General features: G+C 42.5%; 2 protein-coding genes and 1 long non-coding RNA gene across 8 annotated transcripts; 2 read left to right on the top strand and 1 right to left on the bottom strand.

Annotated features, from left to right (window-relative positions):
• The first annotated feature begins 71,951 nt into the window (after positions 1-71,951).
• On the top strand, positions 71,952-143,723 carry LOC129052956 (doublesex- and mab-3-related transcription factor C1). Of its 5 annotated transcripts, none has more exons than XM_054544724.2 (7): positions 71,955-72,247; positions 139,802-139,959; positions 140,259-140,317; positions 140,632-140,765; positions 141,789-141,849; positions 142,034-142,181; positions 143,167-143,723. In XM_054544724.2, the coding sequence occupies exons 2-7, from the start codon at positions 139,896-139,898 to the stop codon at positions 143,277-143,279; spliced, it is 579 nt and encodes a 192-aa protein (XP_054400699.1). In that variant the 5' UTR covers positions 71,955-72,247; positions 139,802-139,895; the 3' UTR covers positions 143,280-143,723. The 5 variants fall into 5 exon arrangements, with proteins under 5 accessions (XP_054400698.1, XP_054400699.1, XP_063577266.1 ...); XM_054544722.1 differs by lacking the exon at positions 71,955-72,247 and adding an exon at positions 103,525-103,642; XM_054544721.1 differs by lacking the exon at positions 71,955-72,247 and adding an exon at positions 137,501-137,603.
• LOC134760900 (uncharacterized) lies at positions 72,491-74,086 on the top strand. The gene is made up of 2 exons (XR_010138969.1): positions 72,491-72,659; positions 72,774-74,086. It is a non-coding gene; the product is annotated as an uncharacterized LOC134760900 (long non-coding RNA).
• Positions 76,855-77,779, bottom strand: FAM236B (family with sequence similarity 236 member B). 2 transcript variants are annotated; one of them, XM_009234989.3, is made up of 3 exons: positions 77,522-77,779; positions 77,169-77,332; positions 76,855-77,014 (listed from the first exon to the last, which is right to left on the bottom strand). In XM_009234989.3, the coding sequence occupies exons 1-3, from the start codon at positions 77,741-77,743 to the stop codon at positions 76,987-76,989; spliced, it is 414 nt and encodes a 137-aa protein (XP_009233264.3). In that variant the 5' UTR covers positions 77,744-77,779; the 3' UTR covers positions 76,855-76,986. The 2 variants fall into 2 exon arrangements, with proteins under 2 accessions (XP_009233264.3, XP_024096755.1); XM_024240987.2 differs by having other exon boundaries at positions 77,169-77,344; positions 77,522-77,697.
• Positions 143,724-144,179: the final 456 nt, after the last annotated feature.

Below are 144,179 nucleotides of genomic sequence, written 5' to 3'. Positions count from 1 at the left end.
AAAGTGTTCCCTATTCACCACATCCACACCAACATCCATTATTTTTTTACATTTTAATTATGGCCATTCTTGCAGGAGTGAGGCCATATCTTATTGAGGCTTTAATTTGCATTTCCCTGATAATTAGTGATGTTGAGCATGTTTTCATATGTTTGTTGGTTGATTGTCTATCCTCTTTTGAGAATTGTCTATTCATGTCATTTGGCCACTTTTTGAAGGGATTTTTTTTTTCTTGCTGATTTGAGGTCCTTGTAGATTCTGGATATTAGTCCTTTGTTGGATGCATAGTTTGTAAACATTTTCTCCCTCTCTGTAGGTTGTCTGTTTGCTGATTATTTCTTTGGCTGTGCAGAAGCTTTTCTGTTTAATTAGGTCCCACCTATTTATTTATTTTTGTTTTTGTTGAATTTGGTTTTGGGTCTCAGCCATGAATTCTTTGCCTAAGCCAATGTCTAGAAGAGTTTTCCTGATGTTATCTTGGTAATTTTTATGGTTTCTAGTCTTAGATTTAAGTCTTTGCTCCATCTTCAGTTCATTTCTGTATAAGGTGAGAGATAGGAATCCAGTTTTATTCTTCTACATGTGGCTTGCCAGTTTTTACAGCACCTTTTGTTGAACAGGATGTCCTTTTCCCAATTTATGTTTCTGTAGGCTTTGTCGAAGATCAGTTGGATGTAAGTATTTTATGCTTCCGTTAATATGAGCTGCCTAGAAGATAAAAATGTATAAAGCAGTAGAGTAAAAGATATCATGGGCTGGAGTGAGGGACAAATAAGGAGGTGTTGTTTAATGAGTAAAGAGTGTCTCTTTGGGATGGTGAAAAAATTTTGGAAATGGATAGTTGTGATGGTTGCACAACATTCTGAATGTAATTAATGCTCTTGAATTGTACACTTGACAATAGCTAAAATTGTTACAGTTAAAAATATCAAAGTTTAATTCAGTCCTCCATTGTTGAGGGTTTTACCATTTCCAGACATTGCTTATTGTAAATACTTTATAAGAAAATTATTCAGAGAAAAATTCTGGATTGTGAAAGAAAATATTGGTTATAGCATACAAGAGAAGTTTCGATATATTTTTTCACGCATCTTATGAGAGGCTACCTCTATCTAATTTTTCAGTTAGTTTATAATTCTGTCATATGCCTAAATGGCTTTACTATACTACCTACAGATGCCATTTAATATTAAAATAATGCTATAACTACCATAAGGTTGCGTATTAACATTAAATATTTGTAAACAATGTGCCATCTTACGTTTTTCACTTTATTTTTTAACTTCTGAAAGTAAATCTTTACATAAATGCATTTCAAAGGGAACAATTTTTTTACTACACTAAAATATTTTTTTCTTCAGCATATTAAATATGTCATGCCACTCTCTCCTGGCCTGTAAGGTTTCCACTGAAATTTCTGCTGCCGGATATATTGGAGCTCCATTGCATGTTTTGTTTTTTTGTTTTTTTAAATTTTTCTATGTCAGTTTTTTTGAAAATTTAATTTTATTGTTATTATACTTTAAGTTTTAGGGTACATGTGCACAACGTGCAGGTTTGTTACATATGTATACATGTGCCAGGTTGGTGTGCTCCACCCATTAACTCGTCATTTAGCATTAGGTATATCTCCTAATGCTATCCCTCCCCCCTCCCCCCACTGCACAACAGGCCCCGGTGTGTGATGTTCCCCTTCCTGTGTCCATGTGTTCTCATTGTTCAATTCCCACCTATGAGTGAGAACATGCGGTGTTTGGTTTTTTGTCCTTGTGATAGTTTGCTGAGAATGATGGTTTCCAGCTTCATCCGTGTCCCTACAAAGGACATGAACTCATCCTTTTTTATAGCTGCATAGTATTCCATGCTGTATATGTGACACATTTTCTTAATCTAGTCTATCATTTTGGACATTTAGCTGGGTTCCAAGTCTTTGCCATTGTGAATAGTGCTGCAGTAAACATACGTGTGCATGTGTCTGTATAGCAACATGTTTTATAATCCTTTGGGTATATACCCAGTAATGGGATGGCTGGGTCAAATGGCATTTCTAGTTCTAGATCCCTGAGGAATCACCACACTGACTTCCACAATGGTTGAACTAGTTTACAGTCCCACCAACAGTGTAAAAGTGTTCCTATTTCTCCATATCCTCTCCAGCACCTGTTGTTTCCTGACTTTTTAATGATCACCATTCTAACTGGTGTGAGATGGTATCTCATTGTGGTTCTGATTTGCATTTCTCTGATGGCCAGTGATGATGAGCATTTTTTTTCATGGGTTTTTCGGCTGCATAAATATCTTCTTTTGAGAAGTGTCTCTTCATATCCTTTGCCCACTTTTTGATGGGGTTGTTTGTTTTTTTCTTGTAAATTTGTTTGACTTCATTTTAGATTCTGCATATTAGCCCTTTGTCAGATGAGTAGGTTGCAAAAGTTTTCTCCCATTCTATAGTTGCCTGTTCACTCTGATGGTAGTTTCTTTTGCTGTGCAGAAGCTGTTTAGTTTAATTAGATCCCATTTGTCAATTTTGGCTTTTGTTGCCATTGCTTTTGGTGTTTTAGACATGAAGTCCTTGCCCATGCCTATGTCCTGAATGGTATTGCCTAGGTTTTCTTCTAGGGTTTTTATGGTTTTAGGTCTAACATTTAAGTCTTTAATCCATCTTGAATTAATTTTTGTATAAGGTGTAAAGAAGGGATCCAGTTTCAGCTTTCTCCATATGGCTAGCCAGTTTTCCCAGCACCATTTATTAAATAGGGAATCCTTTCCCCATTGCTTGTTTTTCTCAGGTGTGTCAAAGATCAGATAGTTGTAGATATGTGGCATTCTTTCCGAGGGCTCTGTTCTGTTCCATTGGTCTATATCTCTGTTTTGGTATCAGTACCATGCTGTTTTGGTTACTTTGGCCTTATAGTATAGTTTGAAGTCAGGTAGTGTGATGCCTCCAGCTTTGTTCTTTTGGCTTAGGATTGACTCGGCGATGCGGGCTCTTTTTTGGTTCCATATGAACTTTAAAGTAGTTTTTTCCAATTCTGTGAAGGAAGTCATTGGTAGCTGGATGGGGACGGCATTGAATCTGTAAATTACCTTGGGCAGTATGGCCATTTTCACAATATTGATTCTTCCTACCCATGAGTAAGGAATGTTCTTCCATTTGTTTGTATCCTCTTTTATTTCCTTGAGCAGTGGTTTGTAGTTCTCCTTGAAGAGGTCTTTCACATCCCTTGTAAGTTGGATTCCTAGGTATTTTATTCTCTTTGAAGCAATTGTGAATGGGAGTTCACTCATGATTTGGCTCTCTGTGTGTCTGTTATTGGTGTATAAGAATGCTTGTGATTTTTGCACATTGATTTTGTATCCTGAGACTTTGCTGAAGTTGCTTATCAGCTTAAGGAGATTTTGGGCTGAGATGATAGCATTTTCTAGATATACAATCATGTCGTCTGCAAACAGGGACAATTTGACTTCCTCTTTTCCTGACTGAATGCCCTTTATTTCCTTCTGCTTCCTGATTGCCCTGGCCAGAACTTCCAACACTATGTTGAATAGGAGTGGTGAGAGGGCATCCCTGTCTTGTGCCAGTTTTCAAAGGGAATGCTTCCAGTTTTTGCCCATTCAGTATGATATTGGCTGTGGGTTTGTCAGAGATAGCTCTTATTATTTTGAGATACTTCCCATCAATACCTAATTTCTTGAGAGTTTTTAGCATGAAGGGTTGTCGAATTTTCTCAAAGGCCTTTTCTGCATCTATTGAGATAATCATGTGTTTTTTGTCTTTGGTTCTGTTTATATGCTGGATTACATTTATTGATTTGGGTATGTTGAACCAGCCTTGCATCCCGGGGATGAAGCCCACTTGATCATGGTGGATAAGCTTTTTGATGTGCTGCTGGATTCGGTTTGCCAGTAATTTATTGAGGATTTTTGCATGGATGTTCATCAAGGATATTGGTCTAAAATTCTCTTTTTTTGTTGTGTCTCTGTCAGGCTTTGGTATCAGGATGATGCTGGCCTCATAAAATGAGTTAGGGAGGATTCCCTCTTTTTCTATTGATTGGAATAGTTTCAGAAGGAACGGTACCAGCTCCTCGTAGTACCTCTGGTAGAATTCGGCTGTGAATCCATCTGGTCCTGGACTTTTTTTGGTTGGTAAGCTATTAATCATTGCCTCAATTTCAGAGCCTGTTATTGGTCTATTCAGAGATTCAACCTCTTCCTGGTTTAGTCTTGGGAGGGTGTATGTGTCGAGGAATTTATCCATTTCTTCTAGATTTTCTAGTTTATTTGTGTAGAGGTGTTTGTAGTATTCTCTGATGGTAGTTTGTATTTCTGTGGGATCGGTGGTGATATCCCCTTTATCATTTTTCATTGCGTCTATTTGATTCTTCTCTCTTTTCTTCTTTATTAGTCTTGCTAGCGGTCTATCAATTTTGTTGATCTTTTCAAAACACCAGCTCCTGGATTCATTAATTTTTTGAAGGGTTTTTTGTGTCTCTATTTCCTTCAGTTCTGCTCTGATCTTAGTTATTTCTTGCCTTCTACTAGCTTTTGAAAGTGTTTGCTCTTGCTTCTCTAGTTCTTTTAATTGTGATGCTAGGGTGGCAATTTTAGATCTTTCCTGCTTTCTCTTGTGGGCATTTAGTGCTATAAATTTCCCTCTACACACTGTTTTGAATGTGTCCCAGAGATTCTGGTATGTTGTGTCTTTGTTCTCATTGGTTTCAAAGAACATCTTTATTTCTGCCTTCGTTTCGTTATTTACCCAGTAGTCATTCAGGAGCAGGTTGCTCAGTTTCCACTTAGTTGAGCGGTTTCGAGTGAGTTTCTTAATCCTGAGTTCTAGTTTGATTGCACTGTGGTCTGAGAGACAGGTTGCTATAATTTCTGTTCTTTTACATTTGCTGAGGAGTGCTTTACTTCCATCTATGTGGTCAATTTTGGAATAGGTGTGGTGTGGTGCTGAAAAGAATGTATGTTCTATTGATTTGGGGTGGAGAGTTCTGTAGATGTCTATTAGGTCCGCTTGGTGCAGAGCTGAGTTCAATTCCTGGATATCCTTGTTAACTTTCTGTCTCGTTGATCTGTCTAATGTTGACAGTGGGGTGTTAAAGTCTCCCAGTATTATTGTGTGGGAGTCTAAGTCTCTTTGTAGGTCACTCAGGACTTGCTTTATGAATCTGGGTGCTCCTGTATTGGATGCATATATATTTAGGATAGTTAGTTCTTCTTGTTGAATTGATCCCTTTACCATTATGTAATGGCCTTCTTTGTCTCTTTTGATCTTTGTTGGTTTAAAGTCTGTTTTATCCGTGACTAGGATTGCAACCCCTGCCTTTTTTGTTTTCCATTTGCTTGGTAGAGCTTCCTCCATCCCTGTATTTTGAGCCTATTTGTGTCTCTGCACATTAGATGGGTTTCCTGAATACAGCACACCGATGGGTCTTGACTCTTTATCCAATTTGCCAGTCTATGTCTTTTAGTTGGAGCATTTAGTCCATTTACATTTAAGGTTAGTATTGTTATGTGTGAATTTGATCCTGTCATTATGATGTTAGCTGGTTATTTTGCTCGTTAGTTGATGCAGTTTCTTCCTAGCCTTGGTGATCTTTACAATTTGGCATGTTTTTGCAGTGGCTGGTACCAGTTGTTCCTTTCCATGTTTAGTGCTTCCTTCAGGAGCTCTTTTAGGGCAGGCCTGGTGGTGACAAAATCTCTCAGCATTTGCTTGTCTGTAAAGTATTTTAATTCTCCTTCACTTATGAAGCTTAATTTGGCTGGATATGAAATTCTGGGCTGAAAATTCTTTTCTTTAAGAATGTTGAATATTGGCCCCCACTCTCTTCTGGCTTGTAGGGTTTCTGCCAAGAGAGCTGCTATTAGTCTGATGGGCTTCCCTTTGTGGGTAACCCTACCTTTCTCTCTGGTTGCCCTTAACATTTTTTCCATCATTTCAACCTTGGTGAGTCTGACAATCATGTGTCTTGGGATTGCTCTTCTCGAGGAGTATCTTTGTGGTGTTCTCTGTATTTCCTGAATTTGAATGTTGGCCTGCCTTGCTAGGTTTGGGAAATTTACCCAGATAATATCCTGAAGAGTGTTTTCCAACTTGGTTCCGTTCTCCCCGTCTCTTTCAGGTACACAAATCAAACGGAGATTTGGTCTTTTCACAGAGTCCCATATTTCTTCAAGGCTTTATTTGTTTCTTTTTGTTCTTTTTTCTCTAAACTTCTCTTCACACTTCATTTCATTCATTTGATCTTCCATCACTGATACCCTTTCTTCCAGTTGATCGCATCAGCTACTGAGGCTTGTGCATTCGTCACGTAGTTCTTGTGCCTTGGGTTTCAGCTCCATCCGGTCCTTTAAGGACTTCTCTGCATTGGTTATTCTAGCTATCCATTCTTCTAATTTTTTTTCAAGGTTTTTAACTTTTTTTTTTTTTTCTTTTATTATTATTATTATTATATCATTATTATACTTTAGGTTTTATGGTACATGTGCGCAATGTGCAGGTAAGTTACATATGTATACATGTGCCATGCTGGTGTGCTGCACCCACCAACTCGTCATCTAGCATTAGGTATATCTCCCAATGCTATCCCTCCCCCCTCCCCCCACCCCACAACAGTCCCCAGAGTGTGATGTTCCCCTTCCTGTGTCCATGTGTTCTCATTGTTCAATTCCCACCTATGAGTGAGAATATGCGGTGTTTGGTTTTTTGTTCTTGCGATAGTTTACTGAGAATGATGATTTCCAGTTTCATCCATGTCCCTATAAAGGACGTGAACTCATCATTTTTTATGGCTGCATAGTATTCCATGGTGTATATGTGCCACATTTTCTTAATCCAGTCTATCATTGTTGGACATCTGGGTTGGTTCCAAGTCTTTGCTATTGTGAATAATGCGGCAATAAACATACGTGTGCATGTGTCTTTATAGCAGCATGATTTATAGTCCTTTGGGTATATACCCAGTAATGGGATGGCTGGGTCGAATGGAATTTCTAGTTCTAGATCCCTGAGGAATCGCCACACTGACTTCCACAAGGGTTGAACTAGTTTACAGTCCCACCAACAGTGTAAAAGTGTTCCTATTTCTCCACATCCTCTCCAGCACCTGTTGTTTCCTGACTTTTTAATGATTGCCATTCTAACTGGTGTGAGATGGTATCTCATTGTGGTTTTGATTTGCATTTCTCTAATGGCCAGTGATGGTGAGCATTTTTTCATGTGTTTTTTGGCTGCATAAATGTCTTCTTTTGAGAAGTGTCTGTTCATGTCCTTCACCCACTTGTTGATGGGGTTGTTTGTTTTTTTCTTGTAAATTTGTTGGAGTTCATTGTAGATTCTGGATATTAGCCCTTTGTCAGATGAGTAGGTTGCGAAAATTTTCTCCCATTTTGTAGGTTGCCTGTTCACTCTGATGGTAGTTTCCTTTGCTGTGCAGAAGCTCTTTAGTTTAATTAGATCCCATTTGTCAATTTTGGCTTTTGTTGCCATTGCTTTTGGTGTTTTAGACATGAAGTCCTTGCCCATGCCTATGTCCTGAATGGTAATGCCTAGGTTTTCTTCTAGGGTTTTTATGGTTTTAGGTCTAACATTTAAGTCTTTAATCCATCTTGAATTGATTTTTGTATAAGGTGTAAGGAAGGGATCCAGTTTCAGCTTTCTACATATGGCTAGCCAGTTTTCCCAGCACCATTTATTAAATAGGGAATCCTTTCCCCATTTCTTGTTTTTGTCAGGTTTGTCAAAGATCAGATACTTGTAGATATGTGGCATTATTTCTGACGGCTCTGTTCTGTTCCATTGATCTATGTCTCTGTTTTGGTACCAGTACCATGCTGTTTTGGTTACTGTAGCCTTGTAGTATAGTTTGAAGTCAGGTAGTGTGATGCCTCCAGCTTTGTTCTTTTGGCTTAGGATTGACTTGGCGATGCGGGCTCTTTTTTGGTTCCATATGAACTTTAAAGTAGTTTTTTCCAATTCTGTGAAGAAAGTCATTGGTAGCTTGATGGGGATGGCATTGAATCTGTAAATTACCTTGGGAAGGATGGCCATTTTCATGATATTGATTCTTCCTACCCATGAGCATGGAATGTTCTTCCATTTGTTTGTATCCTCTTTTATTTCCTTGAGCAGTGGTTTGTAGTTCTCCTTGAAGAGGTCTTTCACATCCCTTGTAAGTTGGATTCCTAGGTATTTTATTCTCTTTGAAGCAATTGTGAATGGGAGTTCACTCATGATTTCGCTCTCTGTTTGTCTGTTATTGATGTATAAGAATGCTTCTGATTTTTGCACATTGATTTTGTATCCTGAGACTTTGCTGAAGTTGCTTATCAGCTTAAGGAGATTTTGGGCTGAGACAATGGGGTTTTCTAGATGTACTATCATGTCATCTGCAAACAAGGACAATTTGACTTCCTCTTTTCCTAATTGAATACCCTTGATTTCCTTCTCCTGCCTAATTGCCCTGGCCAGAACTTCCAACACTATGTTGAATAGAAGTGGCGAGAGAGGGCATCCCTGTCTTGTGCCAGTTTTCAAAGGGAATGCTTCCAGTTTTTGCCCATTCAGTACGATATTGGCTGTGGGTTTGTCATAAATAGCTCTTATTATTTTGAGATACGTCCCATTAATTCCTAATTTATTGAGAGTTTTTAGCATGAAGGGTTGTTGAATTTTGTCAAAGGCCTTTTCTGCATCTATTGAGATAATCATGTGGTTTTTGTCTTTGGTTCTGTTTATATGCTGGATTACATTTATTGATTTGCGTATATTGAACCAGCCTTGCATCCCAGGGATGAAGCCCACTTGATCATGGTGGATAAGCTTTTTGATGTGCTGCTGGATTCTGTTTGCCAGTATCTTATTGAGGATTTTTGCATCAATGTTCATCAAGGATATTGGTCTAAAATTCTCTTTTTTTGTTGTGTCTCTGCCAGGCTTTGGTATCAGGATGATGCTGGCCTCATAAAATGAGTTATGGAGGATTCCCTCTTTTTCTATTGATTGGAATAGTTTCAGAAGGAATGGTACCAGCTCCTCCTTGTACCTCTGGTAGAATTCGGCTGTGAACCCATCTGGTCCTGGACTTTTTTTGGTTGGTAAGCTATTGATTATTGCCACAATTTCAGCTCCTGTTATTGGTCTATTCAGAGATTCAACTTCTTCCTGGATTAGTCTTGGGAAGGTGTATGTGTTGAGGAATTTATCCATTTCTTCTAGATTTTCTAGTTTATTTGCATAGAGGTGTTTGTAATATTCTCTGATGGTAGTTTGTATTTCTGTGGGATCGGTGGTGATATCCCCTTTATCATTTTTTATTGCATCTATTTGATTCTTCTCTCTTTTTTTCTTTATTAATCTTGCTAGCGGTCTATCAATTTTGTTGATCCTTTCAAAAAACCAGCTCCTGGATTCATTTATTTTTTGAAGGGTTTTTTGTGTCTCTATTTCCTTCAGTTCTGCTCTGATTTTAGTTATTTCTTGCCTTCTGCTAGCTTTTGAATGTGTTTGCTCTTGCTTTTCTAGTTCTTTTAATTGTGATGTTAGGGTGTCAATTTTGGATCTTTCCTGCTTTCTCTTGTGGGCATTTAGTGCTATAAATTTCCCTCTACACACTGCTTTGAATGCATCCCAGAGATTCTGGTATGTTGTGTCTTTGTTCTCGTTGGTTTCAAAGAACATCTTTATTTCTGCCTTCATTTCGTTATGTACCCAGTAGTCATTCAGGAGCAGGTTGTTCAGTTTCCACGTAGTTGAGCGGTTTTGAGTGAGATTCTTAATCCTGAGTTCTAGCTTGATTGCACTGTGATCTGAGAGACAGTTTGTTACAATTTCTGTTCTTTTACATTTATTGAGGAGATCTTTACTTCCAAGTATATGGTCAATTTTTGAATAGGTGTGGTGTGGTGCTGAAAAAAATGTATATTCTGTTGATTTGGGGTGGAGAGTTCTGTAGATGTCTGTTAGGTCTGCTTGGTGCAGAGCTGAGTTCAATTCCTGGGTATCCTTGTTGACTTTCTGTCTCGTTGATCTGTCTAATGTTGACAGTGGGGTGTTAAAGTCTCCCATTATTAATGTGTGGGAGTCTAAGTCTCTTTGTAGGTCACTCAGGACTTGCTTTATGAATCTGGGTGCTCCTGTATTGGGTGCATATATATTTAGGATAGTTAGCTCTTCTTGTTGAATTAATCCCTTTACCATTATGTAATGGCCATCTTTGTCTCTTTTGATCTTTGTTGGTTTAAAGTCTGTTTTATCAGAGACTAGGATTGCAACCCCTGCCTTTTTTTGTTTTCCATTTGCTTGGTAGATCTTCCTCCATCCTTTTATTTTGAGCCTATGTGTGTCTCTGCACGTGAGATGGGTTTCCTGAATACAGCACACTGATGGGTCTTGAGTCTTTATCCAATTTGCCAGTCTGTGTCTTTTAATTGGAGCATTTAGTCCATTTACATTTAAAGTTAATATTGTTATGTGTGAATCTGATCCTGACATTATGATGTTAGCTGGATATTTTTCTCGTTAGTTGATGCAGTCTCTTCCTAGTCTCGATGGTCTTTACATTTCGGTATGATTTTGCAGTGGCTGGTACTGGTTGTGCCTTTCCATGTTTAGTGCTTCCTTCAGGAACTCTTTTAGGGCAGGCCTGGTGGTGACAAAATCTCTCAGCATTTGCTTGTCTGTAAAGTATTTTATTTCTCCTTCACTTATGAAGCTTAGTTTGGCAGGATATGAAATTCTGGGTTGAAAATTCTTTTCTTTAAGAATGTTGAATATTGGCCCCCACTCTCTTCTGGCTTGTAGGGTTTCTGCCGAGAGATCCGCTGTTAGTCTGATGGGCTTCCCTTTGATGGTAACCCGACCTTTCTCTCTGGCTGCCCTTAACATTTTTTCCTTCATTTCAACTTTGGTGAATCTGACAATTATGTGTCTTGGAGTTGCTCTTCTCAAGGAGTATCTTTGTGGCATTCTCTGTATTTCCTGAATCTGAATGTTGGCCTGCCTTGCTAGATTGGGGAAGTTCTCCTGGATAATATCCTGCAGAGTGTTTTCCAACTTGTTTCCATTCTCCCCGTCACTTTCAGGTACACCAATCAGACGTAGATTTGGTCTTTTCACATAGTCCCACATTTCTTGGAGGCTTTGCTCGTTTCTTTTTATTCTTTTTTCTCTAAACTTCCCTTCTCGCTTCATTTCATTCATTTCATCTTCCAGGGCTGATACCCTTTCTTCCATTTGATTGCATTGGCTCCTGAGGCTTCTGCATTCTTCACGTAGTTCTCGAGCCTTGGTTTTCAGCTCCATCAACTCCTTTAAGCACTTCTCTGTATTGGTTATTCTAGTTATACATTCTTCTAAATTTTTTTCAAAGTTTTCAACTTCTTTGCCTTTGGTTTGAATATCCTCCCGTAGCTCGGAGTAATTTGATCGTCTGAAGCCTTCTTCTCTCAGCTCGTCAAAGTCATTCTCCGTCCAGCTTTGTTCCGTTGCTGGTGAGGAACTGCGTTCCTTTGGAGGAGGAGAGGTACTCTGGTTTTTAGAGTTTCCAGTTTTTCTGCTCTGTTTTTTCCCCATCTTTGTGGTTTTATCTACTTTTGGTCTTTGATGATGGTGATGTACGATGGGTTTTTGGTGTGGATGTCCTTTCTGTTAGTTTTCCTTCTAACAGACAGAACCCTCAGCTGCAGGTCTGTTGGAGTACCTGGCCGGCCGTGTGAGGTGTCAGTCTGCCCCTGCTGGGGGGTGCCTCCCAGTTAGGCTGCTCGGGGGTCAGGGGTCAGGAACCCACTTGAGGAGGCAGTCAGCAGGTTCTCAGATCTCCAGCTGCCTGCTGGGAGAACCACTGCTCTCCTCACAGCTGTCAGACAGGGACATTTAAGTCTGCAGAGGTTACTGCTGTCTTTTTCTTTGTCTGTGCCCTGCCCTCAGAGGTGGAGCCTACAGAGGCAGGCAGGCCTCCTTGAGCTGTGGTGGGCTCCACCCAGTTCAAGCTTCCAGGCTGCTTTGTTTACCTAAGCGAGCCTGGGCAATGGCGGGCGCCCCTCCCCCAGCCTCGCTGCCGACTTGCTGTTTGATCTCAGACTGCTGTGCTAGCGATCAGCGAGACTCCGTGGGCGTAGGACCCTCTGAGCCAGGTGCGGGCTATACTCTCCTGGGGCACCGTTTCCTAAGCCCATCGGAAAAGCACAGTATTCGGGTGGGAGTGGCCCGATTTTCCAGGTGCCGTCTGTCACCCCTGGAAGGGGAACTCCCTGACCCCTTGCGCTTCCCGAGTGAGGCAATGCCTCGCCCCTGCTTCGGCTGGCGCACGGTGCGCTCACCCACTGACCTGCGCCCACTGTCTGGCACTCCCTAGTGAGATGAACACGGTACCTCAGATGGAAATGCAGAAATCACCCGTCTTCTGCGTCGCTCGCGCTGGGAGCTGTAGACCGGAGCTGTTCCTATTCGGCCATCTTGGCTCCTCCCCCGGTTTTTAACTTCCTTGCCATTGGTTCGAACTTCCTCCTTTAGCTCAGAGTAGTTTGATCTTCTGAAGCCTTCTTCTCTCAACTCGTCAAAGTCATTCTCGGTCCAGCTTTGTTCCGTTGCTGGTGAGGAGCTGCGTTCCTTTGGAGGAGGAGAGGCGCTCTGATTGTTAGAGTTTCCGGTTTTTCTGCTCTGTTTTTTCCCCATCTTTGTGATTTTATCTACCTTTGGTCTTTGATGATGGTGACGTACAGATGGGGTTTTGGTGTTAATGTCCTTTCTGTTTGTTAGTTTTCCTTGTAACAGTCAGGACCCTCAGCTGCAGGTCTGTTGGGGTTTGCTAGAGGTCCACTCCAGACCCTGTTTGCCTGGGTATCAGCAGCGGTGGCTGCAGAACAGGGGATATTGGTGAACCGCAAATGCTGCTGCCTGATCATTCCTCTGGAAGTTTTGTCTCAGAGGAGTACCCGGCCATGTGAGGTGTCAGTCCGCCCCTACTAGGGGGTGCCTCCCAGTTAGGCTACTCTGGGTTCAGGAACCCACTTGAGGAGGCAGTCTGCCCATTCTCAGATCTCAAGCTGCATGCTGGGAGAACCACTACTCTCTTCAAATCTGTCAGAGAGGGACATTTAAGTCTGTAGAGGTTATTGCTACCTTTTGTTTTTCTGTGCCCTGCCCCCAGAGGTGGAGCCTACAGAGGCAGGCAGGCCTCCTTGAGCTGAGGTGGGCTCCACCCAGTTTGAGCTTCCTGGCTGCTGTGTTTACCTACTCAAGCCTGGGCAATGGTGGGCGCCCCTCCCCCAGCCTTTCTGCCGCCTTGCAGTTTGATCTCAGAGTGCTGTGCTAGCAACGAGCGAGGCTCCGTGGGCATAGGACCCTCTGAGCCAGGTGCGGGAGATAATCTCCTGGTGTGCCATTTGTTAAGCCTGTTGGAAAAGCGCAGTATTAGGGTGGGAGTGACCCGATTTTCCAGGTGCCATCTGTCACCCCTTTCTTTGACTAGGAAAGGGAATTCCCTGACCCCTTGCACTTTCCTGGTGAGGCGATGCCTCGCCCTCCTTCCGCTCACACACGGTGCGCTGCACCCACTGTCCTGCACCCACTGTCCGGCACCCACTGTCCGGCATTACTCAGTGAGATGAACCCGGTACCTCAGTTGGAAATGCAGAAATCACCTGTCTTCTGTGTCACTCACACTGGGAGCTGTAGACTGGAGCTATTCCTATTCGGCCATCTTGGCTCCAGCCCCCCATTGCATGTTATTTGTTCCTTTTCTCTTACTGATTTTGGGATTCTTTCTTTATCTTTGAGCTTTGGGGTTTTGATCACTAAATGCCTTGAGGTAGTCTTCTTTGTGTTATGTCTGCTTGGTGTTCTATAACTTTCTTGTACTTTGATATTTACGTCTTCCTTTAGGTTTGATAATTTCTCTGTTATCATCCCTTTGAATAAACATTTTGCTCCTATCTCTGTCTCCACCTCCTCTTTAAATCCGATAACTCTTACATTTGCCCTTTTGAGGCTATTTTCTAGTTCTTGTAGGTGTACTTCACTGTTTTTATTCTTTTCTCTTTGCCTCCTCTGACTGTGTATTCTCAAATAGCCTGTCTTCAAGCTCACTAATTCTTCTGCTTCATCCATTCTGCTATTAAATAATTCTGATGTGTTCTTCTGTGTGCCAATTGCATTTTGCAATTCCAGAATTTCTGCTTGATTCTTATTAATTATTTTAATCTCTTTGTTAAATTTATCTGATAGACTTCTGAATTCCTTCTCTGTGTTATCCTGAATTTCTGTGAGTTTCCCTAACACAGCTATATTGAATTTTCTGTCTGAAAGTTCCCATATCTGTTTCTCGGGGAATGGTCATCCTTGGGGCCTTATTTAGTTCATTTGGTAAGTTCATGTTTTCCTGGATGCTGTCAAAGCTAGTAGATTTTCTTCATGGTCTGGTCATTGAAGGGCTGGGTATTTATTGTAGTCTTCACTTTCTGGGCTTATTTGTAGCTGTCCTTCTTGTGAAGGATTCCCAAAGTTTTGAAAGGACTTGGGTGTTGTGATCTAAGCTGTATCTGCTTTAGAGGACACCCCAAGCCCAGAAACACAGTCGTTCTTGCAGACTCATAGAGGTACTGCCTTGATGGTCTTCCACAAGACCTGGGAGAATTTTCCGGATTACCAGGCAGATACCCTTGGTCTCTTTTTTATTTTACTTTCTACCAACCATACAGAACCTCTCTCTGTGTTCTGTGACACCTTAAGCTGAGAGTGGAGTGATACAAGCACCCCTGTGTCCACCACAAGTTGGACTGCACTGGGTCAGACCTGAAGCCAGCACAGTGGTGGTTCTCATTCAAGGCCTGCTGTAACCCTATGTTTTCTCAAGACCCTGGGGCTCTATAATCAACAAGTGGCAAAACCAGCCAGGCCTGTGTCCTTCCCTTCTTGGCTGCGAGATTCCTAAAGCCCAAAGTGGTCTTAGAAGTGATGTCCCATCTGGGAGTCAAGGACTAGAGTAAAAAACCTTAGAAATCTACCCGGTGTTCTATTGTATTGCGGTTGAGCTGACATTCAAACCACATGACGGAGTCCTTTTTACTCTTCCTTCCCCCTTTCCAAAGGCAGAGAAATGTCGCTCCATAGCCACTACCACCCCAGGCCCTGAGGAGTACTGCTAGACTACCATGGATGTTTCCTTAAGGCTCAAAGTCTTTTATGTCAGCTGTCAGAAATGCTGCCTGGCCTGGGACTCACCTTTCAGGGCAGTGTGTTCGCCTCTGGCTCAGGACAGGTCCAGAAATGCCATCTAAGATCCAAGTCCTGAAATCAGGGACCCCAGTAGCCCGCTTGGTGGTCTGTCCTCCTATATTCATGCTGGTGCCTAAGGTGCAAGACAAAGTCCTCTTTACATTTCCTTACACTTTTCTAAAGCAGAAGGAGTTTTGCCCTGTAGCCACCAGAGCTGGTTATGTGCTGAGTCTTACCTGAAGCCAGTAAGTCTCAGAGGCTCACATAAGGCTCTTGATGTAATACCTGGGTATCACTACTGGTTTTTCAGGGAACAAGAGCTCTTCAGTTAGCAGGTAATAAATACTGTCAGGGCTTGTTTCTTTCCTTCAAGGCAATATGTTCTCTTCTGGCCCAAGGTGTGTCTAGAATTGTCATCTGGGAGCCAGGACCTGAAACAGAGGTCTCCTGACTGACTGGTGCCCTATCTTGCTGCAGTTGGGCTGATATCCTAGATGTAAGACACAGTCCTCCCCACTCTTCCCTCTTGTCTCCTCAAGTGGAGGGAAGGGTTCCTAAACCTAAAGGGGACTATGAGCTGTGCAGCCTGGGGTTAGTGGAGGGATAATGAAAGCACTCCCTTGGCTGCTCTAGCTGGTGTCTCTGTATGTCATGTGCCCCCCTACGCCAGTCCACTGTCTCTGGGCCTAATTCAGCAATAGGTCTCACCTTAAAGTTGCAGTCCTTATGGCCTAGACTGTCTTTCAAGTTTACTTGGAGACCCAGAATGCTGTAGTTCTTGTTGCAGAGGTTTGCGGCTACTCAAGTTTAGACCCTGGGGTTGGTGATTCCCCTCTGGCTAGGGCTGGTTTAAATGCTCCCTCTGAGGATGGGCATCAGTTGAGTTTTGTCTAGTTTTCCTTTCTGCTCTAACAAGACAGCACTGAATTCATTGCCTCACAACTGCTATGTTCTCCTTCCCCCAGTGCCCAGAGATGCTGTCCACACTACACTGCCTCTGTGGTGGTGGGGGGTGGGGTGGGGAGGAAGGGGTGGGGTTGATTCAGGACTGTTTTTTGTATCTCTTCAGTGCATTTTTCAGTGATTTGAAGTTAAAACCAGGTATGTTATGGTTTCGATTTGTGTCCCTGCCAAAATCTCGTGTCGAGTTGTAATCCCCAATGTTGGATGTGGGGCCTGGTATGAGGTTATTGACTCATGGGGGTGGTTTCTCATAGTTTAACGCCATCCCCCTTAGGATTGTTCTCCTGATAAAGAGTGAGTTCTCAGGAGATCTGGTTATGTAAAAATGTGTAGAACTTCCCTCCTCTCTCTCTTCCTCTTGCTCCAGCCATGTGAAGTGCTGGTTCCACCTTTGCCTTCTACCATAACTGTAAGTTTCCTGAGGCTTCCTCAGAAGCTGAGCAGAAGCTGCTATGCTTCCTATACAGCCTGTGGAATTAGGAGCCACTTAGGCCTCTTTTCTTTATAAATTATCCAGTCTCAGATATTTCTTTATAGCATCAGGGAACAGACTAATACAAGGCACTATAAGTGCTCATCTGATTTTGGGTTCTTATGAAGGTGTTTTTTTTTGTGTGTGTTTTTTTTTTCTGTGTAGATATTTGTTAACTTGGTGTCCTTGCAGGGGGGGATGATCGGTGAAGCTTTCTATTCCACAATCTTGCTCTACTCCTCTTCCACATTTGAGTTTGATTTATACTAGAATTATGCATCAAATACAAACTCTATGTCTCTCTCACACACAAGCACTTAAATGGTAGACAGGCAATTGATTATTACACCACTAAAGCTTATAACAACCTGTCAAATAAGTGTTATTATAATGTCCATTTTACAAATAAGAAAACTTTCGGTACTGAGTGTTTAAATAACCTGCCTGTGATCTCACATATAATAAGTGTCAGAGTCTGTAATGTGATTCAAAGCAAGGCAGTCTTGTTCCAGAGTTGATCCTGTGACCACCATGTTATTTTACACTGAGCTGCCCTCTCTTGGTTTATCAGTCTATAAATATTACCAAATTAATATTTGGTTGAATGTTATAGAAAGAGACAGAACAATGCAGAGATGTATTTTTTTAAAGGTTAACAATATCCTTACTATGGTGACCCCATCCAATCTCACACACTTGAGATTATAGAGAGCACAATTATCTGTTTTATTTTATGCTTTCAAGTTCATATAAACACAGGCATACTTTATTTCATTGTGCTTTGTTTTACTGTGGTTTGCAGATAATGTATTTTTTTTACAAATTTAAGGTTTGTGGCAACCTAGTGTCCAGTAAGTCTATCAGCTCCATTTTTCTAACATATGTTCACTTTGTGTCTCCTTGTCACACTTTGATAACCCTCCCAATATTTCAGACGTTTTCATTGCTGTCATGTCTATTATGGTGATATGTGATCAGGCATCTTTGATGTTACTATTAAAATTGTTTTGGGGCAACACAAACTGCACCCATGTAAGACAGCAGGCTTAACTGATAAATGTTATGTGTGTTCTGACTGCTCCACCATCTGTCCTCTCTCTTTGGGCCTCCTTATTCCCTGAGAGACAATATTTTTGAAATTAGGCCTACTAATAACCCTACAATGACCTTTAATTGTTCAAGTGAAAGAAAGAGTTCCATTCCTCTAAATGTAAATCAAAAGCTAAAAATGAGCTTAGTGGGGAAGGCATATAGAAATCCAGGAGAAGCCAAAAGCTAGGTCTTTTATGCCAAATGGTTAGCCAAGTTGTGAATGTAAAAGATCAATTCTTAAAAAAAAAAAAAAGTGCTACTCTAGTGAACACATGAATAAAAAAGCAAAACAGCAGTATTGCTGTTATGAAGAAAGTTTTAGTGGTCTGGATAGAAGATCAAACCAGCCACAACATTCCCTTAAGCCAAACCCTTATCTAGAGCAAGTCTTAACTCTTTTCAATTCTATGAAGGTTGAGAGAGATGAGGAGGCTGCAGAAGAAATTTTGGAAGCTAGCAGAATTTGGTTCATGTGGTTTAGGGAAATAAGCCATCTGCATAACATAAAAGTACGAAATGAAGGAGCAAGTGCTGGTGTAGAAGCTACAGCAAATTATCCATACAATCTAGCTAAAATTATTGATGAAGGCGGCTACACTAAACAGATTTTCAATTTAGGCAAAAGAGCCTTATATTTAAAGAAGATGGCACCTATTACTTTTATAGCTAGAGAGTTGAGGTTAATGCCTAGTTTCAAAACTTCAGTGAACAGGCTAAGTGTCTTCTTAGAAGCTAATGCAGCTGGTGACTTTATGTTAAAATTAATGCTCAGGAACAGAACTGAGCATTAATTTGAAACTGAGCATTAATTCTAACATAAAGTCATCAGCTGCATTAGCTTCTAAGAAGACACTTAGCCTGTTCACTGAAGTTTTGAAACTAGGCATTAACCTCGCCTCTCTAGCTATAAAAGTAATAGGTGCCATCTTCTTTAAATATGAGAACAGAACAGAGCCCTCAGAAATAACGCCACATATCTACAACTATCTGATCTTTGACAAACCTGAGAAAAACAAGCAATGGGGAAAGGATTCCCTGTTTAATAAATGGTGCTGGGAAAACTGGCTAGCCATATGTAGAAAGCTGAAACTGGATCCCTTCCTTACACCTTATACAAAAATCAATTCAAGATGGATTAAAGACTTAAACGTTAGACCAAAAACCATAAAAACCCTAGAAGAAAACCCAGACATTACCATTCAGGACGTAGGCATGGGCAAGGACTTCATGTCTAAAACACCAAAAGCAATGGCAACAAAAGCCAAAATTGACAAATGGGATCTAATTAAACTAAAGAGCTTCTGCACAGCAAAAGAAACTACCATCAGAGTGAACAGGCAACCTACAGAATGGGAGAAAATTTTTGCAACCTACTCATCTGACAAAGGGCTAATATGCAGAATCTACAATGAACCCAAACAAATTTACAAGAAAAAAACAAACAACCCCATCAAAAAGTGGGCAAAGGATATGAAGAGACACTTCTCAAAAGAAGACATTTATGCCACCAAAAGACACATGAAAAAATGCTCATCATCTCTGGCCATCAGAGAAATGCAAATTGAAACCACAATGAGATACCATCTCACACCAGTTAGAATGGCGATCATTAAAAAGTCAGGGAACAACAGGTGCTGGAGAGGATGTGGAGAAATAGGAACACTTTTACACTGTTGGTGGGACTGTAAACTAGTTCAACCATTTTGGAAGTCAGTGTGGCGATTCCTCAGGGATCTAGAACTAGAAATACCATTTGACCCAGCCATCCCATTTCTGGGTATATACCCAAAGGACTATAAATCATGCCGCTATAAAGACACATGCACACAAATGTTTATTGCGGCACTATTCACAATAGCAAAGACTTGGCACCAACCCAAATGTCCAACAATGATAGACTGGATTAAGAAAATGTGGCACATATACACCATGGAATCCTATGCAGCCATAAAAATGATGAGTTCATGTCCTTTGTAGGGACACGGATGAAATTGGAAATCATCATTCTCAGTAAACTCTCGCAAGGACAAAAAACCAAACACTGCATGTTCTCACTCATAGGTGGGAATTGAACAATGAGAACACATGGACACAGGAAGGGGAACATCACACTGTGGGGACTGTTGTGGGGTGGGGTGAGGGGGGAGGGATAGCATTAGGAGATATACCTAATGCTAAATGACGAGTTAATGGGTGCAGCGCACCAACCTGGCACATGTATACATATGTAACTAACCTGCACATTGTGCACATGTACCCTAAAACTTAAAGTATAATAATAAAAAAAGAAATTAATGCTCAAATTTGGAATTGATCATTATCATTCCAAAAATCCTAAGGCCTTGACTTAGTGTGCTTTCTGTTGCTTTTAACAGAACACTGGAAACTGGGTAATTTATAAAGAAAAGGAATTTATTTCTTACAGTTATGGAGTCTGAGAAGTCCAAGGTCAAGGAGCCATATCTGGTGAGGGCCTTCTGGTTGTTGGAGACTCTCTGCAGAGTCTCAAGGCAGCATAGGGCATCACAGGGTGAGGGGACTGAGTGTACTGGCTCAAGTCTCTGTTTTCTTATAAAGCCATCATTCCCATGCCTATGATAACCCGTTAATCTATTAACATATCCATTCGTCAGGGCTCAACCCTCATGACCCAGTCACCTCTTAAAGGCCCCATCTCTCGATATTGCCACATTGGAGATTAAATTCCATGGGTCATATGTCAAAACTTATTCAGTGGTTTACTTTATATGTATCTATTGTTGTATGTCAGTTATACTTCAATAAAGCTTCAAACATCAAAGAAACAATAATGGAATGAAACTCACTGACCTGTAGGCCAATATTGAGTTACTAAACCTACATGTAATTAGTGTTTCTGAAGAAAAAGGGAGTAGGGCGTGGGGAATGGAAAAATATTTGAAGAAATAATGGTTAAAAAAAGTTACAAATATGAAGCAAAATGATAAACTCACAGCTGCAAGAAGTTCTATGAACTCCAAACAGGAAGCAAAATGAAGGTCTCACCAAGACCTACAATAAACAAATTGCCTAACATACAGAAGTAAAGAAAAATTCTTAAAAGCAGGCTAATAAAAGAAACACATTACAGACAGGGAAAAATAGTAAGAATGACTGAGGTCTTTTGTCTGTAAAAATAAAACATCTGACACAATCAGGGAATTGTTACATGAGGTCCAGTTTATTTTTAATGTGGATGTTTATGCAAATTTTAATCAAAACAATTTATTTGATCTATGTGTGTTAGCCTTTTCTGTGAATGTAGAAGTTCCAGAAAAATGTAAAGTGTTTGATCTTATTTTTGACAAAATGGTAAAAAATAAAACCCCAAAACTCACACAGGAAAATTTCAGTATATACAAGCATACCTTGCAGATATTTCAGGTTTTGTTCCAGACCACCACAGTAAAGCAAATATCACAATGAAGCGAATCACACAATTTTTTTGGTTTCTCAGTCCATATAAAAGTTATTATATGTTTACAGTATACTGTAGTCTATTAACTGTGCAATATAATTATGGCTAAAAAACAGTGTACAAACCTCAGTTAAAAATACTTTATTGTTAAAAATGCTAATGATCATCTGAGTCTTCAGTGAGTTGTAATCCTTTGGCTGATGGAGGCTCTTGCTTCAATGTTGATGGGTAGTGACTGATAAGGCTGATATGTGCTGAAGATTGGGTTTACTGTGATAATTTCTTAAAATTAAACAATAACAAAATTTATAATATCAAATGACTATTTCCTTCACAAAATATGTCTCTGTAATACGTGATGCCATTTGATAGCATTTTACCCACAGCAGAACTTCTTTCAAAATCAGAATTAATCTTCCCAAACTCTGCTGCTGCTTTATCAATTGAGTTTACATAATATTCTAAATCTTTTATTGTCATTTCAACAATGTTCATAGCATCTTCACCAGGAGTAGATTCCATCTCAAGAATCCACTTTCTTTACTTAACTGTAAGGAGCAACTCCTCATTCGTTCAAGTTTTATCATGAGATGGCAGCAATTCAGCCACATCATCAGGTTCCACTTCTAATTCTAATTCTTTGGCTATTTCCACCACATGTGCAGTTACCTCCTCAGCTGAAGTCTTGAACTCCTTAAAGTCATTTATTAGGGTTGTAATCAACTTCTTCAAAATTCCCATTAATGTTAACGTTAATATTTGATCACAAATATTCTTAGTGGCAACTAGACTGGTGAATCCTTTCCAGAAGATTGTCAATGTACTTTGCCCAGATCCATCTGAGGAATCACCATCTATGGCAGTTTTGCCCTATGAAATTCATTTCTTAAATAATAAAACTTACTTCTTGATCCATGGGCTACAGAATGGTGTTGTGTTTAGCTAGCCTGAAAACAACATTACTCTCCTTGTATATCTCCATCAGAGTTCTAGGTGCATTGTCAATGGGTAGTAATATTTTGAAAGCAGTGTTTTTTTCTGAGCAGTAGGTCTCAACAGTGAATTTAAGACAAAAAATATTTACTCATGCCCCTTCTGTTCCCTCCCTGTAATTCTTCCTCACACTGTCCTCCCCATCACCAGGCAACCACTGATCTGTTTTCTGTGGCTATAGATTACTTTTCGTTTTCTAGAATTACGCACAACTGGTGATTGTCACACACACACACACACACACACACACACATCACAATATGAACTTTATTGGCCTGGCTTCTTTCAATCAGAATAATTATTTTGAAATTCTTTGTGTTGTAAGGAATGTGTTGTGTTGTTTGTGTTATATTAATAAATAGTGATGACTTATTGATTGCTGATAAGTACTCTGTTGTATAGATATGCAATGGTTTATTCATTCACCTGTTGATGGACATTTAAGATGTTTCTAATTTTTGGCTATTACAAATAAAGCTGTTATGAACATCCGTGAGCGAGTTTTATGTAGATACATGCTTTCGTTTGGCTTCGGTAAATTCCTTAGAATGAAATGCCCGAGGCATATAAGTGTATATTTAACTCTTTAACAGGTTGCAAAAACTGTTTTCCAAGGTTGTTGTACTATTTTTACATGCTTATCGGTGGTATATGACTGTTCCAGTTCCTTCAAATCCTATCCCACACTTGGTATGGAGAGTCTTTTTAATTTTAGCCATTCTAATACATGTATAGTGGTATGAAATTGTGGTTTTTAGTTGTAGTTTCGTCATGATCAGAAATGTGAAACATATTTTCATGTGCTTATTTCTCATCCATGTCTCTTCTTTGGTAAAGTAATTTGCTCTAATATTTGGTCTTCTTTCCATTTGGTTGGTTGTATTTTTATTACTGAGAATATACACATAGTTCTAGTGTGATATTCCCCTTCCTGTGTCCATGTGTTCTCACTGTTCAATTCCCACCTATGAGTGAGAATATGCGGTGTTTGGTTTTTTGTTCTTGCGATAGTTTACTGAGAATGATGATTTCCAATTTCATCCATGTCCCTACAAAGGACATGAACTCATCATATTTTATGGCTGCATAGGATTCCATGGTATATATGTGCCACATTTTCTTAACCCAGTCTATCATTGTTGAACATTTGGGTTGGTTCCAAGTCTTTGCTATTGTGAATAGTGCCGCAATAAACATTCGTGTGCATGTGTCTTTATAGCGGCATGATTTATAGTCCTTTGGGTATATACCCAGTAATGGGATGACTGGGTCGAATGGTATTTCTAGTTCTAGATCCCTGAGGAATCGCCATACTGACTTCCACAATGGTTGAACTAGTTTACAGTCCCAGCAACAGTGTAAAAGTGTTCCGATTTCTCCACATCCTCTCCAGCACCTGTTGTTTCCTGACTTTTTAATGATTGTCATTCTAACTGGTGTGAGATGGTATCTCATTGTGGTTTCGATTTGCATTTCTCTGATGGCCAGTGATGGTGAGCATTTTTTCATATATTTTTTGGCTTCATAAATGTCTTCTTTTGAGAAGTGTCTCTTCATATCCTTTGCCCACTTTTTGATGGGGTTGTTTGTTTTTTTCTTGTAAATTTGTTTGGGTTCATTGTAGATTCTGGATATTAGCCCTTTGTCAGATGAGTAGGTTGTGAAAATTTTCTCCCATTCTGTAGGTTGCCTGTTCACTCTGATGGTAGTTTCTTTTGCTGTGCAGAAGCTCTTTAGTTTAATTAGATCCCATTTGTCAATTTTGGCTTTTGTTGCCATTGCTTTTGGTGTTTTGGACATGAAGTCCTTGCCCATGCCTATGTCCTGAATGGTAATGCCTGGGTTTTCTTTTAGGGTTTTTATGGGTTTTGGTCTAACGTTTAAGTCTTTAATCCATCTTGAATTGATTTTTGTATAAGGTGTAAGGAAGGGTTCCAGTTTCAGGTTTCTACATATGGCTAGCCAGTTTTCCCAGCACCATTTATTAAATAGGGAATCCTTTCCCCATTGCTTGTTTTTCTCAGGTTTGTCAAAGATCAGATAGTTGTCGATATGTGGCATTTTTTCTGAGGGCTCTTTTCTGTTCCATTGATCTATATCTCTGTTTTGGTACCAGTACCATGCTGATTTGGTTACTGTAGCCTTGTAGTATAGTTTGAAGTCAGGTAGTGTGATGCCACCAGCTTTGTTCTTTTGGCTTAGGATTGACTTGGTGATGCGGGCTCCTTTTTGGTTCCATATGAACTTTAAAGTAGTTTTTTCCAATTCTGTGAAGAAAGTCATCGGTAGCTTGATGGGGATTGCATTGAATCTGTAAATTACCTGGGCCAGTATGGCCATTTTCACGATATTGATTCTTCCTACCCATGAGCATGGAATGTTCTTCCATTTGTTTGTATCCTCTTTTATTTCATTGAGCAGTGATTTGTAGTTCTCCTTGAAGAGGTCCTTCACATCCCTTGTAAGTTGGATTCCTAGGTATTTTATTCTCCTTGAAGCAATTGTGAATGGGAGTTCACTCATGATTTGGCTCTCTGTGTGTCTGTTATTGGTGTATAAGAATGCTTGTGATTTTTGTACATTGATTTTGTATCCTGAGACTTTGCTGAAGTTGCTTCTCAGCTTCAGGAGATTTTGGGCTGAGATGATGGGGTTTTCTAGATATAAAATCATGTCGTCTGCAAACAGGGACAGTTTGACTTCCTCTTCTCCTAATTGAATACCCATTATTTCCTTCTCCTGCCTAATTTCCCTGGCCAGAACTTCCAACACTATGTTGAATAGTAGTGGTGAGAGAGGGCATCCCTGTCTTGTGCCAGTTTTCAAAGGGAATGCTTCCAGTTTTTGCCCATTCAGTATGATATTGGCTGTGGGTTTGTCAGAGATAGCTCTTATTATTTTGAGATACTTCCCATCAATACCTAATTTATTGAGAGTTTTTGGCATAAAGCGTAGTTTAATTTTGTCAAAGGCCTTTTCTGCATCTATTGAGATAATCATGTGTTTTTTGTCTTTGGTTCTGTTTATATGTTGGATTACATTTATTGTTTAGGGTATGCTGAACCAGCCTTGCATCCCGGGGATGAAGCCCACTTGATCATGGTGGATAAGCTTTTGGATGTGCTGCTGGATTCGGTTTGCCAGTAATTTATTGAGGATTTTTGCATGGATGTTCATCAAGGATGTTGGTCTAAAATTCTCTTTTTTTGTTGTGTCTCTGTCAGGCTTTGGTATCAGGATGATGCTGGCCTCATAAAATGAGTTAGGGAGGATTTCCTCTTTTTATATTGATTGGAATAGTTTCAGAAGCAATGGTACCAGTTCCTCCTTGTACCTCTGGTAGAATTCGGCTGTGAATCCATCTGGTCCTGGACTCTTTTTGGTTGGTAAGCTATTGATAATTGCCACAATTTCAGCTCCTGTTATTGATCTATTCAGAGATTCAACTTCTTCCTGGTTTAGTCTTGGGAGGGTGTATGTGTCGAGGAATTTATCCATTTCTTCTAGATTTTCTAGTTTATTTGTGTAGAGGTGTTTGTAGTATTCTCTGATGGTAGTTTGTATTTCTGTGGGATCGGTGGTGATATTCCCTTTATCATTTTTCATTGCGTCTATTTGATTCTTCTCTCTTTTCTTCTTTATTAGTCTTGCTAGCAGTCTATCAATTTTGTTGATCTTTTCAGAACACCAGCTCCTGGATTCATTAATTTTTTGAAGGGTTTTTTGTGTCTCTATTTCCTTCAGTTCTGCTCTCATCTTACGTATTTCTTGCCTCCTACTAGCGTTGGAAAGTGTTTACTCTTGCTTCTCTAGTTCTTTTAATTGTGATGTTAGGGTGTCAAATTTAGATCTTTCCTGCTTTCTCTTGTGGGCATTTAGTGCTATAAATTTCCCTCTACACAGTGCTTTGAAAGTATCCCAGAGATTCTGGTATGTTGTGTCTTGGTTCTTGTTAGTTTCAAAGAACATCTTTATTTCTGCCTTCATTTTGTTATGTACCCAGTCATCATTCAGGAGCAGGTTGTTCAGTTTCCATGTAGTTGAGCGGTTTTGAGTGAGATTCTTAATCCTGAGTTCTAGTTTGACTGCACTGTGACCTGAGAGACAGTTTGTTATAATTTCTGTTCTTTTACATTTGCTGAGGAGAGCTTTACTTCCAAATATGTGGTCAATTTTGGAATAGGTGTGGTGTGGTGCTGAAAAAAATGTATATTCTGTTGATTTGGGGTGGAGAGTTCTGTAGATGTCTATTGGGTCCGCTTGGTGCAGAGCTGAGTTCAATTCCTGGGTATCCTTGTTGACTTTCTGTCTTGTTGATCTGTCTAATGTTGACAGTGGGGTGTTAAAGTCTCCCATTATTAATGTGTGGGAGTCTAAGTCTCTTTGTAGGTCACTCAGGACATGCTTTATGAATCTGGGTGCTCCTGTATTGGGTGCATATATATTTCGGATAGTTACTTCTTCTTGTTGAATTGATCCCTTTACCATTATGTAATGGCCTTCTTTGTCTCTTTTGATTTTTGTTGGTTTAAAGTCTGTTTTATCAGAGACTAGGATTGCAACCCCTGCCTCTTTTTGCTTTCCATTTGCTTGGTAGATCTTCCTCCATCCTTTTATTTTGAGCCTATGTGTGTCTCTGCATGTGAGATGGGTTTCCTGAATACAGTACACTGATGGGTCTTGAGTCTTTATCCAATTTGCCAGTCTGTGTCTTTTAATTGGAGCATTTAGTCCATTTACATTTAAAGTTAATATTGTTATGTGTGAATTTGATCCTGTCATTATGATGTTAGCTGGTTATTTTGCTCGTTAGTTGATGCAGTTTCTTCCTAGTCTCGATGGTCTTTACAATTTGGCATGGTTTTGCAGTGGCTGGTACCGGTTTTTCCTTTCCATGTTTAGCCCTTCCTTGAGGAGCTCTTTTAGGATAGGCCTGGTGGTGACAAAATCTCTCAGCATTTGCTTGTCTGTGAAGTATTTTATTTCTCCTTCACTTATGAAGCTTAGTTTGGCTGGATATGAGATTCTGGGTTGAAAATTCTTTCCTTTAAGAATGTTGAATATTGGCCCCCACTCTCTTCTGGCTTGTAGAGTTTCTGCCGAGAGATCTGCTGTTAGTCTGATGGGCTTCCCTTTGAGGGTAACCCGACCTTTCTCTCTGGCTGCCCTTAACACTTTTTCCTTCATTTCAACTTTGGTGAATCTGACAATTATGTGTCTTGGAGTTGCTCTTCTCAAGGAGTATCTTTGTGGTGTTCTCTGTATTTCCTGAATCTGAATGTTGGCCTGCCTTGCTTGATTGGGGAAGTTCTCCTGGATAATATCCTGCAGAGTGTTTTCCAACTTGGTTCCATTCTCCCTGTCACTTTCAGGTACACCAATCAGACGTAGATTTGGTCTTTTCACATAGTCCCATATTTCTTGGAGGCTTTCCTCGTTTCTTTTTATTCTTTTTTCTCTAAACTTCCCTTCTCGCTTCAGTTCATTCATTTCATCTTCCATCGCTGATACCCTTTCTTCCAGTTGATCATACTGGCTCCTGAGGCTTCTGCATTCTTCACGTACTTCTCGAGCCTTGGTTTTCAGCTCCATCAGCTCCTTTAAGCACTTCTCTGTATTGGTTATTCTAGTTATACATTCTTCTAAATTTTTTTCAAAGTTTTCAACTTCTTTGCCTTTGGTTTGAATATCCTCCCATAGCTCGGGGTAATTTGATCGTCTGAAGCCTTCTTCTCTCAGCTCATCAAAGTCATCCTCCGTCCAGCTTTGTTCTATTGCTGGTGAGGAACTGCGTTCCTTTGGAGGAGGAGAGGCACTCTGCTTTTTAGAATTTCCAGTTTTTCTGCTCTGTTTTTTCCCCATCTTTGTGGTTTTATCTACTTTTGGTCTTTGATGATGATGATGTACGGATGGGTTTTTGGTGTGGATGTCCTTTCTGTTTGTTAGTTTTCCTTCTAACAGACAGGACTCTCAGCTGCAGATCTGTTGGAGTACCCGGCCGTGTGAGGTGTCAGTCTGCCCCTGCTGGGGGGTGCCTCCCAGTTAGGCTGCTCAGGGGTCAGGGGTCAGGGACCAACTTGAGGAGGCAGTCTGCCCCTTCTCAGATCTCCGGCTGCATGCTGTGAGAACCACTGCTCTCTTCAAAGCTGTCAGACAGGGACATTGAAGTCTGCAGAGGTTACTGCTGTCTGTTTGTTTGTCTGTGCCCTGTCCCCAGAGGTGGAGCCTACAGAGGCAGGCAGGCCTCCTTGAGCTGTGGTGGGCTCCACCCAGTTCGAGCTTCCCGGCTGCTTTGTTTACCTAAGCAAGCCTGGGCAACTGTGGGCACCCCTCCCCCAGCCTTGCTGCCACCTTGCAGTTTGATCTCAGACTGGTGTGCTAGCAATCAGCGAGACTCCGTGGGCATAGGACCCTCCGAGCCAGGTGCAGGATATAATCTCCTGGTGCGCCGTTTTTTAAGTCCGTCGGAAAAGCGCGGTATTCGGGTGGGAGTGACCCGATTTTCCAGGTGCTGTCTGTCACCCCTTTCTTTGACTAGGGAAGGGAACTCCCTGACCCCTTGTGCTTCCCGAGTGAGGCAATGCCTCACCCTTCTTCGGGTCACGCACGGTGCCCGCACCCACTGACCTGCACCCACTGTCTGGCACTCCGTAGTGAGATGAACCCGGCACCTCAGATGGAAATGCAAAAATCACCCGTCTTCTGCGTCGCTCACGCTGGGAGCTGTAGACCAGAGCTGTTCCTATTCGGCCATCTTGGCTCCCCTCACCCCCTTTATCATTTTTTATTGCGTCTATTTGATTCTTGTCTCTTTTCTTCTTTATTAGTCTTGCTAGCGGTCTATCAATTTTGTTGATCTTTTCAAAACACCAGCTCCTGGATTCATTGATTTTTTGAAGGGATTTTTGGGTCTCTATTTCCTTCAGTTCTGCTCTGATCTTAGTAATTTCTTGCCTTCTGTTAGCTTTTGAATGTGTTTGCTCTTGTTTTCTAAATATACAGTCATGTCACCTGCAAACAGAGACAGTTTGACTTCCTCTCTTCCTATCCGAATACACTTTATTTCTTTCTCTTGCCTGATTGCTCTGGCCAGAACTTCCAATACTATGTTGAATAGGAGTGGTGAGAAAGGGCATCTTTATCTTGTGCTAGTTTTCAAAGGGAATGCTTCCAGCTTTTGCCCATTCAGTATGATATTGTCTATTGGTTTTTTATAAATAGCTATTATCATTTTAAGGTATATTCCATCAATACCTAGTTTATTGAAAGTTTTTAGCATTAACAGGCATTGAATTTTATTGAAGACCTTTTCTGCATCTATTGAGATAATCATGTATTTTTTGTCATTTGTTCTGTTTATGCGATGGATTACATTTATTGATTTGCATATGTTGAATCAGCCTTGCATCCCAGGGATGAAGCCAACTTGATTGTGGTGGATAAGCTTTTTGATGTGCTGCTGTATTCAATTTGCCAGCATTTTATTGAGGCTTTTCGCATTGATGTTCATCAGGGATATTGGCTTGAAGTTTTCTTTTTTTGTTTTGTCTCTGCCAGGTTTTGGAATCAGGATAATGCTGGCTTCATAAAATGAGTTAGGGAGGAGTCCCTCTTTTTCTATTGTTTGGAATAATTTCAGAAGGTATTGTACCAGCTCCTCTTTTTACCTCTGGTAGAATTTGGCCATGAATCCATCTGGTCTTGAGCTTTTTTTGGTTGGTAAGCTATTAATTTCTGCCTCAAATTCAGAACTTATTATTGGTCTATCTAGGGATTTGACTTCTTCCTGGTTTAGTCTTGGGAGGTTGTATGTGTCCAGGAATTTATCCATTTCTTCTGGATTTTCTAGTTTATTTGCATAGAGGTGTTTGTAGTATTCACTGATAATAGTTTGTATTTCTGTGGGATCAGTAGGGATATCCCCTTTATCATTTTCTATTGTGTCTATTTGACTCTTCTCTCTTTTCTTCTTTATTAGTGTGTCTAGTGGTCTATCTATTTTGTTGAAAAAGTCAGCTCCTGGACTCAGTGACTTTTTGAAGGGTTTTTCGTGTCTGTATCTCCTTCAGCTCTGCTCTCATCTTAGTTATTTCTTGCCTTCTGCTAGCTTTTGAATTTGTTTGATCTTGGTTCTCTAGTTCTTTTAATTGTGACGTTAGGGTGTCGATTTTAGATCTTTTCTGCTTTCTGATGTGTGATCTAAATACTGCTTTAGCTGTGTCCCAGAGATTCTGCTACATTGTGTCTTTGTTCTCATTGGTTTCAAATAACTTATTTCTGCCTTAATTTCACTATTTACTCAGGAGTCATTCAGGAGCAGGCTGTCCAGTTTCCACATAGTTGTGCGGTTTTGAGTGAGTTTCTTAATCCTGAGTTCTAATTTGATTACACTGTGGTCTGAGAGACTGTTATGATTTGCGTTCTTTTGCATTTGCTGAGGAGTCTTTTACTTCCAATTATGTGGTTGATTTTAGAAAAAGTGCTATGTGGTGCTGAGAAGAATGTGTATTCTGTCCATTTTGGGTGGAGAGTTCCTTAGATGTCTATTAGGTACACTTGGTCCAGAAGTGAGTTCAAGTCCTGAATATCCCTGTTAATTTTCAGTCTCGTTATCTGTCTAATATTGATGGTGGGGTGTCAAAGTCTCCCACTATTATTGTGTGGGAGTCTAAGTCTCTTTGTAGGTCTCTAGGATCTTGTTTTATGAATCTGGGTGCTTCTGTATTGGGTGCATACATATTTAGGATAGTTAGCTCTTCTTGTTGCATTGATCCCTTTACCATTATGGAACGTCCTTCTTTGTCTTTTTTAATTTTTGTTGGTTTAAATTCTGTTTTATCAGAGACTAGGATTGCAACTCCTGTTTTTTTTTTTTTCTTTCCATTTGCTTGGTAAATATTCCTCCATCTCTTTATTTTGAGCCTGTATGTGTCTTTGCAAGTGAAATGCAAAACCATACTAACCTAGCTGGGTAGCACAGTCCTTCATGGCTTCCCTTGGCTTGGGGAGGGTGGCTTCCCGCTCCTTGCACTTCCTGGGTGAGGCAACACTTCACCCTGCTTCTGCTCACCCTCCATGGGCTGTACCCACTGCCTAACGAGTCCCAGTGAGATGAACAGGGTACCTCAATCGGAAATGCAGAAATCACCTGCCTTGTGCATTGGTGTCACTGGAAGCTGCAGACCAGAATTGTTCTTATTCGGCTATCTTGCTAAATCTCCTAATTTTTGTATTTTTAGTAGAGAAAGGGTTTCACTATGTTGGCCAGGCTGGTCTTCAACTCCTGACCTCTGTCCACTTTGGCCTCCCAAATTCCTGAGATTACAGGCATGGGCCACCATGCCCAGCCCTTGCTACTTTTATGAGTTTAACTTTTTGAGATTCCACTTAAGAATGAGGTCATGCAGTATTTGTCTTTCTGTGCCTGCTTATTTCTTTTAATATTCTCTAGGTTCATCCATTTTGTCACAAGTGGCAGGATTTAATTCATTTTTATGACTGAATAGCATTTCATTGTGCATATATACAATATTTTCTTTATCTATTCATCTGCTAATGGACAATTAGGTTAATCCCATATCTTGGTTATTGTGAATAGTGCTACAATAAAAATGGGAGTACAGGTATCTCTTCAACGTAATGATTTCATTTCTTTGGATATATACCCAGTAGTAGGATTGCTGGATCATATCATAGTCCTATTTTTAATTTTGGGAGCAGCTTCATAGTGCTTTCCAAAATGGCTGTATTAATTTTAATTCCCACCAACAGTGTACAAGAGTTCCCCTTTCTCCACTTCCTTACCAATGCTTGTTACCTTTTGTCTTATTGATAATAGCCATTTTAACTGGGGTGAAGTAATATCTCATCATGGTTTGGATTTGAATTTCTCTGATAATCTGTGATGTTGAGCACTTTTTCCTATAACTGTTGGCCATTTGTGTATCTTCTTTTGAGAAATGTCTATTCAGGTATTTAGCCTGTATTTTAATTGTTTTTTCTCTTTTTTTTCTATTGAGTTGCTTGAATTCCTGATATACTTTGGATATTAACCCCTCATCAGATGTACGGTTTGTAAATATTTCATCCCATTCTGATTGGCTTTTCACACCATTGACTATTTTCTTTGCTATACAGAAGGCTTTGAGTTTGACGTGATCCCATTTGTCTATTTTTTGCTTTTGTTGCCTATTTTTTTGAGTTCTTAATAAAAAAAAATCCTTGTCCAGACCAACTTCATGAAGCATTTGCCATTGTTTTCTACTATTAGCTTCATAGTTTTGGATCTTACATTTAAGTCTTTAATCCATTTTAGTGAACTTTTGTATAGGGTAAGAGATAAGGATCTAGTTTCATTCTTCTGCATGTGGATATTCAGCTTTCCCCACACCATATCATATGACAAACCCCCAGTTAACATACTAAATGAAGAAAAGTTGAAAGCTCCTCTGAGATCTGGAACAAGAAAAGGATGCCCACTTTTACCACCTTTAATCAACACAGTACTGGAATTCTGAGCCAGAGCAATTAGGCAAGAGAGAGAAGTAAACGTTAAACAGTTCTTGTTTGCAGATTAAATGATCTTATATATAGATCCTACTGATTCCACCCAAAAACTGTGACAATTAATAAACGAATTCAGTAAATTTGCAAGATACAAAGTGAATATACAGAAAATGGTTTTATATATGTATATATATGTGTATATATGTATATATATGTGTATATATGTATATATATGTGTATATATGTATATATGTGTATATATGTATATATGTGTGTATATATGTATATATGTGTATATATGTATATATATGTGTATATGTATATATATGTATATATGTATATATATATGTATATATATATATGTATATATATATATATATATATATATATATATATGTAGAGAGAGAGAGAGAGAGTCTCACTCTGTCACCCAGGCTGGAGTTCAGTGGCATGATCTCAGCTCACTGCAACCTCCACCTCCCACGTTTAAGTGAATCTCCTGTCTCAGCCTCCCCAGTAGCTGGGACTACAGGTGCCCACCACCAGGCCTGGCTAATTTTTGTATTTTTAGTAGAGACGAGGTTTCACCATGCTGGCCAGGCTGATCTCCAACTCCTGACCTCAAATGATCCACACACCTCAGCCTTCCAAAGGGCTGGGATTACAGGTGTGAGCCATTGTGCCCAGCTGGTGTTTTCTATATTTTAATAGCAAAGTGTCTGAAAAAGAAATGAAAGAATAATTCCATTTAGAATAGCTCCTAAAAATGAAATACCAAAGAATAAATTTAACAAAGAAGGTGAAAGATCTCTACAATGCAAACTATAACATAATGATAAACAAAATTGAAGATGATATAAATAAATGAAAATGTATTTCATGTTTTTGGATTGGAAGAATTAATATTGTTAAAATATTCCTACTATCCAGGGGGAGGAGCCAAGATGGCCAAATAGGAACAGCTCTGGTCTACAGCTCCCAGTGTGAGTGATGCAGAAGACGGGTGATTTCTGCATTTCCAACTGAGGTACTGGGTACATCTCACTGGGGAATGCCAGACTGTAGGTGCAGGACAGTGTTTGCAGTGCACCATGCACGAGCCGAAGCAGGGTGAGGCATCGCCTCACCTGGGAAGCACGAGGGGTCAGGGAATTCCCTTTCCTAGTCAAAGAAAGGGGTGACAGAAGGCACCTGGAAAATCGGGTCACTCCCACCCTAATACTGTGCTTTTCCAACCCACAAAAAACGGCACACCAGGAGATTATATCTCGCAATTGGCTCGGAGGGGTCCTATGCCCACGGAGTTTCACTTATTGCCAGCACCACAGTCCAAGATCAAACTGCAAGGTGGCAGTGAGGCTGGGGGAGGGGTGCCCACCATTGCCGAGTTAGTTGTTTGATTAGGTAAACAAAGCGGCCAGGAAGCTCAAAATGGGTGGAGCCCACCTCAGCTCAGGGAGGCCTGCGCAGTAGGCTCCACCTCTGGGGGCAGGGCACAGACAAACAAAAATACAGCAGTAACCTCTACAGACTTAAATGTCTCTCTCTGACAGCTTTGAAGACAGTAGTGGTTCTCCTAGCACACAGCTTGATATCTGAGAATGGACAGACTGCCTCCTCAAGTGGGTCCCTGAACCCCAAGCAGCCTAACTGGGAGGCACCCTCCAGTAGGGGTGGGCTGACACCTCACACGACCGGGTACTCCTCTGAGACAAAACTTCCAGAGGAACGATCAGGCAGCAGCATTTGCGGTTCAACAATATCCGCTGTTCTGCAGCCACCGCTGCTGATACCCAGGCAAACAGGGTCTGGAGTGGACCTCCAGCAAACTCCAACAGACCTGCAGCTGAGGGTCCTGTCTGTTAGAAGGAAAACTAACAAACAGAAAGGACATCGACACCAAAAACCCATCTGTACGTCACCATCATCACCTTGTAGTATAGTTTGAAGTCAGGTAGTGTGATGCCTCCAGCTTTGTTCTTTTGGCTTAGGATTGACTCGGCGATGTGGGCTCTTTTTTGGTTCCATATGAACTTTAAAGTAGTTTTTTCCAATTCTGTGAAGAAAGTCATTGGTAGCTTGATGGGGATGGCATTGAATCTATAAATTACCTTGGGCAGTATGGCCATTTTCACGATATTGATTCTTCCTACCCATGAGCATGGAATGTTCTTCCATTTGTTTGTATCTTCTTTTATTTCATTGAGCAGTGGTTTGTAGTTCTCCTTGAAGAGGTCCTTCACGTCCCCTTTAAGTTGGATTCCTAGGTATTTTATTCTCTTTGAAGCAATTGTGAATGGGAGTTCACTCATGATTTGGCTCTCTGTGTGTCTGTTATTGGTGTATAAGAATGCTTGTGATTTTTGTACATTGATTTTGTACCCTGAGACTGCTGAAGTTGCTTCTCAGCTTCAGGAGATTTTGGGCTGAGACAATGGGGTTTTCTAGATATACAATCATGTCATCTGCAAACAGGGACAATTTGGCTTCCTCTTTTCCTAATTGAATACCCTTTATTTCCTTCTCCTGCCTAATTGCCCTGGCCAGAACTTCCAACACTATGTTGAATAGGAGTGGTGAGAGAGGGCATCCCTGTCTTGTGCCAGTTTTCAAAGGATTCCCTTTTTTCTATTGATTGAAATAGTTTCAGAAGGAATGGTACCAGCTCCTCTTTGTACCTCTGTTAGAATTTGGGTGTGAATCATCTGGTCCTGGACTTTTTTTGGTTGGTAGGCTATTAATTGTTGCCTCAATTTCAGAGCCTGTTATTGGTCTATTCAGAGATTCAACTTCTTCCTGGCTTAGTCTTTGGAGGATGTATGTGTCCAGGAATTTATCCATTTCTTCCGGATTTTCTAGTTTATTTGCAGAGATGTTTATAGTATTCTCTGATGGTAGTTTGTATTTCTGTGAGATCTGTGGTGATATCCCCTTTATCATTTTTTATTGCATCTATTTGATTCTTCTCTCTTTTCTTCTTTATTAGTCTTGCTAGTGGTCTGTTTTGTTGATCTTTTCAAAATCCAGCTCCTGGATTCATTGATTTTTTGAATCGTTTTTTGTGTCTATCTACTTCAGTTCTGCTCTGATCTACCTATTTCTTGCCTCTGCTAGCTTTTGAATTTGTTTGCCCTTTGCTTCTCTAGCTCTTTTAATTGTGATGTTAGGGTGTTGATTTTAGATCTTTCTTGCTTTCTCTTGTGGGCATTTAGTGCCATAAATTTCCCTCTACACACTAATTTAAATGTGTCCCAGAGATTCTGGTACATTGTATCTTTGTTCTCATTGGTTTCAAAGAACATCTTTATTTCTGCCTTCATTTCATTATTTAGCCAGTAGTCATTCAGGAGCAGGTTGTTCAGTTTCCATATAGTTGTGTGGTTTTGAGTGAGTTTATTAATCCTGAGTTCTAATTTGATTGCACTGTGGTCTGACAGATAGTTTGTTGTGATTTCTGTTCTTTTACATTTGCTGAGGAGTGCTTTACTTCCAATCATGTGGTCAATTTTAGAATAAGTGTGATGTGGTGCTGAGAAGAATGTATATTCTGTTGATTTGGGGTGGAGAGTTTTGTAGATGTCTATTAGGTCTGTTTGGTGCAGAGGTGAGTTCAAGTCCTGGATATCCTTGTTAACCTTCTGTCTCATTGATCTGTCTAATATTGACAGTGGGGTGTTAAAGTCTCCCATTATTATTGTGTGGGATTCTAAGTCTCCTTGTAGGTCTCTAAGGACTTGCTTTATGAATCTGGGTGCTCCTGTATCAGGTGCATATATATTTAGGGTAGTTAGCTCTTCTTGTTGAATTGATCCCTTTACCATTGTGGAATTGCCTTGTCTCTTTTGATGTTTGTTGGTTTAAAGTCAGTTTTATCAGAGACTAGGATTGCAAGGCCTGCCTTTTTTTTTTTTTTTTTTTTTTTTTTTTTTTTTTTTGCTTTTCATTTGGTTGGTAGATCTCCCTCCATCTCTTTATTTTCAGCCTATGTGTTTCTCTGCATGTGAGATGGGTCTCCTGAATACAGCACACTGATGGGTCTTGACTCTTCATCCAATTTGCCAGTCTGTGTCTCTTAATTGGGGCATTTAGCCCATTTACATTTAAGGTAAATATCGTTTTGTGTGAATTTGATCCTGTCTTTATTATGTTAGCTGGTTATTTTGCGAGTGAATTGATTAAGTTTCTTCATAGCATCAATGGTCTTTACAATTTGGCATGTTTTTGCAGCGGCTGGTACTGGTTGTTTCTTTCCATGTTTAGTGCTTCCTTCTGGAGCTCTTGTAAGGTAGGCCTGATGGTGACAAAATCTCTCAGCATTTGCTTGTCTGTAAAAGATTTTATTTCTCCTTCATGTATGAAGCTTAGTTTGGCTCGATATGAAATTCCGAGTTGAAAATTCTTTTCTTTAAGAATGTTGAATATTGGTCCCCACTCTCTTCTGGCTTGTAGGGTTTCTGCCAAGAGAGCCACTATTAGTCTGTTGGGCTTCCCTTTGTGGGTAACCGTACCTTTCTCTCTGGCTGCCCTTAACATTTTTTCCTTCATTTCAACCTTGGTGAATCTGACAATTATGTGTCTTGGGATTGCTCTTCTCGAGGAGTATCTTTGTGGTGTTCTCTGTATTTCCTGAATTTGAATTTGGCCTGCCTTGCTAGGTTTGGGAAGTTTTCCCAGATAATATTCTGAAGAGTGTTTTCCAACTTGGTTCCATTCTCCCCGTCACTTTCAGGTACACAAATCAAACAGAGATTTGGTCTTTTCACATAGTCCCATATTTCTTGAAGGTTTTGTTTGTTTCTTTTTATTTTTTTATCTAACCTTGTCTTCTTGCTTTATTTCAATAATTTGATCTTCAATCACTGATACCCTTTCTTCCACTTGATCGAATCTGCTATTGAAGCTTCTGCATGTGTCACAAAGTTCTCGTGCCATGGTTTTCAGCTACATCAGGTCATTTAAGGTCTTCTTTACACTGTTTTTTCTAGTTAGCCATTCATCTAACATTTTTTCAAGGTTTTTAGCTTCCTTGCAATGGGTTGGAACATGCTGCTTTAGCTCGGAGAACTTTGTTATTACTGACCTTCTCAAGCATACTTTCGTCAACTTGTCAAAGCCATTGTCTGTCTAGCTTTGTTCTGTTGCTGATGAGGAGCTGCAATCCTTTGGAGGAGAAGAGGCACTTTGGTTTTTAGAATTTTCACATTTTCTGCTCTGGTATCTCCCCATTTTTGTGGTTTTATCTACCTTTGGTATTTGATGTTGGTGACCTACAGATGAGGCTTTGGTGTGGATGTCCTTTTTGTTGATATTGATGCTATTCCTTTCTGTTTGTCAGTTTTCCTTCTAACAGCCAGACTCCTCAGCTGCAGGTCTGTTGAAGTTTGCTGGAGGTCCATTCCAGACCCTGTTTGCCTTGGTATCAGCAATGGAGGTTGCAGAACAGCAAATATTGCTCCCAGATCCTTCCTCTGGAAGCTTCATCCCAGAGGGGCAGCTGCCTATATGAGGTGTCTGTCAGCCCCAACTGAGAGGTGTCTTTCAGTTAGGCTACACGGGGGTAAGGGACTCACTTGAGGAGGCAGTCTGTCCGTTCTCAGAGCTCAAACACCATGCTGGGAGAACCACTGCTCTATTCAAAGCTGTCAGACAGGGACGTTTAAGTCTGCAGATGTTATCTGCTGCCTTTTGTTCAGCTATGCCTTGCCCACAGAGGTGGAGTCTACAGAGGCTGTAGGCCTTGCTGAGATGCAGTGGGCTCTACCCAGTTCATGCTTCCTGGCCTCTTTGTTTACCTACTCAAGCCTCAGCAATGGTGGCCACCCCTCTGCCAGCCAGGCTGGTGCCTTGCAGGTTGATCTCAGACTGCTGTGCTAACAGTGAGCAGAGCTCTGTGGGCATGGGACCCACTGAGCCAGGCACGGGAGAGAATTTCCTTGTCTGCTGGCTGCTAAGACCTTGGGAAAAGCACAGTATTTGGGTGAGAGTGTCCTGTTTTTCCAGGTACAGTGTGTCACGGCTTCCCTTGGCTGGGAAAGGGAAATCCCCTGACCCCTTGCACTTCCGGGGTGAGGTGATGTCCTGCCCTGCTTCAGCTCGCCCTCCGTGGGCTACACCCACTGTCCAACCAGTCCCAATGAGATGAACCAGGTACCTCAGTTGGAAATGCAGAAATCACTCATCTTCTGCGTCAATCACGCTGGGAGCTGCAGACTGCAGCTGTTACTATTTGGCCATCTTGGAATGGAGACCCAACCCTTTTAAAGTGTCCGATTCTGTGGCATTAATTACATTGGCAACATTGTGACACCATCACCACTATTTCCAAACTATAAAGGGAAACTCTGTACCCATTGGTCAATAACTCCCCATTCCCTCCTCCCTTTAGCCCCTGAAAACCTCTGATCTACTTGATCTCTCTATGAATTTTCCTATTCTTGGTATTTCATGTAAGTGGAACCATATAGTATTTTTCCTTTTGTGTCTGGCTTATTTGCCTTAGAATAATGTTTTCCAGGTTCATCCATGTTGTGGCATATATCAGAACTTCATTTCTTTCCACAGCTGAATAATATTCCATTGCATACACATGCCATATTTCATTTGTCCATTCATCTGCTGATGGACCCTTGGGTTGTTTCCAACTCTTGGCTATAGTGTATAATGTTGCAATGGACATTGGTGTGAAACTGTCTGTCTCAGATTCTATTTTCCATTATTTTGGGTATATTTCCATAGGAGTGGAATTTTCTGGTCATAAGGCATCCTATGTTTAACTCTTTTAAAATTTATTTCTAATTGATTTAATAGCTGTGTATATTTATGGGGTACAATGTGAAGTTTTGATCTTTGTATACATTATGGAAAGAGCTCTTTGAGGTATGGGAAGCTTTTCCACAGAGGTGCACCATTTTACATTCCCATCAGCAATGTGCAAGAATTTCAACTTCTGTACATCCTTACCAATGCTTCTTATTTGCTTCATGAAAAGTTTTTTAAATTATAGATGTGTATGTAATGTGTTAATGGTGGTATCTCAATGTAGTTTCCATTTACATTTCTCTCATTTATTAACATGGTTGCTGAGCTCATTGATTTGAGACTTTTCTTCACAGAGGTGTTTTTACTGCTACGAAATTTCCCGAGTCCTTTTTTTTTTTAACTGGCATCACACTACTTTTGATATGTTGTGGTTTCCTTTTCAGTTAGTTCAAAACACTTTCTAATTTTCATTAGGATTTCTTATTTGATACATAGGGTAACACACACATTATTTGGTTCCCAAATATTTGTATATTTTGTGAATGTCTCTCTCAACAATTTCTAACTTAATTTTATTGTATGTGGTTGAAGAACACACTTTGTGTTACTGGAATTGTCTAAAATGTATTGAGACTTGTTTTATGTCACGGAATACAGTCTCTCTTGGTAAATGTTCCACATACACTTGAAAATAATGCATAGTCTTCTGTTGTGGGGTGGAGGGTTCTACATGCGACAATTAGGTCAAGTTGGTAATAGTGATGCTCAAGTCTTCTATATTGTCATTGACTTTCTGTCTGCTTGTTTTACCAGCAATATATTGAGGGGGTATTGAAATCTTTGTCGAGAATTGTTGATGCAGCTATTTCTCTGTGTAGGTCTATTCATTTTTGCTTCATGCATCTTGAAGCTCTGTTTTTAGGTGCACAAACACAGAATTGTTATCTACTCATCATAAATTCACTGAGTTGTCATTATGACATGATCTTCTTTATCAATGGTGATATTCTTTGTTCTGAAGTCTACTGTGTCTGATATCAATATAACAACTACGTCTTTATTGTGATTAGTCTTAGCTTGGTATACTGCCCCCACCTTTACATTTAAGCTATGTTGTGTCTTTATATTTAAAGTGGGTTTCTTATAGGCAATATACAGTTGAGTCTTGCTTTCTTATCCAGTCTGGTGGTTTTTGTCTCTTAATTGGCATGTTGGGACCATTTATATTCAATGTAATTATTGATATGGTTAGGTTTAAATTTACCATCTTGTGTTATGTTTCCTATTGGCCTCATGAATTTGCTCCCCTTTCCTTCTTTTTGGCCTTCATTTTGGAAGACATTTTCACTGGGCATAGCATTCTAGGTTAGCAGTATTTTTCATTTAGTACTTCAAAAATGTTGCTCCAGTGTCTTCTCACTTGCATTTTTTTCTGATGAGAAATCTGCTGTCATCCTCATTTCAGTCCCTTTGTGTGCAACGTGTGGCCTCTCCATCTTTCCTGACTGGTCTTCAGATTTTTTTCTTTTTCTCTGGTTTTGTAAAATGTTACTGTGATGTGCCTTAGTGTAGCTTTCTCTACGTTTCTTGTGCCTGGTGTGTGTTCAGCTTCTTGGATGTGTGGGCTTAAAGTTTTTAGCAATTATGGGTAGATTTCAGCGGCTATTTATTCAAATATTTTTTTTCTGTCCCTCCCTCCTTTATTTTCTCTCTTTCAGGGCCAACAATTGCACATATATTTGGCTGTGTGACATTGTCCTGTAGTTCTCTGTTGCTCTGTTCATTTTTCTTACATTTTTTGATTTATACAGCTTATATTCTCATGTCTTTAAGTTCACTAATCTTTTTTTTCCTGCAATGTCTAATATACTGTTAATCCCATCCAGTGCATTTTCCATCATAGATATAGTAGTGCTCATCTCCAGAAGTTTGATTTGCATTTTTTCTGTATCTTCCATGTCTTGACTTGACTTTTGAGCATATGAACTACAGTTATTATAACTTTTAATATTCTTCTCTTCTAATTTAAGCATCTGTGTCAATTCTGGGTCACTTTCAGTTGATTGATTTTTCTCCTTGTTATTGTCATGTTTTCTTGGTTCTTCGTTTGTTTGCTAGGTTTTAACTGGATGCCAAGACATGATGAGTTTTAGCTTGTTGAGTGCCGAATATTTTTGTATTCTCATAATTTTTCCTGAGCTTTGTTCTGGGATGCAGTTAAATTGCTTGTAGTTTCATACTTTGGGGTCTTGCTTTTAAGCTTTGTTAGATGAGACCAAAGCTGTGTTTAGTCTAGGGCCCATTACTCTCCACTAGTTAGGTAAATCTCTTTTCAGCACTTTGTATATTGCTCAGAGAATTGAGAGACTTTCCAGTCTGATAGTTGAGAATAGGCATTATTCCTAGTCTTGTGAAAGTACCAGGTACTGTTCCTTCTAATTCTTTTGCATGGCTCTTTCTTATCCGGGGCAGTTTTCTTACATGCTTATGTTGATCAGTACTATGAGAGGCTTTAACTAGCAATGTATCAGGTGTCTATTTCTCTAGATCATCATCATAGTAGCTAACTTTTATTAAACACTTTTTATACAGAACATAGTCTGTAGTGAGACTGGGGTTAATCCCTTCTGTTCCTTCTGTTGCAGGATGAGCTGTTGATGAGCAGGCCTGTGCTAAGCATGCTGGTTTATTTAATATATTAATCCAACGAAGAGAGTGCTGTTATTATTATTCTCATTTACAGATAAAGAAACTGAGGTACAGAGAGTTTAAGTAACTTGCTCAAGGACACACACAGATAGTAAGTGGTAAACTGAAATTTGAACCTAGATGGTTTGACTTCAGAGATTGAATTTAAATTGCAAATCATCATGTGCTAGGATGATCGGAAATACAATCAGGATGCAAGCTGATGATAAGCCTGCCATTCCATATGTCCCCCACAGCAGCCAATCAGCCTCTAATACACGAACAAGTCCCTCCCTCTAAGCTAAGGGCAAGGAAGTAGGGGTGGCAGATGGGAGGAAGGAAAGGGAAGGTATGTATAATTATTGTGTTGTCACAAATTGCCATTATCCTATTTGTCCCCCAGAGCCCCTTAGCCTCCCAGTTTTGAGGTGGTACCCAATTCTTTGGAACAAATATGGGAGCCTGGTGCCAATGTTGCTGCCCTGCCAGTAAGGGTGCTGACAAGGTCTCTTGTGCAAGAAGCAAAGACCTCCAAGGGATAGTAACAGCTTTGTCTGGGGCCACCAGTACTGGCCTTACACATTTGGGGATGGAGTTTAGGGCCTGTTTTCTCTTGTTTCATGTATCTCATTTAATGAAAAACAGCTTCCTTCTCCATCTCTGTATCCACATGCTGCAGTGGACTATAATGCCTAAGAAGTTCCTCTCCTCAGCTATCACACGTCCCAGAAAATGTGCTCACATTCTGCTCTCCCTTCCCACATCCAGCCAGACACTTCCCCTCCGAGGTCTGTCTTCTGATTTGATTTATTTTCTCATAAGTATTCTATACCTTCTCCCCAACCAAGTAAAAAGCCTTTTTAATCCTCTTGAGGTTACATCTTCCTTGTTCCCTTCGTGGAATGACAGATTGGCTCTTGCAAACATTTAACTGGAGCACTCTGGCAAATGCCCTTGTTCTTGATTCCAGACATCCTCCAAATCAGAATGATCTATGTGTATGGTACCTTCCTAAGATATATCAGGGACAGTATGGCAATAGGAACACAAGATAGAGTTTGTGCCTCCGTGTCTGTGAAATACTGCCCTAGGAACTGTCTGCTTCTTTTGCAGAGGGCACTATCACAATTTTTCAGTGACGCTTACTCCTGAACCCTGAGCATTGGCCACTGCTACTTCCACCTGCCTCTAATCAGTAGGCTGCCAGCACCTTCCAGAACACTGGTGTACCAGCACAGACCAATTTTAATCAGAGTCTCCTCTGTTTGGTAACTTTAGACCAGCAGATGCCACCAACTCTCATTTCTCTGTCAATCTCAATACTGCCCCAAATGCAGGAACTTCTGGCTATTATTTTCTTGTTTCCTCTCCATGTCTGACTCTGCCCAACTCTTTTCTTGAATACACTCTGGCTTTTTGTTTCATACTTTAAATAAATCTCCCCTATATCCTCCCACTTTGTTTTCAGTGTTCACTCCAGCTCCTTTTCTTAATTGTAGCAATACAAGAGAACTAGGTATCATTCCTTATTTTTACCTAGTTCACCTAAAGACACCATTGCCCCGCAGCATTTTTCACTAGATGATTCTCTTATTGTCATACCCCAAACACCATATAGACCTGGGGGCAGAGACCTCATTGTCTTCATTTCCTGGATTAATACAACACAGCAGTTAAGAGCTCCAGCTCTACAGTAGCAGCTCAGCTTCCAGTTCGAATCCTGGTGTTTCTTCCACTTACTAGCTGTGTGACCTTGGGCAAGTGAATTCACCTTTCTAAGCCTGTTTCCTTATTTATAAATAAAGAAATAAGCCCTTTCTACTATGATTGTTGTGACGATCAAGCTTAAATGATGTAACAGGGCTGGGCGTGGTGGCTCAGGCTTGTAATCACAGCACTTTGGGAAGCTGAGGCACGAGGATCATTTGAGCACAGGAGTTCAAGACCATCCTGGGCAACACAGCAAGACCCCATCTCTACTAAAATTAAAAAATAGCTGGGCGTGGTGACACGTGCCTGCAGTCCCACCTACCCAGGAGGCTGAGACACAAGGATGGCTTGAGCGCAGGAGTTTGAGGCTGCAATGAGCTATGATCATGCCACTTCACTCCAGCCTGGGTGACAGAGCAAGACTGTGTCTCAAAAAAAGAAAACAATGAGGTAACATCTAAAGTGTCTAGTATTGATCCTACCAGAGGAGAACCTCCACACAAGTATTATCATTATTGTTGTTACTTTCAGATTATGACTCCCTCACCCTCTTAGAAAAGCCATTCCTCCTCTGAAGTTTGACTCAAGACAGCTACAGAGAGCCTAAATAGAATATAACCAGAGAACTGTAGTAAGATGCAGAAGACAGAAGAGGGAATGTGGTTAGAGCTTCCAGAACATGTAACAGAAAAACATATCCAAGTTTCTCTCTTCTTGAGCACCACCATGTGGTACAACTAGAAATGTAGGACCACAACTTTGGGAAGAGGCTGGCGTTGGAGGAAGAGACTTGGAAGGCTTCAGCTGAAAAGTAGTAAGAGAAGCCATGAGCGTGGATGAGAGAAACAAGGGAGGAAGAGTAGGAAGAAAACAGGGCAATGGCAGAAAATTGGAGTAATAGGCGTCTAGACTGCCTTCAAAATAAAATGTCACCTTAACAGACATCTGGTGACTATGGATCCCATAGGAAATAAGACAGTGTGTAAAGATAAGTGAGCATGTGCACGGGCCAAGGAATAGAGCAGGACAACCTGAGTTACTTCTCCTTCTCTCCCTCCCTCCCCTCTTATTTTCTCTCTCCCTCCTCATTTTCTCACTGTTCCCCTTTCTCCCCCTTTTATTCTTATTCATCCATCCATCCTTCCATCCATGGAGCCATCCATGATACATCCATTCACCACTGGAACCGGGGACAAAAAATAAATAAGCCACAGGCCCCGTTCTAACAAAGGTCACAGTCTGTGGGATGGGGTAGGGTGGAGGCAATTAAGCAGATCTTTATAATATGTCAGTGCTCACAACCCAACAATCACCAGGAGCACGCCTGTAGTTGAACAAAGTTGGGTTTATTGCTTGTTGTATTAAGGGAGAATGCACCCCACAGGAAACTGCGGAGCAACTCAGCAGGAGGGCATTAGAAAGGACTTACAGGATTTGGGCAAACTTTGCATTAGATGCTTTTAAGGAGCAGAGGCAATCCTATGATTGGGTATCTTAATAAATCTTATCTAGAATGAGGGAAGAATAAATGATGCCTAGGGCTGTAAGTGGTAAAGAAGCAGAAGTTACCAACAGTGTATAGGCATTCCTTTTTCACTGCAGCCTCGCCACCATCTATCGTTTTTGGACATTTTAATAATAGCCATTCTGACTGGTGTGAGATGATGTCTCATGGTGGTTTTAATTTGCGTTTCTCAGATGATTAGTGATGCTGAGCATGTTTTCATGTTTGTTGGCCGCTTATACATCTTCCTTTGAGAAGTGTCTGTTCATGTCCTTTGCCTGTTTTTTTTTTTTTTTAAATGTGGCTATTTGTGTTTTACTTGTTGATTTGTTTAAGTTCCCTATAGATTCTGGATATTAGGCCGTTGTCACATGCATGGTTTGCTAATATCTTCTCTCATTCTGTAGGCTGTCTGTTTATTCTGGTGCTGGCTTCTTTTGCTGTGTAGAAGCTCTTTAGTTTAATTCGGTCTTGCGTGTCAATTTTTGTTTTTCTTGCAATTAAATTTGGAGACTTAGTCAAAAATTGTTTGCCAAGGCTGATGTCCAGAAGAGTGTTTCCTAAGTTGTCCTCCAGGATTCTTATGGTTTGAGGTGTTACATTTGAATCTTTGATCCACCTTGTGTTAATTTTTGTATGTGGTGAAAAGTGGAGGGGTCCAGATTCAATTTTCTGCAAGTGGCTAGCCAGTTATCCCACCATCATTTATTGAATAGGGAGTCGAGTCCTTTCCTCATTGCATGTGTTTGCCAGCCTTGTCAAAGATCAGATGGTTGTAGGTGTGCAGCTCTATTTCTGAGTTTTCCATTCTGTTCCATTGTCTATGTGTTTTTTTTTTGTTGTTGTTGTTATCATTATCTAGCTGTTTTGGTTCCTGTGGCTTTATAGTGTAGCTACAAAGGTAACCCCATCAGGCTAGCAGCAGTCCTATCAGCAGAAATCTTACAAGCCAGAAAAGATTGGGGGTCTAATTTCAGTGTCCTTACTGAAAAGAAGTTCCAGCCAAGAATTTCACATGCTGCCAAACAAAGCTTCATAAGTGAAGGAGAAATAAAATCCTTCTCGGACAAGCAAATGCTGAGGGAATACATTTCCACTAGGCCAGCATTACAAGAGGTTCTTAAGGGAGTGCTAAACATGGAATCAAAATAATGACACCTGCTTCCACAAAAGCACCCTTAAGCACATAGCACACAGGCACTATAAAGCAACTACGCAGTCAAGTCCACATAACAACCACCAGACATCATGATGACAGGATCAAAATCGCGTATATGAATACTAACCTTGAATGTAAATGGGCTAAACACCCCACTGAAAAGGCACAGAGTGGCAGGCTGGACAGAAGGACAAGACCCAACCATCCGCTGCCTTCAAGAGACCCATCTCACATGCAACGACACCCACAGGCTCAAAGTAAAAGGGCGGAGGAAGATCTACCATGCAAATGGAAAACAAAAAAGAACATGAGTCCCTCTTCTTGTGTCAGATAAAACAGACTTTAAACCAACAGAAATTAAGAAGGACAATGAAGGGCATTACAAACAATAACAATCCAACAGGAAGCCTTAGCTATCTTAAATATATATGCACCCAACATTGGAGAGCCCAGATGCATAAAATGAGTTCTTCTTGACCTATCAGAAGACTTAGACAACCACACAATAGTAGTGGGATTGTTCAACACCCCACTGACAGCATTAGACAGATTACTGAGGCAGAACACTAACCAAGAAACCCTGGACTTAAACTTGACACTTGACCATTTGGACCTAATAGACATCTACGAAACACTCCACCCAACAACCACAGAATATACATTCTTCTCATGTGCACACAGAATATATTCTAAGATCAACCACATGCTCAGTCATAAAGCAAGTCTCAATAAATTCAAAAAAATTTAAATCATACCAAGTGTACTCTTGGACCACAGTACAATAAAAATGGAAATCAGTATCAAGGAGATCTCTCAAAACTACACAGTAGCGTTTTAGATGCTAGACATGATATGTTGACAAACTGCAACACAGGCAGTTAACAGAAATGAAATGATTATTAGCCCTTGCTGCAGATCTCCAAGCCAAGGGTGTCTAGGTTATAAAGCCTAGGCAATGAAAGCATGTCCCAGAATCCAGCTGAGTCTGCCTTAGAGATCCAGATGAGTTTATTTTCTTTTAATTTACCATAAACTGTTCTACTTGCCATGTAATATTTACATAGGTGCAGCGAGATGTATTTACTCTAACATGAGCTCTCCTTTGGATAGCTAAGAGGAAACCAAGGGCTATGCAATTGTTCATGAGAACTCTAGCTAACAGATTTAGAGTAGTTTTTGGAGGGCATCCAGAGTAGAAATTGTTCCATTTGTGACTTCTACCAGGTCCGGAGAAAAATTCTGCACCACCTCTTCTAGTTGTATTATTTCTGCTGTGCGAATTGTAGCCAGCATAGTATGCAAAAAGAGGGAGTCAGTTATCTCTTCTGGGAATTCTCCCAAGTAGTTTGCGCTCACCTCACCTGGAAGGTTTCTGGGCTTCTTCCGCATGCAAACATGGAGAGGTACTAGTTCTAAATATCTCAATTCTCTATCAATCATCCAGATTCTCCAGGCTAATTTAGTGGCAGAAGAGGGTAAGCCTGATATCCACTTAAGTAGTATCCAGGTGGGATACAGGCTGCATTGGGAGTATGACTATCACTTGGCCCATCATGAATAAGCCCATTTTTCTTTTCTTTTTCGAGACGGAGTCTTGCTCTGTCACCCAGGCTGGAGTGCAGTGGCACGATCTTGGCTCACTGCAAGCTCCGCCTCCCAGGTTCACGCCACTCTCCTGTCTCAGCCTCCTGAGTAGCTGGAGCTACAGGCGCCCGCCACCACGCCCGGCTAACTTTTTCTATTTTTTAGTAGAGACAGGGTTTCACCGTGTTAGCCAGGATGGTCTCAATCTTCTGACCTTGTGATCCGCCTGCCTTGGACTCCCAGAGTGCTGGGATTACAGGCGTGAGCCACCGTGCCGAGCCAGAGTAAGCCCATTTTTTGTCACTTAGGGGGGTAAATTCCTTGAGTGGAGCCAAATAGTTCCTGCAAAGCAACTGCAGTGTCTTTGAATGGAACAAATATTTATTCCCATTCCTGAGGGTCTAAGTTTTGCTGTAACGTTGTAATGACCTCAGTAGAAGCATTTTGTTGATGTGAAGTCAAAGTCTGTTTTTCTCACAAGACTAGAATTTGGAGAGGAAATTGTAAGTACCAGAAGGAGTCTGCAAAAGGAAACCTACTTTTTTTGGTCAATTTAATTTATTTATTTACTTTTTTTTTTTTTCTTTTTAACACTGAGTCTCACTGTTGCCTAGGCTGGAGTGCAGCGGTGCAATCTCTGCTCACTGCAACCTCTGTCTCCCAGATTCAAGTGATTCTCCTGTCTCAGCCTCCGGAGTAGCTGGGATTACAGGCACCCACCACCACAACTGGCTAATTTTTATATTTTTAGTAGAGACGGGGTTTTGCCATCTTGGCCAGTCTGGTCTCGAACTCCTGACCTCAGGTTATCTGCCTGCCTTGGCCTCCCAAAGTGCTGGGATTACAGGTGTGAGCCACCATGCCTGGCCTTATTTATTTATCTATTTTTTATTATATTTTAAGTTCTAGGGTACATGTGCACAACGTACAGGTTTGTTACATAGGTATACGTGTGCCATGTTGGTTTGCTGCACCCATCAACTTGTCATTTACATTAGGTATTTCTCTTAACGCTATCCCTCCCCCATCCCTCCACCCCCTGACAGGCCCCGGTGTGTGATGTTCCCTGCCCTGTGTCCATGTGTTCTCATTGTTCAACTCCCACCTGTGAGTAAGAACATGTGGTGTTTGGTTTTCTGTCCTTGTGATAGTTTGCTGAGAATGACGGTTTCCAGCTTCATCCATGTCACTGCAAAGGACGTGAACTCATCATTTTTTATGGCTGTGTAGTATTCCATGGTCTATATGTGCCACATTTTCCTAATCCAGTCTATCATTGTTGGACATTTGGGTTGGTTCCAAGTCTTTGCTATTGTGAATAGTGCCACAATAAACATACGTGACCATGCGTCTTTATAAGTAGCATGATTTATAATCCTTTGGGTATATACCCAGTAATGGGATCGCTGGGTCAAGATCGCTAGTTCTAGATCCTTGAGGAATCGCCACACTGTCTTCCACAATGGTTGAACTAATTTACACTCCCACCAACAGTGTAAAAGCATTCCTATTTCTCCACATCATCTCCAGCATCTGTTGTTTCCTGACTTTTTAATGACCGCCATTCTAACTGGCGTGACATGGTATCTCACTGTGGTTTTGATTTGCATTTCTCTAATGACCAGTGATGATGAGCATTTTTTCATATGTCTGTTGGCTGCATACATGTCTTCTTTTGAGAAGTGTCTCTTCATATCCTTTGCCCACTTTTTGATGGGGTTGATTTTTTTCTTGTAAATTTGTTTAAGTTCTTTGTAGATTCTGGATGTTAGCCTTTTGTCGGATGGGTAGATTGCAAAGATTTTCTCCCGTTCTTTAGGTTGCCTGTTCACTCCGATGGTAGTTTCTTTTGCTGTGCAGAAGCTCTTTAGCTTAATTAGATCCCATTTGTCAATTTTGGCTTTTGTTGCCATTGCTTTTGGTGTTTTAGTCATGAAGTCTTTGCCCATGCCTATGTTCTGAAGGGTATTGCCTAGGTTTTCTTCTAGGGTTTCTATGGTGTTAGGTCTTACATTTAAGTCTTTAATCCATCTTGAGTTAATTTTTGTATAAAGTGTAAGGAAGGGATCCAGTTTCAGCTTTCTACATATGGCTAGCCAGTTTTCCCAGCACCATTTATTATATAGGCTATCCTTTCCCCATTGCTTGTTTTTGTCAGGTTTGTAAAAGATTAGATGGTTGTAGATGTGTGGTGATGTTTCTGAGGTCTCCGTCCTGTTCCATCGGTCTATTTATCTGTTTTGGTACCAGTACCATGCTGTTTTGGTTACTGTAGCCTTGTAGTATAGTTTGAAGTCAGGTAGTGTGATGCCTCCAGCTTTGTTCTTTTTGGTTAGGATTTTCTTGGCTATGTGGGATCATTTTTGGTTCCATATGAACTTTAATGTATTTTTTTCTAATTCTGTGAGGAAAATCAGTGGTAGCTTGATGGGGATGGCATTGAATCTATAAATTACTGTGGGCAGTATGGCCATTTTCATGATATTGATTCTTCCTGTGCTTGAGCATGGAATGTTCTTCCATTTGTTTGTGTCCTCTTTTATTTTGTTGAGAAGTGGTTTGTAGTTCTCCTTGAAGAGGTCCTTCACATCCCTTGTGAGTTGCATTCCTAGGTATTTTATTCTCTTTGTAGTAATTGTGAATGGGAGTTCACTCATGATTTGGCTCTCTGTTTGTCCATTATTGGTGTATAGGAATGCCTGTGATTTTTGCACATTGATTTTGTATCCTGAGACTTTGCTGAAGTTGTTTATCAGCTTAAGGAAGTTTTAGACTGAGACAATGGGGTTTTCTAAATATACAATCACGTCATCTGCAAACTGAGACAATTTGACTTCCTCTTTTCCTCACTGAATACCTTTATTTCTTTCTCTTCCCTGATTGCCCTAGCCAGGACTTCCAACATTATGTTGAATAGGAGTGGCGAGAGAGGGCATCCTTGTCTTGTGTGAGTTTTCAAAGGGAATGCTTCCAGTTTTTGCCCATTCAGTATGATACTGGCTGTGGGTTTGTCATAAATAGCTCTTATTATTTTGAGATACGTTCCATGAATACCTAGTTAATTCAGAGTTTTTAGCATGAAGGGCTGTTGAATTTTGTCAAAGCCGTTTTCTGCATCTATTGAGATAATCATGTGGTTTTTGTCGTTGGTTCTGTTTATGTGATGGATTACATTTATTGATTTGTGTATGTTGAACCAGTCTCTTGGATCCCAGGGATGAAGCTGACTTGGTCATGGCGGATAAGCTTTTTGATGTGCTGCTGGATTCAATTTGCCAGTATTTTACTGAGGATTTTCGCACAGATGTTCATCAGGGATATTGGCCTAAAATTCTCTTTTTTTGTTGTTGTTGTGTCTCTGCCAGGCTTTGGTATCAGGATGATGCTGGCCTCATAAAATGAGTTAGGGAGGATTCCCTCTTTTTCTATTGATTGAAGTAGTTTCAGAAGGAATGGTACCAGCTCCCCTTTTTACCTCTGGTAGAATTCGGCTGTGAATCATCTGGTCCAGGACTTTTTTTGGTTGGTAGGCTATTAATTATTGCCTCAATTTCAGAACCTGTTGTTGGTCTATTCAGGGATTCAACTGCTTCCTGGGTTAGACTTGGGAGGGTGTATGTGTCCAGGAATTTATTCTTCCAGATTTCTAGTTTATTTGCATAGAGTTATTTATAGTATTCTCTGATTGTAGTTTGTATTTCTGTGGGATCTGTGGTGATATCCGCTTTATCATTTTTTATTGCGTCTATTTGATTCTTTTTTTATTTTTAAAGTTTATTTATTTAAAAATTAGAAAGATAAAAAATTTATTGTTATTCACAGTCCTCTTTATATCACCACCCATTACACACACACACACACACACACACACACACAGCAGAAAGAAACATTTCATAAAACAAATGTATCTTTTCCATTTGTGTAATATTCTGATCTGTTCTATTCTCTTTTAATTTATTCTTTTATTATACTTTAAGTTTTAGGGTACATGTGCACAATGTGCAGGTTTGTTACATATGTATACATGTGCCATGTTGGTGTGCTGCACCCATTAACTCTTCATTTAACATTAGGTATATCTCCTAATGCTATCCCTGCCCCTCCCCCCACCCCACAACAGGCCCCAGTGTGTGATGTTCCCCTTCCTATGTCCATGTATTCTCATTGTTCAATTCCCACCTATGAGTGAGAACATGCGGTGTTTGGTTTTTTGTCCTTGCGATAGTTTGCTGAGAATGATGGTTTCCAGCTTCATCCATGTCCCTACAAAGGACATGAACTCATCCTTTTTTATGGCTGCATAGTATTCCATGGTGTATATGTGCCACATTTTCTTAATCCAGTCTATCCTTGTTGGACATTTGGGTTGGTTCCAAGTCTTTGCTATTGTGAATAGTGCCGCAATAAACATACGTGTGCATGTGTCTTTATAGCAGCATGTTTTATAATCCTTTGGGTATATACCCAGTAATGGGATGGCTGGGTCAAATGGTATTTCTAGTTCTAGATCCCTGAGGAATCGCCACACTGACTTCCACAAGGGTTGAACTAGTTTACATTCCCACCAATCGTGTAAAAGTGTTCCTATTTCTCCACATCCTCTCCAGCACCTGTTGTTTCCTGACTTTTTAATGATTGCCATTCTAACTGGTGTGAGATGGTGTCTCATTGTGGTTTTGATTTGCATTTCTCTGATGGCCAGTGATGATGAGCATTTTTTCATGTGTCTGTTGGCTGCATAAATGTCTTCTTTTGAGAAGTGTCTGTTCATATCCTTCGCCCACTTTTTGATGGGGTTGTTTGTTTTTTTCTTGTAAATTTCTTTGAGTTCATTGTAGTTTCTGGATATTAGCCCTTTGTCAGATGAGTAGATTGGAAAAATTTTCTCCCATTCTGTAGGTTGCCTGTTCACTCTGATGGTAGTTTCTTTTGCTGTGCAGAAGCTCTTGAGTTTAATTAGATCCCATTTGTCAATTTTTGCTTTTGTTGCCATTGCTTTTGGTGTTTTGGCATTCTTATACACCAATAACAGACAAACAGAGAGCCAAATCATGAGTGAACTCCCATTCACAATTGCTTCAAAGAGAATAAAATACCTAGGAATCCAACTTACAAGGGATGTGAAGGACCTCTTCAAGGAGAACTATATACCACTGCTCAAGGAAATATGAGAGGACACAAGCAAATGGAAGAACATTCCATGCTCGTGGATAGGAAGAATCAATATCATGAAAATGGCCATACTGCCCACGGTAATTTATAGATTCAATGCCATCCCCATCAAGCTACCAATGACTTTCTTCACAGAATTGGAAAAAAGTACTTTATAGTTCATATGGAGCCAAAAAAGAGCCCGCATTTCCAAGACAATCCTAAGCCAAAAGAACAAAGCTAGAGGCATCACGCTACCTGACTTGAGTGAGTTTGTTAATCCCGAGTTCTAATTTGATTGCACTGTGGTCTGAGAGACTGTTTGTGGTGATTTCTGTTCTTTTACATTTGCTGAGGAGTGCTTTACTTCCAATTATGTGGTCAATTTTAGAATAAGTGCGATGTGGTGCTGAGAAGAACGTATATTCTGTTGATTTGGTGTGGAGACTTCAGTAGATGTCTATTAAGTCCACTTGGTCCAGAAGTGAGTTCAAGTCCTGGATATCCTTGTTAACCTTCTGTCTTCTTGTTCTGTCTAATATTGACAGTGAGGTGTTAAAGTTTCCCATTATTATTGTGTGGGAGTCTAAGTCCCTTTGTAGGTCTCACTTGCTTTATGAATCTGGGTGCTCCTGTACCGGGTGCTTATATATTTAGGATAGTTAGCTCTTCTTGTTGAATTGATCCCTTTACCATTATGGAATGGCCTTCTTTGTCTTTTTTGATCTTTGTTGCTTTAAAGTCTGTTTTATCAGAGACTAGGATTGCAACCCCTACTTTTTTTGCTTTCCATTTGCTTGGTAGATCTTCCTCCATCCCTTTATTTTGAGCCTTTATACGTCTTTGCACATGAGATGGGTCTCCTGAATAGAGCACACCAATGGATCTTGACTGTTTATCCAATTTGCCAGTCTGTGTCTGTTAACTGGGGCATTTAGCGCATTTACATTTAAGGTAAATATTGTTATGTGTGGATTTGATCCTGTCATTATGATGTTAGCTGGTTATGTTGTCCGTTAATTGATGCAGTTTCTTCATAGCTTTGGTGGTCTCTACAATTTGGCACATTTTTGCAGTGGCTGGTACCGGTTGTTCCTTTCCACGTTTAGTGCTTCCTTCTAGAGCTCTTGTAAGGCAGGCCTGGTGGTGACAAAATCTCTCAGCGTTTGCTTCTCTGTAAAAGATTTTATTTTTCCTTCATGTATGAAGCTTAATTTGGCTGGATTTGAGATTCTGGGTTGAAAATTCTTTTCTTTAAAAAAGTTGAATATTGGCCCCCACTCTCTTCTGGCTTGTAGGGTTTCTGCCGAGAGAGCTGCTGTTAGTCTGACGGGCTCCCCTTTGTGGGTAACCTGACCTTTCTCTCTGGTTGCCCTTAACATATTTTCCTTCATTTCAACCTGGGTGAGTCTGACAATCATGTGTCTTGGGGTTGCTCTTCTCAAGGAGTATCTTTGTGGTCTTCTCTGTATTTCCTGAATTTGAATGTTGGCCTGCCTTGCTAGGTTAGGGAAGTTCTCCTGGATAATATCCTGAAGAGTGTTTTCTAACTTGGTTCCATTCTCCCCATCCCTTTCCGGTACACCAATCAAATGTAGATTTGGTCTTTTCACATAGTCTCATATTTCTTGGAGGCTTTGTTCTTTTGTTTTCACTCTTTCTTCTCTAATCTTGTCTTCTCTCTTTATTTCAATAATTTGATGTTCAATCACTGATATCCTTTCTTCCACTTGATTGAATCGGTTATTGAAGCTTGTAAATGCATCACAAAGTTCTCGTGCCATGGTTTTTAGCTCCATCAGGTCATTTAAGGTCTTCTCTGCACTGTTTATTCTAGTTAGCCATTCGTCTAACCTTTTTTCAAGGTTTTTATCTTCCTTGTGATAGGCTAGAACATGCTCCTTTAGCTCAGAGAAGTTTGTTATTACTGACCTTCTGAAGCCTACTTCTGTCAACTCGTTAAACTCATCCTCCATCCAGTTTTGCTCTGTTGCTGGCGAGGAGCTGCGATCCTTTAGAGGAGAAGAGACGCTCTGGTGTTTGGAATTTTCAGCTTTTCTGTTCTGGTTTCTCCCCATCTTTGTGGTTTTATCTACCTTTGGTCTTTGATGTTGGTGACCTACAGATGGGGTCTTGGTGTGGATGTCTTTTTTGTTGATGTTGATGCTATTCCTTTCTGTTTGTTACTTTTCCTTCTAACAGTCAGACTCCTCAGCTGCAGGTCTACTGGAGTTCGCTGGAGGTCCACTCCAGACCCTGTTTGCCTAGGTATCACCAGCGGAGACTGCAGAACAGCAAATATTGCTGCCTGATCCTTCCTTTGGAAGCTTCGTCCTAGAGGAGCACCTGCCTGCTTGAGGTGTCTGTTGGCCCCTACTGGGAGGTGTTTCCCAGTCAGGCTACACAGGGGTCGGGGACCCGCTTGAGGAGGCAGTCTGTCCATTCTTGGAGCTTGAACGCCATGCTGAGATAACCACTCCTCTCCTCAGAGCTTGTCTGACAGGGATGTTTAAGTCAGCAGAAGCTGTCTGCTGCCTTTTGTTCAGATATGCCCTGCCCCCAGAAGTGGAATCTATAAAGACAGTAGGCCTTGCTGAGCTGCAGTGGGCTCCGCACAGTTTGTGATTCCCAGCCGCTTTGTTTACACAGTAAGCAACTCAAGGCTCAGCAGTGGTGGAGGCCCCTCCCCCCATCAAGCTGCAGCATAGCAGGTTGATCTTAGACTGCTGCGCTAGCAGTGAGCAAGGCTCCGTGGGCATGGGACCCACCGAGCCAGGCATGGGAGGGTATCTCCTGATCTGCCGGTTGCTGAGACCTTGGGAAAAGTGCAGTATTTGGTCAGGAGTGCACCGTTTCTCCATGTACAGTCTGTCACGGCTTCCTTTGGCTAGGAAAGGGAAATCCCCCGACCCCTTGTGCTTCCTGGGTGAGGCAACACCCCGCCCTGCTTCAGTTCACCCCCAGTGGGCTATACCCACTGTTCAACCAGTCCCAATGAGATGAACCAGGCACCTCAGTTGGAAATGCAGAAATCACCCATCTTCTGCATCGATCTCGCTGGGAGCTGCAGACTGGAGCTGTTCCTATTAGGCCATCTTCCTAAGTCAGCATCTATTTATTTATTTTCTAAGACAGAGTTTCACTCTGTCACAGGCTGGTGTGCAGTGGCATGATCCCGGCTCACTGCAACCTCCGTCTCCCGGATTTAAGCAATTCTTGTGCCTCGTGAGTAGCTGGGAATACAGGCAGGTGCCACCACACCGGGCTTATTTTTGTACTTTTGGTAGAGACAGGGTTCCACCATGTTGGCCAGACTGGTCTCGAACTGCTGACCTCAAGAGATCTGCCTGACTCAGCCTCCTAAAGTGCTGGGATTACAGGCGTGAGCCACCGTGCCCAGCCCTACCTTTTGAACTGTTTAAAGGGATGGCTATTAAATTTTGGCCAGAAAGGAGAACAAGGGATTATAAATCCTGGAACCAGTGAACTTCAGAGCAATAGCTAGAGTCTGGGAAAAAGTACAAAAGAGTTTTGCCTTTTTCTTAAGTGGTAGGAGGAAACCATAGCGGGGGCAGAAAAAAGATAAAAAGATCATGTTAATGTTCCAGAGGGTGACACAACATGATAGGCCATAGGACAGGTGAAAAAAGTGCTGGGAAAAAAAAAATCAGAAAATTAATCTCGTTCTGCAGTTTTGGGCAGAAGTTGTCCACTTCCGAAGTAGGTGGTTCATTCTATAGTCTTGGATGGAATCTGTCCATTTTTGAAATCAGCTGTTTCTGAAGAATTTCTAAGAATCCTCAGTTTGAGGTTCCCTAATGGAATGGGCTTCCAGTAGTAGGGACAAAATGATGTATTTTTTTTCTAATTGGGAAGTGTGATTCCCAGATCTATTCCTTGTTGTTTTATTGTTGTGTCAGTTATTAGCAGTGTCTGATAAGGTCTTTTTCATTGAGGTTCAAGGGCAGTTCCACTTCCAGAAGACTAAATCTCCCAGTTACAGATCTTACAGAAGCTTCTTAGTTGGAGTTTTGGAAATGAAGCTTCTACTTGGTGAAACACCGGGAAGCATCATATGATCTCTTGTATTCAGATACATTGACTGGAGTGTGGCAGAAAGTAGGACTGGAAGCAATTTCCAAATGTGTGGGGCAGTCTGATAATTAACTCCGGAGTAGAGAACTTGCAGGTCCTGAGGGGGATTGATCTTATTGCCATCGAGGCCAATGGAAATAGTTCGGTGCTTGGAAGTTTAAGGATACCTGAGAGCTTTGAAAATTCTAAGTTGAGAATTCCATTAGCTCTCTTTATTTTCTCCACAGTCTGCGGATGATAAGGACAGTGGAGTTCTGAATAAAAGGTGTTAAATTGTTCTTTAATAATAGTTCTAGTGAAATATGTGTCCATGTTACAGAAGAGATAAGTTGGAATTCTCCAGTTTTTGAATGTAAAGTAATTTTAAAAATCATGACGGCCATAGCTGTTCAACTAAGAGAGTGCACCCACCCTAAGAACAAAAACCAATAACCAGGACATATTTATGGACCGTTGCTGAAGGCACTTGTGGAAAATCCATTTGGAGGTGTTCAAAGAGGCCTTGAGGTTGTGGTTCTGTTCCATGTCTTGCCTGCATAGTCTTGCCAGGATTGTGTCATCAGCCGGTAGATATGCACTGGAAATTTTCTGGGCAGTATTCTTAAAATTACTCAACTAATATTGAATGCTTCAATATCATGGCCAACTTATCTCTGCAATTGTGAGAAATATCAAGAAGCATTTTTTGTTTAAACTCCACTTTTATTATGGCCATACCTCTGGGTGAAGGAAAAGATGTCAAGGTTTTAAGATTTATATTCATTTTATAGGGCTTCCTGTAAGGAGAGAAAACAAAGTTTAGATATAGAGAAACATTTTGATAAACATACACACTAAAGAGAGTGACAGTGTGGCTGATTTGAGGACTTAAGTCCTAGACAATATTATCAAGCCACGCGAATAAAGAGCTGGGATGTATTAATCCAAGAGATGGAAATGAAGATGGGATTGACTCCTATATTAAACAAAATGATCTCTCATTTAGGCAGCCAGGAGAAACAATCTCCTCATGAAGATTGATTCACATTTTGTTTTGTTTTTAGGGTACCTGACAAATGAAAAATCTGATTCATGTCAAAATGTCCCAAAAAAGGCCATAGCAATTTTCAAATTGGCCCTAGTGAAATTGTGTCAGTTAGGGACAAGTACACATGCTAACATTATAATGAGAAAACATGAAGGAAACAGGTGTTTGTCCTGGAAGAAATGCAGTTTTAGATAGAATGACCCCATAAGAAACAACAGTCTATAAGCATGGCGCTTCTGTAACCTAGTGTCTGTGGAATTTGGTGCCAGGCCAGTTGTCATCCGTCAGGGGCCAGACAATACCAGCTGTTTCTGGGCAAGTGAAACTGAACAAAGCAGTTTTGGCAAACTGACACAAACACAAGACTAAGGAAAAGGTCCTTAAAATGTTTTGATATGGTGACCTGAGGCAACATACGTCTGAAGAAAAGCGGTCTTGGGAGATCGTCTGAGCTTCTCAGTCCAAGGGACTGGCTTGCAGACAGACTTACTGAGTTTATGCCTATCCTCCCCCACTCAGTAATCATTTTACAGACCAATGGCACTTAAGATACTAAACAAGCAGACAGACCATAAGAGCAGATTTAGAAGGCCAGAAAGCAACTGCACCAAGGAACAACACAAATCTGACCAGTGAATCAAACAAATCCCAAGAGACTGTATTCCTAGGAAAGTGAAATAATCCCAATGATGGAGGGATTCAATAAACCCAACGATGAAGAGATTCAAAGCTTAATTCAGCATGAACTTTCTACCAGCCATGGGTAAGATGATACCTTGAACAGGTAGAGACAACAAGAGGTCTCAGATATGCACACTCTTATTGAGTTGACGATTCAGATCCAATACAGTGACAAGTTCAGCTGAATCCTGGCTGGAAACCCCGTTTGTGTAAATAACTTCCAGCTAACGACCAGCAGGATCTGATCAAAATATGAAAAATAGAACTACCATACAACTCAGCAATCCCACTGCTGGGTATCTATCCAAAGGAAAAGAAATCAGTACATCAAAGGAATACCTGCACTCACATGTTTACGGCAGCACTATTCACAATAGCCAAGATATGGAATCAATCTAAGTGCCCATCAGTGGATGAATGGATGAAGAAAATGTGGTATATACACACAATAGAATACTATCTGACCACAGAAAAAAATAAAATCACGTCATTTGCAGCAACATGAATGGAACTGGAAGTCATCATGTTAAGTGAAATAAGCCAGGTGCTGAAAGACAAATTTCACATGTTCTCACTTGCACATGGGAGCGAAAAAAGTTGATTTTAAGGACATAGAGGATAGACTGATAGAGACCAGAGACTGGGGAGATTGGGTAGGGTGGAAGCGGGTGTGAAGAGAGGTTGGTTATGTATACCATCACACAGTTAGAAGAATTAAGTTCTAATGTTTGGATAGTGGATTAGGGCAACTATTCTTAAAACCAATACTGTTTACATTTCCAAGTAACTAGAAGAGAGGGGTTCAAATGATACCAACACATAAAATGATAAACACTCAAGGTGATGGGTACTCCAGTTACCCTGACTTGATCATTATACATTCTTTGCATGTAAAAAACACTCACATGTACCCACATGTATGTAAATTATTCCATGTCAGTAAAAGGGAAAAAAAAGAAAATATAGGAGACAATCTTTGTGATAATAGATTAGGCAAAAAATTCTTACATCTGACACTAAAAGGATAAAGAAAGAAAAAACACCACAAAGAAACAAACTGGTAAATTGGACTTTGTCAAAATTAAAAACTTTTGCTCTTGGAAAGACCCAAGTTAAGAGTGTGAAAAGACAAACCACAGACTGAGAAAAAAATATTTGCAAAGCATATATTTGATAAAGCATTTGTGTTAAGAATATATAAAGAATCCTCCGCTGGGCACAGTGGCTCATGCTTGTAACCCCATTGCTTTGTGAGTTGCCTTTTTGATTTCTTTTTCAGCTATTTCATAATTGGTGTCTGAAGTTGCTACCGATTTCTGTACGTCAATTTTGTATCTGCAACTTTACGGAATGTGTTGGATCAGTTCCAACGGTTTTCTGGTGGGGGTCTTCTGTTTTCTCTAGATATAAGATTATGTTGTCTGGAAGGAAGGATATTTGTTGAATAGAAGTGGTGAAAGTGTGCATCCTTGTCTTGTTCTAATTCTTAGTGGAAGGGCATTTAATTTTTCCCCACTTAGTATAATGTTAGCTATGAGTTTGTCACATATGGGCTTTATTATTTTAAGGTGTGGTCCTTCTATGCCTACTTTGTTGAGAGGTTTTTTTTTTTTAATCATGAAGGGGAGTTGAATTTTGTCAAATTTTTTTCTGTGTCTATTGAGATGATCGCATGGTGTCTGTCTTTTATTCTGTTGATGTGATGTATCATGTTTATTGATTTTTGTATGTTGAACCATCCTTACATCACTGGAATAAATCACACTTGATCATGGTGTATTTTCTTTTTGATGTGCCGTTGGATTTGGCTTGCCAGTATTTTGCTGAGGATTTTTGCATCTAAGTTCGTCAGGGATATCGGCCAGTAGTTTTCTTTTTTTGTTGTGTCCTTGTCTGGTTGGGGTATCAGGGTAATGCTAGCCTCGTAGAATGAGTTAGGGAGAATTCGCTCCTCTTTAATTTTTTTGAATAGTTTGAGGAGATGCCATTGTCTATCAAATTCAAACACAAAATAAAGCCTTTAAATGAAAGAGGCCCATAGGCGACAATAAGGATCCCTGACACCCAAATCGCCAAGATCGCAAACAGACTCTGACACTAGAAACTGAGATTTAGGCTTCCTCGACCACTTAGTAGCAGGGAAAACTGTTTCAGAACTATAGGTCATCTACACTCTCACCACTTCTATTCAACATAGAACTGGAAGTCCTAGCCAGAGCAATCAGACAAGAGAAATAAATAAAGGGCATCAAAATCAGTAAAGAGGGAGTCAAACTGTCACTGTTTGTTGATGATATGATCTTATATCTGGAAAACCCTAAAGACTCCTCCAAAAAAGCTTCTGGAACTGATACACAAATTCAGCAAACTTTCAGGATACAAAATTAATGTACAAAAATCAGTAGCTCTGCTATACACCAACAGCAACCAAGCTGAGCATCAAATCAAGGACTCAACTCCTTTTACAATAGCTGAAAAAATAAAATATAAAATAAAATAAAATAAAATACCTGGACTATACCTAACCAAGGAGGTGAAAGACCTTTACAAGGAAAACTACAAAACACTGCTGAAAGAAATCATAGATGACACCAACAAATGGAAACACATCCCATGCTCATGGATGGGTAGAATCAATATTGTGAAAATGACCACACTGCCAAAAGCAATCTACAAATTCAATGCAATTTCCATCAAAATACCACCATCATTCTTCACAGAACTAGAAAAGATAATCCTAAGATTCATATGGAACCAAAAAAGAGCCCGCATAGCCAAAGCAAGACTAAGCAAAAAGAACAAATCTGGAGGCATCACATTGCTGGACTTCAAACCATACTACAAGGCCATAGTCACCAAAACAGCGTGGTACTGGTATAGAAATAGGCACACAGACCAATGGATCAGAATATAGAACCCAGAAATAAAGCCACATACTTACACCTAACTGATCTTCGACAAAGCAAACAAAAACATAAAGTGGGGAAAGGACACCCTATTCAACAAAGGGTGCTGAGATAATTGACAAGCCACATGTAGAAGAATGAAACTGGATCCTCATCTCTCAGCTTATACAAAAATCAACTCAAGATGGATCAAGGACTTAAATCTAAGACCTGAAACTGTGAAAATTCTAGAAGATAACATTGGAAAAACCCTTCTAGACATTGGCTTAGGCAAAGACTTCATGACCAAGAACTCAAAAGCAAGTGCAACGAAAACAATGATAAATAGGTGGGACTTAATTAAACTGAAAAGTTTCTGCACAGCAAAAGGAATGGACAGCAGCGTAAACAGGCAAGTCACAGAGTGGGAAAAAGTCTTCACAATCTATACATCAGAAAGAGGACTAATATCCAGAATCTACAAGGAACTGAAACAAATTAGCAAGAAAAAGACAAACAATCCCATGAAAAAATGGGCAAAGGACATGAACAGACAATTCTCAAAGAAGATATACAAATGGCCAGCAAACATATGAAAAATGCTCAACATCACTAATGATCAGGGAAATGCAAATCAAAACCACAATGTGATACCACCTCACTCCTGCAAGAATGACCATAATCAAAAAATCAAAAAATAATAGATGTTGGTGGGGATGCGGTGAAAAGGAAACACTCTTACACTGCTGGTGGGAATGTAAGCGAGTACAAAGCACTAGTGCGCAACTAGTACAAACCGTGGAAAAGAGAAGTGTGGAGATTCCTTAAAGAACTAAAAGTAGAACTACCATTTGATCCAGCAATCCCACTACTAGGTATCTACCCAGAGGAAAAGAAGTCATTATATGAAAAAGACACTTGCACTTGCATGTTTATAGCAGCAAATTTTGCAATTGCAAAAATATAGAACCAGCCCAAATGCCCATCAATCAGTGAGTGGATAAAAAAATTGTGGTGTGTATATATACCATGGAATACCACTCAGCCGTAAAAGGGAATGACATAGTGGCATTTGCAGCAATCTGGATGGAATCGGAGACCATTACTCTAAGTGAAGTAACTCAGGAATGGCAAACCAAACATTGTATGTTGTCGCTCATAAATGGTTGCTAAGCTATGAGGATGCAAAGGCATAAGAATGATACGGTGGACTTTGGGGACTTGGGGGAAAAGGTTGGGAAGGGGTGAGGGATAAAAGACCACAAATTGGGTATAGTGTATACTGCTTGGGTGATGGGTGCACCAAAATCTCACAAGTCACCACTAAAGAACTTAGGTAACCAAACACCACCTTTTCCTGAAAACCATATGGAAATAAAATGAAAATGAACTATAGGACGTCTAATAATGGGCCATTTAAATGGCCCACAAGTATCCTTTTCTGGGGCAAATGCTGGGCCATTGATATTCTATGGCTCTCCCACTAAATGGCCTCTCTAGTTTCCCCAACCTTTGTCAATGGAACCGATAGCTCCATATAATAGAGACTTGGCCATCTTTGGTGCCACCCTGCAGGGTCATATGGCCATATACAGCCCTGGTGGTCCATTGGTTCCCTCATAATACTCAACACTTTCTGGCCTTACTCAGCACAGGTTCTCTGGTCACTTGGATTCCTGGGGATCCTTCCAAATTCAAGCAGAGGATTCTTTTTCACCAAGGTGGTTTATAGGCTATAGAGGCAAGCGTATGCCACCCTCTGCCAACCCTCACCATTGAGACCATTATTCTGTGTGATTTTTACCATGGTCATAGCACCCATCAAATTCGCCAGCCTGATGATTTTCACTGATGCCCTGACTCAAAGGACAACGGGATGGGTCAAACTAAACATGGTTGTGTTAATTATTGGAGCCAAATGGACCCCAGTAATACTTTCCATATGGGTGAAATTTGTCAATCCCCACAAATATATGAATATATTTGGACTCCAAGTCATGGATTCCCAACTCTGATTCCCATTTCCTGAGCACAACCTCCATACTCCATTTCTGTGTCCTTTTTTTTTTTTTTTTTTTTAGCCAAATGCAATCCACAAAGAGTTGGCACCTGGACCCAAGGCAGGATAATACACTGGGATCCACTGGCCATAGATGGAACAGTGAAATATCCAACATGACTTTTCTATTTTTTCTGGAAAGCAGGCACTACCACTTTCTAAGGCTTTCCATGATTATGATGGATTTAAAGGTTAGCTAATTACAGGCCCTTCCCAGCAGGAAATAAAAGTGTTGGCCTATAGACCCATGGCTACCACCATGTAGATCTTGCAGAAAGGAGAGAAAGATGGCTATCACTGGCCTAGCTGTGCCTGATATGGCTGATGGCTTGGATCTGGGACACAGTTTCCCCTACTCAATGCCAGGCTACCAAGGCAGTATTGCACCCACAGTGTCATCTCTATCCGTAGTGTACAACTAGTCGTCTACAAAACCATTGACTAGGCATATGAACAGTAGCCTGACCAGCCATCAGGATGAATAAAAAATAATGTGGTCCTACACTGGTTGTGCTCCCCAGAGCTACCTTTAGCGTAGTTATGATGATAGACTTTCTGACCTTGACCTGTGCCTCCAAGTCCTGGATTTGGCTCGAGAGTCATACTGGCCCTGGGAGGCCATCACCACATCCTGGATGATGACTACAGCCCAGCCAACCAAAGTATCTCAAAGGATGACCACAGTCCAAACAACCACCACCGTCTAGACTCCTGGGTTATAACCCTCTCCTTCCCCATCCTCCTCATTGTGTGCATAAAACCACACTTTTAAGACCAGCCTCACTAGAGTTTCCATACCCACCCTAGGGGAACAAAGCCCATTTCCACTAAGGCTAAAACTTTGTCCCCGTGTGCCTCCTGAGGCAAGGCTACTGCTTGAGGCTACCTACCCCCTGTGCTAATCTGTGTGTATACATAGCTGAAGTTACATCCCAAAGGCCGGACCTCACACAATGCCAGGCCTGCTTCCTGCCCCCAGGAACAGACCCCCCTCTTATTTTCTGACCCAAAGCTCATGAAACAAGCCCATAAAGCCATCCATAGCAAGCGTTATCGTTTTAAGGCCTTGGGTTTTCCTCTAGGCTGTCCAGGTCCAGATCAAGGGGATGCTGATGTATCAGGTCTGGTCCCGGGCCCATGATTGCAGGTCAGGCACCTATCCAAATGCATGTGCTCCTATTTGTTTGCCTATGCCCACACAGCGTAAGCAGACATAATACCCCACATAATAAAGGAACCTCCAGGTAAACCTGAGAGTGGCATGTGCCAGTCTCCTAGATAACTCCCGCCTGCTAAGCTCACTCTTAGAAATCTCACCTGCACATTGCTAACACTGCTCTTCCTCACTCCACTCACTCCTCAGCCTCCCCTGCACTCTGTGGGCTGTCAGAAATTGGTTCATTCCCCCGACACTATTAAAAACTCCTACAGGGGGGCTCCTTGTCCTGTATATATTTCCAGGTGCTCCACTCCCTCCCCCATGCCTCCCTCTCCCTTCCTCGGGGACGCCCCTCACTTTAACTACCCCTGAATGACTAATACACCTTTGAAATACTTGAGATAATTGCTGGCTCTGGTGTGGAGTGTGTTGACACTGATACCTTTAAAAGGAGGGGAGCAGCAGACCTGGCAGCTAGCCAGGTCATCGGGCTGTACCACCGTCAATAGGAGCATAAACACACTGTGATGTACTCATACAATGGAATACTACTCAGCAATAAAAACGAACAAACTGTCAATATACACAACAACAAGGATGAATCTCAAAAAACGTTAAGTTGAGCAAAAGAAGCCTGAAAAAAATGAGCACCGTGGTTCAGTTTCTATAAAGTTGCCGAAGAGGCAAAATTAATCTGCGGTGATAGAAATCAGAAAAGGGGTTGCCGCTGGAGGGAGGGCTGGATACTGACTGACTGCGAAGGAACACAAGGGAACTTTCTGGGGTGATTGAAGTCGTCTCTATTCTGATCTCTGTGACAGTTACCAAAGTGAATGCATTGGACAAAAATCAGCCATCTCTATACTTAACCATTTGGATTTGTGCATTTTTGTGCATGTAATTTATACTCCCAATTTAAAGTGCTGCCAGTATAAGAAAAGGAATAAAACAAAAAAAATTGCTACCCCAACTTTCTTTTTGTTTTATATTGTTTTCCACACTTTTGTTCTCAATCTTTCTGTTTTTTGTTTTTATTTATTTATTTATTTATTTTTGATGTAAACGTGTTTCTTGGTTCTCATTTTAAAAATCCAACCTGAGGGTCTCTTTTAATTGGTGAATTTAGCAGATTCACAATTACATTTACTGTAATTATTTTACATTAAGACTTACTCACGCTGTATTATTTGGCCATATATGAACAACCCATAGCTCAACAGCCTGAGATATATTTGGAAGCTTCAATGAACACAGCTGGGATGGAACTATATGGGTGATCCTTGTTTCCTGACCAGGGTCAAACTGAACTTGCCAGTTGAGAATTTTCTTATGGACGGAACAGAATAGGACATGCAGCTACTCTTACGCATTTTTGAATAGTAAGAACTCAGAGGGGAACTTGCCATAATGTAAATTATGTGTATGATAAAGATATCCTAATTAGAACAGTGTTGCGCTGGCTCTTGAGATAAATAGGTCAACAGAAAAGAACACAAAGCCCAGAGACAGACCTTTGCATGTAGGGAATTTGATAAGTTTAACATTTGTTGGCACTGCAAGTCCAAGTCAGTGTTGGAATGATGGACATTTGATAGAAAGTACATACTTCCAACCCCCCAAATAAAAAGCCCCACTCCAAAGGTGACCACTCTTAGGCCAGGCGCGGTGGCTCACGCCTGTAATCCCAGCTCTCAGGGAGGCAAGAGGCGGGAGGATAGCTTGAGCCCAGGAGTTCGAGACCTGCCTGGGCAATATAGCAAGACCCCATTCTCCAGAAAAAGGAAAACAAAAAACAAAAAACAAAAGACCAAAAAAAAAAAAAGCGTAACAAAGGTGACCACTCTTAAAAGGTTGATGAGTATCCTTTTAGACCTGTTCTATGCTTTTACACTAGTGTATTTTTACCCACAGAAATGTATAATTGAGTTTTGCTTTGTCTGACTAAATTATGACAATCCTATATATTGTTCCTTAACATTTTAAAACTCAAGAATAGATGTTTTTTCACATCATACCTGTAAATCTTCCTTAATCTTTCAACTTACACACGGTAGTTAGTCACAGTGTAGTTTTTAAAAGCATTCTCTTATTGATGAATATTTCTGTTGTTTTCAGTTTTGGTAACCATTATATACAAGACAGCAATGACAATTCTTGCACACATCTCCTTGTGCATAGGATTGGGTGGTTCTCTAGGATTAGGGTTGCCAGAGTTAGCAGATAAAAGTACAGGAAACCCAGTTACATTTGAATTTCCCATAAACAATGAATAATTTCTTAGCATTTAGTAAGTGTTTTAGTGTAAGAATGCCTCAAATATTGCATACACGACACACTTATACTAAAAAAGTATTTGCTGTGGATCTGAAATTCAAGCTTAACTGGGAGTCCATTATTTTATTTGGTACCAATACGAAGGATGAATACCTATAAGTGAATTTTTGTTGTTGAGTGTATACGCATTTAAAATTTTACAGCTGATTGACAGTCTTTACAATTGTGTTTTGCCATATTTGATATGAATCTACTTAAAAATGGATTTGCTGTATGTTGGGTAAATAATTGTATCTCTTTGTTGTTTTATGAGTATTTCCCTGATTGTTGGTGGGATCGAAGAATTTTTTTTTTTCGATTCTCCTGCCTCAGCCTCCTGAGTGGCTGGGATTACAGGCGCGCACCACCACGCCCAACTAATTTTTGTATTTTCAGTCAAGGCAGGGTTTCACCCTGTTGGCCAGGCTGGTCTCGAACTCCTGACCCCAAGAGATCTGCCCGCCTCCGCCTCCCAAAGTGCTGGGATTACAGGTGTGAGCCACTGTGCCCGGCCTGAAGATTTTGTTTGTTTTTTATTATTATACTTTAAGTTCTGGGGTACATGTGCACAACATGCAGGTTTGTTGGCCATCTGAATTTCTGACTCTGGGGAGTAGGTCCATAAGTTTTGCCCGTTTTCTACCTTTTCTTTACTTTTTTAGAGCAGGCTAGTGTGAGCAGTCTGTGGGGTGGTAAAGGGAGGCAGGGCATAGGCCTATGCTGCTGCAGAGAGAAGCAGAGAGAGAGCATGAGGAGAAGGAAGCTTGAATGCGTCACTCAGCCTGAGTATGCCTAGCAAGCACACTGCTCTCAGCTTGGGTCATCCTCTGGTGGCCCCTCTTCAAAAGCGTAAAGCATTTTGGCCTTGGCTTTTCCCCTTCCTTGGCCTGCAGAGGCCCTCTCAGGTCTGTCTGTGGACAGAGTAGTGGATTGGATAGCTTTTTGAGGAGGTTGGGTGACTTTGTCGTGGGGAGAACAGAGAACAGTTGTGAACAAATACTACAGTGGGGAGCGTTCCAGGGAACAGAGCTCTCCTTCACCTCACAGGCTAAAACCCTCCGCATGGCCAGCAGTTGGGTTCAGTGGGCAAAGTAGAGAGGATTCTATAGTACTTACAGTATCTTAATGAGAGTCTGCAGCCAAAGACTCACCAAGGACAGTTTTAAAGAAATCTGTATGATTCCCACTACTGTGCGTTGCAATGATTTCTTTTTTCTTTTCTTTCTTTCTTTTTTTTTTTTTTTGAGACAGAATCTCTCTCTGTCACCAGGCTGGAGTGCAGCGGCACGATCGCAGCTCACTGCAACCTCTGCCTCCCAGGTTCAAGCGATCCTCCTGCCTCAGCCTCCCGAGTAGCTGGGACTACAGGCACACGCTACCACGCCCAGCTAATTTTTGTATTTTTAGTAGAGACGGGGTTTCACCACGTTGGCCAGGATGGTCTCGATCTCCTGAACTCGTGATCCGTGTGCCTCAGCCTCCCAAAGTGCTGGGATTACAGGCGAGAGCCACTGCACCCTGCTCATTGCAATGGTTTCTAATGCATATCTCTTGTTTGTGTTGTCTGCATTTTTCCAGGCTTCTTTAAATATAAAAAGCCCTTATGGAAGCAAAACCTTGTGAATAATTTGATCGATAATGACAAGACGTTTGATGAAATTTACAGTACATTTGCAAACAAGAAGAAGAAGCGGAAGAAGAGGAAGGAGGAGGAGGAGTCGGCGGCGAAGGTGAAGAAGAAAAGAAAGCCTGCTAGAAAGTTTGGTTTAGAAGGAGACATCTCCAGGTTGATAAGCAGTATGTGAGTCGGGGCCCAATCAGGAGACAGAAACCATGCAGGTTATTTGGACAGAGCACAGTGAATATAAAACATGGCTAAGTGGTAGAAGGGGGTTACCCTCTAAAAGGCACAAAAGAGAACTTTAAGGGGTCCAGGAGTAGCAGTTGCAAAAGAGCAGCTACTACCTCTAGGATGAGGAATAGCAGGCAATAAAGGAGTAGGAGAGTTCACTGTTCCTCCCGAGCTGAGAATCAGACCTCTTTGAAGAGGATGTAGCTGCCAAAAGAACTTGCAGCCTGCCAGTGGTGTCGAAACTTACCAGAGAGTGTGGGCCTTTGCTGGTCTGTAGAAGAGACCACCAAGGCAGGAAGGTGGCGGGTGGTGGTGGTGCATGGGAAGGCTGGAGCTGCTCAGAGGCAACTGATAGTGGGGAAATCATGGTCTGGAGGTGCAGCTGGAGCTTGACTGCACTGGTCTCTGACCTCCTTCAGTGAATATCATCAAACGGGAGACTGCTACTAGCAGGAGGGACGAATTTTCCTGCTGGGATTCGTAGGGTCACCCCCAGTGCTCTCTGTGGCCAGAGCCTAACATTCTGTTAGCTGGCTTAGGAGAAAGACTCACAAGGATCATCTCTAGTGTGACAAAGCAGAGCAAAGAAGGAGTAACTTGGACCTGACAGACGATACGTTGATAAATGTCACAATCGGTATCCAAAACCAACAACATATTTAGCCCCAAATGAACGGAGTGCTTCCCGTTAAGAGTGGGAACAAGGACAACAAAAAAGTTTCACATCACCGCTATTAGCTAACAGGGTACCACGGTCCTAGTCAATGTGATAAGAAAAGGGAAAACGAATACTGTATTAATAATATGCAGAGACTGTGATTGCCTACCTAGAAAACGCACGAGAATCCACTGAAAAAGCATTCTAATTAAGGAGAGGGGATATTAAGATGGCCGTATGCCCCAAAGTACACAAAACCAGTAAGCTTCCTGCATGTCAGAAATAAGTAATTAGAAGACATAATGGGAAATACACAATTCATAGCAGCAATGAAACTAAAAAGACTGCCATGGACAAACTTAAGAATTATGCAAAAGCTATATAAAGCAAACTAAAAGGTGACTGAAGTACTCTGATTAAAAAGCAGAATCAATGGAAGAACATGAAGAACATGCTATATTTTGTGGCTGAGGACCCTCCATCTTCTCATGTTAATGAGATGTTAATTATTCTCATAGTAAACTATACGTCCTAAGAAATTCTAGTTAAAATTCAAGCCAGGGAATTTTTTTTAACTTGAAAACTTTGATTTTGAAGTTCTTATAGATGACAACATTTTCCAAAATATTTTCAAGAAATTTTGTAAAAGAAGAATAGTGAGGGGGGAATTAGTTCTAATCACACAAAAACAATTTCTAAATCTTTATAGCAGAATTAGCAACAACAGAATTTAGATCAATGGAAGAAATTTGAAGTGCAAGCGTGGACATTATATGGAAATTTAGTACGTGTTATTGCGAGGTATAACAATTGCTATATAAAAGTCGACTGTAATCCCAGCACTTTGGGAGGCCGATGAGGGCGGACCTGAGGTCAGGAGTTCAAGACCAGCGTGGCCAACATGGCAAAACCCCGTCTCTACTAAAAGTACAAATATTAGCCGGGCGTGGTGGCGGGCGCCTGTAATCCCAGCTACTCAGGAGGCTGAGGCAGGAGAAGCTTGAACCCAGGAGGCGGAGCTTGCAGTGAGCCGAGATCGCACCACTGCACTCCAGCCTGGGTGACAAGAGCGAGACTCCGTCTCAATAACAGCAATAACAACAACAACAACAACGTCGACCGTTTTGTTATGTGTGAGGAGGCTATACGGGTTACTGTCTAGAAAGGTTAGGATGAAAGAAAGGAATGCTAAGTTGTACCACGATACAATAAGAGAATGCACTTGCTAGGGTGGAGGAGTCTTCTTGCTATTATTTATTTGCAGGCTTCCTAGGGGCTGACCTCAAAGCAGGAGTCGATTTAAGGTCCCCGAATCTCAGATGAGAGGTGAAATGGGAGAGAGCGCTCTGTAGAGAAAGGATGAGGCGCAGTGACATGAGAGTAAGAGAAGTAAGAAGAGGATGTCATTATGGGAATGGTGGTTTGCAAAGTTAGATTACAATTAACAATAACTTTCCAGACTGTGTAGGAGAGAAATAATACACAAGAGAACTGATGTTGTGCACCCCAGATCCACTGATCATAAAGAAAAGGAAACACATCTTCAGTTCTCCATGGAGGTCGCTTGGTTCCCGGGTCCTTCCTCCACATCTAGATGACCACACAGGGTGCAAGCAATGTAGATGCGATGTACACTATAATAATGAAACGAACGCAAAGGAAAACTCACTAAGTGCTTACTCTAGGCCAGGCACTGAGCAAAGCAACTTCAGGTAGATGATCGGAAGAGGAAGCTGCAGAGGCAGCCGCTGGACAGAAATGCCTACGCTCTTAGGAGTCTTCTCCACAGGAGAGAAGGAGGGATACGAAGGTAATCCAGAATGATCGGATTCATCACAACAACAGGTAACAGTTATTAAGCGCTTACACTGGGCCTGGCTTTTAGGCTTATGGTCTCTTTCAAGCCTCACATGAGCAGCCCCACCTCTGGGAGCAGCGCCCCCGCATCCCTCAGGCTGTAGCCTGCGGTACTGTTTTCTGCCAGAAGAGGCACTGCCGGGCGGCGCCCGCCCATTCCCACAGCTCCGGGAAGACCCGGGCGGCGGAGGCTTAGCCCCCTCCCCTCCCGCTTCCTCCTCCTCCTCCTCCTCCCGGTCTGAGGGCGGCGGTCTCCGACTCAAGACCCTGGGGCTCCGGGTCTTCTCAGCAGCCGCCGCAGCAGCCGCGGCGACGTCACTGTCCTCGCGGCCTGGCACACAGCGCTCCGGCCGCCGAATGCCCGTGGACGCGCATCTCTTCCCAGAGTTCCTGCTTCCTGGGCCAGCCAAAGCCGCAGGTGAGAACGTCCGCGGTAGAGGTGACACCCAGGGCCTGCGGGTCTCAGAGGCCCGGTGGCCTCCTCCTCTCCTCCTTGCCCAAGAAACCCCCACGGGGGCGCCTGCAGCGGGGACACCAAGTGCTCCCCGGAGCCCTGGGAGCACTTCTTCTGAGGCATGGAGCCCCTGCTCAGGTGCTTCTGAAAGTTCCTTTGTGGACCCCAGAAACCCCTAGGCAACTGTCTGCCCCGCCCCGCGCCCCCGCCGCCCCCCCGCCCCCGCAGTACCCCTCGGGCCCCCGACATCCCTGATGCGCATGCCCAGGGGCCCTGTGAGCTAGAAAGTAGCTGAGCTGGTGCAGTACCTGCTGGTTAAGAACCGGAAGACGGTGGCGATCAAAAGGGCAGACATGCTGAAGTATGTCATCAAAAGGTACAGGAGCTTCCTCCCTGAGATTTTCAAGAAAGCCTCTGACCTCCCCGGGTTAGTCTTTGGGTTCTATCTGAAGGAACTTGATCCAGCAGAGCACTCCTATGTCTTGATCAGAAAAATCGATCCTGCCCTGGTTTGGGGCCTGACAGGCGACCAGGGCACACCAAAGACCCGGCTCCTGATGATTACTCTGGACTCGATCTTCATGCAGGCCAGCTGTGTCCCCGAGGAGGTGGTCTGGGAGGTGTTGAGGGTGTTGGAGGCACATTTCGTCTAAAAAGCATTTCGTCTTTGGGGAGTCCATGAAGCTCATCACCAAAGCTAGTGTGCAGCAGGAGTATCTGGTGCACAAATAGGTGTCCCACAGCAATCCCACGCTCTAGGTATTCTTGTGGGGGCTCTCAAAGGAAACAAGACAGATGGAAGTCCCGGAGTTTGTGGCCAAAGTGAATGACACCCACCCCAGTTCCTTTCCGTGGCAGTAAATGAGGCATTGAGAGAAGAGGAGGAGATACCCCGTGCCCGAGATGGCAGCTGCCGTTGGTGACGTGACAAGTGCCAGTGTTAGTGCCAGTTCCAGTTCCAGGGCCTATGCCATGGCTGAAGCAAGCATCAGCACCAGCACCAATGCAAGTGCCAGTTGCCAGTGCCAGGGCTAGAGCCATGGCTGGAGCAAGTATCAGTACCTGGGACAGTGCCAGTGTGGTTGCAATCTCAGGCTAGTGTCAGGGACTCCTCCTGCCAGCAGTGAAGGCTGGGGCTGAGTCTTCACTTTGTTTTGCTGTGAGTAGTCAAAACGGCCCCACAGCAGTGGGTGCTGGGGTCCTGACTTTTCAAGAGTCGAGGGGTAGAGTGGGGTTAGGGAGAACCTGCCGCCCATGGTATCTGTGTTCCAGTTCTATTTGTCTTTCTCAGTGATTTAGCTTTCAATTTGCATACTGCAAAGTTTTGTTTGCCTTAATTAACTTTTTTTTATAATGATGATCAATTTACAGGAAATAAACTGGTTAAAACTACATGATGACAGAATCATATCAGAGTTGAAACAAACGCCATACCTAAGCATTTTTTTTCAAAATCCTTTGTTCCATAGACACTTGACTGAGTACTTAAGTTGAACATCTAGGTCTATGAATGACGTTGGTCAAATGTTTTATTGTTCTCTGTTTCGGTTTTAGCAGGAGAGATTTGCTGTTTCATAACAGAAATTGGGAGAGTATATCATTTTGTGCCTGTAACTTATTATAGCATTGGAATAAGCTGTTCTTTGGAAGTTTGAGAGACTTTACCAGTACAATCATTCCCCCCCAAATATAAAAAGATAAAATAAAAAGCCGGTCAGTGTCTGTTGCACAAAATTACAACCGCTCTCTGCTTGTATTTGCCCAGTTCTCCAGAATGTAGGGAAAAATAAAAATTCAATGAATTAGACACCTTGCTCATCGACTCATTTATTCAACATACATTTACTGACTACCTACTATATGTGAGGCACTGTGCCGGGCGCTGGAGATACAGGAATGCACCAGACTCAGCCTCTGCCCCACATCTGAGAGTCTAGATGGGGCTGTCATGTAAGTAAATCAGCCAGATGTGGCAGTTTGATGTATTAATTGCCGGGATGAGGATAAGGACCAGGTGGTATGGGGGCCTGGAGGAGAGACACTTAACCCTGGGTGGTGGATGTCTGGGAACAAGGAGGGCTTCCTTGCAGTGAGATGCCATCTGAGATCTGAAGCACTGAAGGAGTAGTAAGTGCAGTGTGTCCCCGAGGCAGGGTATTGTGGGCATCGGGAGCATTCCATGTTCTTCAGTGGAACTGGAAGGTTAGAATTTGGGGAGACTGGGGAGAGATGATCTTGAGGTGGGGACCTGTACAGGAGCCAGGATCCTCAGTTGGTGGATTTCACAGCTGAGAGATTAAAAAATAATAATAATAAAGTAAACGTGTAGTGGAAAGTGACTCTTTGGAAAGCAGCTGCTCTTGGCTCTTGGATGAGCCAGAGAAAAGACTCCACCTGTGGCATGCCTAGAAGCTGTCCTGGACTCCTGTCCCTGTGCAGTTTCTACAGTGCATACAGCAGGTGCTTTACATTCAGCATCCGTAAGGAGTGATGGGCAAGGGGGTAAGTGTTGCACTCACCGGAGCTGATTCCCAGAAGCTGCTGAGCAGATGTTCGCCCCTGAAGCCTGGGAGAGACAGAGCTCAGTGGGTTATCTGACTACAGTTAGTTGTTGTTTTAAGAAACAAAGGCCTAGATGTTAGAATGGATAAGTTATCCTGTTTATACAGAGGGAAAACTGTTTGTAGGGGTGAAAGATAAGTCTAGACTAGCCTGGAGCGAAGCCAGGAAGAGCCTTGATGGCTCAAACCTGATTTTGGCTGGCCCAGAAAGCTATGGAGGTTTCCTGAGTAGGGAAGGATCTGACGAAGGCCAAACCGTGCCAAAATTACAGTGGCCAGCACCAGCGTGGTTTTCAAAGGACCAGTATTCTCCATGCCTTAGAATGGTCCTGGTGGGTATAGTGATCATAATAACTAGCCTAAAATTATCTTCAGTTCTTAGAGATTGACATGCATGTTTTACATCCCTGCCCATTGGCCTTGCAAAGCCTTTTTGTGCCCTTCGTCACAAACGCCGCGGGATCCTGGCACCAGTTCTCTCAGGGCCTACCCTAGGATATGTAGGATCCAGAGAATATTACACTGTAACCCCTCACTCGCATTCCTCTGCTGGCGTCAAGGAAAGGCTGGAGGTGGTGGTGGTGGTGGGGTGGTGCAGTGGGGGTGGGGGTATCATAATATGAAAACATGAAATCTGAGGTGAATGGGGAAAGGGTTTTGGAAGGGCTCTGTCTTAGTTTGGGGTGGGGATAGTTGGAGCTGATTATGTGTACCTCAATCTGAGGCCTTTCCCCAAAATCCCGAGCCGCCTGCTCTCCATTTGAAGCCAATAAACATTGTCAGTTATGAAGGGTATATGCATTTGGGCAGGGAGAGATGATATTTTTTCTGCATTGTTACACTGAATTGCCCTCCTCGAGGCCATAGCAAGATACCTGTGGAAAAAGCATTGTCTATAGGTCACAGTCCTAACAGGTACTTAGGAAGAAGCAATGCTGTCCCATGACTATAACCACATACGTGAGTCCAGATACGTATGTATGTCTTAAGCTCCTCTCCATCTCCAACAGCCAACCCTATCCCAACTAAATATCTTTCTCAAGAGGTGTAAAAAGATATTGACCCATAAAACCACCAAACACTTCCAGATTTATTTCAGTCTTAATGAGAGAGAAGCAAGAGAATGTGCCAGCAGGGAGGATGGGTCAGCCTCCTGTGGGAGTGGGTCCTTGAGAGTGTTGCTCTCCCCTGGGCATGCTGAGACACTAGAGCTGCCCAGCCTGCAAAGCTGAGGACCCCACTCTGGGATCACCCGTGGGACTCAGCTCCTCATTCAGAAAGTAAACAGATCAATGTAATTTGACGTGGGCCTCTATGAGGTCCTCCCACCCATTACTGTGTGTCTGAAAGGCCCGCCGTCTCTCCATTGACCTTGGCGATTGCTTGCGTTGCAATTTCTAACAGGTTAAAGGAACAAGTATGCTCCAACCCCCTTTGTAGAATTCTCCTGCTGATACTGTGTTGCAGCACATATCAAGGTCACCTCAGGAAGGCAAAAGAAAGAAAAAATGAAGCCCTCCTCTTATGAAAACGAACAATGCGTAGGTGGAGACGAGGTCGTCTGTTGCAAGGGCTCTCTGTCTTGCGGTGGGGTAGGGGGGCCTGGGAGCTCTTTGTCAGTATAGGGGTTAACGCCTTTTCTGAGATCCACAGATTCTTCCTCCACATGACCCTCCCGCCTCCGCATGTAAACACTGCCCAGTTTTCCTCCGATATGAAGACCGTACGCATTGCTGGGGGAAGAGAGATGTTATTCCGTCGTCATTCCTGCACGTAAGTGCCTCACCAGGGTCAGAGCTGCCAGCTGTGGAAAACTCACCGTTGATTGGCCACAGCCCATTGCCACCAGGACCCAGGAACAAGCAGCGCTGCCTCGAGGAGGAGGGCGGACAGCCCAACAGGGCTAAGGAAGATGCTAGCTCTCTCCCTCCACAACCCCACCACCACCAAAGCTGACCACCCCCACTTCACCCGACGTGTTGAAGGTTACATCAAATGCCACAAAGCAAAAACAGTCAAGCGTGCCAGCATTTATTTCAGGCCTGGTGACTGGGACACTGTGGCGAGCAAGGGCATGGAGCAGCAGAAGGGGCTTGGTCACCGTTCATGGCTCATGGCTCGGTGTCTGTGGCTCCGGTGGTCTCAGATTCCGAGTGCCCGGTGTCCTCCCCTAGGGAGGAAAGCAGAGTGACAAGTGGACCCTCGGGAGCCCTGGGGATTTCTGGCTTGGCCTGAGGTTCTCTTGGTGGAACAGGAAGGGGAGGCAGATGGGCTTGGTGGTGAGCAGTGAGAGAGGCAGAGGCTGGCTCCGAAGGAGCTCTCACCTGAAACACTTGGTGAAACATGCCAGGGCTCTCTGGAACCGGCTCCTCCAAGACCCTCGCAGAAGAGCAGGTTCCCTGGGCAAGCCTGTGCCACCGGATGGGTCTTTCGTGGTGTCAGACACAGCCACCCATTCCTCAGGGTCTTTTTGCAGCCCTTTCACATTCTGAAAGACAGACTAAATAGCCAGATCCTAATGGTCCCTCCCATCCCTGGCTTCCTTCACCCCATCCAGCGACTGTTGTGTGCATTTCTGGCCCTCTTTCAGGGGCTGGGGATGCAGCAGTGACCTGCACAGACCAAAGCCCAGCCTCCTAGGGGACATTCCAGGACAATGGAGGGAAGCCAGACTCACCAGGTCAGCAGGTGGAAGGAAGGGAGTGAAGATCATGCTTCCAGGAGTATGTGATGTGCCAGTAGGGACCAACAGGACTTCAATGAAGACACCGGCGAAACTCGTCACTCTGCCGGGTGCAAAGAGGCCGAGGGCCTGCCCCCTCCACGCCCCATTCAGCCCCTCTGCCCCTGCCCCATCGTCCCTCCCTCCTACGGCCTTGTGCTCCAGCAGGGGATACATTTCTGGTATGTCACATTCCGTCTGTTCCTGTGTTTCTTACTCCCACTCCTCCAATGTTTCTTTCCTTTGTTTCTTCCTCCTGGCCCTCCCAGCAGGCTCGCGTCACGTTTCTGCTTGCTGAGCAGAACAGCCCCGAGGGTCCTCCTCGAGAGAACGTGATGTGTAGAGGTCTTCTACAGGTAGCTCATTTTATTTGGCCATGAATGGTTCATTGCATGCCAAGGTCACACATGGTCCTAGTTTGCCATGAGTGGGACCATTCCGGTTTTAAAACTTAAAGGCCCCTGTCCCGGGAAAGCTCTCAGTCCCAGGGAAACTGGAACTACTTCATTCATGTGGACACTATTGTCACATTACTGTGCACTGTTTTTCTCACATTTAACAGTTGAACCTTATAGATGAAATTGTAAGAGTGATCCTGATACCTAAGACGTAGACATTTATGAGTAATCGATGTGTATTGAAGGCTCTGTATATCTTCATAGTGTGGAGGTAAATGCAGCATTATGTGTTTGCCCCTGAATACATATCCACTAAAAGCCTATGATTGGACCTCAGCCATCACATCTGCTCTTGGGGTGTCACACCAGAGTTCTAGATGGACCCAGAATTGCAGAGAGACAAGGTCAGGGGAAGGAGCCGGGAAAGAGGTTAACAAGACCACAGATGCTGCAGATGCGATTCACACGAAGATGTCCTTCCCACCAGCCAGGCCATCGCTGGCTTTGTAAGGTAATGAGATTAGCAATATTAGAGGTGTTGAAACACAGCCTGAGCGGTCACTTGTACCGTATGCTGCAGAGAGAAGGGTTCAAATGGTTTCAGACAGCCCTGTGATTCATAGGATTCGTGTGCAAATCAGAGGTAAAGAGCCCTTAGCTTTCATGTAAATACATAATTCCCTCTGATGTGTACAAAAATTCTCCCCAAAATCTTGTGAATTTCCAGGCAAGTGTTGTGAAATACTTAGAAACTCCTCCAAGAAGTGAGCAGGTCTCATTGTCTGTCCTATCTCCCTTTTCTCTCCTTGAATCTACTCCAGTTAGGTTTTCTCCTACACCACTCCACTGAAACTTAGGAGTTAATTGAACATGAACCAATGAACAAGTGAAAGTAATGTTTCTTATAGTTGTATATGACTAGCTATGTGATTAAAATGACCAAACCGGCAAGTTGTGTTTAAATGCTTAATAAAAGCTAGGTTTAAATTGTTAATTTAAAAAATGAATAGAAATGAAGACCCAAATAACTACACTGTCATCTCCCAGCACAACTTTCATTCTCATATAAAGAAACTCATTTTCTGAGTAGGAAGGCTGTTCCAAACTGCTGGAAATTCCCAGGAAGAAAGGCCCAGGTTTTATGGCGCTTCCACCTGTTTCCTTGTAGACGCAGCCAACTGCCACCAGGTGGCAGAACAAGATGAGAAAACTGTGCCCCACGGAGTCCCTGAGCCCCTTCTGCTGCAGTTTTTGAGTGAGTTTTCTCAGGGGCTGGAATCAGTCCTGGGGAACCATCCCAAGGTTCTGCTCTCTTAAGCTGTTCCAGGGTGCACCCAGGGCCTGGTCCAGGGTTTCTAACGTCTATGATGACGCTTAAGGCAGTGACATCGATCAGCAGGGCCTCTGGGCTAGGAGACCCAGTTCACCTCCTCATTAGTAACCCTGGGATGTGGTAGGAGGTGGCTTTAGGCAGGATGAAGGGCCAGTTGTACCTGTCAGTATGTCAGGGTAGTGACATCTGTGATTCTGCAGGGACATTTGGACAGCAGGGAATCAGAAACGCCAGAAAGTGAGGGCCCGCAACACAAAACCTTGCCAACTACTGTGGACTGAATTGCGTTCCCCCACCCTGCAATTAATATATTGAAGCCCTGACCCCTAATGGGACTGTATCTGGAGCTAGAGGCTTTAGGAGGCAATTAAGGTTAAATGAGGTCATAAGGGTGGAGCCCTGCTCCGACAGGGTTAGTGTCCTTATGAGAAGAGACGCCACAGAGCTCATTGTATCTGTCAGTATCTCGAGGTAGTGACAACTGTGCTTCTGCAGGGACATTTGGGCAGCAGGGATGTCTCTTCTTCTCTGCACTGCATGCACCCAGGAAAGGCCATGTGACGTCTTAGCAAGAAGGAGGCAAACCATGAGGAGAGCCTTCAGCAGAAACCAAATCGGCCAGCACCTTGATCTTGGACTTTCCAGCTGGCAGAACTGTGAGAAAATAAATGTCTGTTGTTTAAGTCACCCAGCCTGTGGTATTTTGTTATGACAGCCCGAGCGGACTAATACACCAACCTAGCGATGTTTCAAAGAAACGAGTCCCGGGCTGGCCCAGGAAGCCAGGCTGCTCAGTCCCCGAAGCCTGATGGCAGGTGAGGTGGACAACCCTGTTGTCCCACCCAGTAACATTTCCTTTTTTTTTCCCGAATCTCCTTTGAGAAAATAAGCTGCCTCTGTGCAACTGCCTTGAATGGACCCAGAGTTCTGCAAAGAGTCAGGGAGGGGCTGTGAGTGATGGTGATAAGACCGGCCCCGCACCACCCTGTGGATGGATGGGATTTATATCGAGAAAGGCTACGATGTCAGCCCCCAGCTTTATACCATGTCTCCCTCAGCTGAGATTAAACAAGTGTGTAGGGATTCAAGGAAAAGTTGGTTTTTTAATTTGGAGTGGGTGTTACAGGGAGTAGGGATCAACTGGATTTTGCCAGCCCTGAGATTGAACTGGATAAATTACAGGTAAATTATATGTGTGAAAGCACTGGGTACATGAGAGGATCTCAATACAATTTTGTTGACTTGCACGCAAGTTTCGCAGAAGCTCCTGCAAGAGGTGAAGTGATTCTTATTATTACAAATAATAACAGTTTCTTTTTATTAAAGACCTAGTAAGTACAGGTATATCACCTGTTTACAGTACTGTCTTATTTATGCAAATAATCCTTGTGTACGAAAACAATACAGACAAAACAATAGTCTCCCTTGTCCACCCCTCTCCGTCACCAGCCCCCTCAGCAATGGTTTAACGTGTTTCCTCAAAAATTCCTGAATCGATGCATTTACATACACATACATGCACTAATAGAAACATATGCTTGTCTTTTACGGGGCCAAAAGATACATACTGGCTCAGGATGCACGTATTGTGTGGCACTTGATTTTTGCATTTTACAGCAAGTCTGGGTGAACTTCTCCTGTCAGTTCATGGAGAACTATCTCATCATTTTTAACTTCTGCATAGTGTTCTAAGTGATATGCCATAATTCTTCAACTACTTCCATACACAAGGACCTTCACATTTTTTTCCTCAACTTTTAAAGTTCTCAAAAGTTTTTCCAATATCTTTGTTTGCAGAGGATGTGTCGCTCTAGAAGAGATACACAGAAATAGAACTTTGGCACAAAACCCTACAAATATTTCAACACTGAGTAACCATTGATAAATGGATCTGAAAAGAGGTGGCAGCAATTTATTCTCTCAGGAGCAGTGTAGGATAGTGTTCATTGTCCTTCACCATCGCTCTTGATGTTATTCATCCCTTTAACTATTTGCTAATCTGGTGGTTGATATATGAAAGGTGTCGAGACAGAGCCTTCCTTACAGAATCTGTGAAGGTCCAGGGCTGGTCATGCCTGCAAGCCCATACTCAGATGTCGCCTCCAGTGGGCTGGTTGGGGAGAGGCCGAGAAAGGCACAACAGAGTACAACAGAGAGTGACAGGAGGAAGTTTTGGGGTCCATGAGAAGGCTCAGACAGGGCACCCACTCAGCCTTGGGGATGTTAATGGAGTCAGTGGAGGTTTCCCAGAGGATTAGATGCCTGAAATGCGTGAGGAAAGAAATTAGACAGGGAAAGGGAGAGGAGGAACAGCACTTGAAGCACAAAGACCAGGCCACTGAGGTGATTTTGGAAACTGCACATAAGCAGACCCAGTTTCTATTCTGTGCACTTGTAGCAGTCAAGGTTGGCTACCATGAAACAGTGCTGGATTAGAAACGTGTGTCCCAGTGGAGACCCTGAGTTCCTCTGCTGCATTTCTCTAGAATGAGGGTGCTCAATCAGGGGCTGGCCTGAGTTCCAAGGTCCAGCCCTTGAGGATCTTATGGGTTGCATCCAGGCCCTGGCCTAGAGTTTCTGAAGTCTGTCATGGGACATAAGATAGTGATACATATGTATATAGTCTCCTAAAGACCTAGCCTGGGAGACTGTAGTCAGCTGCCCACCCATTCTGTAGCTCTGGGATATGAAAAGAAGCAATTTTAGGCAGGGTGAGATGCCAATGGTGTCATGCAGTATCTTAGTGGGTAGTGAGGGTATCCTTAGAGGATACTGAAAATACTTGCATTGGGGCTCATGGGAGGCATAGTAGCCCCCAGGGCAGCAGTGCCATCAGGGGACTTGCAACTAGGCAGCTGGCTGACACAGCAGGTAGCTGTGAATGTTGTAGCAGTCCCCTAAGCCACGGGGTCACTAAATGTGTGAGAAGAACAAGAATTTGGAGATCATTTAGCCAAAGATTTCAGTATGTCAGTAGGGCAATGGAAGCTCAGAAAGGTATAGCAACTTGCTCAACACAGAGAGAAAATGTATCACTATGGTGAGACAGTGAAGTGGGACACTGTGACTAACACTGACAGATGAAACCTGTCTTCCCCTGAACCTGAGAGGTTCTAGAAATCAAGAGCCTGTGCAAATGGGCTTGAGGAGCAAACAGCTTGAGGAGGTTCATGGCAAACAGCTTGAGCTTGAGGTTCATGGCAGCCAGGTCCCAATCAGCAGCAGTGTTGTGCCTCTGAGGATACATTGTGTGAGCCTGTGTTGGTGTGGGGCTCCGGGCTGGCGTTCGCTCCCTCTCTCTCTCTGTCTTTCTCTCTCTCTCTCTCTCTCTCTCTCTGTGTCTCTGTGTGTGTGTGTGTGTGTGTGTGTGTGTGTGTGTTCTAGAGGTGAGGTCCCCTTGTCACCAAGCCCTGCTCTACTAAATCCCCTATGACCACTTGGGTTTCGACTGCTGTTTTCCAAGTTACGGCCCCTCGTAACCCACTGGATTGGTTGGAGGGTGGTATCGTTGCAGACAAGGGTCCTCCCTCCGAGCCCAAGGGAAGGAAGGAGGGAACAAGGTGGCCTCAAATCTTGTCCCCTGGGCCTGAGCCTCTTAAGCTGCAGTGGCAGCTTCATCCATATCTGTGTCCCACACAGTCTCATATCCCTTGCCCTACCTACATTCAGCCAGCCCAGATTCATTTCTGGACTGGAGAAAAGGCCTCAGCACCTCCAGGAAGACAGCGCTGAGTCCAGACATTGAAAACATCTGGTTCCCGCTGAGCCGGAGGCTCTGGGCTCCAAGCTAGAGGAAATAAAAGGAATACTTCTCACCCTTATCCCAGATCAGAGAGTCCAGGCACAGCAAAGCTCTGGCGGACACATGCTCATTGATTTGTTTTCTTCAATAAAGGTTTATTGGTGCCATGCTGTAGGTAAAGCCCTGTGTCCAGGTACTGGCTGTTCCAGGACTAACAAGGCAGAGCTCATGCTCCAGAGAGGAGAACCTGGGTGAGGACAGTCATGCAAATTAACATGCCAGAGGGGGCAGTCTAGCATGAGAAATGCTACGATAGAGAAGAGTATACAGTATGTTTGTGTGTTAGTCAAATATTTCATCATATAGATAGGGAAATGGAAGCCCAGAAAGGTATAGCAACTTCCTCAAGGTAACACAGAGAGAAAATGTATCACTATGGTGAGACAGTCAAGTGAGGAGACTGTGATTGGGACCGGCATAGCGGAGGGGAGACATGCTACCAAGGGAAGAAGGACGTGTTCTTTTTGAGGGTAGGAACATCAGAGATCAAAAGGACAAGTGACAGGCTGAGTAAGGAAATGGTGGCTCCAGAGGAGAGCCATAATGCAAAGGCCCTGAGGCAGGGCAGAATTGACAGTTATTTTCGGGGGTACTGAAGGCAAATTTTAGCCATGCTGTGGAGAAAGACGAGGCTGTAGGAGAGGAACAGAGTTGAGACGTCCAGATGGAAAGTCTGAGGGATGAGAGACAATGTCCTGGATAGAAAGGGACTCTCACAGAATCATCTCATTTGGATCTGGATGGTATAGAAGGAAGTCTCCATTGCTGGCCCAGGATGAGTCCTGGGCTCCCGTCCCTGTGCAGTTTTCTACAGTGCATACACTGGGCCTTCTAAACACACCAACTCTAAAGCGCAATGGTGAGGTCAGAGTGATGCCCACCCAAGCTGTTCCCTAGAAGCCAGTGATCGGGTACCATCCTGTGTGGCCGGGGAAGCTGGCAAACAGTGCATAATGAGGACATTGATATGGGTTCATCTAGAATAAAACCAGGATGACATAAAGAAGGGCTGGGTTTCTAGTAGGGGTCAGATGAGTGCGAAGAGGCAGAATTGTGGGGTTAAGATATTGGAATCAGGCCTCGGTGAGAGGGGAAGGCAGAGAGAGAGAGAAAGTGAGGAGAGGGAGAGGAAGGGAGTGACGGAGGGAGGGAGGGAGGAAGGGATGGATGGGGGCAGGGAGGAAGAGAGGAATCTAGGGAGGGAGGCAGGAGAGCATTTGGTCCTTTGCATAAGGGATATGGCCTATGAGCTGCAGCCTTCTGGGGCTGCCTCCCTCACACCAGAATTTTTGGAAAAGTATCCATTGTGATGGGCCTCTCTTCCTGGAGAACAGACGCCTTTGTCCTACTTGCTAGGAAGATATTTTTCCTGCACTGTTTTTGGGTTTTGGTTTTGGTTTTTTGGCATTGGAATGACCTGGAGTCACCCGGGAGCTCCCAAGAGGAGGATGCAGGGTCCCAGGTCAACTATATTACTACTCATGGCTGCCACTTACTGAGGGCCTAATACACATCAGACACTCTGTCATGTGGATTACGTAAGCTGACACTTATCTTTCCAACGGTCCTGCAAGTTCAATGTCAGTCAAATTTTACAGAGGTGTAATCTGGGGCCGGAGACTTCAAGATACTTGTCCAAGGTCACACAGATATTTATTGACAAAGCTGGGACTTGACTCCAGGTCTGACTAAAACGTGGGTGCACCATGCACCACCCTGGCACCTGAGAACCCCTCCCAGCCTTAATGGAGCCTTCTGTGTCTTGCATCCAGTCCCTAGCCCCCAGATATTCCTGCTGTCTTAATTGTTATTGATTGCTGCATAAAAAACTACCCCAAGCATATCAAGTTAAAATGATAAGCAGTTTTTCTCTGAGAGTTCTGTAGATCAGGGATCTGGGTATGGCTTAACTGGATCCTCTACTTCCCAGTCTCTCACAAGGCTGCCAGCCCAGGGACAACACTCTCATCTGTAGGCCTGACTGGGGAAGGATCGACTTCCAAGCTCACTCATGAGGCTGTTGGCAGGATCCAGTTCCTCATCTGTAGGCTCAACTGGAGAAAGATAGACTTCCAAGCTCACTCATGTGATTGTTGGCAGGCTCTAGTGGGTCGCTGGCCTGAGGGCCTCAGTTCCTCTATGGCTGTTGGCCAGAGACTTTCATCAGCTCCTCGCCAGCTGGCCTTCTCCATCTGGGCAAACACGCATGCAAGAAGAGCCTGAGGGAGAGAATGAATGCCAGCAGGTCAGAAGTCACAGTCTTGTTATAGCCTAAGCATGGAAATGACACGCCATCACCTTTGCCAAATTTCGTTGGTTAGAAGCAAGTCACTAGGTCGAGCCCACCCTCAAGGGGAGGGAATTCCATAGGAGCATGGGTGCCAGGAAGGGGGATCCTTGGAAGCCATTCTGGAAGGCTGCCCACCGCACCTGCTCCTGCACCCACCTCAGTATAGTGAGCCCCTTTGGGTATCAACCACCTTGACGGAGCAAATGGTTGATGGGCCACCTTGGACTGTGCTATGTGGCCTGCATCTATCTGATCCCACCTCTCTTCCAGCAGGCCCAGGACTCGAGTCTGCCTGGCCTTGCCTTCCTCCCCAAACCTATCAGCTACTCCTGGCCACTGAGCCCGTGAGATGTCACAGCAGCTGAAAATGGACCTGCTCCCTGTGACTGAAGCACACACCCATCACTCGAGTGGGACTGGGACCCAGGATGGTGCTCCAGGCTCCTCCTGGTAAAACAGAGGTGAAGGGCTCAGCTCTCCCACTGAGACAGGGCCCACCTCAGGAGAACACGGGTATAGGTGGGAGAGGCTGGGTCCAGAGTTATCTGTGAAAGCTGCAGAGATGTTCTTGCTTTTACCCTCTGGGTTGGGATTCTGGGTAGAATCCCCCCATGTTCTCCAGCAGACATCACAGAAACATCTCTAAGGCAGCGTGGGAGCACCCATGCCAGAGAAGGAGCTGCTCTGAAGCTGCGTGGAGACCCAGAAGTGTTCAGACGCCTAAGATGGGGGACCTACTCTAGGGAGGAGAGGAGTGAGTATAGATTGGGGATGGTTTGTGTGTCTCCAAAATGTATTTAACTCAAAAGCAGAGAGAGATGTGAAGCACATGTAGCAAAGCATTTTTAAGTAGGGATGGTGGCTGCTGTATTCTTCTCTCTGTTTTTCTGTAGGTTTGAAATATTTCAGTAGTACAATACTCTAAAAGTAGGAAACAGAAGAGAAGGAAGGGGCTCTCAGGACCCCTGGACTCCACGTTTCCCAGGTGTGTCTCAGAGCCAAATGCGTCAAGCTGGGGGGTGGCATTGTGAACTTGTGAGTTTCCTAGGAACCCAGTGGTTCCATTAGGCTGTGGGAATTGGGACTGCAGGTGGCTGGACTCCCATGGCAGAACCTTAGCCAGGAGCAGAGCCATCCCCGAGAAGCCTGGGCTTTTTCCAGTTCTGGGAAGCATCCACCAGACTCAGCTCTTCCCACTGCTGCTATTTTCTTGCAATATATATCAGGGGCAGCTTACAAAGAGACACGGTGTCATAATAAGAGACAAACGACCTGAGGTGATGGGTATGAGGCCATGTGCTGGAGGGGCTCTCTCCAAGCTTGAGGTGGGGGTTGTTGTGGTCAGATTATAACTTAATGCCTCTGAAGCCTTTCCTGTGGATTCTGCGACATCTTCTCTCCTTCTGACCTCACCTCCCCGTCCCTCAACCTACAGCCCTCCTCCCCGGCCCAAGGGCTATCACTCAGTCAGTGCCCATCAGCCACCCTATATGAAGTGTTTGAAACCAGTAGCGTGTTTACTGTCCATCGACCATTGTGCTATCGCAAAAGTGACTGGGGGACATGCAGTACTGCTCCAAGGTACAAGGACAGCAACCCATTTGGCTAGGTACCCATGCCTAACTCTCTCTCCACAGTGACCCCCTTCCCTGCCACCTTCACCGAAAGAGGCAAACCATAAATCACAGGAGGTGGATATTCATGGGGAGAGGGACATCAAATATCATAACACCAAAAGAGTCAAGTGTGCCAGTATGTATTTCACGCCCACTGGGGTGAGCAGGGGCATGGAGCAGCCAAAGGGGCTTGGTCACCGTTCACGGCTCTGTGTCTGCGGCCCCCGTGGTCTCAGTTTCTGAGTGTCCGGTATCCTCCCCTAGGGAGGAAAACAGAGTGACAATTGGACCCTTGGGAGCCCTGGGGATTCTGGCCTGGCCTGAGGTTCTCTTGGTGGGCTTGGCGGTGAGCAGTGAGAGAGGCAGAGGCTCTCGCCTGAAGCACTTGGTGAAACATGCCAGGGCTCCCTGGAACCAGCTCCTCCAACACCCTCTCAGAAGAGCAGGTTCCCTGGGCAAGCCTGGTCCTCTATGGTGTTGGCAAAATAAACCAAGGGCATAGTGTCTTTAGCTGAGCCAGTTCTGTTCAGGAAAATAGGGAAAAATCATTCTAGCCAGCACTAACATTGCTTCCTTCATTCATCGGGTGTTCGCTGGGGGCCTGTTATGTGTACACCAGGATCAGTTGCAGGTACTGGGGATACAGCAATGAACTCTAGAGATCTAGATCCCAGCTCTCTTGGGGCTGACTATCTGCCACGCTGGAGGGAAATCAGGCTCACCAGGTCCTCAAGAGTTTGCTCTTCCTTGGGAAGGCTAAAAACTGGAGCTGCCCACCTTGCAAAGTTGAGGGCGCCAGTCTGGGGGATGCGGCTTTCTCCATACAGTCAGATCAGGACTCAGCAGCAGCAGGAATGCCAGTGAAGGTCATGTTTTCTGAGAAGTGCGATGTACATGTGGTGTCTGACAGGACTTATTGTCAGAGGCCGGCAGAACTCTTCATTGCGCTGGGCCTCTGGCTCAGGGCCTGTCCCCCTCCTGAAAACCCATCGCCGTGTCCCTGGCCTGGATCTTCACCCTCCCCTCCTGTAGGTGAGTACGCTCTTTTCAAGCAGTTGATACATTCTCATAAACTCCCTCAAGTGCTGAGATGCCTCATTGACTAGTATCATCGCTTCCCTTTCCTCTCTCCCGACTCTCCCTTGAACCCACTCTGATCAGCTTCCAGCCCCACAATGCGACTCTCACGTGGATGATTAAATGACGAATTGAAAGTGATGGTTTCTGATTTTCATGCTACTCTACTTATATAAGCCTAAAGACTTAAGGAAAGATCTATTTCTGCATTGTTATCTTTAAGGTTTACTGAAATTCAAACCGGGGTACTTGCCAATTATATTTTTACCCCCACCAGCTCCATCTTCATGTCAAGAAACTCAGTGAGTAGACAACCCTGAAACTACCCCTAAATTCCCAGTGAGCAGAACCCCAGCATTGCTGGGGATCCACAATCAAACTCCAGGTTTCTCTTCTGTGCATTAGTGGAAGCCAACGTAGGGCGCTTGAGGGAAGCATGGGTGTAGAAAACTGTGTCTCACGGAGCCCTGAGGTTTTTAGCTGTAATTTTTGAGTCAGGCTGCTCAGTCAAGGCTCAGGCTCAGCCTACGGGAGCCTTCCAAGGTCCTGGCCTTGAGGATGCCCAAGGGTTTGTCAAGGGCTTGACAGAGCCCTTTTAGGACCCTGTGATGGGCCTTGAGACAGTGGCATCTGAGCCCCCAGGGCTCTGGTCTAGGAAGCATCAGTTTTCCCACCCTACTTCTAGTTAAGATTGGTGTCAGGAGGAAGAAAGAATTTGGGGATGCACCATAGGGTAAATATATTAAAACTGTTTAATCCCTGACAAATGGCACTCCAAATGTGGCGTGCACAGCATTTGGTGCATAGCGTGAATCTGTGCCAATTCACACTACCAGCGTCAGAACCTCAGTATATGATACCCGATTGGTATCATTATAATTTTAAATGTTTGTCAAGTTGCAGTTTGAAAAGTGGAATCTCATTGTTATCTTAATTCCATTATGACTTGTGATGTGGAGCTCCTATTCCTTTCATAGTGGCCGTTTGTATTTCTATAAATGGCCTGCTCAGATTGTTTGTTAGCTCTTCTATTGTTGTTTGTTCTCGCATGTGTTTCTTGAGTTGTCTCATCAGAGCTCTCTGTATATTGCAAATGTGATTATTTAGTCTGTTATAATTGAAGAAGATGTTTGCTCCCAGTCTCTCACTTGTGTTTGCATTTTTTTTCTTGTGTCTTCTCGTATGGACACTTTTCATTTGGGGTGTCTGTACAGACTGCTTTATTCAGGCCTCACCACAACCATGCGAGGTTGTTAGTATTTACCTCAGTTTTCTTTTTGTTTGGTTGGTTTTATTTACATTTAATAAACGCTTATTGAGTTAGGTGTCAGAGATACTCTGCGCACTGGGGATAGAATCACCATAGTTCCACGCGCCAAGGTCACACTGAGGGCTGGCGGCACAGTAATGAGCTCTACCCTTACAGAGCTTTCCATCTGTAAGAGTTTCAGGCACACTCTTAAACTTCTTTTTTTTTTCATTCATGATTTAAAAATGTATTACTTACACATAATTGTACATATTTATGGGGTACCGTGTGATGTTTCAACTCCTGTACACATTGTGTAATCTTCAAGTCAGGGTAATTACCATATTCATCACTTTAAACATTTATCATCTCTTTGCAGTGTTAACATTTAAAATCTTCTGGATTTACAATCTTGAAGTATACACTACATTGGTATTTTCTATACTCGCTCTACTGTGTAATAGAACACCAGAACTCGTTCTTTATGTCTAACCGTAACTTTTTACTTTTTTACCAACCTCTCCCGTTGCCCCACACCCCCTTCCCTCCCCAGCTTCTGGTAACCGCTACTCTAGTTTCTGCCCTATGAAATCAACTTTTTAAGATTCCACATCTGAGTGAGGTCATGTGGTGTTTGTCTTTCTGTGCCTGGCTTATTTCACTTAACATAATGTCCTCCAGGTTCACCCATGTTGCCTCAAATGACAGGATTTCATTTTGTTTTATGGCTGGATAATATTCCATTGTATATACAAGCCACATTTTTCTTTATCCATTCATCTGTAGATGGGCATTTAGGTTGATTCCATATCTTGGCTATTGTGAATATTGCTGCAACGAACACGGGAGTGCAGATGTCTCGTCAACGTGATGATTTCCTTTTCTTTCGCTATATACCCAGTAATGAGGTTGCTGAATCACACAGCAGTTCTATTTTTAATTTTTTGAGGAATCTTCATACTGTTTTCCATAATGACTGTAGTAATTTTCATTCCCACCAACAGTGCGTAGGTGTTCCTCTTTCTCAACATCCTCTCCAGCGTTTGTTACTTTTTGTCTTTTTGATAATAGCCTTTCTAACTGTGGCGAAGTGATACCACATTGCGGTTTAGATTTGTATTTCACTGATGGTTGGTGATGTTGACTGTTTTCATATATCCGTTGGCCATTTGCACATCTTCTTTTGAGAAAAGTCTATTCAGGCATTTTTCCCAACTTTTAATTGAATTATTATGAATTTTGCTATTGTTTGGGCTCCTTATATATTCTGGATATTAACCCCTTGTCAGATGCATAGTTTGAAAATACTATTTCTCTCATTCTGTAAGCCGTCTCTTTACTCTACTGATTGTTTCTTTTGCTGTGCAGATGCTTTATAGTCTGATATAATCCTATTGGTCTATTTGTGCTTTTGTTGCCTATGCTTTCGAGGCCTTACTGAAAAAAAAAATCGTTGCCCAGTTCAATTTCGTGAAACGTTTCCCCTATGTTTTCTTCTAGAAGTTTCACAGTTTCAGGTCTGACATTGCAGTCTTTAAGTCATTTTTATTTGACTTTTGTATATGGTGAGAGATAGGGGTCTGGTTTCATTCTTCCGATTGTGAACATAACAGTTTGTCCAGCACCATTTATTGGGGAGACTGTCCTATCCTCCATGTATGTTCTTGGCTCCTTTGTAGAAAATCAGTTTGCTCTTAATGCTTGGATTTATATCTGGGTTCCCTACAATGTTTTATTGGTCTATGTATCTGATTTTATGTCAGTGCCCTGTTGTATTGGTTGCTTTTGTATATTTCGAGGTCAGGTAGTGTGTTGTCTCCAGCTTTGTTCTTCCTGCTTGTGACTGGTTTGGCTATCAGCATCTCTTGTGGCTCCATACAAATATAGGATTTTTTTTTTCTATCCAGACTGTCATTGGTATTTTGACAGGGATGTCAAATGTCGAACATGGAGATCACTTTGGTTAATATGGACATTGTAACAATATTAATTCGTCCATGAATGTGGGATCTCTTTCCATTTATTTTTGTCCTCTTCGATTTCTTTTATCAGTGTTCTACAGTTTTCACTGTAGAGATCTTTCATCTCCTTGCTTAAGTTTATTGCTAGGATTTTATTTTTTATTTTTTTTGTGGCTATTGTAAGTGGAAGTACTTTCTTGATTTCTTTTTCAGATAGCTTGCTATATTGGCAAACAGACATGCTAGTGATTCCTGTATGCTGATTTTATATTCTGCAACTTTACCAAATTCAGTTATTAGTTCTAATAGTTACTTGGTGCAGTCTTTAGGGTTTTCTCTATATAAGACCACGTCATCTGTAAACAGGGACAATTTGACTTCCTCCTTTCAGGTTGGATGCTGTTATGGCTTGGCTGTGTCCCCACCCAAATCTCATCTTGGATTGTTGGCCCCATAATTGCCACGTGTTGTGGGAGGGACCTGGTGGGAGATAATAAAATCTTGGGGGCGGTTTCCCCCATACTGTTCTCGCGGTAGTGAATAAGTCTCACGAGATCTGTTGGTTTTATAAGGTGTTTCCCCGTTCGTTTGGCTCTCATTTTCTCTCTTGCCTGCCGACGTGTAAGATGTGCCTTTTGCCTTCCATCATGATTGTGAGGACTCCCTAGCCACGTGCAACTGTGAGTCCATTAAGCCTCTTTTTAAAAAATAAATTACCCACTCTCGGGTATGTCTTTATCAGCAGCGTGAGAACAGACTAATACAGGCACTCTTTATTTCTTTCTCTTGCCTAATTGCTCCGGCTAGAACTTCCAATACTAAGTTGAATTTAAGCAGTGAAAGTGAGCATTCTTTTCTTGTTACAAATCTTAGAGAAAAAGCTTCCAACTTTTTCCTATTCCGTATGATATTAGCTTTGGGTTTATCATATGTGGCCTTTATTTTGTTGAGGTATGTTTTTTACCTCTTTGCCCACTTTGCTGGGAGTTTCTATCATGGAGGGATGTTGACATTTTTTGAATGCTTCTCAGCATCTATTGAAATGAGCATATGGATTTTGTCCTTTGTTCTGTTGATGTGAGGCATCCCTTTTATTACATTGCACATATATTGAACCAACCTTGCATCCCTGGGATGAATCCCACTTGATCGTGATGGATGATGTTTTTAATGTGTTGCTAGTGTTTGGTTGAGGGTTTTCGCATCCATGCTTATTAGGGATATTGGTCTTTAGCTTTCTTGTTTTGTCATGTCCTCGTCTGGCTTTGGAATTACGGTAATGCTGGCCTCGTAAAATGTGTTTGAAAGTATTCCCTCCTCTTCATTTATTTGTTTGTTTGTTTGTTTGTTTTTAAGCCTTTGAGAAGAATTGGTACCAGTTCTTTACGTGTTTGGTAGAATTCACCAGCAAATCCATCAGGTCCTGGACTTTTCTTTGATGGGAGAGTGTTTACTCCTGCTTCAATGTCATTATTCCTTATTGTTTCTGTTCAGGTTTTCTATTTCTTTGTGATGCAATCTTGGTAGCTTGTATGTCTTCAGGAACTTATCTGTTTCTTCTAGATTTTGAATTTCTTGGCAGATGGTTGTTCATGATAGTCTCTTATCATCATCTCCACTGCTGTTGTGCCAGTTGTAATGTTTCCTTTTTTTATCTCTGTTTTTATTTGAGTCTTCTCTCTGTTTTCCTTAGTTAGTCTAGCTAAAGATTTGTCAACTTCTTTATCTTTTAAAAAGCTAACTCTTTGTTTTTTGATTTTTAAGTTGTTTTTAAAAAATCTCTACTTTGTTTATTTCTGCCCTGATCTTTGTTATTTCTTTTCTTCTGCTAACTTTGGGTTTTTTTGTTCTTTTTCTAGTTCCTTGGGGCGTAACATTAGGTTGTTTATTTGAGATATTTCCACTTCTGTTACACAGGCATTTATTGCTATAAACTTTCCTCTTAGAACTGCATTTGCTGTGTCCCATAGGATTTGGTATGTTGTGTTTCCATTTTCATTTGTCTCAAGGAATCTTTAAATTTCCTTTTTCCTTTTTAATTCCTTCATTGACCCATCCATTGTTCAGGAGCATGTTGTTTCATTTCCACGACTTTGCCCAGTTTCCAATATTCCCTCTGTTATTGATTATTTCACTGTGGTCAGAAAGTACTCAATGTGATTTTGATTTTTAAAAGTTTGTTAAGACTTGCTTTGTGAACTAACATATGGTCTATTCTGAGGAATGTTTCATGTGCTGTTGAGAAAAAATATGTATTCTGTGGCTTTTGGATGGAATGATCTGTACATATCTGTTAGGTCCATGGGGTCTAGAGTGCAGTTTAACGCCGACATTAATTTTCTGTTTGGTTAATTTTCTGTTTGGATGATCTGTCCACTGCTGAAAGTGGGGTATCAAAGTCCCTCACTATTATTGTATTATGGTCAATCTCTCCTTTCAGGTCTTTTAATATTTGCTTTACATATTTGGATGCCCTGGTGTTGGGTGCATATATATATAACACTTATAAATATATATATATTTACTATATATATATTTACAAAATATGTATATTTACAATGGTTAAAATATATGTATTTAACAAATATATATTACAATATATATTACAGTTGTTAAAATACATATATTTTGTAATATATATTACTATATATACAATTGTTACAAAAACATATGTATATATATACACACACATATATTTACAATTGTTATATCCTTTTGCTTTATTGACCTGTTTAACATCATATAATGGCCTTCTTTGTCTTTTTCTTTTTATGGTTCTTGACATAAAGTCTATTTTATCTGATCTAAATAGAGGTACTCCCACTCTGTTTCGGGTTCCATTTGCATGGAATGTCTGTCTCCAACCCTTTGCTTTCAGTCTGTGTGTGTCTTTGTCGGCGAAGTGAGTTTCTTTTAGACAGTATTTAGTTGGGGCTTGTGTTTTTAGCCACTCTATGTCTTTTTTTTTTTTTTTTTTTCTTTTACAAGTATTTATTCTGGTTGCTAAATGAAGTATAGACTAATGGAAGACACAAAAATATAAACAGGGAGATGGTTTACTTAGGAGGTTTTATTTTATTATCTGGGAAAGATAAGATGATGAGGCATTGCCTGAATCCTTCATTTCACTCTTTATCACAGTTGTTTTATGTTAGTTTAAAAACATTTAGTGGTCTCTAGGGTGGAAAAATAAAAGGCCAACCCATTTTAGTAGACAGTTGCCTTAGCTTCTGACACTCTATGTCTTTTAATTGGAGAACTTAGTCCATTTACATTCAAGTTTATCACTGACAGGTAAAAGTTTAACACTACCACTTTGTTACCTGTTTTCTGGTTTTTTTTTTTTTTTTTTGGTTGATCGGTTCTTCCTTTGTTTCGCTCTTACTGTCGTCTTTTGCTGTTATGTATTTTTCTCTAGTAGTAAATTTTGATTCCTTCCTATTTATATTTTAGTGTCCCTATTATAGGTTTTTGCTTCGTGGTTACCATGATGAGATGTACAGAATATGTCTTATAATTACAACGGGTTATTTTAAACAGATAGCAGTTTAACTTTAATCACAGGAAAAATGAACAAAAACAAACTCTACACTTTAACTCACCCCTCCCTCCACACTTTGACTTTTTGATGTTTTAAGTTACATCTTTTTGTATTCTTATCTCTTAACCAATTGTTGTAGCTATTACTGTTTTGAACAGTTTTGTCTTTTAGGTTTCACACTTAAGATATATTTGGCAACCCACGATGACAATATTATAGCATTGTAAATTTGTCTGCTTTCTTACTATTACCTGTGAGTTTTATACCTTTGGATATTTTTTTCTTACATGTTAGTGTTCTTTTCTTTCAGACTGAAGAAACCCCGTTAGCATTTCTTGTAAGACAGGTGTTGTGTTCATGATTTTTCTCACCTTTTTTCTTTTCTTTCTTTTCTTTTTGTTTCAGGAAGTCTTTTTCTTTCTTTTTTTGTTGGAAGGATAGCTTTGCTGAATATGGTATTCTTGACTGACAGTTTTTTTCCCCTTCATCATGTTGAATGTATCATTCCCCCCTTTCCTGGCCTGCAGGGTCTCTGGTGAGAAATCCACTGAAAGCTGTATTGGTGATCCATTGAGTGTGATATGTTGTTTTTGTTGTTTTCCTCTTGATGCTTTGAGCATTTTTCTTTGCCTTTGATTTGTTTAAATAATTTGAATATGGTGTGCCTTGGGGAATTTGTCTTTGGGTTGAATTTTATTTGTCACCTCTGAGCTTCCTGTGCCTGAATGCTGTGATCTTTCTCCAGATTTGGGAAATTTCAGCCATTATTTTTCTAAATATGCTTTCTAGACCTTGTATTTTTTTTTGTCTTCTTCAGTAATTTCTGTTATGCAGAGCCTAATTTTCTTGATGATGTCTTATAATTCTTAAAGTCCTTCTTCCCTCTTTTAAAATGCTTTTGTCTTTTTCCTCCTCTATATATGTGCTGTCTTGGAGCTTACAGATTCTTTCCTCTGGTCAACTCTGCTGTTAAACCTTTCTAATGAGGTTTTCAGTTCAGTCACTGTATTCTCTATTTTAGGACTTCTGGGTTTTTTTGTTTGTTTGTTTGTTTTTATTTCTTTGTCAATTTTTTTTGTTTTGTTCCTGGAGTGTTATTCAAATTTTATTTAGTTTGTTATCCATATTGTCATGTAATTCCCCAAACTTCTTTAGGATTATTCTGAATTGTCTGTCAGACATTCCATAGATCTTCAGTTTTTCTGGGTCTGTTACTGGAGTTTGGTTGGTTTCTTTTGGCGTGTCATATTTTGTGAGTTTTCACAATCCTTGTCTCTTTATGTTGATGTCTGTGTGTTTAAGGAGATGCTCACCTCTTCCAGGTTTTGCAGCTGCTCCTTGGTGGTGTTAAAACTTTACTACTTAATATTGGAACTTCATCCCTGGCCAGCTGTTGCTTTCAGTCTGGAAAAGACTTACTGTGAGCACCAGAACTTAAATGCTCCACTGGAACTATATTGCTGCCCTGCCACTGTTTCTTGGTCTGGGGAAGACTTAAGCGAACACTGGCCCATTATTGCCAACCTTTTAGTTCTTTCCAGGTCAAGGGAAGGCTCCACGTGATCACACGGGCTTAGTGGGAAATCTGGCCAGGGATTTGGGCCTTCCTGTGTGTTGCGCCCCCAGCAGTGCTATGGTTCTGGCCAGTCTCCTCAGCATTGGCATGCCCACTGATCGTGGCACAGAGCAGCTGCCAAGATCCACGTGAGAGTTGCTGTGATCAGTGCACCCACTTTCTGTTCCCAATTTACCCCAGGTGTTTCAGCTCTCTTCTGGAACTCTGAAGGGTACCCATGGGATAGGGCTGGAGGGGACTTCCCATGAAGATTCCCAGACTGGTGGGGAGGTCACATGTCCACTTCCAATTCCCTCCTTCCACCTCAGAAATTGTGGATCTAGAGAAATTCTCTGTGGGTAGCATTATGCTGGTTTGGGGGAGGAGGTGGCACAGTCTAACGTGACTGTTGTTCCTCTTACTGGTTGTGGTTTTTCTCAGTTTTGTCATCCCAGGAAGTTTCCTTGCTTCTCCCCCAAGTTCTAATGAAATCAGGGTGGTATTCTCGTCTTTGATTAATTTGTAGTTGTACTTTTGTGAGAAGAGTGGTACTGTGGGATCATCTGTTCAGCCTTCTTGCTGACGTCACTCCTCCTATTTACCCCAGTGTTCAAATGCAGAAAGCGAGGCTAAGAAAAAGTGCAGGGATTTGTCCCTAGATTCTAATCCAAGATCCCAACCTATGTGTGCCTAACTGGAAAGCTATGCAGTGACGCGGGCCCATGGCAGGCTATAGGCCAACATTCAAGCCCCATTCATACTGGCCTCCTCCTAGACACAGAGGGAACACAGCATGTAGCAGAACAAGCCCTCTTTTGTCCTCAGAGGCGTGTGCCTACTTCAAAGCCCACAAGACAAGGAATGGCAGAAGAAGGGGCATAATAATGGGCCTGCTGGACAGGACGCTGTAGTGAGGGTTGGGAGATCTGGGGGCCAGGACAAGACCCACCACTGACTGTGACTTTGTCTAAGCAACTGGCTCTCTCCTGGCCACTTCTCTAATAACCAGATAACAGTTCTGAGCCACCGTTGCAAGTGTCAGAAAGGTGGGTTCTTTGACCCCAGCTGGGATAAAAGGAAAGGGGGTGAGACATACCTCCAGCAATCATTTCAGCAGCCCATAGCTCTTATCAATGCAACCTCTCAGGCTTAGCAGCTATTGCTAGTATCATCATGATTTGCATGTAAATGACTGCTGCTGGATGATGATCTGGGGACAAATGGCATCCAACGCTTATCCCAAAGGGCCTGATCTCAAGGAACCTGATGGATGTTGCCTCTAGGCCTGGTACAACACCAGCTGCTCTGTGGAGGGGGCATCCCAAGTAATCTTCACAACCCCTCTGTGAGACGCTTTCCTTCCCGCCCCCACAAAGAGTAATAGCATCGGTCCTTCTCAACCACCCAGGACTGCTGTGAGGAGTAATGAGAAAGCTCCCAACAGCCCTGGAAGATATTAGAAAGTGAGATACACCTGCTATGTACCCGCAACAACAACAACAACAACAACAAAAAACAAGAACATGGGGAACATGATGCAAGTCCAACAGATTACTCATGCAGGCAATTGCAGAAAACATACCAGAGCTGTGTATTATGAGACAAATGGTCATCAATATTACTACTAATCATTAAATGCCCGCTGATGATACTATTCCCAGTGGAGTTACAAATGCCACCCAAAGAATCCGTAGCTCCTGTCCTCTCGGTAGATATGGATAGTCACTGTTACTGGGGACCAGGTTTTGCCTGGCACGCCCCCACACGTTTTATCCCATCTAGTTTTCACAGCAAGTAAATAAGACAAGTCTAGCTCCTACCTCTGGGAGGAGGCTGTTCACCCTCCCCTCACAATCCCCAGAGGACACTGATGAATAAGTAAACCAAGGCCAAAGCCTCCTAACCCATGCTCCATGGTGTGTGCCAGTGGTTTATGATGTCTCTGCAATACAGGTCTTGTCCGCCCTTAAGTGGCCAATTAGGGCCTGGGACAGCCTGCAAATATTACCCAACATGGTTGAGCACCACCAGTTTTGAGCCTCACCTTTACACCATACACCAAAACATACATGTGTTATCGTGTATGTAAAAAAACTCCAAACCAAGCCGAAACAAGAACAGGATGTGTATAAATTTCCTGAATGGGGTAGAATTCTGGTTATTTCCTGTGTAATTGCCAAGTATGTTCAACGTAGCTTCTCAGCAACCCATCAGCTATATGAAACTTGGCAGAACCGAAGACTAGACCCGATTTCTTCAGCCTTTCACTGAATTCTCCTCCTCCGCCTGTGATCCCTATCTTGGTCAATGGTACCCCAGGGCCACAAGTCACTCAAGCCAGAAACCTGGGTGTCATCCTTGGCCCCTCTCTGGACCTTGCCCCAGGCCCACCTCCAACCTAACACAGCACCATTCTATCTATCCTATGAAAAGCATCTCTCAAATAGTGCCACTTCCCTCCAAACCCTCTTCCACTAATTTTCCCCACAAACTTTAAAACCCACGAGTGAGTGAGTGCATTTTCTTTGGGCACAATTTCTCCCTATGCCCATCTATTTTCTGTGATTGAGACTAGGGGTGTCTAAAGATGGCCAGTGAATGAATAAAATTGACTGGCAGGGTCACAGAAACAAGCAAAGCCCACGTTGACCCTCACTGGCATGATCTCATTACACTTCCTCATGCTGGAGTCCCAGGAAAGCCAAGTCTCTCTTTGTAATCAGTGCAGTGAGGATGGGTCAGCCTTTTATGAGAGTGGCCTTGGAGCGTGTGCTCCCCCTTGGGATGGCTTAAAGGTTGAGCTGCCCACCCTGTGACGCTGAGGGCACCACTCTGGGGGTTCCAGCGAGATGCAGCTTTCCCCCTACAGGAAATAAAACAGATGAATGTGATTTGATATGACCAATGTGAGGTCCCATCACTCATTAGTATGTGTCTGGAAGGCCCACGGTTAGGCTCCATCTTTTGTAGGAGAGCAGCAGTCTTCCGACTGTTCTCAGGAGTACTCTGGCGGTCTGTAGAATTACCTCAGGTGACCATGGGGAGCACTGGAGGAGGGGCACGACAGATGCAGTTTTTTCCCCATTAGGTCGCACCATCATTTTACCAGTCAAAACAATTCCCCAGTGGGTGAAGTGTGGGAGGAGATTGGGCACTGTGTGGTGGGAACTGTCTCCAAGCACCCTGTTACCTGGGAACCCTGACTCCATGAATGTTTTAGCTTTGTTGCATGTGGGACTGCAAGTACAGTGTCCCCATCACCAAGAGCATGGGCTGTAACTCACAGTTCATTAGGACCCCCTAGATTTGTAGTTGGTGACAGTGGCTCTTAGACTGCGTTGCTGTAATGGAAGGGTCCTTGCCTCAGATCAACCAGGGACTGTATCTTGGCTCCCTCTTGTGCTGGCGATGGGACCTCAGAATGGTGATCACACCACTCACCTTGATCCGGATGGTGGAATAATAAAACAAAAGCATGTGACGCTCCTGTAACACAGCAGGCTGTGTAACATTTCATGGAGCTAAGTACAAATGTTGCTACCTCTGTAAGGCTGCCCAGGATTCACGGGAACATAGCACCAGAGAGATTGAGGACGGGTGGGGCAGAAAAACAAGCTTAATCTCTTGCTCACTCGCACAGTCCAATGGTCTTCTGTTCACCAGAAGTGCTGGGTGATCCTGGAGCAGTGGAATTTCTGACCCCACACCTTCTTCTGAGGCACTGCCCACTTTACTTTACTGACCTACCTGAGACATCTCTCAGGCACGGGGATTGTGAGGTGATGTAAACGCGGGTTGGGGGGAGGTGTAAGCAAAGGAGAAGAACTCATAACTCGGTCACAGTCATATTTCAGAAACAAAGGTGTAAAGCTGACGACCCGTGCCTTCCCCTATTGCTGACCTGTCTTTCCCCATTCCTGCATGTGATTGCCCTGTATGCTCAAATGGTTCATTATGCAACGGGTAATGGGCCTGCTCTCGAGATGCACGAGCATCTGTTTTGTGTCGCTGTAACAGAATACATGAGACTGCGTGATTTATAAACAAAAAAATATTTATTTAGCTCATGGTTCTGCAGGCTGGAAAGTTGAAGGGCATGGCCCTAGCTTCAGGCGAGGGCTTGTGTGCTGTGTCATAATGTGGTGAGGAAGGTCAAGGGGGAAGTGGACACATGCAATGAGAGAAAACCTGAGGGGCATCCTGGCTGTATAGCAACCTACTATCTTGGGCACTTTGTCCATTCCTACGAGCACTAATCCAGTCTCGCCAGAGCAAGAACTCACTCGCTACTGTGAGGAGAGCACCAAGACACCTACAAGGACAAAGGTGGAGCCCTCATAACCCAAACAACCGTGCACTAAGCCTCACCTCCCAGCACCACCACCTTGGGGACCAAATTTCAACATGAGTGGAATCTCCTGTGTATACGGGGCTGGCAGAGGAAAGCATCTTCTGCTGTGAGGCTGCAGAGTCCACTGGCCTGCACAATGGGGAAGGCAGGGAAGTCCGCATGGTCCATCCAACCCAAGAGGGCCTGAGGTGGACGATGGCAACTAGAGGTTGAATCAGCAGTGGAGGTGTTCCTTTCAGGAGATGATGCGTAGTGCTGTGTGTGGGAGTCAGTCAGCATCTGGTGGGTAGTGGGCATATGGTTCTGGGCAAAGCAGACTTGGACAATGTTAGGATCAGATTGGAGAGCCCTGGAGAGAGTTTGGTGCTGGGGAGCAGGGCTCCTTGTTGCTGAGTCTGACTACCTTTAAATCCCATCTCTGCCACTTGGGTTTCAAGTGTGACTGCCGAGTTGTGCCCTATCCACCAGATTTCCCCACATCATTTCTTGTTTCAACAAGTATTCGCATCCTAAATACACACACACAAGCACAAGCATGCCCATGCACATGCATGCACAGACTCTCCCTGACACTCCCTTACCAGTGCAATGACTGAGCTCATGGTTATGACAGCAGCTATGAAGGAACGAACACCCAACAAGCCCCCAGCCCTAGGGAGTTGGAACGCTGCTCCTCTTTTGGACTAAACATGGGGTTTAGGGCTAAACCCCATGATGTGAAGTCCTAGCCCCTTTTGGAGAAGCAGCAACATGGAGCTGAACTTCCCCCACTGAGTTAGGGCCCAGCTCAGGAGGACAGAGGCATTGTGGGGAGATAGGTGGTACCTGTGCCATCGAAAAAGCTGCAGAGACATGGGATCTAAAGAACTCCATCACTCCATAATTAACAGCTCTGTCTGTTCAGTACCCATGGGTCTCACCGTGGCTGTTCCCCAGGAATACAGGAAAAGGGCTGTGGGACTTCCAAATGCTGTCGCCTACCTGAACCTTACCCCATCTGGATTTCATTTGAGCTTAAAGGCCCTGGACCTCTGAAGAACCAGAGGGTGAGTAATTCACCCAGCAGGCCCTAAGAAAGCATTTTTTTTTTTTTCTCTCCTGGCTTTGCACAGGGGACTACATGAGACAGGGGAGGGGGAGAGAGAATTTTGGTGTTCCTGTGTCCTAGTTAGGCTTCTTGATGCTAAAAAGCACATCCAATATCCTTGTCCATTTACTTTGGTGACTCCTGGTGCTGCAGTTTCTAACAGGGCCTCCTCCATGGTTGTTAGTTAACAGGGACAATTATGCTCCAACTGCCCCCCTTTCAGAATTCTCCTGCTGATACTGTGTTGCAACACATATCAAGGTCACCTTAGGAAGGCAAAAGAAAAAAAAATCAAGTCCTCATGTTATGGAAAGGAACAATGCATAGTTGGAGACAAGGCCGTCTGTTGGAAGGGGTCTCTGTCTTGTGGTGGGGTAGGGGGGCTTGGGAGCTCTTTGTCAGTATAGGGGTTAACACCTTTTCTGAGATCCACAGATTCTTCCTCCACATGACCCTCTCGCCTCTGCATGTAAACACCGCCCAGTTTTCCTCAGATATGAAGAATGTGTGCATTGCTGGGGGTAAAAGAGATGTTATTCCGTCCTCATTCCTGCACGTAAGTGCCCCGCCAGGGTCAGAGCTGTGAGCCGTGGAAGACTCACCGTTGATTGGCTACAGCCCATTGCCACCAGGACCTAGTAACAAGCAGCGCTGCCTCGAGGAGGAGGGGGGACAGCCTAACAGGGCTAAGGAAGATGCTAGCTCTCTCCCTTCACAACCCCACCACCGCCAAAGCTGACCACCCCCAGTTCAGCCAACGTGTTGAAAGTTACATCAAATGCCACAAAGCAAAAACAGTCAAGCGTGCCAGCATTTATTTCAGGCCCGGTGACCGGGACACTGGGGCGAGCAGGGGCATGGAGCAGCAGAGGGGGCTCGGTCACCGTTCACGCCTGTGTCTGTGGCTCCGGTGGTCTCAGATTCCGAGTGCCCGGTGTCCTCCCCTAGGGAGGAGAGCAGAGTGACAAGTGGACCCTCGGGAGCCCTGGGGATTTCTGACTTGGCCTGAGGTTCTCTTGGTGGAACAGGAAGGGGAGGCGGATGGGCTTGGTGGTGAGCAGTGAGAGAGGCAGAGGCTGGCTCCGAAGGAGCTCTCGCCTGAAGCACTTGGTGAAACATGCCAGGGCCCTCGGGAACCGGCTCCTCCGAGACCCTCGCAGAAGAGCAGGTTCCCTGGGCAAGCCTGTGCCACTGGATGGGTCCTCCGCGGTGTCAGACACAGCCACCCATTCCTCAGGGTCTTTTTGCGGCCCTTTCACATTCTGAAAGACAGACTCAATAGCTGGATCCTGATGATCCCTCCCATCCCTGGCTTCCCTTACGCAACTGTTGTGTGCATCTCCGGCCCTCTTCCGTGGGTTGGGGATGCAGCAGTGACCTGCACAGACCAAAGCCCAGCCTCCTAGGGGACATTCCAGGACAATGGAGGGAAGCCAGACTCACCAGGTCAGCAGGTGGAAGGAAGGGAGTGAAGATCATGCTTCCAGGAGTGTGCGATATGCCGGTAGGGACCAACAGGACTTCAATGAAGACACCGGCGAAGCTCGTCACTCTGCCGGGTGCAAAGAGGCCGAGGGCCTGCCGCCTCCACGCCCCATTCAGCCCCTCTGCCCCTGCCCCATCGTCCCTCCCCCCTACAGTCTCGTGCTCCAGCAGCGGATACATTTCTGGTATGTCACATTCCGTTTGTTTCTGTATCTCGTACTCCCACTCTTCCAATCTTTCTTTCCTTTGCTTCTTCTTCCTGGCCCTCTCAGCAGGCTCGAGCCACGTTTCTCCTTGCCGAGCAGAAAAAGCAGAGGTCTTCAAGCTGGTGGTGAGTCATCATTTGGTGGGGATGCCACAGACCCGAGTGTCCATGTGGGTGCTCTCCTGCCTTTGATTCACAGGATTATGTACATGGATGCCCTGGGCAGGTGTATGAGTCCAAATGAATCGTCACAGCAAGGAGAGTGAGCTGGGTAATGGTATCCAGAGTCCAAATCAACAGCAGTTTTCTTTCCAGAGGTTTATGTGAGACTCCACGTCTGTGTAACAGTCAGTATCAGGTGGTTTAGGGCCTGGAGGGCTTGGAAAATGTGAGAGAGAGGGAGAGGTGAAGGGCCTGGGCTGGGGTGAGTTGAAAGTAGAACAGCCGACCAGCCTGGGCAGCATAGGGAGACCCCACCCCCACAGAAAATTTCAAAAGTAGCCTGGCATGGTGGCACACACCTGTAGCCCCACCTACTCAGGAGGCTGAGCAGGGAGGATTGCTTGAGCCTGGGAGGCGGAGGCTGCAATGAGCTGTGATGGCACCACTCCACTGCACTCCAGCCTGGGAGACAGAAGGAGACTCTGTCTCAAAAACAAACTGACAAATCAAACAAACAAACAAAAGAAAGTAGAAGAGCAGAGGTGAAAGCTCCTTGTTGCCTAGTCTTGCTATGTCAAAATCAGGCTCTGACATTTGGGTTACAAGCAATGCTGCCAAGTTATGCCCCCTGTTTACTAACCAGGTCTGTGGGGTCTGCACCGCTGACTTCACAGGAGCTCCCTGCAAACAGTACCCTGAAGGGAAAGTGGAAGTAGGTGGCCTCAGAGCCTTTATTTGGCTTTTGAAATAATAGTGCTGTTTAGGAAGGCATCTCTTACATAATCCTGAGGCTACAGAATTGATCTCTGTGAGCCTATCATGGGCCGTGCCCTGAATGAGGCTCTGCTTCAAGCTCTTCTGTGAGGGAGAAACCGAGAGAGGCATGAATGTAACAGAGAGTGGTGGAGGGACGTTTATGGGGCTATGGGAGGACTGAGGAGGCGGGCAGTCACTCAGCCTTGGGAATTGGAACGGAGTCAGTGAAGAGTTCCCAGAGGAGGCGTGCCTGAAAGGAGGGACAAAAGAAATTGGCCAAGAAATAGAGAAAAGGGAGAGCATCACAAGTAGAAACCCAAGACAATACCGTGAGTTTTTGCAACTGAAAATATGTAGGCCTGGTTTTCTGTTCTAGGGTTTAATAGAAGTCAAAGTCAGTCACGAGGTTCCAGTCCAGGAACCTGAAAAGCTGTGCCTCACAGAGACACTGAACCCTGGTTTTTGAGAACCCAAAGTGTATATTTTTAATAGAATTTTGATAGCAGTCCATTGATCATTTTTCCAGTGTGATTCATGCTTCATGTGTCCTACCTAAGATATTGTTGCCAAGCCTCACAACAGAGATTTTCTCTTCTGTTGTTTGTAGGTTTTAATATTTTGCAATTTACACTTAGCTCTAGGATTTATTTTGAATTAATGCCTGCATGAAGTGTGAATAATGTCGGGATGAATGGTGAGATATTGAAGTTGTTTGGGTCTTCCGTAAAGAGATCTACTTTTTCCAGCACTATTAGTTAATTGTCAGCTAATTTAACTATCTTTGAGCCTTTATTAGAAATCAACTTACTATATATATGTAAGTCTATTTCTAGCCCTTCTTCTACTTCATCCAATGATCCCTATGTGAATTCTTAAGGTCATACCAGGCTGTCATGATTACCATGTCTTTATATTAAGTCAGAGACTTTGGTGATGTAAGTCCTTCATGTTTGTTCTTTTCCAAATGGCTTTGGATCTTCTATGTCGTTTGCATTGATATATAACTTTTGAGAAACAGTTCTTCACTTTAATTATGATTATGGTGAGCCTATAGATCAACTACTTGAGAATTGACATCTTAACCTGAGTCTTCTGATCAATGAACATTATATATCTCTGTTTATTTAGGTCTTCACTTTCTCTCGCCAGTATTTTATAGTGGTCTGCATACAGGTCTTTCACATATTACATTAAAATTCTCAATAGATGCCTCATTTGTTTTGCTGTAATTATAAATGACATTTTAAATAGGGTCATCTCCAATTACTTGTTCCCAGTATGTTGAAATACAGTGGGTTTTTGTATGTTGAGTTTCTGTCTTGTAACTTTGTTATGTGACTTGTTAGGTCTAGGAGATGTTTATCCCCGCATTCCTTAGTATTTTGTATATAGACTATCATGCTATTTGTAAATGGAAAGGTTTTTTTTATTCCTTCCTATTCAATCTGTATGCCTTTTATTTATTTTCCTTGGCTCATTGCACTAGCTGGGACCTCAAGGATAATTGTATACACATAGTAAGAGTCTGCCTTATTTTTAATCTTATGGGAGAAGCATTCAGTATTTCACCATTAGACATGGTGCCAGCTGCAGGTTTTTTGTAGGAGTACTTTATTAGGTTGAGGACGTTGCTTTATGTACTTATCAAGTGGTTTGGGTTTTTTGGTCATGAATGGGTGTTTTATGTTATCAAATTACTTTTCTGTTATATATCTGGATAATAAATGCTTTTTCTTTTATTCCATTAATATGGTGAAATATATTCACGGATTTTTAATGGTAAAATGACCTTATATTCCCAGGACACACTGTGCTTGGTAATAGATTATTTTTTTTCATGTATTATTGGATTCAAGTTGCTAAAATTTTATCAAGGAGTTTTGTATCTATGCTCATTAGGAACACTGGTTTGTAGTACTTTTTTTTTCTTCTGGTATCTTTTTTCTATTTATTTTTTAAATAAAAGTAATGCTGCCATCATAAAATGAACTGGAAAGTGTTCCCTCCTGTATTTTCTAAAAGTGTTCTTTTGGGACTGCTACTATGTTTTCTTTAAATGTATGATACTGCTAACCAGTAAATCTATTGAAGACTGAAGTTTTCTTTATGATTTACAAATTCGGTTTAAAAAAGTCTCCACATAACCATTCTTTTAACCTTAACAAGGTCTTTAGGGATGATTACCAATTAATTAGAAGAGTGTGCTTAAAAAATTTTCCTCAGCGTTTAAATGTCTTATTTTCTTTCTTCTTTTCTTTAATTTGTATTTTTCTTTATTTCTTCTAAAAAAATTAACGGGATACATGTGCAGAACGTGCGGGTTTGTTACATAAGTATACGTGTGCCATGGTGGTTTGCTGCACCTATTGACCCATCCTCTAAGTTGCCTCCCCTCATCCCTACCCCCCAACAGGTCCTGGTGTGTGTCCTTCCCCTCTCTGTGTCCATGTGTTCTCATTGTTCAACTTCCACTTCTGAGTGAGAACGTGCGGTGTTTGGTTTTCTGTTCCTGTGTTAGCTTGCTGAGAATGATGGTTTCCAGCTTCATCCATGTCCCTGCAAAGGACATGATCCCACTCCTTTCTATGGCTACATAGTATTCTATGGTGTATATGTACCACATTTTCTTTATCCAGTTCATCATTGATGGACACTTGAGTTGGTTCCAAGTCTTTGCTATTGTAAATAGTGCCTGCAATAAACATACGTGTGCATGTATCTTTATAGTAGAATGATTTATATTCCTTTGGGTATATATCCAATAATGGGATTGCTCGGTCAAATGGTATTGCTGGTTCTAGATCCTTGAGGAATCACCACACTGTCTTCCACGATGGTTGAACTAATTTACGTTCCCACCAACAGTGTAAAAGCGTTCCCATTTCTCCACAGCCTCGCCAGCATCTATCGTTTCTTGACATTTCTAATAATCGCCATTCTGACTGGCATAAGTTGGTATCTCATTGTGGTTTTGATTTGCATTTCTCTGATGATGAGTGATGTTGAGCTTTTTTTCATATGTTTGTTGGCCGTGTAAATGTCTTCTTTTGAGAAGTGTCTGTTCATATCCTTTGTCCACTTTTTGATGGGATTGTTTGTTTTTTTTCTTGTAAATTTGTTTAAGTGCCCTGTAAATTCTGGATATTAGCCCTTTGTCGGATGGGTAGATTGCAATGATTTTCTCCCGTTCTGTAGGTTGCCTGTTCATTCTGATGATCATTTCTTTTGCTGTGCAGAAGCTCTTTAGTTTAATTAGATTCCATTTGTCAATTTTGGTTTTTGTTGCAATTGCTTTTGGCGTTTTCGTCATGAAGTCTTTGCCCATTCCTATGTCCTGAATAGTATTGCCTAGGTTTTCTTCTAGGGTTTTTATGGTTTTGGGTTTTACATTTAAGTCTTTAATCCGTCTTGAGTTAATTTTTGTATAAGGTCTGAGGAAGGGATCCAGTTTCTGTTTTCTGCGTATGGCTAGCCAGTTTTCCCAGCACCATTTATTTAATAGGAGATCCTTTCCCCTTGTTTTTGTCAGGTTTTTCGAAGATCAGATGGTTGTAGATGTGTGGTGTTATTTCTGCGGTCTCTATTCTGTTCCATTGGTCTATATGTCTGTTTTGGTACCAGTACCATGCTGTTTTGGTTACTGTAGCCTTGTAGTATGGTTTGAAGTCAGGTAGCATGATGCCCCCAGTTTTGTTCTTCTTGCTTAGGATTGTCTTCGCTATATGGGGTCTTCTTTGATTCCATATGAAACTTAAAGTAGTTTTTCTTCTAGTTCTGTGAAGAAAGTCAATGGTCTTGATGGGAATAGCATGGGATCTATAAATTACTTTGGGCAGTATGGCCATTTTCACGATATTGATTCTTCCTATCCATGAGCATGGAATGTTCTTCCATTTGTGTCCTCTCTTATTTCCTTGAGCAGTGGTTTGTAGTTCTCCTTGAAGAGGTCCTTCACATCCCTTGTGAATTGTATTCCTAGGTATTTTATTTTCTTTGTAGCAATTGTGAACGGGAGTTCACTCATGATTTGGCTCTCTGCTTGTCTATTATTGGTGTATAGGAATGCTTGTGATTTTTGCACATAGATTTTTGTATCCTGAGACTTTGCTGAAGTTGCTTACCAGCTGAAGGAGATTTTGGGCTGAGACGATGGAGTTTTCTAAATATACTGTCAATTTGAGTTAGTCTCTTCTTATTTGAGTACCCTTTATTTCTTTCTCTTGCCTGATTGTCCCGGCCAGAACTTCCAATTCTATGTTGAATAGGAGTGGTGAGAGAGGGCATCCTTGTCTTGTGCCGGTTTTCAAAGGGAATGTTTCCATGTTTGTCATAAATAGCTCTTATTGTTTTGAGACATGTTCCATCAATACCTAGTTTATCGAGAGTTTTCAGCATGAAGGGGTGTTGAATTTTATTGGAGGTCTTTTCTGCGACTATTGAGATAATCATGTGGTTTTTGTCATTGGTTCTGTCTATGTGATGGATTACGTTTACTGATTTGCATATGTTGAAGTAGCCTTGCATCCCAGGGATGAAGCCGACTTGATTGTGGTGGATGAGCTTTTTGATGTGCTGCGGGATTCGGTTTGGCAGTATTTTATTGAGAGCTTTTGTGTGGATGTTCATCAGGGATATTGGCCTGAAATTTTCTTTATTTGTTGTGTCTCTTCCAAGTTTTGAAATCAGGATGATGCTGGCCTCATAAAATGAGTTAGGGAGGAGTCCCTCTTTTTCTATTGTTGGAAATACTTTCAGAAGGAATGGTACCAGCTCCTCTTTGTACCTCTGGTAGAATTTGGCTGTGAATCCGTCTGGTCCTGGGCTTTTGTTGGTCAGTAGGCTATTAGTTACTGCCTCAATTGTAATTTTCCTTTTAATGTGGTGCATCACATTAATTAATTTGCACGTGTTGAACCACCCTTGCTTGCTTCCCAGAAATAAATCCTGCTTAGTCATGGTGAACGATCCGTTTAATGTGCTCCTGAGTTTGGTTTGCTCGTATTTTGTTGAGAATTTCTGCATCTATGTTCATCAGAGATACTGTCCTCCTGCTTCCTTTTCTTGAAGAGTTTTCATCAGGCTTTGGTATCAGGGTGACCTGGCCTCATAGAACGAACTTGAGAGCATTCTCTCTTCTTCAAGCTTTGGAAAGCGTTTGAGAAGGTTTGGGGTTAATTTTCTTTAAATGCTTGGTAGAATTCACCAGGGAAGCCATCTGGTCCTTAGCTTTTCTTTAATGGGAGGTTTTTGATTACTGATCCAATCTCCTTACTCCTTATTGGTCTGTACAGATTTTCTGTTTTTTTAATGATGCAGGCTTGGTTGGTTGCATGCATCTGTGAATTTATCCACTTCTGGGCTGACCCATTTATTGCTGCGTAATTGTTCACAGTTGTCTCTTATGGTTCTTTTTATATTTCTGGCATCAATTGTAAAGTCTCTTCTTTCATTTCTGATTTTATTTCCCTGATTCTTCTCTCTTTTCTTCTTATTTAGTCTGGCTAAAGGTTTGTTAATTTTGTTTATCTTTTCAAAAAACCAACTCTTATTTTCATTGATTATTTTCCTGTGGTCTTCTATTCCCTATTTTGTTTATTTCTGCTCTAATTTTTATTATTTCATTCTTTCTGCTAACTTTGGAGTTAGTTTGTTCTTCTTTTCCTAGTTCCTGGAGATAAAAAGTAAATTTAGGCCAGGCGCCGTGGCTCACGGCCTGTAATTCCAGCACTTTGGGAGGCCGAGGCGGGTGGATCATGAGGTGAGGTGATTGAGACCATCCTGGCCAGCATGGTGAAACCCCGTCTCTACTAAAATACAAAAAATTAGCCGGGCGTGGGCGCCTGCAGTCCCAGCTACTCGGGAGGCTGAGGCAGGAGAATGGCTTGAACCCAGGAGGCAGAGGTTGCAGTAAGCTGAGATTGCGCCACTGCACTCCAGCCTGGCAACAGAGCGAGACTCCATCTCAAAATAAAATAATAAATAAATAAATAAAATTAAAATTAAAATTAAAAATAAATGTAATGGACATCAATATATTTTGTTTAAATCTATGTACTTGATGTTTGTTTTCTATTTTCCCATTTGTTCTTTACTCCTCTCATCCGTTTTTTTTCATCTCATCACATTTTGGTTGGGCGTTTTAGGATTCCATTTGTCTTCACTACTGTCTTATTAGCTGTATCTATTTCAATTTATTTAAATGGTTGCTCAACTTATCACACTCTATCTTCAAGTAATACTATAGCATTTCACATACAATGTTTGAATCTCACTGGGGTATACCTTATTTTTCTCCTCTTTTTTTTTTGCAGTGCTATTGTTACGCATTTTATTTCTACATATGCTATAACATATGTATGTTATAAACATCATTCCGCTTTCAATTTAGTTATAAACTGTCAGTTGTCATTTATATATTTTTTTAAAATGAGGAAAAAAGCTATCTTTTATATATAGCCATAGGTTTCATTCATTCCTCTTGGTCAATCCTAGTTTCCATGTGGTATCGTTTTACTTCTGCCTGTATTTTTTGGGGGGAGAAATGGCTGTTCACATCTTTTGTGATAACACATCTCAATGAGGTTATATGTTTTATTATTAGTTTCTAAAACTAATTTCTATAATCTGGGTACAAGTCACTTACAAGTTACATGATTTGCAAATACTTTCTCCCATTCTGGGGCTTCTTTTTTCACATTCTTGATGGTATTATTAATTGCAGCAAAAAGTTTTTAATTTTAATGAAAGTCCTGTTTATCCTATCCCATTGTAGTTTCGGTTTGCATTTCTCTGATGATCAGTGATGTTGACTACCTTTCCATATATCTGTTTGCCATTTGTGTGTCTTCTTTTGAGACGTGTCTATTCAGATCCCTTGCCTATTTTTTAATCGGATTATTACATTTTTTTCCCTATAGAGTTGTTTGAGCTCCTTATGTATTGTGGTTATCAATCTCTTGTCAGACAGGTAGTTTGCAAATATTTTCTCCCATTCTGTGGGTTTGCCTCTTCACTTTGTTGATGAACAAAGGATTCCACTTGAGACTCCTAGTTTCATTGATTTTGTCCCCATGGTTTTCTATTCTCTATTTTGTTTTCAATGTTGACGGTTTCCTTTGCTGCGGCAGAAGCTTTTCAACTTGATGTGATCCCGTTGGTCTATTTTTTTTTTTTTCTTGCTTTGGTTGCCTGTGTGTGGGGGGGGTGTATTACTCAAGAAATCTTTGCCCAGTGCAATATACTGGAGAGTTTCTCCTAATGTTTTCTTTTAGTAGTTTCATAGTTTGAAGTCTTAGATTTAAGTCTGTAATCCATTTTAATTTGATTTTTGTATAAGTTGAAAGATAGAGGTCCAGTTTCATGCTTCTGCATGTGAATATCCAGTTTTCCCAGCACCATTTATTGAAGAGACTCTTTTCTCTAGTGTATGTTTTTGGCACCTTTGTGGAAAATGAGTTCACTGTAGGTGTGTGGATTTGTTTCTGGGTTCTCCATTCTGTTCCATTGATGTATGTGTCTGTTTCTATGCCAGTACTGTGCCTTTTTGGTTACTATAGCTCTGTAGTATAATTTGAAGCCAGGTAATATGATTCCTCCAGTTTTGTTCTTTTTGCTCAGGATAGCTTTTGCTCTTCTTTTGGCAATCTGTAGATTGTTTTGGATAGTATGAATATTTTAACAATAATAATTCTTCCAATCAATGAACATGGAATAGCTTTTCATATTTTTGCAATCCGCTTCTATTTCTTTCATCAGTGTTTTACAGCGTTCCTTGTAGAGATTTTCACTTCCTTTGTTAATTCCTAGGTATTTTATTTTATTGATAGCTATTGTAAATGGGATTACTTTATTGATTTCTTTTCCAGATTGTTCACAGTTGGTAGTGATTTTCGTATGTTGATTTTGTATCCTGGGACTTTACTGAATTCGTTTGTCAGTGCTAGTAGTTTTTTGGTGGGGTCTTTAGGTTTTTCCAAACATAAGATTATGTCATATGCAAACAAGGATAATTTGGCTTTTTCCTCTGTAATTTTGACACCCTTTATTTCTTTCTCTTGTCTGATTGCTCTAGCTAGAACTTCCTGTACTATGTGGAATAACAGTGGTGAAAGTGGGCATCCTTGTCATGTTCCAGATCTTAGAGGAAAGGCTTTCAGTTTTTGCCCATTCAGTATGATACTAGCTGTGGGTGTGTCATATATGACTTTTATTATGCTGAGGTTTGTTCCTTCTATACTCAGTTTCTTCAGAGTTTTTATAATGAAGGGATGTTGAATTTTATCAAATGCTTTCTCAGCATCTATTGAAATTATCATATGTTTTTGTCCCTCATTCTGTTGATATATCACATTGACTGATTTGCATATGTCGAATCATCCTTCCATCTCTGGGATAAATCCCATTTGGTCGTGATGAATTATCTTTTTAATGTGTTGGTGAATTCGGTTTGTGACTGAGTATTTTGTTGAGGATTTTTGCATCAATGTTCATCAGGGATATTGGCCTATAGTTTTCTGCGTGCGCGCGCACGCGCGCGTGTGTGTGTGTGTGTGTGTGTGTGTGTCTTTGTCTGGTTTTGGTATCAGGAAAACACTCATCGAATGAGTTCAGAAGTATTCCCTCCTCCTCTACCTTTTGAAGTACTTTGAGTAGGATTGGTATTTGTTCTTCTTTAAATGTTTGGCGCAATTCAGCAGTGAAGCCATTGGGTACCAGGCTTTACTTCGCTGGGAGACTTTTTAATTACGGCTTCCATCTCGTTACTTGTTATTGTTCTGTTCAGGTTTTAAATTTCCTCATGGTTCCATCTTTGCAGGTTGTATGTGTGTATGAATTTATCCATTTCTTCAAGGTTTTCAAATCTACAGGCATATAGTTGCTCACAGTAGCCTCTAATGATCCTTTGAATTTCTGCACTATCAGTTGTGATGTCTCCCTTATCATCCCTGATTTTATTTATTTGGTTCTTTTCTTTTATTTCTCATTCATTCTGGCTAAAAGTGGGTCCATTTGGTTTCTCTTTTGAAAAAACCAACTTTTCATTTCATTGATCTTTTGCATTGTTTTCTTCGTTTAGATTTTATGTATTTCTGCTCTGATCTTTATTATTTCTTTTCTTCTATTAATTTTGAGATTGGTTTGCTCTTTGTTTTCTGGTTTCTTAAGATGCATTGTTAGGTTGTTTACGTGAAGTTTTTCTACTTTTTTGATATAGGCGCTTATAACTGTAAGCTTCCCTGTTAGTATCGCTTTTGCTGCAACCCATAGGTTTTGGTAGTTTGTGTTTCCACTATCATTTGTTTTAAGACATTTTTCAGTTTCCTTCTTAATTTTTTCATTGACCCACTGCTCATTCGGGAACACATTCTTTAAATTGCACATTTTTGTATAGTTCCCAAAATTTCCCTTGTTATTGGTTTCAAGTTTTATTCCATTTTGGTCACAGAAGATACTTGATATTATTTCAATTTTTTGAATGTTTTAAGATTTGTCTTGTGGCCTAACATACGGTATATCCTTGAGAACTTATCCACGTGCTGAGGAGAATGATGTGTATTCTACAGCTGTTGGAGGAAATGTTCTGTAAATATCTATTAGGTCCATTTGGTCTATCGTGCAGAGCAGGTCCGATATTTCTTTGTTGAGTTTCTGTCTGGATGATCTGTTCAACACTCAAAATGGGGTGTTGACGCCTCCAGCTATTGTTTGTCTTTCAACATTTTAAGTCTTTTAGTTTGTTTCCACGATGCTTCGTGGTTTTGCAGAGTATAAGTTCTGCACTTTTTGTTAGGTTTATTCCCATGTATTTTATTATTTCTGATGCTATTGCAAATGGAATTGTTTTCTTAATTTTGTATTCAATGTCCTTTTTGCTACTCTACAGAAACAGAAATTATTTTCATGTATTGACATTATTGACATTGTATTCCTTCACCTTGCCAAATTCAGTTATTATCTTTAAAGTCTTTTAGTGGATTCCTTAAGATTCTATAATTACAAGATGATGCCGTATGCTAATAGAGGCAGTTTTATGTTTTCATTTCCCATCTTTTTGAAAACCGGGTACCATGGCCACAACCCTCAATACATTGTTGAGTAGTAGTGGCTACATCAGGCATCCTTGTGCTGTTTCAGACATTAAGGGTAAAAGATTCGGTCTTCTGCCATTAAATATGATGTTACCTGTGGGTGTTCTTTATCGTAGGTGCTCTTTATCAGTTTGAGGAAAATTCTTCTATTCCCAGTTTTTTTTGTTGTTGTTGTTTTGTTTTTAGTGTATTTCTTATGACAGGCTGTTGAACTTTTTCAAATGCTTCTTCTGCATAAATTGAGATGAACACGTGTTTTTTGAACGATTATCTGTTCATATGATAAAATCCATTTATTGATGTGTAGCTGTTAAAGCAACCTTATGTGCCTGAGATAAATGCCACTTGGTCACCGAGTATAAATATTTTTGTATGTTGCTGGATTTGGTTTGCTAATATTTTGTTGGGGATTTTCTCTGTCCTACTCATAGTTTTGCTTTTGAGTCTATATATGATTTTCTTGCCAGGCTTATGAGTTATGAAGTTTTCCCTCCTCTTCTATTTTTTTGGAAGAATTATTGAAGAATTGCTATTAATTCTTATTTACATATTTAGTGGAATTAACCATTGAAGCCATCCGAGCCTGATCTTTTTTTCTGGGTAGTTTTTTTGTTTTGTTTTGTTTTGTTTTTTAATTTCTATTTCATTCTGTTTCATTTTCACAGATCTATTTATCTTGTGTATTTCTCCTCCAGCCAGTTTGCATGGTATATGTATACCTAGAAATTCATCCATTTCATCTAAGCCATCAAATCTATTGGCATACAATTGTTCATATTATTTCTTTATAATCCTTTATATTTCCATAATGTAGATAGCAGTGTCTCCTCTTTCTTTCTTGATTTCAGCAAATAGAGCCTCCTCACTTTTCTCTTGATCAATCTAGCTTACAGTTTGTCAATTTTGTTGCCTTCTTCAAGGAATCAGATTTTTGTTTCCTTGGTTTATCTCTGTTATTTTTCCACTCTTCATTTCATTAATTTACGCTCTAATCAGTGTCCACTTTTCTCTTCGATTTGCTTAGGTTTAGTTTGCTCTTTTTCCCAGGGTCTCAATGCGGAGGGTAAGGTTATTGACCCGAGATATTTCTTATTTTTTTTAATATCAGCATTTAGAGCTATACATTTTCTTCTAAGCACTGCTTAACTGCATCCCAAAAGTTTGACATGCTGAGTCTTCATTTTCATATATCTCAAAAAGTATTTTCTAGTTTCCCTTTTGATTTCTTCTCTGACCTTTGATTATTTAGGAGTTTATTGATTTCTTTATGCTCATGTATTTCCCACTAATGTATGTTTTATTGATGTATAACTTCATTCCATTGTGGTTTGGGGCCCTACTTTATATTATTTCTATCCTTTTACGTTTATTAAGGTGTTTTATAGCCCACCGTATGGTCTATCCTGGAGAACACTTCACGTGTACTTGAGAGAAACATATATTCTGATGTTGTTGGGTGTAGTGTTCTATAAATGTCTGTTAGGTCCATTTGATTTATTGCTTTTTCAAATCTAGTATATCCTTGTTGGTATTCTGACTAGCTTCTCTATTCATTATTGAAAGCAAGGTACTGAAGTCTCAAACAATGATTGCTGAATTATCTCTTCCCCTTTTCATTTCTGTCAGCATTTACCTCAGGTATTTTGGTGTTCTGTTGTGCAGTGCAAATATATTTATAATTTATATATCTTCCTCTTCACACTTTTATAATTGTAGAATGTTCATGTTTTATCTCTAGTCATATTTTGTGTTTTAAACTCTATTTTTTCTGGGGTTGACAAAACTACTCCAGCTCTCTTGCGGTTGCTGTTTTCAGTGTATTTATTTTCTCATCCTCTTACATTCTATTTGTGCCTTTGAATCTGAAGTGTGTGTCTTGCAGACAGCATCTAGTTCAATCATGTTTTTGTTACATCCTGCCAATATCTGCTTTAAAATACATTTGTATTGTTCAGTCTATTCACACTGAACTTAATGTAATTACTTAATATAATTACTGTTGGGGTAGAATTTATGCCTGCCATTTTTTGTATTTTCTTTCTCATGTCTTAATGTTCCTCTGTCCCTGCACTGACGTCTTCTTTTCTGCTAAACAGATATTTTCTCATATACTCTATTCATTTCCCTGTTGTTTCTTTATTGTATTTTTGAGTTGTTTTCTTAGTGGTTGCCCCACAGATTACGGATCACATTTTAACTCAAAAGAATCTAGTTCAGATTGATACCACCTTAATTTCAATATTATACAAAACTGTGACCCTATAAAGCTCAAGAGTCTCTTCTCCTTTGTGCTACTATTGTCATAAAATTACTTCTTTATACCTGTGATGCCCATCTAGATAGTTCTATAATGATTGCTTTATGTAACAATTGTCCTTTAAATCAGGTAAAAGAAGGGAAGAGTTACAAACAACAATACATTCCTACAGTCTTTTATCAATGCTGTTGTAGTTAGTTACCTTTAATGGTGTTCTTACTTATTCATCAGGATTTGAGTTACTGTCTACTGTCTTTTCCAGATTTCTCTTTAATATTTTTTTGTAAGGGAAGTCTGCTGATGATACATTGTCTCAGCTTTTCTTTATCAGGGGATAGCTTTACTTCATCATCATTTTTGAGGGAGAGTATTTCTGGATGAAACATTCTTGGTTAACTGTTTGTTGTTGTTTTTGTTGTTTTCCTTAACCCCTTTGACTGTGACTTCTCACTACCTTTTGGTCCCCTTGGTTTCTGATAAGAACTCAGTTGTTAATCTTACTGGGGATCCCTCGTATGTGGTGAGCTGTTTTTCTTTGCTGCTTTCCACATTCTCTCATTGTCTTTGATTTTCAACAGTTTGGCTAAGATGTGCCTCGGTGAAGATTTTCTTGAATTCATCCTCTTTGGAGTTTCTGTGGTTCTCATTTGTGTCCATTAATAATTTGAATCAAACTTGGGGAGTTTGGGCCATTATTGTTTCAAATGTTCTCTCTTTCTCGAGTTCCCATTTCTGTTGAGCCCCTCTAGTGAGTTTTTCGCTGTAGTTATTGTACATTTCCACTTCAGAATTTCTGCTTGGGTGTTTTAAAAACACTAATTTATATTCTGTGATGATTTCTCTATTTGTTGAGACATCATTCTCATACTTCTCTTTAATTCTTTTCACACGGTTTCCCTTAGTTGTTTGAACATATTTACAATAGCTGATTTGAAGTCTTTTTCTAGTAAGTCCAGTGTCTGAACTTCTCTCTGTGTGTCCCATACTTTCCTGTTTCTTTGCACGTCTCATAAGTTTTTTGTTGAAAACTGGACACTTTAACTAATAGAACATGGCAACGCTGAAATTCAGACTCTCCCTTCTTTCAAGGTATTGTTGTTGTTGTTTGGTGCTATTAATCCTGCTGTCATTTGTTTGTTTAGTGACTTTTCTGAACTACTTCTGTAAAGTCTGTATCCTCTGTTATGTGTGGCTACTAAATGCCCTGCTTGGTTGGCTTAGTGGTGACCTGGTGATTGGACAGAGATGTCTTTATATGCCTGGAAAAGGTAAGTTTCCCAGTCATTGCCATGGGGGCTCTGTGGATATGTTGGACATGCCTTCAACTCGCAGCCAGGCAATTGACAACTCTTTCACAGAGCCTCAAAGTAAACCAGAGTTGGCCGTTTAGGCACCTTTTGGGTCTTTGCAGACCACGTCATAGTCGTAGGCGAGTGTCTGGCCTTCTAGATTCCCAGGAATAGGTAATCGCTTTTAAAAGTCCCAATGGACACCTCATTACCTAGATTTCCTTTTAAGGTATTGGTTAGCCTATTGTGGGCCCCAAGTGTTATCCATTGCCTGAGGCAGCTGCAATGTTGAGCAATTGCCTCCAAATATTTTTGACAAATGCATCCAGGGAAAAAGGCGTTTCAAACTGGGCACACTCTGAGTCAGTCCAAATAAAGACAGCCATGTAAGTAGGGCCTTCCCGGGAACTACCAGACAGATCAAATAATGACAATTCTCGGGAATGCGGCTTTGCAGGAGCTCCAACCCTGTTCTGTTCCCTCTGGTGGCTGCCAGGCTGCTGGTTTTCACCGTGATTGCAGGCTGTTGGTATTCAAGGCTACCACGGAGTTGCATAAAGGGCCATGAGGATAGGGCTAGTTGAAATGTCACATAGTTCACTGTTCCTAAAAAGATTCTGCGGTTTTTCTTGAATAAACACTCCCAAGGTTGCCCCTCAGCTTTAGGTGAATTTGCAGGTTTCCGAAAACATTCATTTTGACAATTTTTGCCAGTTTTCTCATTGCATTTACGAAGGGGAGAATTTTTAGAGGTCCTTACATTGCTGATGTTGCTGACTCTCTGAACGAGTTTTCATTATACCTATCCATGAGGGTGTTTGTTGTTAGGTGGTCCTCTGTGCTTGGAACTTACGTATCTCTCAATAATCACTTTATGGGTTACCGACCATGTGAAAGGGACCACAACCGGAGCTCTAGAAGCAAAGATGTATGGCTCACCACCTTTGATCTCAAAGTTGTCATTCTCAAGTAGATTCCATTTAACCAAAACATTTAAAGCCTTATGATCACCAAGCCTGCATCTGGTCACCAAATTATATCTTAATTCAGTAAGATGGGGGCAGGGATGGAGGATCAAGGACGTGGGCTGTTTTTGGCCACCGTGTCTTAAATATAACCAGGCTTTTACCTGCATATTTGGCAGCAGCCTGGCTAGTATCTCTTGTCACAACTAGTTTTATTCCTAGCCACTTCAGAAGTGGCTGGGAGCCTCAGTGAGTAAGAGTGCAGATGAGGTGCTGCAGAGATCTCCCATATGAAGAGCTAGAAACTGAAATTTATTTCAACAACTGGGCTTGGTTTTGAATAACTCCTTAGCACCAATCTAGGATTTCCCACTGAAATGGCTTGATTTATGTCGATGCAGCCCACCACCTGGGCAGTTATTAATAGGCCTTTGGGTAGAAAGCAGCAGGGACCCAAGAGACTGCTCTTTACACCACAGCGTGGAAATATAACTCCATCCTTCTCCTTTTGAATCAACCTCTGCATATCAACAAATATCACGTGGTCATTGATCAGGGATCCCGTTAGTAACCTAAGACTTGAGTTTACATAGAATAACCTGTCTCTGAAACCCTTTGAACTGAAGCTGATAACTTACTCACAACCTGTTTGTTGAGGGCGTGACTTCTCAAAGTATTCTGGTGCCTTGGATAAATATGTCTGTAAAGTTGCCAAGAGCCTTCAAACGACAGTATAATGTTTAAGAGTCAGACAAATTTTACTCTGAATCCGGGCTCTGCCACTTTCTTTCCCCTGACCATGGATAAATGACTTAGCTTCCCTCAACCTCAGATTCCTAACTGGCAAAACTGAGGATAAGACTAAAGGGATTGTAGGAATTAAAGATGACAATACGTGTAAAGCATGTGGTGCACTATCCGGCAGCTAGCTAATGCTTCAAAAAATATTAGGTTTAGTTACTACTGAGCAACGTCTTTTTTTATTTTTATTTTTATTTTTATTATACTTTAAGTTCTGGGGTACATGTACAGAACGTGCAGGTTTGTTACATAGGTATACATGTGCCATGGTGGTTTGCTGCACCCATCAACCCGTCATCTACGTTAGGTATTTCTCCTAATGCTATCCCTCCCCCAGCCCCCCACCCCCTGACAGGACCCGGTGTGTTATGTTCCCCTCCCTGTGTCCATGTGTTCTCATTGTTCGACTCCCACTTACCAGTGAGAACATGCGGTGTTTGATTCTCTGCTCCTGTGTTAGTTTGCTGAGAATGATGGCTTCCAGCTTCATCCATGTCCCTGCAAAGGACATTAACTCACCCTTTTTTATGGCTGCGTAGTATTCCATGGTGTACGTGTGCCACATTTTCTTTATCCAGTCTATCACTGATGGGCATTTGGGTTGGTTCCAAGTCTTTGCTATTGTGAACAGTGCCGCAATAAACATACGTGTACATGTGTCTTTATAGTGGAATGATTTATAATCCTTTGGGTGTACACCCAGTAATGGCATTGCTGGGCCAAATGGTATTTCTAGTTCTAAATCCTTGAGGAATCACCACACTTTCTTCCATTTGAACTAATTCACACTCCCACCAACAGTGTAAAAGCATTCCTGTTTCTCCACATCCTCTCCAGCATCTGATGTTTCCTGACTTTTTAATGACTGCCGTTCTAACTGGCGTCAGATGGTATCTCACTGTGGTTTTGATTTGCATTTCTCTAACGATCAGTGATGATGAGCATTTTTTCATTTGTTTGTTGGCTGCACAAATGTCTTCTTTTGAGAAGTGTCTGTTCATATCCTTTGCCCACTTTTTGATGGGGAAGTTTGTTTTTTTCCTTGTAAATTTGTTTAACTTATTTGTAGATCCTGGATATTAGCCCTTTGTCAGATGGATAGAGTGCAAAAATTTTCTCCCATGCTGTAGGTTGCCTGTTCCCTCTGATGATAGTTCCTTTTGCTGTGCAGAAGCTCTTTTGTTTAATTAGATCCCAATTGTCAATTTTGGCTTTTGTTGCCATTGCTTTTGGTGTTTTAGTCATGAGATCTTTGCCCATGCCTATGTCCTGAATGGTACTGCCTAGATTTTCTTCTAGGATTTTTATGGTTTTAGGTCTTATGTTTAACTTTTTAATCCATCTTGAGTTAATTTTTGTATAAGGCGTAAGGAAGGGATCCAGTTTCAGCTTTCTGCATATGGCTAGCCAATTTTCCCAACACCATTTATTAAATTGAGAATCTTTTCTCCATTGCTTGTTTTTGTCAGGTTTGTCAGAGATCAGACGGTTGTAGATGTGTGGTGTTATTTTGGAGGCCTCTGTTCTGTTCCATTGTTCTATATATCTGTTTTGCTACCAGTACCATGCTGTTTTGGTTACTGTAGCCTTGTAGTATAGTTTGAAGTCAGGTAGCCTGATGCCTCCAGCTTTGTTCTTTTGGCTTAGGATTGTCTTGGCTATGTGGCCTCTTTTTTGGTTCCATATGAACTTTAAAGTAGTTTTTTTCCCAATTCTGTGAAGAAAGTCAATGGGGATAGCATTGAATCTATAAATTACTTTGGGCAGTATGGCCATTTTCACAGTATTGATTTTTCCTATCCATGAGCATGGAATGTTCTCCCATGTGTTTGTGTCCTCTTTTATTTCCTTGAGCAGTGGTTTGTAGTTCTCCTTGAAGAGGTCCTTCATATCCCTTGTAAGTTGTATTCCTAGGTATTTTATTCTCTTAGTAGCAATTGTGAATGGGAGTTCACTCATGATTTGGCTCTCTGTATGTCTGTTATGGGTGTGTAGGAATGCTTGTGATTTTTGGACATTGATTTCGTATCCTGAGATTTTGCTGAAGTTGCTTATCAGCTGAAGGAGATTTTGGGCTGAGACAATGGGGTTTTCTAAATATACAGTCATGTCATCTGCAAACAGAGACAATTTGACTTCCTCTTTTCCTAATTGAATACCCTTTATTTCTTTCTCTTGCCTGATTTCCCTGGCCAGATCTTCCAATACTATGTTGAATAGGAGTGGCGAGAGAGGGCATCCTTGTCTTGTTCCGGTTTTCAAAGGGAATGCTTCCAGTTTTCGCCCATTCAGTATGATATTGGCTCTGGGTTTCTCATAAATAACTCTTATTATTTTGAGATACGTTCCATGAATACCTAGTTTATTCAGAGTTTTTAGCATGAAGCGCTGTTGAATTTTGTTGAAGACCTTTTCTGCATCTGTTGAGATAATCATGTGGTTTTTGTCATTGGTTCTGTTTATGTGACGGATTACGTTTATTGATTTGTGTATGTTGAAGCAGCCTTCCATCCCAGGGATGAAGCCGACTTGATCGTGATGGATAAGCTTTTTGATGTGCTGCTGGATTTGGTTTAGCCAGTATTTTGTTGAGGATTTTCGCATCGATTTTCGTCAGGGATATTGGCCTGAAATTTCCTTTTTTTGTTGTGTCTCTGCCAGGTTTTGGTATCAGGATGATGCTGGCCTCAGAAAATGAGTTCAGGAGGTTTCCCTCTTTTTCTATTGTTTGGATTCATTTCAGAAGGAATGGTACCAGCTCCTCTTTGGACCTCTGGTAGAATTCGGCTGTGAATCCGTCTGGTCCTGGACATGCTTTGGTTGGTAGGCTATTAATTACTGCCTCAATTTCAGAACTTGTTATTGGTCTATTCAGGGATTTGACTTCTTCCGGATTTAGTCTTGGGAGGGTGTATGTGTCCAGGAATTTATCGATTTCTTTGAGATTTTCTAGTTTATTTGCATAGAGGTGTCTATAGTATTCTCTGATGGTAGTTTGTATTTCTGTGGGATCGGTGGTGATGTTCCCTTTATCATTTTTTACTGTGTCTATTTGATTCTTCTCTCTTTTCTTCTTTATTAGTCTGGCTAGCGGTCTACCTATTTTGTTGATCTTTTCAAAAAACCAGCTCCTGGATTCATTGATTTTTTGAAGGGTTTTTTGTGTCTCTATCTCCTTCAGTTCTGCTTTGATCTTAGTTATTTCTTGTCTTCTGCTAGCTTTTGAATTTGTTTGCCCTTGCTTCTCTAGTTCTTTTAATTGTGATGTTACAGTGTCGATTTTAGATCTTTCCTGCTTTCTCTTGTGGGCATTTAGTGCTATGAATTTCCCTCTACACACTGCTTTAAATGTGCCCCAGAGATTCTGGTACATTGTGCCTTTGTTCTCATTGGTTTCAAAGAACATCTTTATTTCTGCCTTCATTTCGTTATTTACCCAGTAGTCATTCAGGAAAAGGTTGTTCAGTTTCCATGTAGTTGTGCGGTTTTGAGTGAGTTTCTTAATTCTGAGTTCTAATTTGATTGCACTGTGGTCTGAGAGACAGTTTGTTATTATTTCCATCTTTTTTTTTTTTGCATTTGCTGAGGAGTGTTTTACTTCCAATTATGTGGTCAGTTTTAGAATAAGTGTGATGGGGTGCTGAGAGGAATGTATATTCCATTGATTTGGGGTGGAGAGTTCTGTAGATGTCTGTTAGGTCTGCTTCACCCACTATTATTGTGTGGGAGTCTAAGTGTCTTTGTAGGTCTCTAAGAACTTGCCTTCTGAGGCTGGGTGCTCCGGTATTGGGTGCATATGCATTTAGGATAGTTAGCTCTTCTTGTTGCATTGATCCCTTTACCATTATGTAATGCCCTTCTTTGTCTCTTTTGATCCTCGTTGGTTTAAAGTCTGCTTCATCAGAGACTAGGATCGCAACCCCTGCTTTTCTTTGCTTTCCGTTTGCTTGGTAAATCTTCCTCCGTCCCTTTATTTTGAGCCTATGTGTGTCTTTGCCCGTGAGATGGGTCTCCTGAATACAGCACACCGATGGGTCCTGACTCTTTATCCAATTTGCCAGTCTGTGTCTTTTAAGTGGGGCACTTAGCCCATTTACATTTAAGGTTAATGTTGTTATATGTGAATTTGATCCTGTCAATATGATGCTAGCTGGTTATTTTGCCTGTTACTTGATGCAGTTTCTTCATAGCGTCGATGGTCTTTACAATTTGGCATGTTTTTTGCAGTGTCTGATACCGGTTGTTCCTTTCCGTGTTGAGTGCTTCCCTCAGGAGCTCCTGTAAGGCAGGCCTGGTGGTGACCAAATCTCTCAGCATTTGCTTGTCTGTAAAGGATTTTATTTCTCCTTCACTTATGAAGCTTAGTTTGGCTGGATATGAAATTCTGGGTTGAAAATCCTTTTCTGTAAGAATGTTGAATATTGAGCCCCACTCTCTTCTGGCTTGTAGGGTTTCTTCAGAGAGATCCGCTGTTAGTCTGATGGGATTCCCTTTGTGGGTAACCCAACCTTTCTCTCTGGCTGTGCTTAACATTTTTTTCCTTCATTTCAACCTTGGTGAATCTGACGATTATGTGTCTTGGGTTTGCTCTTCTTGAGGAATATCTTTGTGGTGTTCTCTGTATTTCCCGAATTTGAATGTTGGCCTGTCTTGCTAGGTTGGGGAAGTTCTCTTGGGTAATATCCTGAAGAGTGTTTTCCAACTTGGTTCCATTCTCCCCGTCACCTTCAGGTACACCATTGAAACGTAGGTTTGGTCTTTTCACATAGTCCCATATTTCTTGGAGGCTTTGTTCATTTCTTTTCACCCTTTTTTCTCTAATCTTGTCTTCTCGCTTTATTTCATTGAGTTGATCTTCAATCTCTGATATCCTTTCTTCCACTTGATTGATTTGGCTATTGATACTTGTGTATGCTTCACGAAGTTCTCGTGCTGTTTTTTTTTCAGCTCCATCAGGTCATCCATGCTCTTCTCTAAACTTGTTATCCTAGTTAGCAATTCGTCGAACCCTTTTTCAAGGTTCTTAGCTTCCTTGCGTTGGGTTAGAACATGCTCCTTTAGCTTGGAGGAGTTTGTTATTATCCACCTTCTGATGCCTACTTTGGTCAATTAGTGAAACTCATTCTCCGTCCAGTTTTGTTCCCTTGATGGTGAGGAGTTGTGATCCTTTGGAGGAGAAGAGGTGTTCTGGTTTTTGGAATTTTCAGCCTTTTGCACTGGTTTCTCCACATCTTCGTGGATTTAGCTACCTTTGGTCTTTGATGTTGGTGACCTTCGGATGGGGTCTCTGAGTGGACGTCCTTTTTGTTGATGTTGATACTGTTCCTTTCTGCTTGTTAGTTTTCCTTCTAACAGTCAGGCCCCTCTGCTGCAGGTCTGCTGGAGTTTGCTGGAGGTCCACTACAGACCCTGTTTGCCTGGGTATCACCAACGGAAGCTGCAGAACAGCAAAGATTGCTGCCTGGTCCTTCCTCTGGAAGCTTCGTCCCAGAGGGGCACCCCCCCACATACCAGCCAGAGCTCTCCTGTATGAGGTGTATGTTGGACCCTACTGGGAGGTGTCTCCCAGTCAGGATACATGGGGGTCAGGGACCCACTTGAGGAGGCAGTCCTTCCCTTATCACAGCCCGAACACTGTGCTGGAAGAACTGCTGCTCTCTTCAAAGCTGTCAGGCAGGGATTTTTAAGTCTGCTGAAGCCGTGCCCACAGCCGTCCCTTCCCCCAGGTGCTCTGTCCCGGGGAGATGGGGGTTTTATCTAAAAGTCCCTGCCTGGGGATGCTGCGTTTTTTTCAGAGATGCCCTGTTTAGAGAGGAGGAATCTAGAGAGGCAGTCATCCTTGCTGAACTGCAGTGGACTCTGCCCAGTTCAAACTTCCCAGAGGCTTTGTTTACACAGTGAGGGTAAAACCGCCTACTCAAGCCTCAGCAGTGGCGGATGCTCCTCCCCCCACCAAGCTCGAGCGTCCCAGGTCGACCTCAGACTGCTGTGCTAGCAGCGAGAATTTCAAGCTAGTGGATCTTAGGTTGCGGGGCTCCGTGGGGGTGGGACCCGCGGAGCCAGGCACTGGAGGGAATCTCCTGGTCTGCCGGTTGTGAAGACCATGGGAAAAGTGCTGTATCTGGGCTGGAATGTACTGTTCCTCCCAGTACAGTCTATCACAGCTTCCCTTGGCTAGGAAAGGGAAATCTCCCGACCCCTTGTGCTTCCTGGGTGAGGCGACACCCTACCCTGCTCTGGCTTGCCCTCCGTGGGCTGCACCCACTGTCCACCCAGTACCAACGAGATGAACTGGATACTTCAGTTAGAAATGCAGAAATCGCCCACCTTCTGCGTCGATCTCACGGGGAGCTGCAGACCGGAGCTCTTCCTATTTGGCCATTTTGCCAGCTCTCCCTGTGAGCAACCTCTTAATGCCATAAACACCCAGTCTGTTTTAGTGACCCAAATTAAGAGATTTGGAATCCAGTTGCCTCACCTGACCAACAGTGAGCTGCTTTTCCCCTGTGTTTCCACGGATGTAAAGTGGCCAGGGAGAGAGATCCTCTGTGTTCATGACTCTCCCTGATATGCTTAGTGATGCTAGGTGACAACGCAATCAATTCTCCTCAAATTAATGCACTTACATAATGGCCAATTTGCCACATCTACTGAATTTCCTGATTGTCATTTTAACAGCTTCCACAGGAGTACTCATTTTTGGTTATCAAAGATGAAATATACCTTTCTGAATATTAACTCAGTGGAGGTGGACATACCTTAGGAATTGGGGAAAAGTCCAGAATTAAAGACTGAAAATTTTCTGAATTATTATTTTTTCAATCCAAAATCTGGCAGTTTGCATATGATAGAGTTCCTTAAATATTCTTGATATACGTGGGGGTCTTTCAAATACCATTAAAAAAATCTATTCAACATACGTGCTTTTTTTTTTTCTTAGTGTTCTCTTGCATTTTTTCAATGGCTTTATCAGACAGAATTACTTATTTTGATTGGGAATAAAGATGATTGACCAAATGCAGCTGGGATGTGCCTCTTCCCCAGAGAGGAAGCAAAATATTAAGTAAATCTGCACACTTCAAGCACATCTTTTGAGAGAAAACATGGGAATTCAATAAAGGGGCAATGGAAGACACTGTGGTGGAAGAGGGAGGAAGCGGGACTGCCTGTTTGGTATTGCCGGGTGCCACGACTGGCCCCTGGACACAGACTGGACCCGAGGAAGTGGTGAGTGAAGGAACCCTAAGGCACCACATTCCTGCTGTGGACCTCTGAGATCCTAGACACAGGAGTTCCCTTTGGGCTGGCAGGCAGAGCTGCAGGGAGAAGATGCAGAGGCACTGCTTGAACCTGTGTGGAGCCCAAAAGGCTTCAGTGTGCTGGGCAGCTGCAGCAAAACATGGCTCTAGGTGCCCACCCCCAAGACTCTGTGTCCTGCCCTAAGCGGCCGCAGCTCCTACTGTCTGCTGGGCCGGGAGATAGCAGAGTCCAGGTGTGCTCATGTGCCCAACACAGGCCCTGCTGCCATTGCCCTGGGACTGAGGTGCATCTGAACCACATGCCCCCATGTTTGCCCCTCCTTCCCAAGACTGCCTGCCTGGCTATTTCTGTGGCGGTGGAGGTTGGGGGTGGGGGGCAGGAGGGGTGGGGGAGGGGAGGGGGAGGGGGAGGGGGAGGGGGGGTAGGGGAAAAGCAGGGAATTCTTCCTAATTCATTCTGTAAGGCCAGCATTACCCTGATGCCCAGACCAGACAAAGACACAACAAAAAAGAGCAAGCTGCCGGCCAGTGTCCCTGATGAACACAGGTGCAAAAATCTTCAACAAAATACTAACAAACGGAATCCAACAGCACATCAAAAAGATAATACACCATGATCAATTGGGATCTATCCCAGAAATGCAAGGATGGTTCAACACACACAAATCAATAAATATAATCTGTCTCATCGACAGAACAAAGATCGAAAATGATATGATCAGCTCAGTAGATGCAGAAAAAGTGCTGGACAAAATTCAGTGTCACTTCATGATAAAAGCTCTCAACAAATTAGGTACAAATGGAATATACCTCAACATAATAAAAGGCTATATATATAACTAACCCACATCATACTGAATGGGGAAAAGCTGAAAGCCTTTTCTCTAAGAACAGGAACAAGAGAAGGATGCTCACTCTCACCACTCTTATTTAACATAGTACTGAACGTCCTACCAGAGCAATTAGGCACCAGAAGGAAATAAATGACATCCAAATGGAAAGAAAGGATGTCAAATTGCACCCCTTCACAGATGACATGATCGGATAGATAGAAAAACCTAAAGACTCCCCGAAAACTCTTAGAACTGATAAACAAATTCAATAGAGTTGCAGCATAGAAAATCTACGTACGAAAATCAGTAGTGCTTCTATGCACCAATAATGAACTAGCAGAAAAGGAAATCAAGAGAGTAACCCCTGCAGCCATAAGAAAGAATGAGTTCATGTCCTTTGCGGGGACATGGATGAAGCTGGAAGCCATCATTCTCAGCAAACTAACACAGGGACAGAAAACCAAACACCGCATATTCTCACTCATAGGTGGGAGCTGAACAATGAGAACACATGGACGCAGGGAGGGGAACATCACACACTGGGGCCTGTCGGGGGGTGGGGGGGGGAAGGGGAAGGAGGGCATTAGGACAAATACCTAATGCATGCGGGGCTTAAAACCTAGATGACGGGTTAATAGGTGCAGCAAACCACCATGGCACATGTATACTTATGTAACAAACCTGCATGTTCTGCACATGTATCTCCAAACTTAAAGTAAATTTTTTTTTTAAAAAAAAGGGCAACCCCGTTTACAATAGTTACAAAAAAAATAAAGTATCTAGGAATAAATGTGACCAAGGATGTGATAGATCTCCACAATGAAAACTTCAAGACACTGATAAAAAAAAATTGAAGAGGACACAAAATAATGGCAAGGCATTCCATGCTTATGGATTAGAAGAATGAAAATTGCTTAAATGACCATATTACCCAAAGCAATCTACAGATTCAATGCAATCCCACCCAAATACCGATGATATTTTTTACGGAAATAGAAAAAAATATCCTAAAATTCATATGGGACCCCAGGAGACCTCAAATAAACAAAGAAATCCTGAGGGGTTGGGGGAAGCAAACAGACAAAGCTGGAGGCATCACTCTGCCTGACTTCAAAAGATACTATAAGGCTATAGTAACCAAGACACCGTGATATTGTTATAGAAACTTAAAGGCTTAAATGGAAGACTTGAAACTATAAAAATAACAAAGGAGAAAAGCTTCAGGGCATTGTTCTAGTAGGACAAATATTTTATGGGTAAGACTACAAAAGCACAGGCAGCAAAAGCAAAAATACGCAAATGGGACCATATAAAACTAAAAAGCTTCTGTATAGCAAAGGAAACAATCAATAGAGTGAGGAGACAACCTGTAGAATGGGAGAAAATACTTAACAAACTAATCGTCCGATAAGAGACTGCTATCCAGAATACACTAGACGTTCAAAGAACTCAACAGCAAAACTCCCCCAAATAACACTATTAAAAATGAGCAAAGGATCGGAATAGACATTTCTCAAAAGAAGACATACAAGTCGCCAAGAAGTTTATGGAAAATTGCTCAACCTCACTAATCATCAGGGAAATGCGAGTCCAAACTACCATGAGATCTCCTCTCAACCCGGTTAGAATGGCCATTATGAAAAAGACAAAAAGATAAGTTTTGGCGAGGATGTGAACAAAGGGGTGTTCTTACACATTGTTGGTCTGAGTGTAAATTAGTGCAGACATCATGGAAAACAGTACGGAGGTTTCTCAGAAAACTAAAAACAGAGCTACCGTATGATCCAACAGTCCCTCAACTGAGTATTTATCCAAAGGAAAGGAAGTCGGTATATCAAAGAAAGATTTGCTTCCCCATGTTTATTGCAGCACTATTCACAATAGCTAAGATACGGAATCAACCTAAGTGTCCGTCGACATGAATGGATAAAGAAAATGTGGTATCTATGCACAACAGAACATTATTCAGCTACCAGAAAGAATGAAGTCCTGTCATTCGAGGCAACATGAATGAACCTGGAGGATTTTATGTTAAGTGACACAAGGTAGGCACAGAAAGACAAACACCACACGTTCTCACTCATATGTGGAAGCTGAAGGAAATTGGGCTCATAGAAGTAGAGAGTAGAATTGTGGTTACTAGAGGCTGGGAAGTATAGAGGGGAGGGGAGGATAGAGAGAGGTTGGCTAATGGATACAATATTACAGATCCATAGGAGGAATAAGTTCTAGTGTTCTATAGCACTGTAGGTTGAATATAGTTAACAGTATCGTATAGTATATGTTAAGAAAAAGCTGGAAGAGGGGATTTTGAATGTTTCCAGCACAAAGGAATGATAAATGTTTGAGGTGATGGATACCCTAATTACTCTGGTATAGTCATTACACATTGAATAGATGTATCAAAATATCACTCTGTACCTCGTAAATATGCACAACTACTATGTGTCAACTAAAAAATAAAAGAAAAAAAGGAAGACAAATACCACATGATCTCACACATGTGGAATCTTAAAAAGTTGATCCAATAGAAGCAGAGAGTAGAATGATGGTTGCCAGAGGCTGGGGGTGGCGGGGCTTGGGGGGGATACGGCAAGGGAAGATGTTGGTCAGAGAGTACAAAGTTCCAGTTAGACAGGTGCAAGATAAGCTTTAGTGATCTATTGCACAGCATTTCTAGTTAAAAATAATGCATTACATATTTTGAAACTGCTAAAAGAGTAGACTGTAAATGTTCTCGCCACAAAAGACTGATAGGTAGGTGAGGAGGTGGATATGCTAATTAGCTTCGTTTAATCATTCCGCATTGTATACGTATATCAAAACATCGTATTGTACCCCATAAATATATATAATTATTATTTGCTTTTTTAAATAAAATAAATTTATAGAGACTGCTGCTTCTGGAAAGATGGAAAGATGGTGTAGTTGTACATTTCCCTATTCTTCCCGCTAAGTACAACTTAAAATTCTAGACACTATGTATAAAACAAACATAAGGCTGGAAGTGGAGAGAAGAAAGTAGACCAACTGGGGACCTCAGAACGACATGGTGGTGAGTTCCTTGGGTTTTGTTTTTGCCTGATATATCCCAAACTTGGAGCTGAAGAAACCAGCCACTGGGGAATGCCAAAATGCACAGGCAAAACGAAACAAAACGAAACAAAACAAGTGAAGAAACAAAGAAATAAACCTACAAAAGCCTGTTCTTCCTAGCCTAAGGATCAGAAAAGAGGCAGCCAAACAAGGCAGAAAATATTTTTCACAATAACTGCTCTACTCCAGTTGAACACCTCAGAAAACTCTGTGGCCCCTTCCCCACTCATGCCAGCAAAGATCTAGTGGGGAGCGTAGACTGCCACATTCATTTCCATGGGCAGAGACGAGGGCCCCTTTGCGCTATCATCTCAGCAGGATTATGTGGAGATCTCCAACATATACCCCCACCAGGCCATAAGGAGACACCCCTCTTTGTCCCTGCTGGGGTGATGTCAGGATTTTCACCACCACTCAGTGTTAAGGATGCCACTCAATCCATGGGCTAAAGAGAAAATCTTCCAGATGTAAATTAGGAGAGCCATTATGGAAAACAGTATGAAGGTTCCTCATAAAGTTAAAATAGAACTACCATATGACCTAGCCTTCCCACTTCTGGGACTATATTCAAAAGCTATGAAATCAGCGTGTCAAAGAGATATCTGCACTCCCATCTTCACCGCGTCACTATTCACAATAGCCAGGATTTACAATGAACCTAAGTGTTCACCAGCGGATTAACGAATAAAGAAAATGTGGTCTATATACACAATGGAATACTGTTCTGCCATATAAAAGAAGGAAATCATGGCGTTTCCAACAACACATGGCGTTTCCATGTGTGGAAGGTGAAAAAGTGGACCTTTGAGAGGTAGCGAGTGGAATGGTGGTTACCAGAGGCTGGAGTTTGGGGGAGTGGGGGAGATGTTGACCAAAGGGTACAAAATTTCAGCTAGACAGGAGGAATAATTTCAAAAGATCTATTCTACACCATGGTGACTATATTTAACAACAATATGCTGTATACTTGAAATTTGCTGAGAGTAGTTTTTAGGTATTCTCACCACACACAAAAAATGCTAAGTATGTGAGGTAATGCATATGATAATTACCTTGGTTTAGCCATTTCGCAGTGTATACTTATTATCAAAACATCATGTTGTACACCACAAATATATACAATTTTTATTGGCCAATTTAAATAAAAAGAATACTGAAGACTAAATCTTCCAGGACTTCAGAAAGTGAATTGAACTGAATGGAAATGATTATAAAACATGTCAACATCTGTGGTGCAAAGCTAAAGCATTGTTGAAAGGAAAATTTATGCCATTAAGTGCTTCCATTAGACCAATGGAAAATTATCAAAGCAGTAATCTATGATGTCACTACACTAAACTAGAAAAAGAGGAGCAAAAGAAGCAGAAGGAAGGAAATGTGAAAGATAGGTAAAATAATCAATGAAATGGAAACCCGAAAAATAATAGAGAAAATCAATAAATAAAAACCGAGGTCTTTAAGAAGACCAATAAAACATACAAAACTCAATAAAGACTGACAAAGTAAGCCTATGATGATTCACTGCCTTTGTGCATATTTACTGAATGACTTTAATAACTATAGTTATGAAACTTTTCATATAGTTGACTCTAGGAAGCTAAGCCCTTATGTTTTCAATATGAATCATACAATGGAAAGAAGAAATAAAAGAAACATCGGACTCTTGATTTAAATCACAACAAAATTTGATTTTTGAACTAACAGCCAGATCCCTGTCTTTCACCATAGAAACTAGTTTCTGCAATGTCTTTCACAATTAACTCAATTTCCTTTCTAAGAGGCAGACATGATACCCAAATAACTGCACTATGAGTTCAATTTTTCATGCTATGAGCGTGTCTTTGCAAATTGGAAAGTTCTTGGAGACAAAATTTCCCATGATTCATGTAATGCTAAAAGTAAGGTAGTTGAAATTTTTCAGACTTTGAATCAATTATTCTTCCATACTGTTAGAAAGGTCTTGTATTACATGGACATTTGAGTGGCGACTTAGGTGAAGGCCTTCTGCATTTTGTAAAATATTATATATGGTCTCATAATTTTCTATTATGCGTTATGTAACTGAGATAACAATACCTTTTTACGATGTCTCCACCAAAAATGTGTGTGTGTGTGTCTGTGTGTGTGTATTCTACAAGATCCAAGCCATTTTTTAGTTGACCAAATTAATAACCTCAGATCCTCTTAATAATTATCATAAACTGCCTTTTTTGCTATTGCTGACCAATTAATTCTAATTTCAGGCAACGAATTTTGTCAATCTGATTAGACTGTTAGAGGGAAAATTCTTATCAAATTCATCATGTATTTGCTTACATTTCTCTTAATATTGTCCAGTTTATTCTCTTTACGTTTCTTTCAACAAAACGAATAAACAGCTTGTGCTCTTTCTCTGCCACAGCAAATGCAACATCAACAACAACGAGGTGGGGGAGGGGGTGAGATGAGCTTTTTTACATCAAAATGCCCACCCATAAAAGCAGAAATGAATTACAGAATTAGAGAAATCACCGTTTTTTAACCAACAAAGTAACAATCAAATCAGGCAAGAGCCCTGAATGAATACTAAGGCCAAGAGGTAAAATTTTTGTTGGAGAGCAGAATATCCGCATGTCATCGAAATATCATGACAGACTACTTATTAATCACAAAGGGAGAGAAGTACCTTCCCAGTGCAGTACTCTGTCTGAAAAATACCTTAGTTAAGTGATAAAACTGATGAATACAAAGAGCATCACCGGTAACTAGAGAAACTGGCGTTAGGAGCCTCCAGATGTGACATAATGTGAACTGCTCATCACCTTCTTAAAATTCGTACCCAAAGTGTCAAACGTAAATATAAACAAGAGGCAAATATCAGGCCAGCCCGTATTGTGGGACACTTTACAAGACAACAGGCCTCGGCTCTGGAAAAAATGTCATCGTCATGGAAGGTTTAAAAAATTGGTTGGGGTACTGTTTGCAATTAGAGGACACTAAAGAGACATGACAACTGTGTGCAGTGTACCTTGCTTGACTGGATTGTTGATCCCCCAAAAAGTCTTTCAAAAGGATATTATTGGGACATTTGGTGAAATTTAAATATGAACTGTATGTGAACTTGGATAATATTACCCCTTCATTGTTACATTTCTTCAATGTGATAATGGCACTGTGGTTTCATAGGAGTACATTCTAGTGTTTAGGAGGTGCATGCTGAAGTAACTGGGTGAAGTGTTTGGAACTGTTACGTGGTTAGGCAAGAAAAAATAATTACTGAGAGATAAAGCAATGAGATAATGTGAATCTAGGCATAAGATTGTTCACTGTGTTACCCCCTCAGCTTTGTGTATTTTCAAAATAAAACGTTGAGGAAAATAGATTCCTCATATTTAGAGTTATGCACTGAAATGTTTACAAGTCAAATAAGATACATTAAGATATCCACGTATGATTTTTGTACTTTTTTGATTTCTGATATTTGCTTGAAAATAATCTGGAGGAGGGGGAGAGGAGAGGATATGTATGAAATGTGATTGGCCATGAGTCGTTAATGGTTGCAGTTGGGAGACGGGTATTTGGAGGTTCCTTATGTTGTCCTCTCTTGTGCTGTCGTTCTCAAAATGTGGTCCCCTACCAGCAGTGTTAGCATCACCAGGGAACTTGTTTGATAAGCAAACTCGGCCGAGCGTGGTGGCTCACGCCTGTAATCCCAGCACTTTGGGAGGCCCAGGCGGGTGGATCACCTGACGTCAGGAGTTCGAGACCAGCCTGACCAACATGGAGAAACCCCGTCTCTACTGAAAATACAAAATTAACCGGGCATGGTGGTGAATGCCTGTAATCCCAGCTACTCGGGAGGCTGAGGCAGGAGAATGGCTTGAACCCAGGTGGCGGAGTTTGCGGTGAGCCGAGATCGCGCCATTGCACTGAAACCTGGGCAACAAGAGCGAAACTCCATCAAAAAAAAAAAAAAAAAGAAAGAAAGAAAAGAAAAACGAAAAGAAAAACAAAAAGAAAAGAAAAGAGAAAAAGCAAAGCAAAGCAAAGAAAAAAAGCAAAGCAAAGCAAAGCAAAGCAAACTCTGGGTCCCACCCCAGATCTTGTCGTCTGAGAATACAGATATGGAGCTCAGAAATCTTTGTTTTATCAAGCCCTCTGGGTGATTCTGATGCAAGCTAGTGTTTTAGGACCACTGCTCTAATGTACCATATACAAAAAAATTAATACACCATAGCTAAGTTACATTTACTACGGGAGAGGAAAGCTGGTTTGACATTAGCAAAGCTGTAACTGGAAGGGGACCCGAGAGAGGTTTGTGTGTTGCTCATATATTTTGTTGCCTGTTCTAGACACTAATTGCATGTGTATATTTAATTTTTGAAAACTCATTAAGAGGCCTGGCTTGGTGGCTCACACCTGTAATCCCAGCACTTTTGTCGGGCGGACTGCTTGGGCCCAGGAGTTCACGATAGCCCGGGCAACATGGAGAAACCCTGTCTCTACAAAATGTACGAAAATTAGCTGGGGATGGTCGTGTGCTTGTAGTCCCAGGTACTTGAGAGGCTGAGGCAGGAGGATTGCTTGAGCCCAGGAGGTGGAGGTTGCAGTGAGCCAAGATCACGACACTGCACTTCAGCAGCCTGGGTGACAGAGTGAGGGGCTGCTTTTTTGTTTCTTCTTTGTTTACAAATCAAATAAAGAAAGCAACCCAAGGAAGGAAGGAAGGAAGGAAGGAAGGAAGGAAGGAAGGAAGGAAGGAAGGAAGGAAGGAAGGGTGGGTGGGTGGGTGGGAGGGAGGGAGGGAGGGAGGAAGGAAGGAGAAAGAGAGAGAGAGAAAGGGAGAAAGAAAGGGTAAGAAAGAAATAAAGAAAGAAAAGAAAAAGAAAGAGATAGAAAACCGATTAAGATATACATTTATGATTTTTTAACCTTTTGGATTGTAAGTTAAACTTTGCTGAAGGTTTTGGAAAAAACCTGGAAGTTACCTAGGCTGGGTATTCTAGAGATAGTGGATTCTCCCATAACTGATCCATACATTCAGTGAAAATGCAGTCCAAATCTGTCACAACCGAGTTTTTGGGAAACTTGAAATTGCATGCTAATTTATGCAGAAGGACAAAAGGCCTAAGACATGCGGGGGTGGAGGTGGTGTGGTGTAGGGAGAGAGGAAGAAGAAAGGAAGGAAGGAAGGAAGGAGGAAAGGAAAGAACGGAAAGGAAAGGAAGGGAAGGGAAAGGAAAGCAAAGAAAAGGAAAGGAAAAGTTAAGGAAAACACAAGGAAACAATATTAATATGGAAATGCTGGCAGCATTCCTTTTAAAATCCGGAAGAACCCAAAGAAGCCCAATTTTGCTGTCGCTATTAGATCTTGTACTAAATTTCCTAGCCAGCACTGTTAAAAAACAAACAGCCAACCAACCAAAAAAACAAAAAATACAAACAAAAAAACCCCATAACTTCAATTCTATTTCTACTATGCATAAACTCACAGATAATCCCAGAACGCCTACTATAGAGTTTAGCATGTTGACAGACTTTAAGATCAAGTCACGTTTATAAAAGTTAAAGGCGTTTCTGTAAACTAGATCCAAATAGAAATTGTCCTTTTAAACAGACATCAAGGACAAGAACAGCAACAATCTACAGCATCTTGGAATAAATACAATAAATGATGTGCAAGATCTAAATAGACAAAAGATGAAACTAAAAACTGAACTGAAAGATTAAAACATTAAAGACCCACGTAAGTGGAGACATCCCAAGTTGGTGAACAGGGAGGCTGAGTATTCTACAGATAGTAGATGCTCCCCCTAACTGATCCATAGATTCAGTGAAAATGCAATCCAAAGCTGTTAGGACTGAGTCTGGGGAGACTTGACATTGCATACTAATTCATGCGGAAGGACAAAAAGGCAAAGAATGGCAAAGAATAGCAAAGATGTGTTTGGAGATGATGAACACCATGCAGGGACTTGCCCTAGCGGATGTCAAGATGTATTATGAAGTGAAAAAATTTAAGACAATTTAGTAGTGGTACAGGAATAGACACATTTATCTGTGGAACATAACAGGGAGTTCATAAACAGAGACACACAAATACGGACGAAAGTGTCTCCAAGCATTGTTCCCTGGGGGTTGCAAAGTCACCACTGATTGGGAGTCCGCGGCATAGAAATATGGATCGATCTTTAATCACATGCTGAATTTTTAAAAGGTAAATTACAGAATACCAAGTACATGAGTTATAAATGCATGCACACAAAATATTTCACACCCAGAGGGAGACTAATCTGGGAAACAAGCCTTGGGGAGCATAAAGCTCAACGATCACTTCAGGATTTCTTGACTGACCTAGTTACAGGGAGCAGGAGAAGCTACCGGGAGGTGATGGGGGCGTGGCCTCAGAACGCGAGCGTCAAGAGATCTCGAGGTTCATTGGTCGCCAGCCACAGCGGCGGGAGGTCGAAGGCAGCGCGAGAGCTCATTGGCCTTTGTGGCAAGGGCGGGAAGGGAAGCAGAAGCTGGATGTTCCCTCAGACCGTCTGACTGGTTCTGACTTGCTGGAGGCTGAGGCAACCACAGGCTGACATCAGAATTAGGTCCTCGTTCTCCACACCTCTTATTTCCTCCCACCCTCCTGAGCCAGATTCCCAACCCCTTCCCCTCTCTGCTACCTCAGCAGTTCCCCCCATCTGCTCCTGATGTCCCATCGCGCCCTCAGCTCTCCCGGAACCCCTTTTGGGAGGACTCCTTGCTCCAGCTCCCTGAGCCCTGGCCTTTGGCCAATGAGGCAGGGCTCATGGGATTGCTTTTGATTCAGAGGTCCGGGAGGGAGTGGATGATTGGGCTTCCTGAGGAAGTGGTGCACTCCAGGGTGGTGGGACTGCGTGTGTGGGGTGGGGTGGGGGTGGGGGGAGATGGTGTGCTCAAGCACAATTATTGAAGTGTGGAGAGGATTATGGAAGATTTTGGGGAGGCTGTGGAGGGAATGTGTGGGTTTGCATGAAAGCAGAAAAGGTGTGTCAGTCCAAGAGAAACACTACTGCACTGAGGAGTTCCCTATTGGCTAGATCAGAACCTGACACTTCATAGGAGGCTCAACAGGTACCTGCTGAATGAAGAATCAAGGGAATCGGCCCGGCCCGGTGGCTCACGCCTGTAATCCCATCACCTTGGGAGGCCAAGGCAGGTGGATCAGCCTGGCCAACATGTGAAACCCCGTCTCTATTAAAAAATACAAAAAATGGCCGGGCGCGGTGGCTCACGCCTGTAATCCTAGCACTTTGGGAGGCCGAGGCGGGCGGATCACGAGGTCAGGAGATCGAGACCATCCTGGCTAACACGGTGAAATCCCGTCTCTACCAAAAATACAAAAATATTAGCCGGGCGTGATGGCCGGCGCCTGTAGTCCCAGCTACGCGGGAGGCTGAGGCAGGAGAATGGCGTGAACCCGGGAGGCGGAGCTTGCAGTGAGCCGAGATTGTGCCACTGCACTCCCGCCTGGGCGACAGAGCGAGACTCCGTCTAAAAAAAAAAAAATACAAAAAATTAGCCAGGCGTGGTGGCAGGCAACTGTAATCCCAGCTACTCGGGAGGATGAGGCGGGAGAATCACTTGAACCCGGGAGGCAGAGGTTGCAGTGAGCCGAGATCACACCATTGCACTCCAGCCTGGGTAACGAGAGTGAAACTCCGTCTCAAAAAAAAAAAAAAAAAAAAAAAAGAATCAAGGGGATGCATGAAGGGATGAATGAAATTAGTAACTGAAAGAGGGCCAGGGATCCAGGAGAACAATACGATTTCATGGGATACAAGAGGGAAATCAGCTCAAAGGGGGAGCAAGGGAATAATTAAGTGTAAGGTGGAGTACAAGAAAAAAATCAGCATGAATCAGCGTGAAATGTGAGGGGAAAATTGAATATAGGGCATAGAAGAGACTGACAATGGAATTGAGTGCTGGTGGCACAAAATCCTGTGTGGGGAGTGAATGAATGCAGGAGGTTCGGAAGAGAATTGGTGAAGTGGATGCCAGGAATAATACTTGGGTTTGGCAGAGTGCAGGATGATACACAAGAAGTGGGTGTAGTAATGGTGGAAGAAGGCACGGGAGTGCATGTGCATGCCTGAAAGTGGGGTCTATGGTGAAGTGATGGTAAGCAAGGAGAATAAAGACTGCATTGAATGGGTATGGGATCCATTCCAAGAGTTTCTTGGGAAGGGGCTATGTGTGAGTGGGGCTTCTGGGAAGGAGGCAACATGAGCAAGGAGGTCGCAGTGAAGGTTGGTGAAAACCATGGGAGAAGAAGGGGAGGGAAGGCAATCTGATTCCAGCGGTGAGAAGGATGGAGAAGGAGCATTCAGCCACCTCAGATAGGGTTTTCCAAGGGCAGAGGAAGTACGTTGGGGGTAGGGAATCACGTGGCCATTCTGACCTCCGCTCCTGACCCTAGAAGCATGGATCCCATGTGTCTGAACCTCCATTTCCCTATGGATGTACTGAGGACAAATAAATACCTGCTGCCCCCTGCTGCCCCTCTGACTCTGAATGCACCACAGGGCGTCAGACTGGAGCCCCATGGGGGACTGAACTTGGCCCCAGAAGAGCTATAGGTTGCTGTGACCGCTGCCACAACCATGGTATCACTGCCCAAAATCAGGGGCCACAAGCATTTCTGCCGCTTCCAGGCCTGCGAGTGTCACAGTTGTGCCCTCTTCTCATGAGTATGGTGTCTGAGATGCGGAGGGGCCAGACCTCCTCTAAATGGGACTAATCTTAGCCCTGCAATCCTTTACTTCAGAGAACACCTCAGGGTCTTGCCTGCTGTGAGTGCCTTGAGGAGGGAGCAGCGGGCACGATCAAAGAGACACCTGGCTCAAGGACCAATAAGGAGTATGGCTGCCCCTCCCAAAGCTCCCATCCGTGTCAGGAATTTGACCATCAGAGCAGGAGCCCTCAGTGAGTGTTTCTGGCAAGGGAGGGAGCCAGAGTTTGGGTGGAGGAAGCATGAGTAGTTCTGTCACCAGTCCTGTCACAGAATTGCAGTGCGACCTGGGGCAAGTTGCTCCCTGGACCTTAGTATGCCCAGGTGCAAAATGTCACCAATGTTATCTACCAAGTGTTTGTAGGAAGGAGAGAGCTGGGGGACAGGGCAATCGAAGAGCTCCATGGTGAGATGAGACCTGAGACTGGAGGGGGGGTGAAGTGGGGTGGGGTTGGGGGAAAGACTCACCAAAGCTGTTTCTGGTCTTTCACAGCTGGGAAGGAGAACAACATGCTGCAGCCCGAGACCCACATCTTCACAGCCCCCGAGGAGGTAAGGAGAGTCGGTGACCAGTCGGGCAGGCTCCCACCCAGCCACTGTCCAGACATCTTTCACCGTGTCCCAAGGACATGGGTTTCATCTCCAATCCTATCACCAGCTCACCATGTGACCTTGGGAAATATCACTTCTCCTCCCTGGGCCTCAGTTTCCCCAGTTGCAAAATGAAAGGCAAGACTGGCTGGTCTTCAAGGTCTTCGGAGCTCTGACATTCTAGGCTCCTATCCTCATCCTAAAACATGTCCACACCTCCTCTCTCCATGGCCGGCCTGGTGCCTGACTGCAACCTGTGCTCTCTGCCCCTGCAGGGGAGCTCCCAAGGGGCTCTGCTGCTTGGCCAGGCCCCAGAACCTTTGTCTCTGCCCTGTACTCCAGTGACCTTGGAGCAGCAACTGGTTTCTCCTTCTGGGGATCCCCACAGGGCCCCTGCCCTGCCCAGCATGTGAGTAGCGTGAGGACCATGGAGCAGGTTGTGTCTTGTGTGCCTAACCTTGTCCTTGATGCCATGGGAGATGTAGGAGGAAGAGGGGGAGGAGGAGGAGGAGGGGGAGGGGGAGGAGGAGCAGGAGGAGGAGGAGGTGGAGGGGGAGGAGGAGCAGGAGGAGGAGGAGGAGGTGGAGGGGGAGGAGGAGCAGGAGGAGGAGGAGGAGCAGGAGGAGGAGGAGGAGCAGGAGGAGGAGGAGCAGGAGGAGGAGGAGGAGGAGGAGGAGGGAGAGGAGGAGGAGGAGGAGGAGGGAGAGGAGGAGGAGGAGAAGGAGGAGGAGGGCAAGGCAGCATCTAATACTAACGGGCGAGGACAGGGCTCTCCTAGCTTTGCTATTTTCTATTTGTGAGACTTTGGACAAGTGACTTTATGTGTCTGAACCTCCATTTCCCTGTGGGTGTACTGAGGACAATATTCTATACCCATAGCATTGAAAAGAGAACTGGCACAAGGCCTGCCACATAGTAGGGCTTCAACAAATGGGGGTAGTTATGCCACATGAAACAGGTGGATGGGATAGAAGGTCCTGCTGAAAGGTGGGGTCCGTGCTGGCGAGGGCCACAGAGGCCCAGGGCAAAGCCCAGAGGCCATTAGAGAAAGCTTCCTGGAGACCCTTCAAGACCCATGGGGACTGGGCAATATGGAAGTGAGAACCAGCCCCTGAACAGGGACGGTAATCACATCTCTCCAAGTGTTTTGCAAATTAAAACACGGACACCTGTAATTTCCCATGATTTTCACCATCGCCCTGGGAGGAAAGAGCTGGTAGGAATAAGCGTCCCTGTCAGGAAAAAGAGGTATGGAAAAGAAACCTGGCCAAGCAGGAGAAGGGATTTGCCCCAGCCACAATGACTAATGGTCCAGCAGGCATTGGGATTCTCACATCCAGATATTGCAAAATCCTGCCCCTCTTTCTGTCTACTGGTAGTATGTGTCCGCCAGCGGCTTTAATCCCCTGGCCTCTCCTTTCCTTGTTTCTAGATGCTCAACTCTGATCCTCCAGCCCTGTGCCACCCTTGACCCTCTTCTACTGCAGCCACAGGTCCTGGGAAAGTAGTGGGGTCCAGAACCCTGGGAGGGGCGGAGTTTAGTGGATGGGAAGAGCAGAAGGCCTTGGTGGGGGTGGGGGAGGAGGTTGAGGGAACAGGGGGCTGAAGGGGCACTTGTCGTATTGGGAAGAGGTGTAGTTTCCCAGTGCCTATTCTCTCATGCACTTTCCTTTGCAGGTCCCCAAAGTCTCTGACCAGGCTTTGGTTTCTGCCCACTCAGAGTGGCAGCGGAAGCTAGAGGCCGCTGAGGCTCTGCTGACTCTGAGAAACTCTGCCCAGGCCCCTCCTGACTCCATCTCCCTGCACCAGCCTTGCAACCCACCAGGTAGCCTGCTCCCTGAAAGGAGAACACAGGGTGGGAATAGCTGGGGAATGGGGGTCTTTGTGGTAAGCAGGTTCTAACTGAAAAATCAGAGTCAGTAAGTTGAATCTCCTTGGGGCCAGGCACCCAAGCTCCTCAGTATGACTCCCGAGATGGTAGTTGAGGGCTATTTAGTGAATCTTCGGTTTATTGAGCTTTGTGCGCAACAGCAAGCGTTCAGTGCCCTGATGTCAAGAAAGAAGGAAGCTGAGGCCCTGAGAGTGGCAGGGACTTGCCCTCTCTGATATGCATGCAGCATATCAAGTGGAAGAACCGGCCCTCTTGACTTTCAGCCCAGGGTCTATGCTCAGCCGCCTGTGGCCTACTGTGGTCTGGGGAGGACATACAGAGGTGATAAAGGGCTTGGTCTGGAAGGAGGTCTGGTCTCTGCCTTCCGGGAGCTTCCAATCTAGATGTGGAGCCTGGATGCCCTTGCAAGCTGTGTTCTGTGGCCAAATTTTAACGATGTGCCCAGAGTGGAGGGGCTGGAGGAGCTCCGAGGGGGGATAAACAACTGGGGAGGCTGGGAGGGAAGGCTAGGCATTCCCAGATCCAAATGGTGAATGGAGCATGGTGTGTCAGTGAAGAAACACCCCTGGAGGGACTGCTGGAACAGAAAGGGATGAGGCTGGAGAGGATACCAATCACAGAGGTCTGACAGGTCAGGCTTAGGAGGCTGGACCTGCAACTGTGGGTAGTGAGGAGCCAGAGAACGTTTTCTGAGCTAGGGAGAACAATTTCAGAGACCCTGAGCTTGACAAAAAGAGTTGTGGTGGCTTTGATGGAAGGACTGGGGGAGGCAAGATGGGAGCTGGGGAAATCAGAGAGGAAGAGGTCTATGCAACAGTCCAGGTGACAAATCTTTGGTTGGGCGGGACGCACAAAAAGAGTAGATCTGGAAGGGGATGTGGATGTGACCTGGCTCTGGCCCCTTCCTTTCTGTCCACAGCTCCTGCTGGAGATAAAGGATTCCAGCCTCCCAGCCCCTCTCTCCGCCCCAGGCCAGCCAGCTCCATCTCGCTGCCTATTGGACATCTGGGATGCATCTCCCTCTTGAGCTAGGAACCCAGAGGAGGAGGCCTCAATAGAGCACTGCCTATTTGGTATCCAGTTTCTGAATGTGCAAAATGGTTAACGTCCAAAACGCTTAACATCTTTTTTTAAAGCCTTCAGGTGTTTTATAAGCTTTTTATTATATGGGGCAATTCCTTGGCTGAGGGTGGATATTCTTGTACCTCTATCCCTTACTCTTTTGGATGCTGGGGCCTTTTTCTGTCTCATAAAGACAGGATTGTGCAATCTAAGTTGATCAGTCTCTCAGTGGGGTTCTGTGTGAGTTCATATGCCAGAGTTTTTATTCGTCTTGTGATTGCTGACATACCTGTGCACTCATGTGTATACCCATGCATGTGGAAACATGAAGATGTTTTCACTTTGTGTCTAGGTTTATGTACGTGAGCAAATAATAAACCGTTGTTGTTATAAGGCACTGTGATATACGGGTCGTTTGTTACCACAGTATAACCCAGACTATCGCGACTCTAACCGATTTGTTCAATTCATGTTTCAAAGTGAGAATCACCTTATCCAATAACTGGGATTTCCTAACATGGCTAGATAAGAAAATGGTAGAGGAAAAAGAGTAGGGTGTTTATTCATTGAGCAATTAAGTACCTACCCTCTGCCTGGCATAGACTGTTTCCAGTTGCCCAGAGGGCCATAAGTGGCAATGCCTGTAGGATCAAGCAGATCATGTAAATGAGTAGAGCAGGCCCGATGGGCTCTGGCCAAACTGACAGTGTATGCTCTGCGTAAGTGGGCAGCGGCTGCTTGGCTCCAGGCAATTGTTGCCATGCAGGGATAGCGACTCATGGTGGCCAAACTGACTGTTTTTTCAAGAGAAGATGGAATTCTAGATTTCTATATAAAATCACTCAACTTGTAAACGTTGGCTCGGGTTTC

The sequence above is a fragment of the Pongo abelii genome, chromosome X (assembly GCF_028885655.2).
Source record: "Pongo abelii isolate AG06213 chromosome X, NHGRI_mPonAbe1-v2.0_pri, whole genome shotgun sequence".
Taxonomy (NCBI): domain Eukaryota; kingdom Metazoa; phylum Chordata; class Mammalia; order Primates; family Hominidae; genus Pongo; species Pongo abelii.
This window is presented reverse-complemented; position numbering and strand designations above follow the sequence as displayed.

Bases quoted from the DNA above. Each gene is read 5' to 3' on its own strand.
- FAM236B (XM_009234989.3), bottom strand. From the start codon at position 77,743: ATGTATCCCCTGCTGGAGCACAAGGCCGTAGGAGGGAGGGACGATGGG. The intron at 77,333-77,521 runs GTGAGTCTGGCT...TCTGTCTTTCAG, and splicing joins TCCTTCCACCTGCTGACCTG to AATGTGAAAGGGCTGCAAAA. The intron at 77,015-77,168 runs GTGAGAGCTCCT...TTTCCTCCCTAG, and splicing joins TGTTTCACCAAGTGTTTCAG to GGGAGGACACCGGGCACTCG.
- LOC129052956 (XM_063721196.1), top strand. From the start codon at position 103,249: ATGGAGGGAAGCCAGACTCACCAGGTCAGCAGGTGGAAGGAAGGGAGT. The intron at 140,766-141,788 runs GTGAGTAGCGTG...CCTTGTTTCTAG, and splicing joins GCCCCTGCCCTGCCCAGCAT to ATGCTCAACTCTGATCCTCC. The intron at 142,182-143,166 runs GTAGCCTGCTCC...TTCTGTCCACAG, and splicing joins CCAGCCTTGCAACCCACCAG to CTCCTGCTGGAGATAAAGGA.